Genomic DNA, 121,896 nt, shown 5'->3' on the forward strand with positions numbered 1-121,896 from the left:
GTTGGTTCAGTAATAAATATGTGAGAGCTTTTGTTTAAAAAAAAAAACACCGTTTAGACTTTTTCCCCCAGCTTCCACCTCCAAAAATATGCTAAGACATAATGAGGGCTTCAATCTAGAAATATTATGAACTATGCAACCTGAAAATACAAAATATTTTTCTGCTTCAAAACACCCAGGAATGTTGGATTAAAAATAAACTTATTTTTTAAATGTTGGTGGAAAGAATGAGGGGAGGGAGAGGGAAAGATGAGGGAGAACTGTAAAACAAAACAAATTCATTTATGAGCTAAAACTTCCGCAGTCCCAGAGGGGTTCGTTAGTTTTAGTAATCAAGGGGCTTTTTTCAAACGTAGAAAATACATTCAAATGATTCAAGATTTGTGTCTTATTTAAAAAAAAGAAAAAAAGAGGTAGGAAAAACACTTACTCAAAACCTTTCTTCAAACCACTCCCCAGAGGCAACCATTGTTACCCAGTTACTTGTGTGCCTTTCCATGCAGTCTTATGTTTATTGTGGCACATATGCATCTGCAGACTTATTTTTTTTTTAAAGATTTTATTTATTTATTTGAGTGAGAGGTAGCATGAACCCAGGAGGCAGAAGCAGACTCCCCACAACACAGGCTCAATCCCAGGACCCCAGGATCATGACCTGAGCTGAAGGCAGACGCTTAACTGACTGAGCCACCCGGGTGTCCCTGTAGACTTATTTTTAATCCATATGGTAGCACATTATACACACTGTTCTGTACCTTGCTTTTTTCACTTAAGATGAGATGATTTCATTCCTACTTATAAAGAGCATTCTTATTCTTTTTAACCAATGCACAATACTCCATTTAATGGCTAAACTATAATTATTTAACCAATCTCCTATGGCCAGGCATTTAGATTATTGCCAGTCTTTAACTATTACAATAAAACTTCAATGAATAACATTGAACAAAGGTCACTTTGCACTTACACAAGTATGTCTATAGAAAAAAATTCCAAGAAGTGGAAGGATGTAGAAGGATACAGCATTAGCTAGATAGATACATATTATTAAATCATCCTTCTTAGCTTTTGCACTAGTCCATGCGCTTACCATCTATGTGGGAGGGCACCTGTTTCCCAGACTCATGCCAATATTGTGTTTTATGAAACTGTTGGATATTTGCCCATTTAAGAGCAGTTTTGTTTAATATCTAAACCTACAAGTGTGGGGGAAATGGTAGAGGAAACAGCAACAAAATTTTAGAAGTTGGAAAATAGGTGATGTGTGGAAACTGCTTTAACATCCCCAAGGAACCCAAATCCCAAGCTGGCAGCAACAAAGGTTCAAAATCAACATAGTTTGCACCACAGTCTCAGAAGGACGAGAAATTGGCAACACCAGAAAAATCTGAAATAGACTGTGAGAGCTGCTATGTGGGTAGTGCTCTCTTTGGCAGCACATGTACTAAAATTGGAACTGTACGGGAGGTGTGAGCAAAAGCTGTTGGAGAAACAGTAAGATCCCAGGTCTCTTACTCCAACCTAGAAAAAAACAGAGAAGGGATGCCATGAGACCATATGTCTGGTGAATTGCTGAATGCAGACACCCCTAGACTTCTTTCCCAACACAATTCCCAACACGCTGACAGCCAGAAAAGAAACTGAAAAACTCTTTTCCACAGAATTTGACCTTCCTAAGAGCAAGACCTTAAGACACTGACCCTGGAGGTTCCCCTGTAAATGGCCCACCCAAATTCTGAGTCAGTGAAATTCAAAGTTGAAAAGTTCTTCCCACAGGCTCAGTCCAGGAATCAGTTTTTTAGGTTCACACTTACCCGGTGATGAGCAGAGAGCCAGGGGATTACAAACCTACTGAAGAAAGCCTCTACCAAAGAAAATGGAAATCATAATAAGCAAACAGTGGGGGAAAAGAGAAAGCAAACATGGAGGAAAGAAAAACTTAGGAAAATACATCATTAAGTTATTTAAAAGAAAAAGGAGAGAATGTATTGTATCTATGAAACAAAAATAAGATGCCAGAAGAAAGAAAGAAAGAAAGAAAGAAAGAAAGAAAGAAAGAAAGAAAGAAAGAAAACGAAAGAGAATGAAAGAAAGTGAAACACAGAAAACACAGAAAAGCGCCTTAAGACATTAAAAATAGAACAGCAGAAATGAAAATGTTGATAGATGGGTAGAAAGATAAAGTTGAGAAAATCTCTTGGAAAGTAGAATAAAAAGTCAAATAAATGAAAAACAGAAAACAGAAGAAAGAAAGAAAGAAAGAAAGAAAGAAAGAAAGAAAGAAAGAAAGAAAGAAAGAAAGAAGAAAGAAAGAAAGAAAGTTACAGTACTGTTCCAGGGGGGCTAGCATTTGAGTAATGAGGGAAACAAATCATCAATGAAACAATCTAAGAACAATTCATGGAACTGAAGACCATGACATTACTGATAGAAACAGCCCACAGAAACAAGCACATTTGTTGTAAAATTTCCAAACTCTAGGAAGAAACGTAATTTCCTAAAAACTTTCAGTGAGAATAAAACAAATTACATATCAAGGATCAGAAATACCACCCTTTACCTCTTTTAGAGATAATTACTGGATATTCACAAGTGAAACAGTATGATGTCTGGATTTTTATTTAAAATAATTGAAAGTTGAATAGGAAGTGGGGAATGAGCTATAGATGCAACATTATTGGCTAGGAATTGATAATTGTGGGAGCAGCATGGTAGATATGGGGGGAATCATTATATTACTCTTCTTTGTAGATATTTAAAGGAATTGTATGAATGGCTTGGATTTCTCAGCAACACTAGATACAATAAAAAACAATGAAGCAATGCTTTCGAAATTCTAAAAGAAATTTATTTCCAAACCAGAATTCTATACCTAGACAAACTATAAATCAAGTGCAATGGAAATGCCCAAGTAGATAGTGGCCTTAGATGAATCAATGGCAGCCCATTCATTGTACTAGGAAGTAAGACAGAGTGTTTGGGTCCAGATACAGGTGAGTTGTATACTTGATAATAGGAATAAGTGCTACTTCTCTTCAGACTGCTTCTGATTACTTTACTCTGAGGAGCTCCATAGCCTAGTGTGGGATGTGGATACACAGATAATGTTTAATGTACTAAAATAAAATGTACTGAGTTCTATAATAGAGCTATGTATAGGATCTTCTGGGACCTCAGCCATATTATGGCTCAAGAGAGGCTTTATTGGGTCGGTGATGCCTGAGATAAGTCTTAAGAATAAGTAGTAGTTATACAAATGAAGAAGAAAGGCAAAAACATTCAAGGTGGAAAGATCTCCATTAACAGTGGTACAAAGGAATAAATATGGTGTGAATAGAATATAGCACAGAGCCAAGCACAAGAAAGTGTGGAACAAATACTTACTGGCATTCGTTAAATCACTTGGTGTTTTCATGGACTTGGCATATCTAGCATTACTGCAGGCCAGGGGTGAAACCAGAAAGTATTATGCAGCTGTCTATTACCCAAGTGTTAGGCTAGTCGTTATGAAAGAGCAGAGTCAAGAAACAAGGTGCTGAAAACTCTATAGGATGCCTCATTTTATTGTGCTTTACCTTACTGTACTCCGCAGATAATTGAGCCTTTTACAAATCGACAGTTTGTGGCAACCTTACGTTGAGCAGGTCTGTCGGTGCTATTTTTCCAATAGCATTTGCTCACTTGTGTCTCTGAGTCACACTTGAACTCCAAATAGTTCAAACTTTTTCATTGTTATTACATTTGTTATGAGGATCTATGGTCAGTGATCTTTTTTTTAAGATTTTATTATTTTATTTGAGATAGGGAGAGTGTGTGTGTGCTCATGCACAAGAGAGAGAAGAGAGAGAGAGAAAGAGAGAGAGCACAAGTGGGGTCACGGTGCGGGGGAAGGGGGCAGAGGGAGAGGGAGAAGCAGACTCCCCACTGAGCAGGGAGCCAGATGTGGGGCTCCATCCCAGGACCCTGGGATCACGACCTGACCCAAAGGCAGAAGCTTAACCAACTGAGCCACCCAGGAGCCCCAAGTGATCTTTGATGTTACTATTGTAATTGCTTCGGGGCATCACAAATCACACCCATATAAGACAGTGAACTTGATAAATGTGTTTGTTCCGATTACTCCACAGAGCAGCAGTTCCCTGTCTCTCTCTCCTCAGGCCTCCTTATTCTCAGAGACACAATCTTGAAATTAGGCCAAGTAATACCCTACAATGCCTGTAAGTTGTTCAAATGAAAGGAAGAGTCACATGTCTCTCACTTTTTTTATTTTAAAGATTTTATTTATTTATTTTGAGAGAGAGAGCCTGTGAGTAGGGGGAGGGGCAGAGGCAGAGGGTGAGAGAATCTCAAGCAGACTCCATACTGTGCATGGAGCCCAATGTGGGGCTTGATCCCACAACCTCGAGATCATGACATGTCTCGCACTTGAACTCAAAAACTAGAAGTGATTAAGCTTAGTGAGGAAGACATGTTGAAAGCTGACACAGGCTGAAAGCTTCTTGCACCAAATGGCTTGCCAACCTGTGAATGCAACAGAGGAGTTCTCGAAGAAAATTAAAAGTGTTATTCCAGTGAACACTGAATGATAAGAAAGTGAAACAATCTATTGCAATGGTCTAGATAGAAGATCAAACCAGCTACAACATTTCCTTAAGCCAAGGCCTGATCCAGAGCAAAGCCCTAACTCTCTTCAATTCCATGAAGGCTGAGAGAGGTGAGGAAGCTACAGAAGAAAGATTGGAAGCTTGCAAGGGTTGGTTCATGGGTTTGAATAAAATAAGCTATCTCCATAACATAAAAGGGCAATACGAAGCAACAAGTGCTGATACAGAACCTGCAGCAAGCTCTCCAGAAGATCAAGCCAAGGTAGTTAACGAGGGCAGCCACACAAAACAACAGATTTTCAATGTGGATCAAACGCCCTTACATTGGAGGAAGATGTCTTCTAGGACTTTCATAGGTAGAGAGGAGAAGTCACTGCCTGGCTTTAAAGCTTTCAAGGACAGGCTGACTCTCTTGTTAGGGGCTAATGCAGCTGGTGACTTTAAGTTGAAGCCAATACTCATCCACCATCCTGAAAATCCTACGGCTCTTCAGAACTATGCTAAATCTACTCTGCCTACGCTCTGTAAATAGAATGACAAAGCCTGGAAGACAGCACATCTGTTTACAACACGGCTTACTGAATATTTTAAGTTCACTATTGAGACCTGCTGCCCAGAAAAAAAGGTGCCTTGCAATATGACTGCTCAGTGATGATGCACCTGGTCACTCAAGATTTCTGATGGAGGTAGGCAATGAGATTAATGTTGTTTTCATGCCTGCTAACACAACATCCATTCTGCAGCCTGTGGATCAAGGAGTAATTTTGACTTTCAAGTTTAAGAAATACATTTCATAAGGCTCTAACTGCCATAGATAGTGATTCCTCTGACTGACCTGGGCAAAGTAAATTGAAAACTTTCTGGAAAGGGCTCACCATTCTAGATGCCATTAAGGGGGTGCCTGGCTGGCTCAATCAGTAGAGTATGTGACTCTCAATCTCAGGGTTGTGAGTTCGAGCCCCACATTGGGCATGGAGCCCTTAGAAAAATTTTTTAATTTAAAATCTAGATGCCATTAAGAACATACGTGATTCATGGGAAGAGATCAAAATACCAACACTCACAGGACTTTGAAGAAGTCGACTCCAACCCTCATAGAGGACTTTGAGGAGTTTGTGAGACTTCAGTGGAGGATGTAGGAGTAACTGCAGATGGGGTGGAAACAGCAAGAGAACTAGAATTAGAAGTGGAGCCTGCAGATGGGACTGAATTCTACAGTGTCAGAGCATAAAACTGGAACAGATGAGGAGCTGCTTCTTAGGCATGAACAAAGCAAGTGGTTTCTTGAGATGGAATCTACTCCTGATAAAGATGCTGTGAAGATTGTTGAAATGACAACAAAGATTTAGAATATTTTATAAACTTAATTGATAAACCAGCAGAAGGGTTTGAGAGAACTGACTCCAGTTTTGAAAGAAGTTCTACTGTGGGCACGATGGTGTCAAACAGCATCGCACGTACAGAGAAATCATTTGTGAAAGGAAGAGTCCATCTTCCTTTTGCAAACTTCACTGTTGTCCTATTATAAGAAATTGCCACTGACACCCCAGTCCTCAGCAGCCACCTCATCAGTCAGTCGCCATCACCATCAAGGCAAGACCTTCCACCAGCAACAAGATGATGACTTGCTGAAAGCTAAGGTGATGGTTACCATTTTTTAGCAGTAAAATATGTTTAAATTGAGGTATGTACATTGTTTTTCTGACATAACACTATTGCACACTTAATACAGTGTAGTATAAAAATAACTTTTTTATACACTGGGAAAACAAAAAATTCATTTGACTTGCTTCATTGAGATATTTGCTTTATTGTGGTGGTCTGGAACTAAACCTTCCTTGGCTAATATTCCATTTGTTTAATTCAGCAATGTGTATTTATTCATTTGTTAGTTCATTCTACAAAAAAAAAAATTTTTCTTACTATAAAAAATTTTAAGCACTATTTGTATAGACACTGTTTACACAAAATAGTCCAAAGATTATACTTTCAGGGATCATTTCTATAGTTTGCTATACTGAATAGTCCTGGCTTATAGTCCAATGGAAGAGGCAGATATTAAAGAAATAAGAAATTATGTGTGATTAAAAATAAAATATTTTTTATAACGCACAAGGTCCCTGCCATATGACACAACTATAAGGTTCAAGTAATTCATTATCAATAAGGTCAGCTTCAATCTTAAAAATTCTTCCAAAGTATAACAGTGATTTTTAGTGCATGTTATAAACAAGGACCAGGATAAAAACTGATTTGGTCTTTGTTTGTTTATTTTTAATTAAAACACTAACCACCATTTATCTTTTCATGTTAAAACTGAATTTTTGTTCAAGTTGAGTCTAGGCCGACTGGATAGACTCTGAGTTAGTAAAATTATAGAACATACTACAGGGAAAACATAAGAACATATAGATTCATTCTCTTTTAAGTCTGAAAAAAGAAGTCATTGACTGAAATGGAACTTCTGTTTGGTGAATTAATGGGTCACTATAACCAAACGATTATAAGTCACAATTTAACTGAAAACCAGAAGGGTAAAAATAGCAAAGACTAAACATATAATATCCTTCTTTCTTCATCTTTGCTTCTGGAAGGTGTGTCTTTCCTGCACGATGAATCACTGCCACAGACCTTGCAAATTTGTTCCATAAGAGGGAACTACCAGAGCAGCAGTAATACTCTCACCGTGGGCCTCGCTGCTCGGGAGGGAAAAGGCGCGCAGTCTGCAGTTTGCATAACTCTCCTTCCCCGTAGCCTGCATAAAATGGAAACTAAGTTTAAAAGAGAAATATTCCACGTTGTTTCAACTTTACCTCTCCCTAACAACTGCAGCAATTATACTAGTGATTACCATAGAAAGCAAACTTTTATTGCCTCCTAGGTTTCTTTTTATTTTTCAAGGTTTTATTTATTTGTTAGAGAGAGAAAGAGCGAGAGAGCGAGAGCGAGAGCGAGAGCGAGAGCGAGAGAGAGAGAGAGCGCACACGCGCACAAGCTGGGGGAGGAGTAAGCATCGCAGGCAGAGGAAGAAGCGGACTCCCCTCTGAGCAAGGAGCCCTATGCGGGACTGCAGATGCGGGACTCAATCCCAGGACCCTGGGGTCATGACCAGGGCCGAAGGCAGCCGCTTAACTGACTGAGCCACCCAGGTGTCCTACCTAGTAGTCTTCTTGAACTAGTCTTGGGTATTTCCATAACACCACCACCATAGACCCTTCAACATCTCAATCCTAAAAGGTAAATGAAACATGGTTCATAAAGTTTACAGTGTATGCTTAAGATTTTGGCAACTATCACTTCTCTACGAGCCTGGAAATGAAATGAAAAAGTATTAAATTTGAACCAGAATCAAAATTAAGCTTTTCTCTTTCAAGACTTAGCTTGATTGCTACAGAATTTTATCAAATTTCCAGATTAATAGTTGTTACAGTAACCAAGTGTTAGTTGGTTATTATTAAAAGCATAGCATTGCCTAAAGTCTATGTATATATTTTATCTCTGATATTTTTGTGTTCTCTAAAATTTTCATTTTTATATATCCCTTTTGTTGTTTTATTTAAAAATGAAAATCAGTATTGGCTATTTTTAGCTTTTCACCTAAGACTTTTTTTCTTTGCATCTATGAAACACAAGTTGCAAATAACAATGTCTTCAGAGTTATACAGAAATAAGTTATGTACCACTTATTTTCTTATTTGCCTTTCCAATAATGATTGCATAAACAATTACGATAAAGAGTTCGTGGGTAGAATTATTAATATTGTGTATATCTTTAGGCTCTTTTAGCTAATTCAGTGTACAGCAGCAGCCCCTAGTGGACATTTTTGTACTCAGAGAAGAATCATTTCATTACCTTTCAAAGTATGGAATTGGCTAAGGAATGCAATCTGTACAGATGTTACTAATGGTTATACTTCTTAATATTGCTCTGGTGAGCAAATACGTGAGTTTATAGAGTTCATCTAATACAAAGAATGATAACCAGCCTCAAAACTATTGGGTATTTAAAGAGAGAAGTATTTCAGGGGCGCCTGGGTGGCTCAGTCCTTAAGTGCCTGCTTTCAGCCCAGGGCTTAATCCCAGAATCCTGGGATCGAGCCCCGCATCGGGCTCCTCCCCTGGGAGCCTGCTTCTTCCTCTCCCGCTCCCCCTGCTTGTGTTCCTTCTCTCTGGCTGTCTCTCTCTCTGTCAAATACATAAATAAAATCTTTAAGAAGAAAGAAAGAAGAAAGAAAGAAAGAAAGAAAGAAAGAAAGAAAGAAAGAAAGAAAGAAAGAAAGGAAGAAGTATTTCAAATGTGTGAAGATACACATATAGTTTTTGCTTCAAATTTAATGTGTCCTATTTCTTCTCCAAAATAGACTTTTTAAGGAAAAAAGCCAATGCCCAGATTGCCAGTAATAAAAATTCTCAGTTAAGCCGTTCATTCTCACTCATATCCTGGATATCTATGGAAAGATGCTTAATAGAGGTAATTAATGCTGTTGTGGTAAAACCAAGGCACAAGGGAGAAAATAATATATGTTATCCCAGGTGTTGATATGTAAATGCAGTTAACAAGGGAAAAAAGCTATGCTAATACCAACATTCTCACTTTCTTTTGTCACAGTAAGTTTGGATTTGTCAGACATTCAATTAAAAGCAGCGTGGGAAAGAGGATTTTACACATTCATGAAGAAACATAACTAGCTGCCATCAAAATGCAATAATACATTGTTTAACTTTGTTCTAATACTCTTACCACTTTCCTCCTCAGAATAATTTAACTTCATGCATACACGCCCCATTGCTGGATTGGTTTAGAGACCCAGAGAGGCACAGCCTTGTAGAAGACAGCTCATGCCTGCCTCCACACTTTGGGGGCTTCATCCAACTTGAGGCTAGGATCTAACACATGAAGAGTCAGGACTTCAAATGGTGCAGCGTAGAAGGGAGCAAAGTAGAGTCATTTGCAAGAGGTAAAAAAGAACAGAAGCACTCCTCTAGAGCTCAACCATGTCACCACTCAGTCAATGAGACAACATTCTTCAGTTAACTTTTATAGGCACAAAGCACTGATCTGGGCACTTGGACTACTTAGCAGGGGTCAGCAAATTATGTTTTTGTATGGCCTGTGAGCTAGGGATGAAGTTTGCATTTTCAAAGACTTTTTTTAAGATTGACTGATTGATTTTAGAGAGAAAGAGAGAGAGCTCTAATAGGGGGAGGGACTGAGGGAGAGGGAGAGAGAGCAGCAGACTCCCCTGCTGAGCACAGAGCCCAGCGAAGGTGGTGGGGCTCGATCCCACTGCTCTGAGATCATGACCTGAGCTAAAACCAAGAGTCAGAGGCTCAACCAACTGAATCACCCAGCTGCCCCTCAGAGATATTTTAAAAAGAAAAAAGAGGGGCACCTGGGTGGCTCAGCGGGTTAAGCCTCTGATGCTTGATCTCAGGTCAGGTCTTGATCTCAGGGTCATGAGTTCAAGCTGCATGTTGGGCTCCACGCTGGGTGTGGACCCTACTTAAAAAAAGAATACATGTATGGGGGGGGGGTTCCTCCTCTTAGTCTCCTTTACTCTTACACTACGACCACATTCACAACCAGATATGGAAGTAGGGGGAGTTTTCCACCAAGCAAGCCGCTGACACCAGCTGGGCGTCCTATGATTTCATTCAAGTCTGACCTTGTTTACCCAGAGATAGCCTCACATCCCACAAGTTAATGGCCCATGAGACTGCCCCCGACTTGAGATGCAAGTAGTAGGTCCCCAGGTTACCCACAACCTGTGTCCAACTTGACTACAAATTGGAGCCAAACCACAACCCCCTCATTGGGTTCAATTATGTTACTAGAGCAGTTCACAGAATTCAGGGAAACACATTTACTGGTTTATTAAAGAATACGATAAAGGATACAGATGAACAGCCAGATGAAGAGACACGTAGGGCGAGGTCTAGGAGGATCCCCAGCACAGGAGTTTCTGTTTCTGTGTGGTTCGGGTATGTGGCTACGTTCACCAACCTGAAAGCAATTCAAGCCCCACACTATTAGGATTTTACGGAGATTTCCTGTCATAGGCATGATCAAGTATTAACTTCCTTTTCAGCTCCTCTCCCCTCTCTGGAGAAGAGGGGGTTGAGTTGAAAACTCCAAGCTTCTAATCATGGCTTGGTCCTTTTGGTGACCAGTCCCCAACCAGGAGACCACCCAGAGTTGCCTCATTAGAACAAAACACACTCACATCACCCAGAAAATTATAAGGGTTTGAGGAGTCCTGTGTCAGGAACTGAGATCAAAGACCAAATATGAGAACAAAAGACGCTCCTAGCGCTCCTATCACTTAGGGACTACAGGGCTTTCAGTTGTTCTGTGCCAGAAGCCAGGGGCAGAGACCAATATACGTTTTTCCTGTTATTTCACAATATGTGACAAAGATATATGTTGCCTGCAAAGCCTAAATTATTGACTGTCTGGCCTTTTACAGGAAAAGTTTGCTGATATCTGCTATACAGAGAGATTTAACCCTCAATAAAGTTTGAGTCTGGAAAGAAAATTAAACAACCATAATAATAAACAAAATAACATAATTTTTGACCACTTACTATGCATCAAGCACTGAGTTAAGTGTTTTACATTCATTACCTCATTTAATCCTCATCAAAAAAAAAGAACCTATGAAATAATTATGATTGTCAATTTCCCAATGAAGAACTCAAGACTTAAAAAGGTTAATAACCAAGGTCACAAAAGTGACGAGTCGTGGAATTAAAATCCAGGCTGTCTGACCCAGACAGTGCCTCCCCCCTCCGCAAACACACACACACACACACACACACACACACACCACACCACCAGTTTTACTGACTAAAGGTCCCCGTTTTAGTTCTCTTGATAAAGTCATTCCTTGCTATTTATTTTAACGGAATTTCATCTGAATAAAAATGTCAACATTTGGAGTTTGCGTGGGGAGGCAGAGGGAAGAACGCTCACGCAGTGTGATTTACCAAGTCTATAATCCCCAGGAATTGTCTTCTGAAAGGTGATGACATCTGAACGCAGATCAATGGCTCATACGTCCTGACATACAGGCCGTGGTTTAATGAATCTGTCAGTTTGTCACTTAAAAAATTGAGTGTCTATTCAGCAAGGGAAATAAGAGAAATGAAAATTCAGTCTCTGCCCTTAAGAAGCTGAGAGTTTAATATACATACCAAATGAATCAAATAAATCAAATATACATCTCAAATGAATACAGAACATGTTAATACAACTACATGTTAGTACCATCAAATCATATTTCTTTGGAACTCTTGAGGAATGGATTTTTTTTAATAGCTAAATAATATGAACAGGTAAGTTTACTCACCCTCACATTCTCCTTTTACATATTTTTTGCATATCTACTTTTATATAGCTCTTTATTTCAACCCCGTTGAATAAAAAAGTTCTTTTAAAATATACTGTCACTTCATGGGGCGCCTGGGTGGCTCAGTCAGTTAAGCATCTGCCTTCGGCTCAGGTCATGATCCCAGGGTCCTGGGATCAAGCCCATATCGGGCTCCTTGCTCAGCGGGGAGCCTGCTTGTCCCTCTGCCTCTGCTGCCCCCCTTGTGCTCTCTCTCTCTCTCTCTCTCTCTGACAAATAAATAAATAAATAAAACCTTTAAAAAAATAAAATAAACTATCTCTTTAAAAACATAACTGTCACTTCTTTAACATACCTGGTTCTCACTGGAATGCGACTGTCCCAAAGGGCAGATATGGTTTGTTAAATCTTGAGAGTGAAGCCAAGCATGGAAGGGCACTTTACCCTGACACTGTCCGTGAATGCTTCAAGATAGAGAGGAGACATGAAAATGTGGCTGAGGGGAACAATAAACTCAAAAGCCAAGAGAGGCTATTTATGCATTGAGCTGAAAGAGTAGAGTGAGGACCCAAACCCCAGAGAGGCATCAATGTTGAAAGCCAAAAGGGAGAAAGAATGTGTAAGGGCTGGAGCTGGTGGGTCAGGCATTTGGGACAGGAGGTCCTTGTACAGGAGCACAGTGAAGTCTGGCCTGCCCGGGGGAGAGGGGCCCCTTGCAGGGGACACCAGACTGGAGAGCCCCAGTCTACTGACCAGATATGTGTTCTGGACTGGTCGATGTCACAAGACAATGGCACTAACGAATCTAAATGCGTACGTGCTGAAAGAACAACACACAGTGACAGCTGACGTAATCAAAGAAGAGTCACCAGGTATATTCTCACAGGGGTAAGTCTGGACTCAGATTTTGAAGCTGGTATTCCAGAACTTCTTTGTCCTTGTTGACCCATCCAGTCCACTTCCCAACAGCAAGTTCTGGCTTCCTTTTTGCCCTATCGTGCCTTTGATTCAAATCTCACTGCCCTCCACGCATGAATCACCGTTGAGCCCACGAGGAAGGATTCCAGTAAAGGAAGCAAGCTGAATTGTTAGAGGAGCTATTCTGGGAGACTCATGCTTCACTGGACACTGCTTATTTCACTTTGCGGATTTACAGAGCAACAGCTGTGTTTCAATTTCTCCTGTAAAGCTAGCTGCAGAGAAATATCACGAATTAAAACAGACAAAAAGAGACCAAAAATGACTTTACCAGTTACCCCCAAGTTGACAGTCTATAGATTACAACCCAATCTGAAAGTGGTTTGCTGGTCAATTGTATTATTCTGTAGCTCAAGGGTCTGTTTGAAGACCTAAAGCAGGTGATGTTTTCGGCCCAGATCCAGGATTTGAGACTTGTGTAATATAATGTCAGCCTACCTACAGTTTTATGAGAATCGCTGTTAAGCTTTTGGGGGTTTGGACTGCATGCTGTCATCCTTCGTTTTCAACGAATACATTTTTTTTGTGTGATGGTGTTTCCCGTATCTACTTCCCATTGTCTGCAACAACTGCCCTGAGTTATTTATAAGCTGCTGTCAAACTCTCAAAACGTTTCTGCCTCACAGCATACTGAACTGATTCTTCTCCCTCCCGCTCTCACTATGGATGGAGAAACAGGTGATCACAAAGCTTTAAGAGGCCCTTAGCGGGTTTGTGTGGCAGGAGAGGGCTTGGGGAGAGAAAGGAGGAATTGGACTCAAGACATAGAAACAATTCCTGGGAAAATGGCTTTGCACAGGAGTGGCTCCATCCGGGTGATACCCGAGTGCAAGCCTGTAAGAAGAGAGAGCGGGCCATGTGCCACTGGGGAAAAGGGATGTTTCCTCTGGACCCAGAGTGGTAGTCCGCCCCGCCCCTTCCAAATGTGGTCAAGAGACTCTCTGCCAATGAGTGCCTCCTTGGGCCACTGAATGGGGCACACAAACCCACATGTATGCCCCAGGTGAGAAGCATAAGAAAAAGGTTTCCTCTCCCCTGTATTTAGGAGACCTGGGTTCTAGTTCTGATTTTACTCCTAGCTGTGTGGCCCAGACTACAATCTCTTAGCATCTGTGAGCTCCAGTTACGTTTTGTAAATCAAGAGGGGATCTGAGTAAATCAGCCCCCGGCCCTAAAATCCCCTAGGCCTGTAATCTGTCAGTGTATCTGGTAGTCTCTACAGAAGGAAAAGTCTGGTGCAGCAGTTCTTCTGAAGCTTCCATTGTCTGGTCATGTCTACGATCGGGCCAAGTCCTCTAGTTTGTGGGATTAACAGGAGGCACAAAATAACTGAGTGTCATCAGAAACAAAGAGTTTGGAAAAGACATTTCCCCTAACTAAATTAAATATCACTGCTCGAAAATAATAAAATGCTACAGAAAGAAAGTATCAACGCCACCACAAATCAACATCTGAAGAACAGCTCTAGAAAACATCTGGAAAATAGCGGTAAGTTAACAAACCACTAGATAAAATGTTTGATTTCCCAGTCACTGATGTTACTCACTGCAAAAGCAGTTAAAAGGTCTTATGAGGAATCCCATCTTGGCACTGCATGAACAGCAAGAAACCCAGCTGTTTGCACTTGCCGTGTAACAAGTGCCAATGTACATACTGTAATCCACACGGTCTGCTGAGGAAGGAGCAGCCAACTGCGTGATGCGATGCAAAATCCCGATCGGGTAGGAGTGATCAGGCTACTGGGACCGAGTAATAGGCAAATGCCTCTTTTTACTCCAACAGCCCACTTCCAGAGCAACTTCCTTGTGAAATGTTGTTTCTTGCTATATATTCATTCATTTGCTTTTACTAGAAATTTATATCAGGGCCTGGAAAGAACTTCTATTTCCAGGCAAGCATCCCTCTAAACCATAACAGATGTTGGGAAGGCTATGGGACTGGCCAAAAAAGAAATAAAGGAGGGGATATCAGCAGGGACCCTATCAGCGACAGACACGAAAGGAAGGGGCCCCCAGGTGAGTGGACAAGAAGACAGATTAGCTGATGAACACGACAAAACAAGATACAGTGAATCCTTCAAACTCCTCACCTCAGAGGACCAGAGGATTGTGTCCATTCTGCAGTTGAGATTTTGACAGAGACGAAAGTAAAATTGCAAGCAAAGGACAAAGGTGGGAGTGTTCAGACATTCAGACATCAAGACAGTAGGATTATTTGTAATCCTATGTAAGCACTCACTGAAATCAGCAATTCTCTGGAATTTCAAAGGAGAGGTCTGAACAATTTTGCTATTGCTCATTCAATGATTTATTGTTAAGCTCCTTACTATGTATCAGGAAAGCTTTTAGGTGCAGGTGGGGTGGGGAGAATCAGTAAACAAACCATAAGGTCTTCATGGAAGACACATTATTCTGGTCATCATATGAGTAAATAGTCACCACCTACAATCAATGAGATGAAAACAAACCAAAAAAGATAAGCAGAAAAGGGGTTTCTTCTCTTTCCTTCGTTCACACACAAGAAAAGATAGACAGTAATCAAATAACCACAAAAATAAATGCAAAATTGCAACTATATGAGTGTCGCAACGGAGCGGTCGGGGTTCTAAGAAAGGACAATTACAAGATTAGAATTTGTCAGAGGTAAGAGATGACTTCCTTGAAGAAGGACATTTGAATTTTAATTTGAAGGGTGAGTGCGGTTTAATTAGGTAAAGGAGGGACTGGGATGCAGGTGGGGAAGAGTTCTCTAGGAAAAGATCAAAAGAAATGGGCTGATCACAGAGCTCCCAGGCCAGTGGTCAGGAACAGAGCATTCATACGGCGCATGCCGCAGACCGAAACTGGGAAAAAGTGTTAAGAGCAGAATTTGTAGGAGTCTATAGATCATATTTGTCTTTATTCTCAAGGCATTAAAAGATTTTTTTTATGGGGGATAACATGATGAGCTTTGGTGTTGAGAAGATCGCTCTGGCTACAGTGTGTAAAATGGATTACAGGAACAGGAATGGATACAGATTGATGAGTCAGTGGATTATTTCAGTCCAAGTGATAGAAGACCATAGCCTGCACTGGGCTGGCGGTGATGGTGGAGGAGATAGAATTTCATCCAAACTCAGGGCCAGGACAAGGTGAGCGTGTTGGGTCTATGATTGGGCAGGTCAGGGTGGGGTGGGAAGGTGGGTGATGCTAACAATTCCAAGAAGCCACACTTTTCAAACAAGAACTTGCTTTGAATGCAGAATGCAGAGACACGGCAATGACATTCTAGGCAATACACAACCAAGGAATCCTACCATATCTTTTCTTATTCACATAACTCCTGATATTAGCCAACAATTTATGCCCAAAAATGATGACATAGAAGCAGAAGGAAATATAGGAGAACCCATAGTTCCTATTCCCTTTAGTCCTTCCTTATTCATCAGGAAGCTGGAATGTTTTACAGAGTATTGGTAGGCTGTACACATACAAATAAGTGCAAAAAAGAATTGAGTTACCAACACCCAAAAAACAAATAATCCAGTCAAGAAATGGGCAGAAGACATTTCTCCAAAGAAAACGTCCAGATGGCCAACAGACACATGAAAAAATGCTCAACATCGCTCGGCATCAGGGAAATACAAATCAAAACCACAATGAGATACCACCTCACACCAGTCAGAATGGCTAAAATTAACAAGTCAGGAAACAACAGGTGTTGGTGAGGATGAAGAGAAAGCGGGACCCTCTTGCACTGCTGGTGGGAATGCAAGCTGGCGCAGCCACTCTGGAAAACTGTATGGAGGTTCCTCAAAAAGCTAAAAATAGAGCTACCTTACGATCCAGCATTTGCACCACTAGGTATTTACCCAAAGGATACATAGTGATTTGAAGGGGCACCTGCACCCCAATATTTATTGCAGCAATGTCTACAATAGCCAAACGGGAGAGAGTACAGATGTCCATCAACAGATGAATGGATAAAGATGGTACACACACACAATGGAATATTACTCAGCCATCAAAGAAAATGAAATCTCACCATTTGCAATGATGTGGATGGAACTAGACGGTATTATGCTAAGTGAAACAAGTCAGTCAGAGAAAGACAATTATATGATTTCACTCATATGTGGAATTTAAGAAACAAAACAGAAGATCATAGAGGAAGAGAGGGAAAAATAAAATAAAACGAAATCAAAGAGGGAGACAAACCATAAAGAGACTCTTAACTGTAGGAAACAAACTGAGGGTTGCTGGAGGGGAGGAAGGTGAGGGGATGGAGTAACTGGGTGATGGGCGTTAAGAAGGGCACTTGATGTAATAAGGACTGGGTATTCTATGCAACTGATGAATCACTAAACTCTACTTCTGAAACTAATAATACACTATATGTTAATTAATTGAATTTAAATTTTAAAAAAAGAATTGAGTTAGTTTTATGCCGCATTTCCACTCTTCTAGTAAGAAGAAAATGCATATGCATGTACAAGCTAAGAAGTAAAAATTGTATAATTTGGGTGATTTCACAAGTCTAATGCTCCTACATTTGCATTTAAACTGGTATTACACTTGGGACGCCTGGGTGACTCAGTTGGTTAAGAGCCTGCCTTTGGCTCAGGTCATGATCCCAGCGATGTGGGATGGAGCCTGCATTGGGCTCCTTGCTCAGCAGGGAGCCTGCTTCTCCCTCTCCCTCTGCCCCTCCTTCTGCTTGTGCTTTCTCTGTCTCTCTCTCCCTCTCTCTCTGTTAAAATAAATAAAAGAAGGAAGAAAAAAATAAGCTGGTATTGTGCAATATAGATGAATGGTAAAGTTCATGTCAATAATTAAAACTTTTGCTATTTCCTTACTTCAAATGACATGAAATAATACTCAAAAGACATCATAACTAGTTGAGACAGACAAAAGACAAAACATATATTAGTCTGTTTAATGGTACTTTTCCCCTGCTCGTTTGAATAGGGAGTCCAGCATTTTCATTTGCAGTGGAACCAAAAATTATGTAGCAGGCCCTGCATGCTGCATTCCTTCTTAGCTTGTAATTGACTGTTTATTTGCATAATTCCTACTAGATTGCCGCACTGCTGAACACACCATAGGCAGGAAAGAAATGCCCAATAGAAACAAATCTGGACATAGGTTAAGAGAGACTGTATTTAAAAGGATTATCGCAATCACAGAGGGACTTCGGCAGTGGAGAGAATGCTCTGCCCAATCAAACCAAGTGTGTCAATGGTCTTTCTAAGAAGAGGAGACTGGCGTGCCGACATGTGTACCCGCAGAGGAAAGACTGTGCGAGCACACCGAGGAGGCACCATCTGCAAACCAAGGAGAGGCCTCAGAAGAAATCAGACCTGCTGACGCCTGGCTCTTGGAATTCTAGTGTCCACACATTTCTGTTATTTAAGCCACGCAGTCTGTACTTTGTCATGGCGGTTCAAGCACAGTAATGCCATCTTCTTATTTTAAAGATACTTCACTATGTTCTGTATAAAAGTTTGTGCTTTCTGTAGGGATTGTTGTTGTTGTTGTTGTTGTCAGATGTATGTATTGCAAATATTTCCCACTCCATTGACTGCCTTTTCGTTTTTTTCACGGTGTCTTCCAAAGAGCGGAAGTCTCTAATTTTCATGAAGTCACATTATTTAATTCTTCTATATTATGGTTTGTGCTTCCTGTAGTCATTACCAATTTCTCCTGCTGCCTCACTCAATCAACCAAGGTCCAATCAGGAGATAAAATATACATCAGTTATTTCTCTCTTTTTTTTTTAACACATCAGTTATTTAAACAGAAATGTTCAGTATAAACGATTGTTAAGCAATAAAATGTGGTGAACCACTAACAGAGATTCTAAGAGTTTTCTGAGGGGCAGATGGCAGCTACTTCCTCTAAAGCCAATGGAGAGCGAACAGGGAAGGAAATTTCAAAATGTAGAGCTGTCTCTCCCACCAAGGCTGAGATTGAGACCTCCAAGGGGAGGGATGGCTGCACAGGAGCCTTCAGCCTGCTGGTGACAGTGGACTGCTGGAAGGCACTAGGGGACAGAGAGAAGTGATGGAGGACACAGACCTCACCTGGTCAACAGGACTCCCTGACAGCAGCTCAGGTCTTAAGCTAGGTGTTTGTTAGTTACAACACTCCTAGCAAGACAGCGAGCAAAGACAAGGAGAGGGAACTCAGAACCCGGGAGGCTGAGAAGAAGCCAGGCAGGAGCCAGGAAGAAAACAGAACCCAATGCTGCTAAGAGAATGATCTCAACACCAGGTTTTTGTATTTGCGATTTCCGGCTCAGGGATCTTCTTTTCTAGCCCATCTCCATTTAATCCTATATAACCTTCATACCTTTCAGTATCAGTTTAACACGTCTCCTCCTCCGGACGCCTTCTCAAATCCAACACATGGTTAGCTGCTCTTTTGGGTGCAGAATGTGTTTGCACTTACCCTGTGATAAAAGTCAAGAGCCTCGAAGTAAGACACTATGTGTATTCTGCATTGTATCTCCAGATCATAATACACTTCCCAGCACATTGTTGGTATTTTGGCATTCAACAAATGAAGTTGTTCTTTTTTTGAAATCTGAATAACGGCCTCTTTTCTCTGTCCCAAATCACTTTATTTATACTTCTCTCATGGAATGCATTGCCGGTGATTACTTTTCGATGCTATTTGCTCTCCCAAAGAAAGTATTGTTCCTACTAATCTTTGCATTCCTGTGATTGACAAGCACTGCGTTTTGCACATAGTAAACATTTTCTGAATATTTGCTGTATTAATTTCAGCAAATTCATAAAAGGCCCTTATAATGTAGTAAAACTGATTTGTGTTTGACTTGTGAAGACATTTCCTTTTATAACTATATCATATAACCTTGGAGGTATTGGTTTAAACTCATTGGGCTGCCAGAAACAAAAGAGCTTAAATAGGAAGGAAGGGAGTGCTTTGTTTTGTTTTGTTTTGTTTTGTTTTGTTGAGGGGAGTTTTTTCTATGAGTAACACTGTGGTTGAAACTCTGGAATGGGGGGGGGGGCACCAGGGCAGCTCAATCATTAAGCCTCTACCTTCAGCTCAGGTCATGATCCCCGCACCAGGAGTCTGCTTCTTCCTCTCCAGCTCCCTCCCGCTTGTGTTGCTTCCCTCGTGCTCTCTGTCAAATAAATAAATAAATAAAATCTTAAAAAAAAAAAAAAAGGAAGGAAGGAAAAGAAAGAAAGAAGAAAGAAAGAAAGAAAGAAAGAAAGAAAGAAAGAAGAAAGAAAGAAAGAAAGAAAGAAAGAAAGAAAGAAAGAAAGAAAGAAAGAAAGAAAGAAAGAAAGAAAAAGAAAAACTCTGGAACGGGCTGGAACGGAGCCCTTCATCACCGGCACTGCCCACTCTTGTGTCCTCTGGCTTTGTCCCCCACTTACAGCAGATCTTTCATTCCTCACTGCATGTGTTTCCTCTTTTCCTTTCTTCCCTCTAACTGATGAAATTACAAGGCACAGGAGGGAAAGGCTGTTGATAAGCATTCCCTACGGTTGAAAATGGCCTCCCACAGCCCCAGAATCCACAGCTCCTCCGCTGAGACAGATTCCACACTGAGGTAACTGAGATTGGATTATTTTAGTCGGTCGCAGGTTACAAGTGGAGGGACTCTGACTCCGCCTGTGTCCAGTGCCCACTCCTAGTTCAGTCAGCTGTTGGGTCCTGCCGTGCAAGCCCGCTAGGAGCGACCCCTGTGACTATGGGGCCTGGAGGAGGAGAGGAGAGAAGTTAGGAAGGAAAGAAAACTAAATGGAACTAGACAGAAGGAAGCTAACACGTTATCCACCACCCCAAGCCACCCGGGTGAGAGGTTAAAAGGAAGAAACCATGTCTGTGTGGGAGGAGGGATTCTACACGACGGTAGGGCTGGCCCTAAACCGAACAGTCAGCAATATAACGTAGGGAGGGTAGGGTCAGGTTTGATGAGACTTGTGGGACTCGAATGGGCCTAAAACTTGCCCCTCATCACATCAGATATGACCACTCCGGGGGCTGAGGGTTTTTTGGCAGCTCCCACCTTGCTCAGTAGTGGCTCACTGATGGGTGAAGTCTGGCCAGCAGGCGAAGGCACTGGCTGGACACAAATAGAGGTTTATGATTTCTACCGCATTCACACGCTAGCAACGCACCATTGCCCGCAATGACCGTTTATGAAAGGCAGCATGTATTTATATAGATAAGTATGTTTTAGTGAGTCTGGAAAAAAAATAATTTTATTCTATTTTATCACATCTCATACTATTTGTTCTATATTTATTATGGGAGAAGGTAACATTGAGCCAGCTGCAGATCTGATCCTCTGTTTTATTAATGGAATAATAACAAAGGAAAATAAATAACAAAGGAAATTAATTTTTTGAAAAACCTGAGTTTTCCAATCTACTCTGCCGTCTATTGTCAACTGTTAAGTACTTTCCTAGAATCATATGGACTTTTAAAATCTTAATTCATATTCACTTATTGACCAGAAAGCATCCCATGGCCAATCTAACCACCAAGGTCATTGTGCTGAAAGTCAGGGTTTTGGAACAACTCAGTACCCAGCATTTCACACTGCTGTCCCTCTGTCACCCACATCTCTGCCCTAACACTTTAAGGCTTATCTGAATTTTAAAATTAAGAGGAAATAGGACAATCTTATCCAAAAAAGAGTAGATCCTTCATGTTGAGATTTTAGGTGTAAGAGAAGTGGGATTATAGAAATAAAAATGGATGCAGAAACAGAACTTCCTGTCCTCTCAAATGAGACCACTGGATAAACATCTTTATTTAATTTGGTCCATGGTGCTGAGATTGTTTGTGGAGTGATATACACTGTGGAGGGTGGAGTTGAAGGACTCTAATTCTAGCAAAATTAGTTAAGGAGTATTTTCATTACTTTGGTTCTGTATCATCCTGCTTTGTGATCCAACACCTAAAAGTGATTCCCCTTTCTAATTACCAAGAAATAGACCATTTTTTTTAATCCCTTTGTGTTTATATTCCCATGCACTTTTCAGATTCGTTGCATTGTAAAACTCTTCTCATTAAATATCACACTCCTCAGGGGCGCCTGGGTGGTACAGCGGTTAAGCGTCTGCCTTCGGCTCAGGGCGTGACCCCGGCGTTATGGGATCGAGCCCCACATCAGGCTCCTCCGCTATGAGCCTGCTTCTTCCTCTCCCATTCCCCCTGCTGTGTTCCCTCTCTCGCTGGCTGTCTCTATCTCTGTCGAATAAATAAATAAAATCTTAAAAAAAAAAAAAATCACACTCCTCTTCATGTGCTGTCTTCTCAAGTCAGAGCACATCTACACATTGTCCACCAGATGGCGATGGAAGCCCACCAGCCCTTTATGCCACAAAGCGGGAGAAAAATTAAGTAAACCCAAAGGGAGAAGGGGAACTTTCTAATTTGTTTTTAAACTTAATTGTTCAATGGAAGAGGGCTATTGCATTTTACAGCCTTGAATATTGGGCTTTTTGAAAAGCCTGATTTTAAAAAAATTTAGAAAGACATGCTAACAACGGAATGTTTTTAGGGAGCTCACTAGATTACATTTTCTGGGATCTTTTAATGAAACGAAATGTTACTGAACACCACTGCTTGGGTAAAGTTTGCGAACATATTTTTTTAAGTTCTCAGTAATCTGCTTATTGAAACTCCTTGGCTGGAGAGGAATCAAAAGTGGCATCCCTCAATATGATTGAAAACTCTTACACTTTTTACATACTCAGCTGTAGAATACAAGAGAAAATCTCCATAATGGATATCATTAGCTACTGGAGACTGGATCAACCACCTTTGTACCTGGATTCTGGAGTCTTTCAGGCAACCCTCCCTTCTTTCTTTGTGATGTCCCCCATTTCTTTTCCCACTCACTGAATTATTGAGGTAATTATGATCTTGGGGTAAGTTTCTTAATCACTTTGAGTTTCAGATTTCTTGTTTGTAGAATTATAATTTTTTTAAAAGATTTTATTTACTTATTTGTCAGAGAGAATGCACAAGCAGGGGGAGTGGCAGGCAGAGGGAGAAGCAGGCTCCCCTCAGAGCAAGGAGCCCAATGCAAGACTCGATCCCAGGATGCTGGGATCATGACCTCAGTTGAAGGCAGATGCTTAACTGACTGAGCCACCCAGGTGTCCCTATAGAGTTATTTTTTAAGTGTCTACTATTTTGTGGAATTAATATACCAGCATAGCTAAAGCAATGCTTAGCACATGGTAGGTGCCCCAAGATGGCAACGATTATTATTTTTATCTCCAACTTTTCCCCTATTTTGAAAGTGAACATGGGGCTTATTACTTACAGTGATTTGTACACTGTTCTTATCATTTATGCCTAATGATCACAGGACAAAATTATGACGATGCCTCTTGTTTATGTACACGCAGATTAACTATTAAAACGACTAGATTTTGTATCTATGAAGAACTTGTGTATTTGCAGCCATTACAATTTTTTGTTACTTTATCCTGGTTGGCTGATTACAATGACAACATAACACACACAACACACACACACAGAAGAAATGTTACCTAAGCCCAGAGTGTGTCTCAAAGCACATATTTTCCAAACTTCAGCCTGGGAGGAAACTAATAGATACCAGACCCACTGACTTTCTCTGCCTTGGTTATAGAGAAAGTACATGGATTATATGACCTGATTGCAGCTATACAACTTACATAGCTCTACTGGAGTTCCACGGAGAACAAAGTAAGAACTCTTTGTCTCAGACAGTAGACAGGAAATCCCCACTTCACTCATATATCAGAAATCTCCCAGATCCAGGAAATAAGAACAGCTGGGCCTTAGGGATGCCTTTTGGATGAAGTTTGTGCAGTCTACAACTGGGCACCATCTGTCTGGTTTCGGTGGGGAGTCTTATTCAAAGATAATAAGATAATTTTGATAAATAATAAAGATCTTTAGTAGGTTTCCTTAAAGATATAGTACAGAAATCTTTCACAGAAAAAAAAAATAGAAAGTAAAGCTTCCTACCACACCTTTACGTACATTTCCTCACTACTTGTGACAGTTAAAATTCTCCTCCTCTTTCAGTCCCTCAATCCCTCTGTGTTGTTCTCTCAGTTTTGCTTCTATTTGGCTCACTACCTTCTTCCCACATGGTGTAAAAGTGAGAAGCCGTCAGTTCTTGTGGAGTCGTGCCCCAGCCACACGGAGGACAGTTCTCTTCTTCGTGAGAGGTATGTAGCATCCCTTAGAACGTATATTTCTCTCTTTCTGAATGTTTTTTCTCAAGAGAAATGTTCTCAGAGAATTTCTGGGGAGTAACATTACCCATGTTGTTATATTTAAAAGGAGAAAATCTCATGGGAGAAATTCCTGTTTAAAATAACCCTCTCCCATACCAACTTTGCTGTAGCTCAACCCCCAGAATATCGAATAAATTTGCTAGATTGTGATAAGGACTTGTTTTAGTCTATTACACAGCAACCATGTATAGGAATCTACTTGATTTCTACTTTTCGTTAGTGGAGAAGAAAGTTGTTATAAGAAAAAAACCTTTTGGAAAGAAATTCTGAGCCAAGAAAACCTTCTTCAATCCTTGAACAAAACATAACGGAAAAAAAGACCCTAAGGGAAAACACTGTATTAGCTTGCAGGGCCACCATGACAAAATACCACAGACTGGGTGGCTTAAACAGTAGAAATTTCTTGGGGTGCCTGGGTGGCGCAGTCGGTTGGGCGTCCTACTCTTGGTTTTGGTTCAGGTCGTGATCTCAGGGTGGTGAGATGGAGCCCTGTGTCAGGCTCTGCACTCAACACAGAGTCTGCTTGAGATTCTCTCTTCCTCTCCCTCTGCCCCTCACTCGTGCTCTCTCTCTCTCTCTCAAATAAATAAAAAATAAATTTTTCTAAAAAAATCTATAGAAATTTCTTTTCTTGTACTTCTGAAGGCTTGAGGTCCCAGATTAAGGATTTAACAGGTTTGGTTTCTACTGAGGATTCTCTTTGGCTTGCAGATGGTGGCCTTCTGTGTCCTCACGTGGTCTTTCCTCTGGACACACAAATCTGTGTCCTAATCTCTTCTTATAAAGACACCAGTCAGATTGAGCAGGGCCGGTCCATATGACCACATTTTACCTTAATAACCTCTTTAAAGGTTCTATCTCCGAATACAGTCACATTCTGAGTTAGTAGTGGTCAGGGGGCTCTGGCAGGCCCTGGAGAAGTGTATCTTTGGCATATAGATTATTTTGAGCTGAAGGCAATGGAGAACCTGTGAGCCCCTCCCTCAACTACATAGAAGAATCTAAATTGGAGAGTCCTTCCAGAAAAAGGATATTAGCAAAGATAAATTTTATCTGAGTGACCCATCTACGTGGCAGGGCAAACGTCTAATTACCAAACATCTGTTCTTCTTATCTTCCTGTGAATTACATTCCTTTCCTCTGAAGTCCCAAACCCCTACCCCCTTCTTAGTCCAGAATGACGCGTATATCTCATTTTGCCAGCCTTTGGAATTTCCACGTCTGAGTGGATTCCTTGTACATACGCTATTGAATTTTATTTCCTGCTGTTGATTTGCTTCATGTCAATCTGTTCTTTAGTCCAGCTAGGACCCTTGAAGGGGACAGAAATTCTTGCTCTCTGACATACAAATTACGAGGGGACACAATTCAGCCCACAACAGAGATTTAAATTTTGCTGGAATTTTAGTTGAATATGCTTCTAAAGGCTTTAAGGATATTAATAAGCATTTTTGTAATTACTGAAAACATCAAACTAAATGAAATCCAAGTGGCAAATAGAATGACAGGGTACAGAAGCTGGAATTGGGAGCAAGTGTGGAAGCACATGCAGTTGAATTTCACTCCCATTGTGGGGATACATTTTCCAGAACTCCCAGAGTTCTGATTGAACGTAGCTCATGTATCAAAATTCAACTCATTTGTCCTTGTTCCGACACCCGAAATAACAGACTTACCACTGTTCGGAAGAAACTTTCTAATATTTTAGGAAGTTAGACTCATCTTCTCTAGTCCACTCCCCACCCACAAATTCTTACACATTTTTTATATGTCAACCTTCTTTTTTTTAAAGGTTTATTTATTTATTTGAGAGAGAACGTGCAAGTTGGTGGGGGGGGAGCAGAGGGAAAGAGGGAGTATCAAGCTGACCTCCCCACCCCGCCCCTCCAGCGCAGAGCCCTAAGCAGGCTGATCCCATGACCCATGAGATCATCATAACCTGAGCTGAACTCACCAGTCGGACACTTAACCGACTGAGCACCCAGGTGCCTCTGTATGTCAAGCTTCTTAAAAACCTTGCCATCATAGTGATTTTTAAAAAGTGTATCCTAACTGAATCGTATGTTTGACATTTTTAATCTGGCATGTTTTGAAGGGAATTATGTTTCACACAATTGACTTCTTTTATGTAATTGAAGCTTATCCTTTCAACTAGTTAAAAAAATGAACTAAACCTGTAATATAGACATACCCCTTCTTAGGATGTTTTAGCTTACACGGCTTCTTGAGTAAAAATCCTCCTTCTGGAGCAACAGTACGTCAATTTTGCGAGCTTCCAGCAGATGGCGCTAGAGATTGTGCACAGTAGTTTTAGAGTAGGGTAGCCCTTCCCAGCCCCTCCATGGCCTAGCCCAGCTAGAAAATAAGAGAATTTCTGTGGGGTAAGCACACAAGGATGTAGCAGCCAAAGGAGACTAGGCTGGGGATCACCCACTGGCCCCCTCAGTTGTCCCACTGTCTGAGGAGGATTGATATTTGCCACATCTTTCAACGCATCGTGGCCCACAGTGTGCCCTGGGAAGGTGGGAAGTTCTGATCTAGGCCATCTTCTCATTAGTTTGGAACCTGTAATGAGTTTACATTTTTTTAAAGATTTTATTTATTTATTTATTTATTTGAGGGAGACAAAGCACAGAGGGAGAGTGAGAGTGAGAAGCAGATTCCCCACTAAGCAGGGAGCTCGATGAAGGGCTTGATTCCAGGACCCTGAGACTACGACCTGAGCCGAAGGCAGACACTTAACTGACTGAGCCACCCAGGCGCCCCGAGTTTATATTTTTAAAGTGTATTTTATAAATATTAATCCCAACATTAAAGTCGGTGAGAGAGCAGTGAGAATTTTTAAGGTATTTAGAGTAAGGATTTGAAGATAAAGGGATTTAGGAATGGAAACTCATAATAATTAAATATACAGTGAACTGGGACAAACCACTTGAAAGTTGGGACAATTGTGAAGGGCAAACTGAATCATGCCATTGTGAAAACTCCATTTGTTATGGACAGAATTGTGCCCCCACTCCAAATTTGTGTGGAAGCATTAAACCCCACGTGACTTTACTGGAGATAGATCTTTGAGGAGGCGATTAAGGTTAAATGAGATCAAAAGATGAAGGTCTGATCTGATTGAACTGGCGCCCTTATGAGAAGAGGCACCAGAAGGCTATCTCTCTGTTATGTGACAACACAATGAGAAGGCCGGGTTCTACAAGCCAGGAAGGAAGCTCTCACCAGAGCTTTACCCTGCTGGCACCCTGAGCTCGGATTTCCAGCCTCCAGAGCTGTGAGAAAATTTTCTATTATTTAAGTCACCCAATCTATGGTATTTTGTTGTGGCAGCCTGAGCCATTTTTCCTACAACAGACAATGATCAGCAAGTGGAAAGATATTCCATTGCCAAAATGGAAACATTGTTGAATGTGTGGCAAGAAGACCAGTGTCAACACTGGGCGGCCATTAACCCATTAGGAGCTGGCTCAGTATCTTAAAGGCCTAAGAAAGTACTGTTGCTGTAGAAAGCCAGGGAAATGCTGGGACCGGCAGCATTAGCATCCTCTGGGAGCTCCTTAGAAATGCAGAAATCTCGGAGTGCCTGGGTGGCTCAGTGGGTTAAGTGACTGCCTTCCGCTCAGGTCCTCAGGTCGTGATCCCAGTGTCCTGGGAGCGAGCCCTGCATCAGGCTCAGCGGGGAGCCTGTTTTCCCTCTCCCTCTGCCTGCCATTCCCTCTGCTTGTGCTCTCTCTCTCTCTCTCTCTCTGTGTCAAATAAATAAATACAATCTTAAAGAAAGAAATGCAGAATCTCAGGACATTCCCAAATCCACCAAATCAGAAACTGCCTTTTAACAAGGCCTCAAGTGATTCATATACACATTACAGTTTGAGAGGCATCACTTTATAACTTGCTATCAGCAAAAAAGAGAAGAGTAAGCTCGCTTCTAAAGCTTCAAAGAGCTGGCTCACCTTTCTGTTTGGTGGTTATGTATAAGTGGCCTAAGACGGTAAACCTTTCTATTTACTCTGGACTTGTGAATATTGGGACTTAGGAACAATGGGGCTTTAGGGACCTAACCTGGTCATATGTATAAGAGTTTCTAAGGTTCTAAGATAGGTAGTAGATCCCTGCTGTCCCCGAACATCTCTCTGTGTATGTGTAAAGAGAGAGAGATGTCCTAAAGAGACTTCAGGTTATAGTAGGTGCGCAGTAAATGAGAATTCCATTCATTCAATTGCCTTCAGAACACCAGGTTAGAAATTCTCAGACGGCAGACTTGTGGGCTATGTTTACCATGTTCCCAGTGGGATATGTAAGGCTGTTCAATTTAACTAATTGCTGCAGACCGCTGTGCATTTTCAGTTCTTCCATTTTACCAATTTTCTTGTCTTTCCAGTATTTATTCTGCCAACAGCGATTGCTGCTCTCCATGTGCCTATACCAACAGCACCTCCTCCCCCTGCCGTGCGACTCGTTGTTGCTAACTTGCTATGGGCTGGATAAGTACAGAAATTACAGTGCTGCATATCTCAAATAATAGCCAAACATTCTAAATAGGAACCTGGTAGAATTTCCTGCATGCGCTTTTGTGCACAGGTTGACTATGTGGTAATTTGCCTAATATTCCCTTTTTTTTTTTTCTTTTAGGATCTTAGCTGTGTCTTCGATGTTCGAGATTAAGTGATTGTTAAACAACATAAACATAAGCAACCACATAATACAACCTTGCTACTCACAGTGTGGGCCTACTAAAAATGCAGTAAATGTGTAAATAGATCAGATAAAGGAGGAGAAAGAAGAAAATTGTTTTTCATATTGGGAGAGGGACACCTATTAGGGAATACTTCTAAAAGAGAAAAGGTGTTCCACATAGGTCAAACAGAATTTAAAAATTAGAGAACAAAAAAAGAAAAGAAAACAAACAAACAAACAAGCAAAAAACACCTCCCTGAGGAAGATGGGAAGCCAGGCTACGATACAGAAAGAACCGGACTATCGTCTTCTGAGATGCACACAGGTCTTTAATTGCGAGATCTCTGGGAACTTCTGTTATAGGGAATAGCAGTCCTAAGTTAGGGGTAACAAATAGTGGTACGTGTGTCAGAACTTCACACTCGGCAAAAATGTCCCTCCTGTACCTGCAGAAGGGCTTAATTTCAATACTAGCATTCTCCCACTGAGCACAGACTTGGAGTCAGCCTTGCCTCCACGCTGCCCATCAGTCAGAATTGACACAGGCACTACCACATTTGGCATTTCTGGCCCTGTATTCACACATCTAAAAACTATGGCTTTTAATGATTGGTTAAAAAAAAAACAGAATTGAAGAGATGTCCTGAAGAAAAGGAGCATCACTTCCTAATGTAAACAAACAAACAAACAAAACGAACCAATTCAGCTTAACTTTGCTATTCAAAAGTAGTGTTTCTCCTATTTTCCTGCGTGTCAGAATCACCAGGAGAGATTGCTGTTGGGTGCTGTGTCCAGAGTTCAGTAGGTCCTGGGTGGGACCTAATAATTTGCATTTCAAACATTTTGAGATCCACCATTCTAAAGAATACTGTAACAAATTTTAAATATGTAAAACTGAAAATCCTTTGACCAGCAAAATAGTACATCATAATTAGCATAGCTTTATGAAGAAAACTGTAAAGGAACCCAGCATAGTTTGCAGTAAATAGAGCAAAGATTTTGGAACTAAATAGACCTTGATTTGATCTCTGGTTCTGCTATTTATAGGTTCATGATTTTTACTACAACTATTTGAACTCTATTAAGTCTTAGTTTCCTCTGGTAAAATGGGGATAAGAAAAATATCCCATAGAGTTATTCTGAGGACTAAATGTATCAAGTGACTAGCACAGTGCCTGGTACGTGGTTAAGTATTCATTCAATCCTTCATCCTATCTCTCTTTTTCTTCATTGATGGGAGTCGTGGAACTTAAAGTAATGAAGTGAAATAACTTGTTTTCATAAAGGCTGTAGGATCAGACATGCAAAAGATTCTTATAACCATGCTAGAAAATACTGTGGTGAATTAGTGGACTAGTGGAAGCAGCTTAGGTCATAAGGACTGTGGGGAAGATCGGCTGAAACATATGGCCCCAGTCCACCTCTTTAGGAGTCTCCCCTCAAGTGATAGGACTCACCTTCATTCCATATACCTCTGATTAAAATGGGCTTCTTATACCCAGGAAAATACATTCAGGGGCAGAATGCCAACTGCCTAGTTACTCCCTTACTCTCGTAATGGTAGCGCTTAATCCAGGGCTTTTTCTTCTGAGCCTTTTTTTCAAAGAACTCCTGGGAAGTGTTGGGACCTATAACCATGTAATCTCCTCGATAAGGCAGAGTGTGATCTCTTGCTCCTGTAGGGCTTAGGTTTCTGTGGAAAAGGTTCAAATGCTGTGGAAAAGAGCTTGCCCCTTTTGTCTATGTGGAGTATGATATATCCTTGAAAATCCTAAAACTCAAAAGTACAAATCCAACCACTGAAATCCTATTTGTAGTCCATTTGGTGCAATAAAGCACCAAGTACCATTAATTTATGGCAACAACGAAAGGCAAGCTTTGCATTATTCTAGAACACACTACCTGATTTCCATAATTATTCAGAAAATTAGACTTATCACTCCAGAAATAGCTTGCTAGATCCCACTTGGAGTTCAATAATGTTCCTGCACAATTTCATTTCTAATACAGAAAGATGGTAGCATTACTCAGAATTCCAAGATGGCAAAACGACTTGGCTAGTGTAGTCCAAGACTTGCTTGTCAGGTAGCATGCTGGGACAGGTCAGGGATTCAAAGATTTCCAAGTAGAGAAAGCAAACTGAATTTTTGCTTTGGATGCTATAGCTGCTGCTGCTTCTTCTTCTTCTTCTTCTTCTTCTTCTTCTTCTTCTTCTTCTTCTTCTTCTTCTTCTCAAGATTTTATTTATTTATTTGACAGAGATAGACAGCCAGCGAGAGAGGGAACACAAGCAGGGGGAGTGGGAGAGGAAGAAGCAGACAGCCAGCGAGAGAGGGAACACAAGCAGGGGGAGTGGGAGAGGAAGAAGCAGGCTCATAGCAGAGGAGCCTGATGTGGGGCTCGATCCCATAACGCCGGATGCTATAGCTTCTTTTCTAAACATGAAGAGAATTAAGCAACCCTTGGCAAAAATCATAAAGAAGATAAAGTTTGTTTTCCAGTTCCTCTTACTCTATTTTCTCCTTCCTCTTCCCTAGATTTAAGTCATTGGGAAAAGTTTAGGATAATGCAATTCTTATTTCGATTCTTATGTTTATCAAAGAGAAATGTTTCCTCCTCCTTTGCCAAGGATTGGAATTCCCTGGGAATTCAGGGACCCTGAATGCCATATTGCCTTTAGAATTAACATCAAGGGGGAATAATTCAAGATTAAAAACCAAACCCGGGGTTCCCTCTCCAAGGAAGGGAGGAAGGGTGGGTGGGGTCAGTCCGGAGCAGCGTGGCCCCCGGCTCCGGATGTCACCCCGTGGCTCTCGGATTCCCCCTCCCAGCACCGCCGGGCCAGGCTCGCCGCGCGCCCAGCCTCCGCACCGGTGGGAGCGGGCCCAGGTTTCCTTCTTCTACCGGGGTCCATCCCTCCCGCCTCAAAGCGACCGTGGCTACGCCTGGGCCGGAGCCGTCGCCGCCAGGTTGGCGGTGAGGCCGCGGTCCCGGGCCCCGCCTCGGGCCTGAAAGCGCCGGGCTTCGGCCTGCAGGGGGCGTTGCGGCGGCGGCCTAAGGCCCGCGGTGCGGGGACTGACCCGAGGAGCCCCGCGCTCAGGGTTTGGGGCGCGCAGCACGGTCGGGCTGGGCGGGCCAGGGAGCAGGGTCGCGGCCCCCACGGCGGCCGAGCGAGGCTCCGCGGTGCAGCGCCGGCACCCGCGGTCCCGGGCGACTCCCTCGGTGACGCCGGGCGCGTTCCTTCCTCTTCCTTTCGCCTCTCCGGCCCCGCCTTCCCTTCCCTCCGCCCACCTCCCCGAAGCGGAGCCGCCGCCGCCAGCAGCGCCGTCATGTCGGCCCCCGCCGAGTCCCCTCATCCGGCCGCCAGCGCCCGGATCCCGCCCAAGCTTGGCGGAGCCGCCGCCTCAGGAGCCGCCGCGCCCGCAGGCCCGGGCCCGGCGCCGCACCAGCAGAACGGTGAGGCGGGCGGCCCCGGCGGAGCGCGGGGCCTAGCGCTGGCGGGGCAGCCTGCGCGGCCGCTCAGGACAAACCGGACCGGGCCGGGCCGGGAGGGGCGTTGGGGCGGGGGAGGGGGTCTGTCCGGGTGGGGGCGCCGGGCGGAGGCCGCGCTGGGGGCAGACTGTGGCGGGGTGCGGGGCGCGGGGGGGGGGAGGAGGGGCGCCCCGGCGCGGGGGCGGGGGCCGACCTGGGAAAGCTGGGGCCGGGGCTGTTTACGTAATGTGACCCTAGGCCCGAAAGCGCCCGGGGTTAGTGGGGGAGGTGGAAAAGGAGGGGACGCGGTCCTCTTTAAAAACCCTCATACCCAACCTGAGCGCGGGCGAGTTGCCCCGAGCGACCCTTTCGCCGGCGGAAAGCCGAGGCCGCGGAGTGCGTGGTGTGGGGAAGCCTGGTGTAGCCATCGAGCTGCTCGGAGTGTGCCCTTCCCGTCTCGGGAAATTGCTCTGATTTCTGCGGCCCAGCGAGCACGTTGCCTTGAAGGGAACTTAAGTTAGCGCTCAAGTTTGTAGACAAAAGGGTATAAATATGCAACACAAGCGTAACCGTAACCCTGACCCAGTTCGGCCGCAAGATCTGTCCTTGCTGCTGCGGCTGCTGCTCTAGCGTTTGGAGTTCGCTGGTGGTGTTGGAAAGGGAGCAGGTGTCGAACGGATTTAAACGAATACCTTTAGATCTGCGTGGCTTTTTTCCCCGGCTTCACTTTCGGAAATACAACAGCGTGCCAGAGTTGGCCCCGCTTTGAGGGAAGAAAGGCCTCCGCACAGACAGCAGCCAGTGCAACTTGAAAGCCGCTTTCATGCTAAGGTCGTAGGCTTTTAGTATGCAGGAGTTCAAGTGAAAAATGATTATTTCTAGGGTATTTATTACCTAATCTTTGGGATCTGAGTGTTTGTGGATGGGGCCGCGGAAGGGGGAACTCACGTTATAAACTCGATGGTATTTTAGATGAGAATGCTCGAAAGTAATGAAATACTTTAGAAAAATGCCCTGTTTTTGTAAGAGAACAAAACTACACTAGTACTTTCAGACAGTTGTTGGACCGACTTGTTTAATCCAGTTGGTTCATGAAAATTCATTGGGCTGTATTAAATCAAATCAGTTCAGCCGCTATGTAGTTTTTCAGCTGATGCTGAAACATGAATACCGTTTATCCTGAGAATCAGAGGTTCGATTTTTTTCATAAAAGTGATGTTTTAGGGTTAATATCCTTTGGATCAGCAGTACTTGTCAATACTACATGTTTTACTTCCGGTGGTCATTGTTTAGTAGCGTGGGTTTGAATGTGAACAGTGTTGTAGGTTTTGTGTTCCTGTCCTGAACATACATAAAGATATTTCTGAGCAGTTTTTGTCCTTGTAAATTTGATACAAATTGTTGTTTTTGTTTTGTTTTTAAACCGTTTTGTGTGTGAAGAAACTAGCACATGTGTATTTAAGAAGAGATTCCAAGTCTTTTGGAATATTGTAAACCCATGTTTAACAGTGATCCAAGGTTTGTCTTTTCTTGACTTTCTGGGTATGCATTATTTTGTTAGTGAATGATTTTTAAAGAGCCAAAAGGTCTCTTAGCCTTACAAATTTTGTGAAGGCTCAAGAAATGCCAGGATATCAATTGTAATGAGGATATTAAATCTGTAAGAACTTTAAAAGCCAAATATAGGTGATGATGCTTTGTTTCTACTGTTTGTAATCATTACTTTAACATAATTCATTTCAGCATTTGTTGCATGTTTACCAGTTGGGTACCTAAGATTAGCCTAGTAGAAAGCAGAATCCCTGCCTTTCCGCTAAATTCACTTTCATTTTGTTGACATTCGGGTTGATTCTGACCTTGAGGGATTTGGTGGGTAGGGATAGGAGGGCAAGACTGTCTTGAGGCAGAGGTTACAGCGTGAACAAAAGTCTCAAATTGTGAAAGTGCATGGTATGTTTAGAAACTAAGCTGTCAAGAGGCAAAGAAGTGTGCTGGGTAATAGGGAGAACCCAAGGCATTGAATCTGAAAGGAATGCTTAAAAAGGGGTCAGGTTGCAGAAAGGCTTTAAATGTCATTGCTGGGAATTTGGAAATTAATATAAAGAACTTGGCCAAGAGAGTAAATTTTACCAGTTCTCATCACAGGGAAAAAAATCTGTAATTATGTATGGTGACAGACGTTAACTAGACTTATTCTAGTGATCATTTTGTAATTTATACAAATATTGAATCATTATGTTGCATACTGGAAAGTAATAGAGCGTATGTCAATTATACCTCAATTAAAAAAAGATAAAGAACTAGGGCCAATTTTTTTGTTGTTTTTGTGGAAGGAAGTAGCTTAAGTAGAGAAGTAACGAGATCAAATCTGTTTTTGTTTTTTTGCTAGTCTTAGAAAAAAATTTTTGCTACATTGTGTTGGCATTTATAGATAAAGATTAAGCAGTCCTTTGGGGTTTTGGTTTATTCTTTAGCCCTGCATGAAATAGTTTGCCTTTTAATGTGTCTCTATGGAATTCCAGACATGGTGAAAAGAAACAGGTCAGAAGTGTGCGTATGAAACATTACAGCAGACCGAATTGTTAAACTGGAATGGTATCTAGAGGTCGCTTATTTTAGTAGTTATCCAACATTTTAAAAAACATTTATTTTTCCAAAGGAAGTAGTGAATAGAGCACTGATGGAGAAATCAGAAAAAAAAGCAAAGCTGTTAATGGTTAAAATAGAGGTAGAGGTTCAGGTGTTTTGGGAGTGCAGTCTGAAAAACACCTGGTCCACTTCTCCAATTTTATAGATGAAATCAAGATTCGGAAAGGTTAGGTGTATGATTTTCACCAATTCCTGTGTAAACTTTGTGAGGGTAGCAGTTTTGTCTCTCTTGTCACTGCTGTATATTCAGGTATTCATTAAACATTTGTTACATCAAGTCCCAATTCAGTCTTCCTAATTCCAAGCCCAGATCTCTATTAGGAGACTGTAGAAGGTCTTTTTAGAGACTTTGATATATTTTTGCAAAGGGTAGGGAATAGGCAGAAAACTGAGACTTCATTATCACTTTGTTTTCTAGGTTTAACTGCTCACATGCTTTTCCCCAGTCATTTGAAGATACAGTTTGACTTCTTTGAGTCTGTGACATACTTCTCTCGAACTACCTTTTGTGTACTTGTGTTTCTATACTTCAGTTTTTCACTGGCAGCTTTTAGAATTATTTGTATTTCCATCTGAAGTGTTAGTTGGATATTTTCCAGCTTCTACTCTGCCTTTTGAGAGTCTCTCCAAAGCCCAGTCCTCAAAGAAGGGAAGACTGGGTGAAATAATATCCTGGTAATATGATGGTATAATTCCAAAGTTTCTCCCAGTTGACTTTAATTGAAAGATATTTTAAAAGTGTTTTTTTTTGGGGGGGGGAGGGCACTCAGATTTAACAGTAAACCACTACTGCTTAATTCTACTTTTAGGAAGCGAATGGTTCTCATTTTCAAATGAAAATGTATTTTCTTCCTTCCATATGCCTTTTCCAGGAATGATACTACTGGCAGTTTATCATTTCAGTTGCCAGTAATGTGAGAAAGATGAGTTAGTTAGTAATGGAAATTATTGGGATCCATTATGAAGATATAAACATACCATTCACTCAGCAGTACTATCTGGTCAGTTATAGGAAACCCTTCAGCTTTGAGAGCACATGCAAAATTTAAAAGGATAAAAACCTCCCTAGTGTGTCTGAAGTAAGTTCCTTTTGATCAGAGCAGAATCAGTGTCTCAGGTTTCTAGTCTTCCTTTCTAGCTGAGCAGAAGCGTCAGGTCCTCTGGTGAAGATACTGCCATGGTGTAATGTAACCATCTGGATACATCATTTCCTTCTAAGCTGATTAATATCTTGAAAATCTTAAAAGTCATTCCTTATATAAATGTCTTTTATCTGGGTTTAAATTTTATTTTTCAATGCTGCATGTATTGCATTAGTTATTTGCGGTGTCTTAACTCCCACTCCACTCCCTCCCCCCCAGGTTTCTGAGATTATATCTCTAATAATTTTTGTAAACGCCGTTCATTGCCACTGATTATAGTATTTCACCTAACTTCATTTTTCTAATTATCTATAAACCCTGAAGTATTAGATGCTTAAAGATGTTGAAATAGGACACATTTTTGAGCCAGTCTTCAATGGACTTTCCTAGAAATGAGAGCATCTTCACAGTCAGCCCTGCATGTGAGAGCAGATCATGTTATATTCAGAATTGTCAGAAGGTGTGGGCTAGTGAAGTGGTTGTCGGCTTTGATACAGCTCCAGGTTTTGTAGAGGTAATTACTTAACATCTCGGAGCTTAAGGGAATAATAATACCTTCCTTCTAGAGTTGTTGAGAGAATTATATTAAATGAGTTACTATTTTTAAAGTACCTGGTGCTTAGCAAAATGAGATACTTAGCAAATGAGAGTCCCCTACACTCCATCTCCTTCAGAACACCAGGATGTAAATCTTCAGATGGCAGTGACTGATTGAGTTTCCTCATCATATTCCCAGTGGCAGCAGGCAGTTAGGCACTCAGCTGAGTAAGTGAACTTGGCTTCGTATTCACTATTGTTTTTGAAGACTGGCCCCTGAAAGGATCTGTGTATGGCCAGCTCTCCTTATCCTTTCCTGTATTTAAGGCTCGATCACTGTTTCCATCTTTTATTGTTTTCTTCCACTGCCCAGCCCTTCCTCTCTCCAACAGATCTACTCTTGGAAGGTTCCCTCTAATGGCCCAACTACCTCAGCTAGCTGGCTTGTGGGAAGGTGGATTTAATTTGTTTCAAGTTTTCTAAAATTCTCTGCTGGAAGCTGCTTGTTATAGAAACCAAGGAAAAGCAGGATGAAGTAGGGAGGCGAGAGGGAGTAGTAAAATGCCTTGCCTAAGCCAATGGCCAAGTCTTAACTTGCTTGTTTTTCCTAGTATTTCTGAGAAACAGGTGTTGTGAAATGAGCTTTGGAACCTGCAATGCCTGGCTTCTTCACTACTTACCAGTTATTTGAATCTGTATAAATTAGTGACCTTGCATGTCCCCATTTGTCTGTAAAATGATGATAGTGATACTTCACTGGATTGTTATAAAAATTATGTAAGATTGTGTAGAGAAAAGCAAAGTATCTCGTGTGTAGTAGGTTCTCAACCGGTATCGATTTTCTTTTGGTCCCTTTACTCTTAACACTCATTATTATGGCAGCCAAAGAGGCAAACTGATGGACTTAATGCAGTGAGATTTCATCCAAGTGGTCAGATAGGCTGTGTCTGTCTGTAGGCTCTGTCTGCCAGCAATGGCTCAGACAGTTAACTTTTGTAACTATTAGTCTTCCATTAGAAAAGAATAATCCAGGGTATCCAGATGTAATTGGAATTCCTCATCTTTCTTAAAGATTTGTTAATTTTAGAGAACGCATGCAAGTGGGGGGGGGGGGGCAGAGGGAGAGAAAGACTCCCCGCTGAGCACAGAGCCTGGTGTGGGGCTCCATCCCAGGACCCTGAGATCATGACCTGAGCCGAAATCATGAGTTGTATGCTCAACCTACTGAGGCACCCAAGCGCCCTAGGAATTCCTCATTTTTAAAATCACTAGGACTTCTAATTGCAGATTTCTTTAGGGGGTGTGGTGGTCATATATTTTTTATGCTTGTAAAAAATTTATATATTAGCAACATTGTCAGAGGTCCTATATCCAAAATATTCAGTAATCAGTCCTGTGTATACTGATGACTGAATGGATACCAGCCTTGACAAGAGAGTTGTAAGCCCGTAATGTGCCAGGCATTATTAGTCTTTTAGTTGCTGGATCATGAGGAGGTCTTGGAGGTCTGGGGCAAGGGACCAGCATTGTGGGGTTTAACAGGGAAGCAGGTCAGGGCTGTGTGCTATTTACCAGCTGGTTCAGGATTGTTTTTTTTTTTTTTTTTTTTTTTTACAAACAATCTTTTTTTTTTTTTTTTAAGATTTTATTTATTTATTTGACAGAGAGAGAGAGACAGCCAGAGAGAGAGGAAACACAAGCAGGGGGAGTGGGAGAGGAAGAAGCAGGCTCCCAGCAGAGGAGACTGATATGGGTCTCGATCCCAGAACTCTGGGATCATGCCCTGAGCTGAAGGCAGGCGCTTAACGACTGAGCCACTCAGGCGCCCCATGGTTCAGAAATATTTTAACAAGAGTGATTGTTAAAATGCATTAGTGGCTGAATATTGACCTATTTCTTGGTAGTTTAGTGATGAATAAATTACGTTCTTATATCTGATTCTGCCTCTCTAAGTTTGTATGAATGTGTCTCTGTAGGATAGAGGAGCTTGTACTTGCTGACCTTGATGTTCTTTTAAAGATAATGAAAAAAAAAACTTCAAATTGAAATGTGATTCAGAAAAAGACTAATGAAACAAATATTCTTGATATTAAAAATGTTACTTCTCTGACAAGGGAGAGGATGAAGAAACTCGTTTATTTAAAGAGAGCTTATGATTAACTTTTTTAATAAATGTATAGGGACTAGACATGCCATAAAATATTTACCTTGTAAATATGGATTTTCGTGTCTGGCTTGCTTACAGCAAGAATAGAATAAATTTTCCTTTGGTGGGAATCTAGTCTCTGGAAGGAGGTTATGTCCCTGAGGCAGATAGATCCTTTGGGTGGATGAGCACCTCCATTAAAAGGTACATTTATTAAAAATCTTTTGTTTACTTCTCAAGTCAGATTGGTACCAGTGAGTAGATAATGTGTTAGAATAATCAGTTTCCTTTTTTACACAGACATACCTCACTTGAGGCTAAGAATGTAGAAACTTTTCAGAGATTATATATAACCTGAGTTTTCCTGTTTTTCAGTGATTTGTCAATGCTCTTTTTGTGAGTCACTGAGTTAAGCCATTTGGTGGATGCAGTAATTATATTACTTCATTGATTCTAAGACACTTTTTTCCACATTTTTATCTCTGAATTTGGGGGCGTCTTAGAATTGGTGAAATTTTAAAATTGGCTTTACTGAAACTATAGAAGTTATGGCATAGCTGTGTGAAAACCTGCCATTGACAGCTATGTGGTGAGCTGAGTAATGGCCCTCTGATATGTTTCCGTCCTGATCTATGAAACCTTTGCAGCTACGATTAAGAATTGGGGCTATTGGTACGCCTGGGTGGCTTGTGGCTTAGTTGGTTAAGCGTCTGCCTTCAGCTTGGGTCATGATCCCAGGGTCCTGGATCGAGTCCCTCATTGGGCTCCTTTCTCAGCGGGGAGCCTGCTTCTCCCTCTGCCTGCTGCTCCCCCTGCTTGTGCACGTGCTCTCTCTCTGACAAATGAATAAATAAAATCTTTTTTAAAAAATAAAATAAATTAAATTAAAAAAAAAAAGAGTTAGGAATATTATCCTGGATCTGGGTGGGCCTGATATAATCACAACAGACCTGTTAAGTGGGAATCAGGAGGAGTCAGCCAGCAGAGAAAGTAATGTGACCACAGAAGCAGGGGTAGGAGTAATGTGCTTTGAAGATGGATGAAGGGGCCATAAGCCAAAGAATGCAGGTGGCCACTAGAAGCTGAAAAAGGCAAGGAAATGTTCTCTTTTGGAGCCTCAGAAGGAGTCATCTCTGCCCATGACACTTTGACTTAGTTCAGTGAACTGAGTTTGGGCTTCTGACCTCCAGAATTGTAGCATAGTAAATTTGTGTTGTTTTAAGCCACTAAATTTGTGGCAATTTGTTACAGTAGCAGAAGCTAATATACCTGGTAAGTTTAACAAGGGGCAGCATCAAAACGTCTTAGAGGTAATGAAATACACAATGTTATTTCCTTTTGTTTCAAATGATGTTCTTATACTTGAATTAATACAGAGTAAAATGTGTAAAATGACACATGAAAAAATTCAGATCTATGTATCTGTTGTTGTACTAGAGTATAAATTGCTTTAAGTAGTGAAAGCTCTTGAAGTTTTGTGTTCTGGCTTTTTACTTATCATGTAGCCCTTGTTTTTTGTTTTTGTTTTGTTTTTTTTAAAGATTTTATTTATTTATTCGACAGAGATAGAGACAGCCAGCGAGAGAGGGAACACAAGCAGGGGGAGTGGGAGAGGAAGAAGCAGGCTCCCAGTGGAGGAGCCTGATGTGGGGCTCGATCCCATAACGCCGGGATCACGCCCTGAGCCGAAGGCAGACGCTTAACCGCTGTGCCACCCAGGCGCCCCAATCATGTAGCCCTTGTTGATACATCATGATGAGGGAAATGCCTGATACAGAAATATTTGATGATTATTTGCTAGGCTTCTTCCCCCCACCCCAAAAATATAGGAATGGTTTCCATGAGCCAGGCACTATGCTGAGCTTTAGGAATATGATAGAGCTGAGAGAGCAAGCTAGACTGGTTTTTCACTTAGAGAGTTTGCAGCCAATTAGAGTACCGTGTGAAAAGTGCTATCTTTGTGGTCCAAGATACTGTAGATGCAACATTAAGTAGGCATTCACTTGTACGGTTAGCACATGTTTTCTAGAAGAAGAGCTAAACTGAGATCTGAAGAACAAGTGAGAGGTGATCAGATGAAGGGGGACGAGGGAATTTTTGAAGGTTCCAGGTACAGGGAAGAGCCTGTGTGAAGGGTCAGAGGTGAACAGACATGGCCTAAGAAAAATTTAATATGGTCAGAGTGTGTGTGGGAACAGTGGTTCCCAGCCTTTTCATAGTCATGGCTACCTTAGTGCTAAAATTTTAGTTGGTGGCATTCTTGAAGGAATTAAACTTTAGACATCTGTATCTTAAAACAAATTTCAGAAAGGTATCACATGTTTATTTGATCCCCTTCAGAAGCCTTTACAAGGCAACTTAACTGTACTCTGCGCTCACCCAACCCCTTTGACGGCCCTTTGAGGTAAAGCTCTAGTGTGTACTCTTTCCTGATGTTGTGCTGTGGCCTCTTTGCTCCCTTCCTACTAGGCCATCATTCTGCGACTCTTTGACCTAACAATAGGCACCTTTAGTTTAGCAAAATTGCATTTTATATACTGGTCAAACTTTGATAGACCCATGTGAATGACTGGTAGTCGAGCCGTATATTAAGATACACCTGTTGAAAATCACTGTGAGAAAGAGTGGTGAGCAGTAAAGCAGAAGAGGTGAGCAGGGGTCAGATCACAAAGGGCCTTTGCGTTCGTTTTCTCTTTGCTGCTGTAACAAATTTACCACAGATTCGTGGCTTATAATAACATGAATTCATCATCTGTAGAAGTCTAACAGGGCTGAAATCAAGGTGTCAGTAGGGCTGAACTCCCTCCCAGAGGCTGAGGGAGAGTATCCATTTCTTTGCCTTTTCCCACTTCTAGAGGCTGCTCGCATTCCTTGATTCATGTTCCCCTCTTTCTGTCTTCAAAGCCAGCAACATCTGGCTTCATCTCTGAGGATCTTCTGTAGTCCCATCTCCCTGACTCTCTTCTGCTTCCCTCTTCTACTCGAAGGATTCTTGTGATTACATTGAACTCACCTAGGTAATCGAGGCTTTTCTTCCAATTTTAAGGTCAGCTGATTAACAATCCTAATACAGTCTGCAACCTCAACTCCTTTTGCCATGTAACCTATCATATCCACATGTTCTGGTGATTAGGACATGGACATTTGAGGTGGGGGAGGGATTATTGTAGCTTGCATTGTCTTACAGATTATGTTAAAGAATTTGGAAGAAAAACCATTAGCTTTAAGCAAAGAAATAACATAACCAGATTTGCCTTTTAGGAAAATCACTCTGGTTATGCGTGGTGCAGTCATTTGTCTAAGAAATAATGTATAGGGGCGCCTGGGTGGCTCAGTCAGTTATGCGTCTGCCTTCCGCTCAGGTCGTGATCTCGGGGTCCTGGGATGGAGCCCCTGCCTCATCAGACTCCCTCCTCTCCTGCTCTGCAAGGAGTCTGCCTCCCTCTCCCTCAATTGTGCATGCACACACTCTCTCAAATGAATAAATAAAATCTTTTTAAAAAATTGTGTCATATAATTTAGTAAGTCATTGCCAGGACTTTTTTCCATCAGTGTTTTAAAAACTTATTTTGTAATAATTTTGGATTTGCAGAAGTGATGCAGAGGTAGTACAGAAAACGCATCGTTCTTCAGTCAGCTTCCTCTTAAGTATTACATCTTCTCGTGTCTTAACTAACATCTTACAAAACCATGGTACACTTATCAAAACAAGGAAATTAACATTGCTGAAATACCATTAGCTAAACTATACCATTTCCACCATTTTTTTTTCTGTTCGTGGATACAGTCCAGGATATACTGTTGCATTTAGTTGTCATGTGTCCTTAGTCTCCTCTGATCTGTGACAGTTTCTTAGTCTTAAATTTTGCTTAAGACCTGAGACGTGGTGAGGTTCATTTTTTGAATATGGACTATCACAGCAGCATTTGTTGAAAATACTGTCAATTCAATTGATTATCAGATCAATGAATTGACTTGACATCATTGTCAAAAATCAGTATTGGATGTATTTTTGTGGCTCTATTTCCAGACTTTTTCATTATGTTCTGCGTGACTGTCCTTTCACTGGTACCACACTTTCTTGATTATTATAGTATATAATGCAAGCCTTGAATTGGGTAATATGAGTCCTCCAACTGTGCTTTTTCAGAGTTTTTGTTTTTGTTTGAGATTTTAGTACCTTTGCCTTTCCATAGGAATTTTAGAATCAGCTTGTTGATATCTATAAAAGAGGCTATTGGTATTTGTATCGGGATTACATCAAACTTACAGGTAAAAACTGAGATAATTTATATCTTAATACCAAGTCTTTCAGTCCACAAATATGGTATATCATTCCATTTATTTAAAGAAATCCTAGATTTCTTTCATCAGTGTTTTGTAGTTTTCAGCATATAGGTCCTTCATATATTTCATTAGATTTATATTTTAAGTACTTTTTTGTAATATTATAAATAGTATTGTTTTTAAAAAATTGTAAATCCTATTTGTTCTTTATTGAGTTTGAGAAGTGCATTTGACTCTTACGTACTGACCTTTTATCTGGTGACTTTGATAAACTCACTTATTATTGGTTCCAGACTTTTCTTCTTTCTTTTTCTTCCTTTCTTAAATCCTGTCATTCTGTAAATATCATTTTATTTCTTCTTTTCCAATCTGTATGCTGTTTATTTCTCCTTACTAAAATAGCTAGTAAACCCTGAACATTGTTGAATAGGGGAGTGGCTTTTTAAAATTTTTTTTACTTATTTATTTTACTGTGAGCGTGCCTGGGAGTGAAGACTGTGGTAATTACTAGTGTTGCTTGGTGTCAGTGCTTCAGTTTATGCCACAGGACCAGCATGTTACCCGTCATCGCTTTTGCGACGTTAGTACAAATGTCAACATAGTAAAGAAGGCAGATACTTTAATACTATTACGAAAGTAGTTTTTATCTGTGGGTCCTCCAGGAGTCTCCAGTATTATCAGGGTTCTATGTACTACACTTCTGAGTATTGCTGTTCTGTATCCTTGCTGTATGAGTTTCCTGGGTTGGCTATAACCAAGTACCACAAACTGGGTAGCCTAAAACAACAGAATGTGTTCTCTTCTGGTTCTGGAGACCAGAAGTGTGAAATTCAGGTGTTTGACAGGGCCACGTTCTCTCTGTAAGGGAGAATCTTTTCCTTGTCTCCTCCAGCTTTTGGTTGGCTGTTGACATTCCCTGTATTTTGGCTGCAGCACTCTGCTTTATCCTGTCAATTGCCTTTTCTTTGGTGTGTATGTCTTCTCTTCATGTGCATCTTATAAAGATACATGTGATCGCATTTAGGACTCACTCACATAATCTCAAGATCCTTAACTTAGTCATGTCTTCTGTCATAAAAGATAATATTCATCCTTTTCCATATAAAATCATTTTTACACATTCTGGGGATTAGGATGTGGATGTCTCTTTTGGGAGGCCACTGTTCAACCTACTACCCTTCTTAGTCACATAAATGTTAGACTGCTTCATGTTGTTGCTCAGGGTTCTTTTCCTTCAGTCTTCTCTGCTTTTTTTAATTGGGTCATTGTATTTATTTATTATTAATTTTTGAGTCAGCTCTACACCCAATGTGGGGCTTAAACTCATAACCCCAAGATCAAGAGTCTCATGCTCTACCGACTGAGCCAGCCAGGCACCCCAAAACTGAATCATTTTATTGATTAGTTTTCAGGTTCATTGATTCTTTCTTATGCCATACTGTTGAAACCATCTAGCATGTTTATTTCAGCTTTATTTTGAATATTTTGATTCTCAAAATAGTTTTCATTTCTGTTTTGATATCATCTGTTCATTTACTGATGATTTTTTTCAATTCTTTGAATATATTTTCTTGTTTTGAATATGTTTATAATAGCTGCTTTGAAGCCTCCTTTGTCTGCTAAATTCAACTTTTGGGACCACTTTGATTCTGGTCTCTGCCTGTTTTTTTTTTTTTTTTTTTACTGGGCATCTCAGTGTGTCGCCTTTGTCTGTACAGTTAAGCTGCTAGCTAGGGACTTGACCCAACAATTGTAACTGACAGGAAATAACTTTCAGAAAAGTAAGTTGAATGAACACACAGACTTACCTACAAATATATTTATCATCGTGTGGTTTAATGTTTTTTAAAAAATGGAAAACAACCTAAATGGCCGTTAATAGAAAAGTGATTAAAATACGGTAAATCTATATAATGGATATTATTCAGACATTTAAAAATCATGATGGAAAGATATTCAAGTCAGGCTACATAAACAAATCACTAAAAAATGTACATTATAATTCTACTTTTGTTTAACTAAATTAATTAGATAAATCCAAAAAGAAATTATTGGGTAGCTATGCATCAGAATATTGATAGCAGTTATCGCAGGTAATAAGATTATGGATGATTTTTATTTGATAATTTCCTGTACCTCTTTTTGCAATGACTATATATAAAATTTGTAATAAGAAAAATACTTCTAGAGTTATTTTTCAAAAATTTGACCATCCACATATATAACTAGTTTATCCTTTCCTCCACAGCCTTTGTCTCTCTCTACTTTTTAGAAGTATTAAAATACCAGCAGTCTTGTATGCTGCAGAATCATTTTGAATCCAAAAAAAGATGTGCATCTAAATTATCCCAGGAAGCCAGTTATTTTTGTTTTCTTTAGAAATCAGTAGCATTAATGAAATTTGGTAGTACCTCAAAATACTTCTATAATTAATGTTTCTACTAATGTCCAGCTTAAATGTTTAGGCCTAGGTTGAAAGCATTCCATACATACTGATATTCTCCTCTTTGTTTTTTTCTGTCTTATAGTTATATTCAGTAGTAATTTAATGTTAAGCTGCACATGTAATTTTAAATAGCAAAAAGAAGTAAAATCAATTTCAGTTTATCATATATCACAATATATAAAGAGCAAATTAAAATAGCAAAAAACTGAAATCAATTTCAGTTTATCCAGTTATCACAATATATAAAACATTGTCATTTTAACAGGTATTCAATATTAAAAAATTACTGAGATATCTTACTTTTTTCATATTGTTTTTTTAAAATCCAGTGTGTATAAACTTAAAGCACTTCTCAGTTCAGATCAGCTGTATTCTAGATGCAACAGCCACGTGTCACTACTGGCTTCTGTACTGGGTAGTGCAGGTCTCTAGCACATGTATATAGTGCCAGGTGTTTTTCCCTCTTGTGATAGATCCAGTTTTCAGCCCTTAGTTGTTTTTAATCTTTCTTTCTTTCCTGGTGTACCTGATTCAGTTTTTTTTTCTGTATTTTACTTAAGCTTTATAGCTCTCAAATAATATATTCTAGGAAGGAACTATTTTTCTAACAGAATAGGACAACTTAGTGCGTTCTGTGTATATATATATATATATATACACACACACACATATTATGTTTAACTTATTTGAAGATAACATTTTCTTTTGTAAGTCTTATTGAAACTATGTTGTCTGGACTTTTAAGAATATGTTAGGTAAAGATGGATGTCTTTCAGTTTTAGAATCTGGATTCTGAACTTTTTTTTTTTTTTTAAGATTTTATTTATTTATTTGTCAGAGAGAGCACACAAGCATGGGGAGCGCCAGGCAGAGGGAGAAGCAGGCTCCCTGCTGAGCGAGGAGCCCGATGTGGGACTTGATCCCACGTCTCTGGGATCATGACCTGAGTCTAAGGCAGACGCTTAACCAACTGAGCCACCCAGGCATCCCTGGATTCTGAACTCTTAAAAATAGTAATTAGTTGTTGCTTTCAGTTACTATTGCTACATGACAGATTATTCCAAAACTAATGGTTAAAACAAATATTTTATTCTCACAGATTCTGTTGATCAGTAATTTGCACAGAGCAGAGTCCAAAATGGCTTTTCTCTGCTCTATGATGTGTAGGGCCTCAGCTTGGAAGACTCAAAGGTGTTTTGATGGCTGAACTTTGAAGTGATCTGGAAGGCTCATTTATTCACATGGCTGGCACCCGGGCTAGAATGACTCAAAAACTCGAACTTTAAACCTGAGTGCCTAAAGGGACGGCTCCATGTGGTTTGACTTCCCCAGACCATAGCAGCTGTGGAATAATTGGACTTCCTACATATCCAGCTGTTCAGGGATCCACATGCAAATGTTCCATCAAACAACATAGAGACTGAATTGTCTGTGACCAACAGGGAAGTCACGCAGCTTCGCTTCTGTCAGTCTTTACTGGTGGAAGCTCTTATAAGCCTGCTCAAATTCAACAGAAGTAGACAGATTTCACTCTTTAATCAGCATAGTATCAAAGAATTTGGGGACCATGTTTTAAAACTACCACAGTTACTGAGAGAATTATAGGAAATACAGGCAAATGAAACTGCTAATACTAATGAAATGCCCATAATTTACTCTACAGATTGTGTTAAAAATAAAAGAGCATAGGTTTATATAACTTCTGTATTTGTAATATTTGCCAGGCTTGGTATTAGAGTATGCAGAAGAAATAAAACTTTAATATTAGTTTTGGTATTATAGCCTAATAAAGTTACAAGAGTTATCTAATTTATTTTATTTTATTTTATTTTAAGATTTTATTTATTTATTTGATAGAGGGAGAGAGGGAACACAAGCAGCAGGAGTGGGAGAGGAAGAAGCAGGCTTCTAGTGGAGGAGCCTGATGCGGGACTGGATCCCAGAACGCTGGGATCACGCCCTAAGCCAAAGACAGATGCTTAACAACTGAGCCCCCCAGGCGCCCCTATCTAATACATTTTAAAGTTGAAGAAAATGTGTTTCTTGTTAGGCCACAGTAAGACAAATTTTTAAAAAATATTTTACTTATCCTAGATGCCATTTTCTTTTCTTTTAAGCTGATCCTTATGTTTATTTTTTTTAATAGAGGCTTTTGAAAATTGATTTAAAATATTTGAAAGGAAATATTTTTCTTCCAAAGGAGTCTTGATTCATTTATCATTTTGACCAAATTATTTTCACATACTTCTCATACATTTAGAACATTTAGATCTTGATATAGAATAAGGAATGGTGAGCACCAACATATAATTAGCTGTGCACACCTTCACATTCCCCCAAAGTAAGTGCTTTCTTTGATGGACTGAGAAGTAAAAAGGTTTCCTCTGGTGGGTAGTTCACTTCTGATAAATTTTAGCATCTAGATACAACATTCCTGTTAAAGTTTTAGAAGAATGACATTTGAGTAGCTTGGACATACTGATGATTATTTCCCTGTTTTCAGATCATGTAGCATGGACGAGCCACATTATTTATTAAATGGATAGATATTTGAATATTATCTAACTCTGACTTAGCTCCTCTCTTCACTGATAAAGTCTTAACCAGTGTAGAGTTTTCTGAGACTGAAGTCAAGAGTAGCAGACCATCTTTGTATATTTAAGGAAGGGAGGGAGGGAGAACATTTCACATTTTTTTTGGCACGTTAATGATGACTCTTTTCCTTTTAAGTAAATAAATTCTTTCAGGTGAACTATAACCATGTAAAATATCCTGTAAGAAAAGGAAATTATACACCCAGTAAAATGGTGTTACTGAGTTTGGGTTCTTTGTATACTTCTTGGAATTATAAAAGTATGGATGTTATTTTTTCCTTATAGTTTGATTATGTAAGTTATCTTTTTTCTGCCATAGAATCTGTATTTATGTGATCAAAATTAAGATGCCACTACATTATTGAGTAGAAATTGAAAAGAGAATAAGGAAAGATAAGCTCTATTCATATATCTTTTATAATAAGTATTTTTACATTTTTATGTTTTATATTTTTACACATTATCATAACAAGGAATACAGTGGCACTTCCTTTGTGTCAGTGAACTTAAAACAGCTTGTAAATATATTTTTTTTGTTATCTGTTCATTTGAGGTATGGCACAGATAACGATTTCCCTCCACAACATAGGAAAATTAGATTCTGGGATAAAGTTTTCCTTAGTTGGAACCAAGGCTGGAATTCCATTGTTTGGGATGATGGACCATTTGCTGGGCTGAAGAAAGCCAGCCAGACTTTAGTATAGTATGGGCGGCAGATCATTGTTTAAAAGCATGGATTTGAGCCAGGTTACTTGATTTATCTTAGTCCTGTTACTTCCTAAGCATGTGACTGTATTAAAGGACTTAACTTCTGTGAATTAACCTAATTTGTAAAGGGGGTATAATGATATCATTACTTCAAGGGACAGTGAGTGTCACATAAGGTAATATGTTTAATGATATTTATAATATTAATAAAAGTAATACTAAAATTAATGTTAATTTGAATGGTATTGATAAAAAATACCATTCTGTAGTGATCAAAGAAATGAATATATGTCAGTGTAAGTATTAAAAGCATTAGAGGAAAACATGAGTATATATTTATATAATATTAGAATAGGGAAGGTTCTTGAAGTATGATTTAAAAATGAATAAGGTCAAAAAACAGTAACCCAAGGGAAAATACATGTAGTACATAATAATAACATAAGGTTAAATATCTCAATGTACAAGAACATTTATAAATCATTATGGAAAGCACAACCCTGTGGGAAAGGGGCAAATAACAAAGGAATACACCTAAGTAGCTAAGAAATATTTGGAAAGATTCTCAGCATTATTCATAGTTAAGTACTGAAAACTGAAATGTTTCTCCCCTATCAGGTTGGCAGAGATTGAAATGTTACTCAATGTTGGGATGATGAGGCATTCCTAAGCATTTTTCATAGAAGTTATAAATTGGTAGACTTTTGAAGAGATACTTGGCAATAATTGTCAATTTTAAAAGCACAAACCCTTTGAACCCTCAGTTTCACTTCTAGGAATTTATCCTATAGATTCATCACAGAGGTTGATCTCATAAATATAAGTAGTTCACTCTCTGAAATATTCATCAAAGGAGATTTAGTAAATAATATTACATCTCTAATGAAATACTGTATAGATTTTTAGAGGAATAGTGAAGATTTATCTATACTAACAGAAGGATATTCAGGACACATTAAGTAAAAGAAAAGCAGGTTGCTGAACTATGTCATGAAGGATACACAAAAAGCCATTAAGTAATAGCTACGTGTGGGAAGGATATCAGCTACCAGGGAAAGGGGGAATTGTACTTTTTACTTTGTATTCTTCATTGTTTGAATTTTTTTTTTTTTTTTTTTTTTTTACCATGGGTATGTTGTTACTTTTATTGTTTTAGAGAAGCTAATAAAAAAGATTTGCACTTTGTCTATACTGGGTATAATAGTTACCTATTGCTGCATAACAAAATGCCCCAAAATTTAGTTGCTTAAACAACAGATATTTAATCTCATAGTTTCTGAGGGACATGAACTTGGGAGCAGCCTCACTGGGTGGTTCTGACTTTGGATGTCATGAGATTGTGGTCAGGCTGTCAGCTGGGGCTGTAGTTTTCTCAAGATTCTACTGGGTATGAAGAATCTGCTTCCAAGCTCACTGATGTGGTTTTTGGCAGGCCCCAGTTTCTCCTTGGCTATTGGCCACAGAGTTCAGTTTCTCACCTCATGGATTTTTCCATAGGGCTCTTCACAATTTGGCAGCTTTGTTCAAGCTGAGTGATCTAAGAGAGGGAAGCCAGCACCCAAGATTAGGCTAATCTTGAAAGTGATACAACATTACCTCTGCGATGATGCTATTGGCCACACAACTCAGTCTTGGTATATTGTGGGAGTGTTTAAACTCATATAGAAGGGTATGAATACCAGGAGGTAGGGATCTCTGGGGGCCATCTTGGAGGCTAGGTACCACAGCGGGTCTATAACAGTATATATCTTTTGTGACAATTTGGGATTATGGAGAAGTAAATTAATTAGGGCAACATTTGATGGGAACTTAGCTTAAAAATTAGTTATCTCCTTGCCAATCCCTATAAGTGTTTGCTCTTCTTTTTCAGGTCCAGCACAGAGTCAAATGCAGGTTCCATCGGGGTATGGATTGCATCCTCAAAACTATATTGCTCCCTCAGGACATTATCCTCAAGGACCTGGGAAAATGACCTCATTGCCATTGGACAGCCAGTGTGGTGATTACTACTCTGGTCTCTATACGGTACCGACACAAAATGTGGTGACTCCTAATACAGCAAGCCAACAACCAGGAGCACAGCATATGTATGGCAGGGCTCCTCCTGCCCCTCATATTGTGGGATCTGCTCCGGGATCTTTCCAGGGTGCCGCCTCATCAACATCCCATTTGCATACGAGTGCCTCCCAGCTGTACTCCCCTTTTGTGAATCACTACAGTAGTCCAGCCATGTACTCTGCCAACTCTTCTGTTGCTTCTCAGGGATTTCCCTCTACTTGTGGTCACTATGCTATGTCAACTGTTTCTAATGCTGCGTATCCTAGTGTTTCGTATCCCTCTCTGCCTGCTGGTGATCCATATGGGCAACAAATGTTTACCTCACAGAATGCTCCGACTGTCAGGCCGGTCAGAGATAATTCATTTTCTGGTCACAGTACAGCCCTCAGTCATCCATCACCGCTTCCACCTCCTCCATCACACCAGTACCACCAGCAGCAGAGTCTTTCAGGATGCAGTACTCTCTCATGGTCAGCTTCAGGCCTTTCGTCAACCCAAGATAATCTCATCCGAAACCACACTGGCTCCCTGGCTACAGCCAACAGCAACCCAACAAATACTGGTAGGTTGAATGGAAAGTTCACCAAAGCATGGCTGAATAATCAGTGCACTTCCAGTCAGGTTTTTATTTGCATGAAGGTTTAAGATGATATTGCTTAATAGAAAAATCGAAAATTAACTCACCTTTGCGGTTTATCTGCTTTATTTATTGTGATGTTTTACAACCTCTCCCTGAACCCTTCCCCTTCACCAGTTCAGTTAGCCACCCAACCGTCACCTTGCATTGCTGTGTTCCTTGTCATGACTGGGATCTCAGTCAATATTTAGTGATATATTTTATGCCTCTGCAGTAGTTGTCTTTAGTATGAGGTAGGTCAAGGGCAAAAGAGAAGGGTCTATTTGGGTATATGCTTTGTTAGCCACTACTTTCTTTTTTATATTGTTCAACCTTGGGACAGTTACTATTCCAGCCAGAGCCCTACTCACTATAGAATACCACCCTGTTTTCTCTGAGTGAGCCCCCATTAGTGATGCTTGCAGAGATTTTATATATATATATACACACACACACACACACACACACACACACATATACATATATAAAATATGTAGAAATACATGCTAAAGCTTATGTTTTCTCTTCCCAAATTGGTAAATTAAGATGAAGGCTGGGGAAGATGAAGAAAGATGCATGACAAATAGTCTTATAGTTAGTCTTTCTGACCTTCCTAAACCAAGATGTAGTTAAATTTATTAGTTTAAAAATTATGTAAGTTATGTAGTCATTTTAGTGTGGCATTTCCATATCATATACTCATTTTAATTCAACTTGTAGCTTGAACATAACAAAGTATGCTCTTGAAATAAATGGAAGTATATGTAAAGAATGGGAACTGGTGAAGCTGTGGTCGTTTTCTGAATGACGTCTTTAAATTGCACATCAGAGTCCAAATAGCCGTGAGTCAAGGATGCCATAGAAAAGTATCCTTCCCAGGACAGTTAGATTATTTAAAATTAGAACTTTGGAATATTATATCTGAACCGTATATTTGAGATCATCTATTCTTTCGCTGCTGTTATTTAGAAACGCTTTTGGCTGCAAGCAACTAGTACTGGTTTAAACAAAAAAGGTGGTATTTTTCTCACAGAACAAGAAGCCTAGGCGGATGTAGTGGATCCAGATGTCCTTAGTGTCTCTTCTGTCCCTAGTCTACCATCCTCTGCATGTCGATTTCTAGAAACAGGATAACTTTGTGCCTGTAGACATCAGGTCAGAGTTAAAAGCAGGAAGAACGGAGAGGAAAGAAGATGGGGTGATGGCGCTGACAGACTTTCCCTGTCGTTTGCCATAGCTGTTTTAAAAGACAATCCCTTATTTTAGGGAAGGTTAGAAAATGAATATTTAGCTTTGTAGCCTTCACAGTAGAGGCAGGCAAGAAAGAAAGGGGTTGGCATTGACTGGGTCTTGGGTAAATCAACTTAAAGCATCTGTCACAGTTCCCAAGTCTGGCTGTGCACCAAAATCGCTTGCACGGGTCGTGATCTTCAACCTTACTTACTGAGCTAGAGTAGACTCCAGGCTGGTCTTGGGAATCTGTAGTTCTGACTTGATCTTACGATGCCTAGTAAAAAGTCAAGTTCGGTTTCTTTTTGTTTTACAAATGAGGAAAGCTATCCAAGTTAGGTTGCCTGCTTGTGGTCATTAATGTTAGAAACCGAGTTTGTCCTGGAGCTCAATTTCTTTGATTCTCAGCCTTCCCTTCTCAGAATGAGGGCTTTCTGTCCCCTAGAAATTCTGTTTTCGTTCTCTTCTTTCAGCAGTGTTTTTATAGATCAGCTTAGCTTAAGGTCCCTCTGACTTAAGGATTTTGTGACTTTCGTGACAAAAAAAAAAAGAAAGAAAGAAATACAGGTAATTCCTGTCTTATTTCTGAGGTGGGTGTGGGACCCTGGATGGAACCAATTATACCGAGATGTAGGATCAGGGAAATATGGGGCCACTTGGCTAATGAACGGAATACCTAATTGGGAAGTACTATCCCTGAAAAAAATATTAAATAAAGAATAATTATAAAATTACCTTCTATTTGAATAACTAGTAATTAGTTCTTTATATGTAGAGATGGGGTGGGGTATATTTCTATTCTTTTAATCTTAGTACTATACTGTGAAAGCCGTAATAAATATAATTTTAGAAATTAATTCATGTTAAGCCGGGGGGGGGGGTTGTGCCTTTGGATTGGTAAGCTACTTTTAAATTATAGTTTGGAGATTGACATATATCAGGTTAATTTGATACTTGTTTTTCACCATTTCAAAAGAAATAAAGAGGTTACTTTTAAAACCTACTTTGAAATGAAATACTACGGAAGTTCTCAAATTTTCTCAGTTGAGTTGATGATGTCAATATTATTTTTCTTGGTTCCCCAAGTAACTTAGTAGTAATAATTCACAAGGTATTTGACAGATACTACTGTGTTTCTCTTAGAAATTTAAAACATCCCTTGGTAGTTTTTTATAATGAAAAAATAACAAATGTACATAGAAGGAGTTCAAAGAAATGGATAAAATGGAAAGTAAAAGTTCCCTACCACTAGAAATTTTGGCCACTAATTTTCAGAGATAATCGCAGCAATTTTTTGTGTGTCCTTCTCAAAATTCTCTACACATGTACAAGTATCATAAGCCACACGTAACATACTTAAGTTAATCATTCAATAGCAAGGAACTATTTTGTATGATACAATAAATAACATGAAACTATTGAAATTTGTAATTTTTTGGTTAATTTATGTTACTTTTACTAAATAGAACCTACTTAATCTTAGCACATAAATGTACTATACTGGAACGTAATAAACTGAATTCATTTTAAAAAAACAAAACATCCTTTGGAACCCTGTGAATTTTTGCCACGGTGACTTGGGTGCCTAGGTACAAGGTTTGGCAACCATGAGAATATTGATTTAAATTTTCTAGAAAGACAGACAAGTTTTAATTGCTTTGGATGCCCTTAAATAATATTGTCACATTAGAATAATGATCTTAGGTATTAAACATGGTTTTGGGTGAAATTCAATCATCAAGTAATTAAAAATGATTGCACTTTTTTTATTACTTGATTATACTAGTTTCATTTTCGGGTGTAACAAAAGTTCTTAAACAACTTATTAAGTGTTGGCGATCCGAAAGCATGAGCCTGAGTTAAGTGATTACCAAAAACATATTGCTGTATACATGATGTTATTTTTAGGCAGTCATTGAGTTCATGTTCAGAAACATTGGAATAAAAGAGAACTTTAATTTTATCTCACTCGCCTCTTTATTTTATAAGAACATGTTGGTATAACTCAGCACTAGAACTTCAATTTTTTTTTTTATTATTATTAAAAGGTCTGTCCCAAGTAGGTATGTCTTGGGTGCTATGTTTGTTAACTTAGGGTGAAATTTTGGCTGGTGTGTAAAAAATGTCATTTCATTAGAACTGCTACGGTAGGTAAATCTCTGAAGGCTTAGAAGGTTTTTTCTACTTTGAGATGAAGTTAGTTGAGTGTGACTTCGGGATAAAAAGATACCATCTTTGATAGCAAGATGAGTATTGAAACATCATTTAAAATTATTTTCTTAAATTTTTTTACTATCCCTTTGTTTTGAAAAGTATATAATTTTAAAAATTAGCAAGATAAATCTTGGCTAAGAAGTAAGAGTTTTGCCAGAAAATATTTCATTAAAATTATTTTTACTTTTTTTGCTTAAGAATCACATATTAATAGCATATTATGAAATAGTACTGTCTAGTTAATGGTGTTTTACTATGTGCAATTCTCTAAAACAAAAAGCATTTTAAAAGTTACTTATAAAAATAATAATAATAAACATCTATATAATCCTGTATTAAAATCCACAATATACATGACATCAGTATCCACTTTCTGATAAAGTAATGTTTTATCTGTCATCTTGGGGTACTGATGTGCCTGAGGAAAAGCAAAATAAATTCTCAGTTTTCCCTCATATTTAATATTTGAGCTGCAATCTGATGAATTCTTCATGTATAAAATAAATTGGAGGCAAAATAAATATTTAAATGTAAAAGGCGGAATTTAGAAACTTTTTAGAGAAAGTATGGAAGACTACGCTAGAAACTTGACTAGAGAAGGATTTCTTAAGGATAACGCAATACAATAAATTATAGTTATGAGGAGTAAGCGTGCTCAACTTGACTAATTTCGAATTACGAACTTTTCAATGAAAGACATGGAGAAAACAAAAAGACAAGCCATAAACTGGGAGGAAAAAATTGAGAATACACAAATAACACATACAAATTAATAAGGAAAAGAGCAACAACCCAAGAAAAAAACAGAAGATGAAATGAAAACATACTCGACCTCATTAATAATCAGGAAAAGAAAATTAAAACTAGAGTGGGATATCTTTTTATACCTAGCAGCAGAATGGTAAAATTTGAGAGTCTGACCATACCATTGGCAAGGATGTAGAGTAACAGAACTCTTAGACACTGTTGTTGATAGGAAGATTTATGGGCTCAGTATTTTAGGAAAACTTGGCATTAGTGGAATTGAAGATAGCTATATTCTAAAATGCAGCTATTCCACTTATAAAATTTGGTGCATGAGTTACCCAGACTCTTGTTAAAATGCTGGTTCTTTTTTTTTTTTTTTTAAAGATTTTATTCATTTATTTGACAGAGACAGCCAGCGAGAGAGGGAACACAAGCAGGGGGAGTGGGAGAGGAAGAAGCGGGCTCCCAGCGGAGGAGCCTGATGTGGGTCTCGATCCCAGAACGCTAGGATCACGCCCTGAGCCAAAGGCAGACACTTAACGACTGTGCCACCCAGGCGCCCCTAAAATGCTGGTTCTTATTCACCAAGTCTAGCATGGCCTGGCCTAAGATTCTGCATTTTCATCGTGTCTGCAAGAGGTGTTGCTAGCCCAGTGACCACACTTTGAATAGGAAGGCTCGAGGGCACCACGTCCTGTTCTAGATGTGTAGCACGTACAGGAAATGGTGACATTTATTTGGGATACTGGGCTAAAAGGACTAGTCTGCTCTCTAGGCCAAAAGCGCTTATTTCCCCCAGGCTGCGCCCAGGCTAAGGGGATTCTGAGGCTGCACACTTACACCCATTTGAGCCACGGCACACACCTTGGGAAGCACCGCCCTGGAGAAGCGTGCATATCTGCACCAGGGACATGTTCCTGAATATTTATAGCAGTACCGTTTGTGGAAACAAAAAAGTGGAAACCCAAAAGTCATTATAGTGGAATGGATAAGGAAATTAGATACTTCCAATGGACTGCTGAACAGAAGTGAACATGTGATACAGGGCTGCACTCATTAACATGAGGCCCAGAAATGTCAGGTGGGAAGTCATGGGAGAATACATGCAGTACGATACCATCACCAAGTTAAAGAGCAAGCAGAACTAATGCTTAGGAATACTTGTCTGTGTGGTAAACTATTTAAAAACGAAAGCAAGGGAATAATAACCACAGTTCAGGAGGGAGGACTTCTGTGAGGAGTACCCTGACAGCATCAGCAGTTTTGGAAATGTTTCATTTTCACAGCTGGATGCTGAGTTCGTGGGTATTTTCTTATGGTTTTATATGTGTATATATGTACATATGCATATAAGTATCACATAAACTCATGTATACCAATTATTAAAGAAAAAGCTTTGTGACGTCAAAGCAGGGAGTCAGTGTATTCCTCTTTACTGGGAGAGAGCATGGCAAGTTCAAGGGACTGGAAGACGACCAGTGAAACTAGAGGAGAACTCAGGCCAGGATGAGGCTAGGGACTTAGGATCATTCCAGGCCTCGTGAACCATGTTAGGAAGTTTTGAGGATAAGATGTTTTGTCTCCACCCTGAAGCACTGGCAGAATTTTGAAGGATTATAAGCATGTTGGAGACTGGCTGTAGTGTTCTGGAACAGAGAGGGTCCTTGTTTACTTATCTTTGACTTTGTGCTTGGAACTACTTTTGAAAAATTAATTGTGGGAATAGTTTGAGGCCTAGGATGATGGAGCTGTTCGTGATAGAGGTTTTTTGTTTTCTTCTGCCAAGTGCCTCTAGGTACTACCAGCTTATTGCACTAATTCAAGTCCAGAACCCTAGACTTACTGGACTCGGAGTGTTCTGAACCAAAGCCGCTGGTGTTTGTAAGCACTAGTTTCCCGGTTTGTCCTTATCCTGAGGTTATAACCCTTCAGAACACTCTCTTCAAAGTGGAAGTACAGGGCGCCTTATCAGGTACTCCGTCCAGCGCGCCCTGGCATGTGTCTTCTGTTTCCCGTACCCCGCAGGGCCACAGAAAACAGCAAATCAGCTTTGTAGCAGAAGGTGAAAGCAGCTTTGAGTGTTGGCTATTTCTCTGAGTTTTCAGTTTTGTACAGATTTTGGCCCAGACATTCATTAATAGCATGTTAGGTCTTTGATGATTTTAGAAAAGTATTTTTAAAAATAGTTTTTAGGGCGTCTGGGTGGCTCAGTCAGTTAAGCGACTGCCTTCGGCTCCGGTCATGCTCCTGGAGTCCCAGGATCGAGTCCCGCATAAGCAGGGAGCCTGCTTCTCCCTCTGACCCTCTCCCATCTCGTGCTTTCTCTTGCTCTCTCTCTCATTTTCTCTGTCTCAAATAAAATCTTTTAAAAAAATAGTTTTTAAAGTTATCTTTAATGGGAGGTTTGGTCTTTACCTCACCCATCCTTATTGTGTCTCCCGCCCCTTCCCTTTTCTCCATCACCCAATGTTAGATGATTTTATCTTTCTTAGTTTTCACTTTGTACTGTTAAATATACTTATCACTCTGTTACGTTTTAACGATTATATCAGTTATCTAATTCTGGTTTAAAACAAAAATGACGTTATTTTTCATAGTTCTGTGGGCTGGTTGGACTGTTCCTCTGCTGGTTTTTCCTGGACTCACCCATGTGTCTTCATTTAGCTGGAGACTTGCCTGGGTTGGAAGATCCTAGAACTTCACTCATGTGTCCAGCAGCTGGTGCAGATAGTTTACTGGAGTACCTAGGTTTTTTGACACTTAACTAACTTCGTTCCATGATAATCTCCGGGCAGCATTTCAAGGGCAGAAGGGCATAGCTACAAGGTGTCCTGAGATTTGAGTTCTGGGACTTACATACCATTACTTCTGCCACATTCTGTTGATTAAAGCCAGTTACAAGGTTAGCCCTAATTCAGAGGGAGGGAAAATAGACTCCACTTCTTAATGAGAAGAATTGCAAAATATTGTGACCATGTTTTCAGTTTCCCACAATGATGTTTGTCCTCCCTGAAAATGATGAATAGCACATTTAGACTACCTTCCACCTTCTTTCCCATTCCCCATATTTTTCATTTGTACACTATGGGGCATATAACATATTGCGGGTTTTTTTTTTTCTTAATTTATATTTATTTATTTTAAGTAGTCTCTATCCCCAGTTTGGGGCCTGAACTCATGACCCCGAGATCAAGAGTTGCATGATTTTTCGATTGAGCCAGCCAGGCACCCCAACATATAACATGTTTTGTTCTGTCACCACATTCCTTTATTTGTTTTAGTCTTAGCACTTCTAAGTTTGTCTCTATGTGCACACACACATCATGCATGTTTAAACATACGTGTATGTACATACATACATGTACACACATACATGCATATGTTCAGTATATTTTCACTGCTCACTACTAGTTTTTTGCCATAGGTCTTTTTTCCTCTGACTTTGAGATATAATTGGCATATTACATTGTGTAAGTTTAAAAGATACAATTGATGATTGATATATGACATATATATGTATTACAAAATGATTACCACAGTAAGGTTAGTTAATATATCCGTCATCTCACATAATTACCTTTTCTTTGTGTGTGGTGAGAACATTTTAAGATTTACTGTCTTAGGGGCGCCTGGGTGGCACAGCGGTTGAGCGTCTGCCTTTGGCTCAGGGCGTGATCCTGGCATTACGGGATCGAGTCCCACATCAGGCTCCTCTGCTATGAGCCTGCTTCTTCCTCTCCCACTCCCCCTGCTTGTGTTCCCTCTCTCGCTGGCTGTCTCTCTCTGTCAAATAAATAAATAAAATCTTAAAAAAAAAAAAAAAGATTTACTGTCTTAGCAACTTCCAAGTTTATAAAACAGTATTGTTAACAATAGTCACCATGTTGTACACTGGATCCCCTGAACTTACTCTTCTTAAAACTGAAAAATTATGGGGGCGCCTGGGTGGCTCAGTCAGTTAAGCCTCTACCATCAGCTCAGGTCATGATCCTGGAGTCCTGGGATTGAGTCCCACATCTGGATCCCTGCTCAGTGGGGAGTCTGCTTCTTCCTCTGACCCTCCCCCTCTCATGCTCTCTCTCTCTCTCAAATAAATAAAATCTTTTTAAAAAAACCCTGAAAATCTATGGTGACAGATTGTAAGTCAGCTTACTGTAGTGAGCATTTTATACTGTATAATTGTCAAATGCTATATTGTACAACTGAAACTAATATAATATTGTATGCCAGTGGGTATATTTCAATAAAAAAAAAAATTACGGTTTGTACCCTTTGACCAATATCTCCCTATTTTACTCCCTCCAACCCCCACCCTGACACCAGGCCCTGGAAACTACCATTCCACATTCCACTCCGTTTCTGTGAGTTCATGTAAGTGAGATAGTGTACTATTTGTCTTGCTCTGACTTACTTTACTTAGCACAGTATCCTCAAGGTCCATCCCTTTTGTCACAAGTGGCAGGATTTCCTTTTTTATGGTTGAATAATATTCATGTGTGTGTGTTTTATCCATTCCTCCATCAGTGGACACTTAGGCTGTTGCCATGGGTTTTTCAATGAGCTCTTGGTTGGCTGAAGATTATCCTCTGGATTGGGGAGTTTGAGCTATCACAAAGGCCTAGTATGAATCACATGTACTTTATCCCAGACATCCAACCTACTGTTACCATTGAGTCCTTAGTTACATTTGAAATACAGATGACTAGTAGGGGTAAATAAGACATGACAGTTTATAATACAAAAGGGGAATCTCAGCTGATACTAGAAACAGTTGTGGAATTCATGGACTATATTACTGCAGAAGCAAATGACCTCTATTCATCTTATCTTAGGTACCATTATGTAGTACAATAATGAATTAATAGTAACGATCATTAGTAAAAATTGGGGTTCATTTTGCTTAAAAAGGTAAGGAGGCTTCTGACATGTTTTAGGAAAGTTGCTGTTAAAGATTATTAAAAAATTTGGTAAGTTTTCAGTTTTTCTGAAATCATTTCTTTGGATCTCCTTATTTTCTCTACATAATTCTAGATAAATGTGATGCCACTGATGTTTCTATAAGAACTTCAAATAAACCGTATTTTGTTGGTATTTCAATATTTTCGAGTCGATTGCTGTAGATGAAATAGTTTTTTGTCTTCAGTTGCAGATTCTTTATCTTGTCCTGTTATGCAAAATGTTAAGCCTCTCAAGTCCAGCCCAGTCGTATCCACTGTTTTACCAGGAGCCTCAAGGCGAACACCTCCTGCTGCAGATCGCCCAGCTGAGCCCCTAGCCTCAGTTACACAGCCGTCAGAGCTGCTACAACAGAAAGGTATTCGAAAAATTTATTATGTATATGTGGAGAGAGCACATACACACATACATATACACGCACACTGATTCCAATAGCTGATTTTATGATTTTCTTACATTTTTTTTTAAGTTTATTTATTTATAATCTCTGTACCCAATGTGGGGCTCAAACTCATGACCCTCAGTTCAAGAGTCATATGCCCTTCTGGCTGAGCTACCCAGGTGCCCCTCAGATAGCTGAGTTTTAAAAAGTCAAACTGTGTAACCGTAATATATAGACAATAAGAAGAAATTTATAGTCTCAATTCAAACACTGTTTTCTTTGTATATATTAACTTATAGTCTGTTTAAGATTATTTTTTACATAATTGCAATCATAGCTTATATACCATTTTGTATATTGTGTTTAAATTTATTAAATTATACACAGTTCTTCATATTCCACATAGTTGTTGTAGTCATTTTCATGGCTAATACTTCCTTGTTTCAGTGTATTCTAATTTACCAATCCATCCCTCTACTATGGAACATTTGTTTCCTATTTTTTAAAGGTTGTTATAGTTCTCTTTTAGGATAAAGCGTCCAAGATTTTTTTTATTTAATCTCCATATACTATTTGATGATTTCTCTACTTGTTATTATTATTAGTGAAAGTAACTTTTGACCGAATTTTGGAAATGAGAAGGGTGAAAATGCAACTGTAAGCCATACCTTTGCAGCATGGACAAACAGTACCGTTGATTCATTTGCTTGTTTAATATTCTTCATGTGTTAAATAAGTGACAGGTAACTAAAATGTGTTGTTTTGACCCACTTTCCCTACTTTGCCTTTTATTTTGGCAGTATTTTGTTTTCTTTCTGGCTAAAATTCTGAATCTATTGATGTTTCCAGTTGAAATACTGTGTTTTTCATTTCATGAGAGATAACTGAACTGTTATTAGCAATCTATAGTTCGTGTTTCCAGAGCAACCATTAGTAATATCTTAGGGACTATACTTACTATGTAATGACAGCTTCTCGCCTTGAATATAAAGAATTCTCCTTCTCTCTCTCTTATGTTCTAAAACTCAGAAAAAGCACCTTAGGTTGATCTCACTACTTATTATCTGTTGAGTATGTGGTCAAGAGTACTTTCTATCATTTGAGCAGATTATACATTATAAATTTTCTTATTTGGCTTTATAGGAAAACCAACTGCAGCATCATGGAGTGTCCATTGATTCCCAACAAGCCAGTGGGTATATTAGGAATAAAATCTAGTTTTTTAAAAGCATTTGCCTTTAAAATGGAGGACTGGTAGGAAAGTTTTGCTTATCATGAGTAGAAAAAAAGGGTAGATTGAACTCCTAACCAAATGAATGGTATCTTTCCTTTACATCAATGACTGCCTTCCTTTTCTTAAATATTATGCTTGTTTTGACCCTTCACATTGCCCCTGCTAATATCTTTTTTCTTAGTATATTTTCCTTTTTACCATTTTAAGTACCATCCTACCATTTTACTATAAGTGACATTTTGCAAACCACATTGCCACAAAATAATCATAATTTGTTTCCTTTTTTCTTACTAATAAGATAGATTTAATAAGATAGATTTGAAAAGAGGAGCTACCATTTATTGAGCATTTACAATTTGCCGGATACTTTATATTTGTTATCTCATTTAACCCCCATTGCAATCCTATAATATTATCTCTGTTTTACAGATGAGAAAAGTGAGATTTACAAAGATTAGGTAATTTCCCCAAGATTATAAACTACTCTGCCCAAGTAGCAGAGTGAAAGATTTTTAACTCAAACCTTTTTATCTTTCTATAAAATGCGGCTGAATTGTTTTGTTGGCTGTTAACAAACTTTTGATGTACCTAGGAGAAGCTCCTTGAATAAGTAACAGAAAAGAGAATACTAGAAACATTTGAATTGTAACTTCTAGTGTTCCTTTTTCTCAAGTAGGAGATTGGTTTATTTTAGTGGCCTCTTTACCTTTGAATAGATCTGGGATATACAACCTAATTGTGTGAGGAAGGGCTACCATGTTGTGTAAGTTGTGGTTTGTGTGAATGGTGCCTTTTGTATTTGGGTGGTGTGTGGGCTGCATAAGCTATGCTGTGGTTCTGATATGACTACTAAAATATTAATGCTTAAAAGAGATTAATATTTTTTCGCAGCTTCAAAGACACCCTTACTTAGTTATTCTCAGAAGGACCCAGCATTCTTATACTGGTTTTAAGACAGGAGGCTGCAAAGTTTTGCTCCATATCTCCTAAAAAGTTTTTGGGTAAACTCTGTAACATCTAAAATTGACATTGACATCTAAAATTTTTAACCAGAAGTCTAAATAGTTGAAGGTACGTAATTTTTCAACATAATGCATATATTGACTTTTAAAATAAATATGTTATATTATTCTCTGTATCCACTAGAATGAACCTACCATCATCCTTTTAAAAAAGGCCCAAATGAGCCTTTCTTTAACATTTTTCTCCTTAATGTCATACTGTTTCTCCTGAATGTAATAATATAATGTATTCTTAAGCTAGAAACTCCTTTTAGCATTCTGTCATACTTCTCTTCTGTGGAAATTTAACATTTTACTTATTGTCTATGACCATAAGTGTCTAAGCATTAGCATTTTTTCTTCTGGATTGAACTGTCAACACTATTATTGTTAGCATATAGTTGGTCAAAACAACATATAAAAAGTATGAATTTGCGTATTTTTTATGCAAAGTAAATTTTGACTGGAAATACATCTTTCAATGAGATGAATGGCTCTCCCCCATCCCTACCATAGCTATATATGACTCATTACTAAAATAAAATAAACTTTATTTTTTTTTAATTTTTAAAAGATTTTATTTATTTGACAGAGAGAGCACAAGCAGGGGGAGCAGCAGGCAGAGGGAGAGGGAGAAGCAGGCTCCTTACTGAGTAAGGAGCCCGATGCCTGGCTCAATCCCAGGAGCCTGTGATCATGACCTCAGCCAAAGGGAGATGCTTAACTCACTGAGCCACCCAGGCGCCCCTAAGATAAACTTTAGATAAATTTCATTCATAGTTTCTATTTTCACGCATATAATTGTTAAGAAACTTTGTTCAAGTAAAGTAGATTGGAATGGTATTGAAAGGCTTTTGTTAAAGCAGTATTGTTCTTTGGAGTTTTTTTAATGTGTTCAACCTTCTGAGTTACAGGTCAGAAATTTTTATTGTTGTTTGTTAGATTTAACTTTCCAGGTTGTAGATGGATAGTAGCGTTATTACTTTCACGTAGCAGTTTACGATTTTGAAATACCTTTAACTTTTATTATCTCAGTTGATCATCAGGTGAAGCAAGCATATCATATTTCATCTTCCTTTTATAGAAGAAGAAATTGAAGTTTATAGAGTTTAGGTGTCTTACCCAAAAACACAAACTCCCTAGGTGGGGTGCCAAGATCAATATAGATCTTCTGCCTCCAAACCTAATACTTGTTTTACTGAATCAGCAGTTATTCAAAATATTGTGAATTTCATTGTACCATTACCAGTACAATATCATATCCTTTAAATGTATTTTTATCAAAGACTTCAAGCTGTGGTAGAGGTCATTTGTTTTACATGTGCTATCTCGTATAACCTAATTGTCAAAGGCAGTCTTCATTTTCAAACCAGTGAGACAAATTTTATTCTTCGTCAGAAAATCTAATTTCATTTTTTTAATCTAAGGAAATGTGTTCCTGGAGTTTCAAAGGAGTATCATAAGCTCCACTGAGAAATAAATTATAGCATATATCTCCTAAGCCAAATTACTAAAAGTAGTCAAATTTAAATGTCAAAGATCTAATATGGTTAATTTTCCTTTTTTATAGTAGGTTATAAAAACTAGACAATGAGTCGATATGCTGTTTTCATTACCAAATTTGAAATAAAGCAGTGCAGCATGTACTTAATATGCTATTTACGAAGTGAGGACTATCTTGAAAAGCATTGATTCCTTTGGTAAATATATACATTGTGTGTATCAAACTCTGATATTTGACTTTTTTAAAATATTTAAATAGGAATCAAGTATAAAAATCAGAAATAACTGTTGATTTCATGAGACATCATGATAAAAATGTTCCCATGTAATAAATCAAAAAAAGAAAAACATATACCACTAAGTGATAATGGGTTCCCCTGTTAGTAAATATTTTTTTTGTTGTTAAAAGGAGGCAGAATTAAATATTGTATAAAGGAAAAGGAGGTGAGAAGTGATTATAATCCTTATAAATACTTTCTGATAAAATAGGTTGCAAAATACTTTATTGAACATCTCATATTGACTCTGAAAGAAATTATGTAGAATCTTTATCTGTTAGTTTTATCCGGTGTATCTTGAAAAAAATTGGTCATCCTAGAAAACATTCTACTTGTTTTTAAAAGAATTGATATTGCTAAGAATACTGCTCTGTTGAAATGTTCTTTTTTTAATGACTTGCCCTGTTCCCTATAGGGATAAGTATTAGGAATAGCTGAAAATAAGTGTTTTTAATTAAATATACACAAAAACACGTTTTTAAAGTTCAATAATAATAGCTAATAATTATATAGTATTTAGTATATTTCAGGCAACATTTTAAGCTTTGAAATATATTAATTCATTTAATCCTCACAACAACCATTTGAGGTAGTTATTACCTCTTTTTGCAGATGATATAAATGAAAACTAGAGAGGTTAGTAACTTGCCCAGGAAAACGTAGGTGGTAAGTGATAGAACCTAGAATTGAACGTGGAATCCCCATCTTTATTCATAGCGTCCTGAATATGAATTCAGTGTCCTGCTGTTTGTTTAGTCTTATTGTTTTTGCTTTGTTCTCATGGGACTCTTTTAAAAAAAGCAGGGGGTTCTCTTACAGTAGTCGTTTTTGAGCTGCGTGTATGCAAAATCATTAAATAAATTCATCGTCACTCCCACCAGTCTACTTTTCAGTATTTCTGAATTAAGAATATTCCAGCGAGGGGCGCCTGAGTGGCTCAGTCGTTAAGCGTCTGCCTTCGGCTCAGGGCGTGATCCCGGCGTTATGGGATCGAGCCCCACATCAGGCTCCTCCGCTAGGAGCCTGCTTCTTCCTCTCCCACTCCCCCTGCTTGTGTTCCCTCTCTCACTGGCTGTCTCTCTCTCTGTCAAATAAATAAATAAAATCTTAAAAAAAAAAAAAAATTCCAGTGAGCACCAACCCTATTTCTAACCTATTTTGTCTTTAACTGAAACATGTATGAAAAGGTAAAAGAAAGTCTGTAGATACAGGGTGCCTTGATTAATCATTTAAGGAAGGAGGAAGCCTTCTTTCCCTTTAGTGCCAGAGAGATTTTTATATCTCAGGGTTATGTATTATGGTAAGATGTAGGTTAAGTTAAGAGTATGTGTTTCCTTTGTAAAGTGAGAGAATGGCTGTCATTAACATAGGCACTTTCTTAGGTGGGTAAATTTTAGAAAGAGAGTACTATGGAAATTGATTCCCTTAAAACCATTATTTTGCAAAGACTTGGAAAGTCTTATATTATGTGTACCTAGTTTGAAGACCAGCTTAGAAAAGATAACACTCAAAAGTCTGACCTCTTGAATTTAAAAAGCTAACTTCCACGAGGGATTTGTTCTCTTAAGACTAGTTTTATTTTTTCCCAGTGTAGCTGTATCCAGGGAACAGTGAAAATGCCTTTTATTAAGCAGCTCCAAGGATATGGTCTCCTGGAGAGTTTTGCCTGAAGGTACTTTAATATGAGAGGTAGTAAACTGAATGTCCTTTGTAAAATATCGGGGCCCAGTTGATAACAAAGCTCTTCATCATGTTAGGTTCTGTCTGTGAGGTGTATCTTGCTTCTTGATTTACTAGATTCACATCGTGAAAGCTCTGATTAAAACAGAGTAAGTTAGGATACAGCATTCCCGCCCCATTTGGTGGTGGTGGTAGTGGGTGGAGTGGGAGGTACTCCATGTACATTTCTCCAGTGGCTTTCAGGCTGAGCTCTAGATGTCATACTCTACCACCTCATATATGCAATCCGAGTACCTCATACGTAGGTTCTGGCTCTTAAAGAAGGTCTAAATCAAGGCACTCGGGAAGTTCGCATAACCATTCACATATCCTGGAGTAGATGACTTGGCTGTCACTCCCCATTTGTTGTAGTTTGCAGGTACTGTGCCCAGCCTAAAGCAGGGCATTTAAATAAGGATTGATAGTTAGTCTGGAGTCACAAATAAAAATGTCATATTCTTGTGCCATTAATATTCTCAAGAATTAAACAGAGTTTACTTGGACAAGCAAAGGAAGGCTAAATTCTGAGCCTAGTAAGAGTCACAGCACGGGAAGGCTTTAAATCTTGACACTTTTATCCTTAGCACTTCTCAAAAAGGATTGCATCTTTTTTCAGGGAAGTATAAATGTGAGTATGTTGTACGAAATTCTGTTAATATAGTACATTGACATTCATAGTATAAGATAAAATGATGCAATATTACTCTATTCTGTCTTATTTATAGGTTTGTTCCAGTGCACTAAGTAGTTGCTCTTTAGATTTTTTTTTTTAATCATTGTATAGCCATCTCATTTGTTTCCAATGAAGCATTGGATATTTTTCCAATAATAAGTGAATCTGTTTTTAATTCAGTAAATGTGGAGGAAGAGAGGAGTGTTTTATCATACATACGGGTTTGTGCTGTAGTTTGGCTCCTTTGATTAGTTACACAGTCAGCAGTCTGAATATTGAGTCAGTCATGAAAAGAAGGGATTCTCTTCTGATTTTTTCCTGCTTAGTGGCCTCTCTTAGTGCAGTAAATGGAGTTTCTTCTTTCTCGTTTCTTCTTATTGTATACACACACTTGTACTTTTTAAAGTGCAATGCTAATTGCTTTTTGAGAAAGTACTTCATTTTTAAAGAGGTTCTTAAATTGAGGAGTTTGTTTTCTCTAAAACCTTTTTACAATTAACTTGTGTTTAATTGCAGACTTTTTAGTATATTTAATGCAAGGTCTAGTATTAGTCAAATTTTCGTTTTAAATAGGCTTTTGTTAGAGGAACATGCCACTGTGAATTTGGTCTTTCAAAGTATCAGATTGATTTCTTGTATTGCCTGAATTTATTTTAGTTCATATTGATTTTTACTTTCTCAGATGAGTTTGTGGTAACTACTATCTTATCTATATATATTTTTGAAAGCTTTTATTTATGAGAGAGAGAGCAAGCATGAACAGGGGGTGGGGAGGCCAGAGGGAGAGGGAGAAGCAGGCTCCCCACTGGGCACAGAGCTGCAAGGTGGCTTGATCCCAGGACCCCAAAATCATGAGCTGAGCTGAAATCAGGTGCTTAACCAACTGAGCCACGCAGGCGCCCCTGTTTTATCTGTTTAAAAGATGTCTCAGCAAAGCCAGCAGATTTTTTTGTGACTTATTTGGTCCTAGTGGGAAGATCAAAACTTCACTCATCGACAGTTTAACCTTTGCTCTCTTCTGAGCTTAAATTTTTCTCTTTAATAGCATTTTTCCTATGATAGACATGAGTTATATTTATTAATGTAACATGCTAATTTTAAAAGGTCCCCTGAAAGAAAAAAGAAAGAAAGCATCAGCGGACTACCATGTGATTTTGGTGGAGCAGGGCTTTATTGTGCTTCTGATATTGTGCAATGTCCTTAAAAATTAACACATGTTTCTGTGTTTTTTCTTTTATTTTTTTTCAAGTTGACTTATAGATTTTCTTTATAAGGATACTTATTTTTATATTTAATTGGGATTATTTTATTTTCCCTCTTATAACTTTGTGAATGTTAATTTTTAGCCTCATTTTACCAGATTTATTAAATAAGAAAAATACCCAGTCACTTTTTTTGAAGAGGTGTTACACAGTTAACAGCTGTGCCTTTTCCACACTATCTTCCTTCTCAGCGTGACTTACACAGAGGACCAGTCTCATCCACCTGCTTTAGACTGACGTGTAGGCAATAGGCTGAGATGATTGGCCATCTCAGAAAAGTCCCTGTTTTGTGATTGTCACACTTGTAGGACCACAGTTAATGAGCTTTTTTTTTTTGAGCATCTGTGAGCAGAGAACTATTCAGAATACAGTTCTTTTCTTTAACTGTCATTCTTTTTCCGTTATGAGAACTGAGTTACCATCAAAGTGGCATGAGCAGAAGCAAGGTATCAGGTGTTTGCGTGTGTGTTGAATGCGGTATAAATTCATTTCAGTGGAAATGATCACTGCTCACCAAGAATGTACAGTCCCAAAGGAAGTACACCACAAGGGCCCCAAGGTCAAAGAAGGTAAACATGTATAGAGCTCAGTAAAATTTTCAGAGTATCATTGCAGTTTCCTAACTATGGTCAGTGTAATACGTGGTACTTTTTTCACACTTAAACCAGTTCATGTAAAAGCTGCTTTTACTAAACTGCTTTGCAGAAGTTTTCTAACGGTTCCAGTTTTGATAATAAATTTGCTAACATTAAAATGCATGCTGGGATGTTCTTTAGAATGCCAGAGTTCTTTCTCACTTTTAATGCAATGTCAAAATTTTATTTCTCATCTTTCCTGTTGGTTTGACTCTTGTGTTTGTGCTTTCCACTTTACAGGCATGCAGTATGGTGACTATGTTAATAATCAAGCTAGCTCCGCACCAACTCCCTTGTCATCAACTTCCGATGATGAGGAAGAGGAGGAGGAGGATGAGGAAGCAGGTCTGCTTTAGCTTTACACCAGTTCTTGATCTTTTCCTACTCAAATTTTCTTTTTATGTCCACAGTCTGTGAGCCTTTAAAAAAAAAAAAAAAAGTGTCTGCAGATTTAGCTCCATGGACTTGGTTGCTTTGGGTTATAGACGGTTGGGTCACTTGAAATGAAGTGTTTCGCTTGTTTGTTGGTTTTATTTTTCCTCCTTTGGATACCTTTTACTATTTTATAAGTAACAACGCATCTTTCATGATGATAGAGTGCTTTCTTCTTTCAGAAATGCATTTCTCTCATGTCACGTGCCAAAGAATGAGCCCTAACTGAGGCTTTTGGCTTATGATTGCTTTAGCACCCTTTTAGGAATAATGTTTTATTTTCTGCTTTGCATGCCACTTTAATATGATCAAAATGAGCCATATGGATTTTATAATAGTGAAAGAGAAATTGGCAATGTTTCTTTGAGGTCCTTTTTTGGCCCTTCTTGTCATATATTTAAAAGACCCAGAATTTGTAGTTATTACCCTGCTTCTTCAAGTAGTAGTTCACATCTTGCTAGTGAAGAAGTTGTATATACGATTATGTGTTGCAGCCTTTTTAATATCTTTTTCTGGCTTTGCTGGGTAGTACGCTGCTCAACATTAAGCAGCTCAGTTCCTTCATTAATTCTATAGTTTAAGACAACCAGTAAGTGCTGACCTTTCCAGTTATATATAACCATGATTCTCCTTTGGTCATCTTTTTTTTTTTTTTTTTAAAGATTTTATTTATTTGACAGAGATAGAGACAGCCAGCGAGAGAGGGAACACAAGCAGGGGGAGTGGGAGAGGAAGAAGCAGGCTCATAGCAGAAGAGCCTGATGTGGGGCTCGATCCCAGATCGCCGGGATCACGCCCTGAGCCGAAGGCAGACGCCCAACCACTGTGCCACCCAGGCGCCCCGTCCTTTGGTCATCTTTATTATTGAGTAGAAGGACTTGCTCTATAAACAATATGTTTAAATACAAGTTTATTTCTTACGCATTTTTTAAATATTCAGATCCTTGTGCACAGTTTGTGGAGGGTAAAAACAGAAGGTTATAGATGGGGAGTAATTTTTTTTTCCTTAAATATGTAAACACCCATCTATCTTTTTGGATTTTTTGTAATTTTTAAATTTTATATAATTTCAGTCTTACAGAAAACTTGTAAGAAGTGTAAAAGAAACTCCCATGTACACTTATATAAACCATTTTTGCCCCACTTGCTTTATTATTATGTCTTTTTTTTCCTACATCATTTGCAAGTAGGTTGGCGTTACCATGTACCTTTACCCCTCCGTACCGTAGTATGTATTTCCTCATCGTAAGAACAGTGTCTTACGTAACATAAACGCAATACAGTATTCAGGGTACTAAACACTGATGAGGATCCAGTTGAAGGTCATCCATTGAATTTTGTTGCCACTTCTATTTAGACTCCTTCCATCTAAGACAGAACCTTTCTTTTTCTTGACTTTGACATTTTTGAAGAATACAGGCAAGTTGTTTTTCAGAATGTACTTCAATTTGGGTTTATCTGATGTGTCCTTGTGATTAGACTCAAATCATGTGTTTTTGGCAGGATTACCACAGAAGTAATGTTGTGTTTTTAGTGCGTCCTGTCCAAGACACATGATGTTGATTTGTTCCCATATTGATGATGTTAACTTTGATCACTTGATTAAAACGGTGTCTGCCAAGTTTCTCCACTGTTAAGTTACCACTTTTTCCCTTTGAAATTAATAAGTAATTTGTGGGGAGATTTTTTGATAGCATGTAAATGTCCTGTTCTTAATTAAACTGTCACTCAGTTTTAGCATTTATTAATGACTTTCTAATTCCAACATTCTTTCTATATTTATGAGTCAAGATTTCAGTGTAAAGGAGAGCTTTTTCTTCTCCCTCGTTGACTTCTTTGGGTTCATATTGACTCATGGATTCTTATTTTATTCACTCAGTAATAATCCATTACAATCATTAGTTATTTTGATAGCAGCTTGTCCTAGACATGGCCAGTGACAGCTCCTTCAAACTGTCTTTTGAACATGTTCCCATGAATCTTGAAGCACTTACTTTAAGCACATTGAGGCCTCAGTAAGGTATTCCTAGCTCATCTTACACTGCTACAGCCATGGACTGAGCCATTTCTCCAAGGCATCCCGTTTCCTTTAATGAAGAAGGGTATTTTAGAAACAAAGATCTGATTGTAGTATGTGGTTATTGCTACTAATGGGTCATTATTCTGAGGCCCTGTATTATTATTATTATTTAACATATATATTATTCAGATCCTCTCATGATCCTTATTTTGCACATTCAAAAATGTACTATTTTGTATTATATATATATAATATATATATATAATACAAAAATGTATTTTTGTATATTATTTGTCAGCCTAACTTTTGCCCTCTTTTTTGATTACTATTTTTTAAATTCCAGTGTACTTAACTAAATTACTGTCATTTTTATTCTGCTTGTAATTAGGTGCAGTTTTTGAAAAATCTGTTTCCTTAGACTGAAAAAAAATTGGGAAATCAAAAAAATTAAGCATTTATGGCTTTTCTCCTATTGTCTTGTTTAATTACTTTTTTCTTGAATATATTACAGATTAAAAATTTCTGAGTTTTTTCTTTAAGGTTTTATTTAAACTCCAGTGTAATATTAGTTTCAGGTGCACAATATAGTGATTCAGCACTTCCATGCAACACCCAGGGCTATCACAACAACTGCCCTCCTAAATCCCTATCACCTATGTCACCCTTCCCCCCACCCACCTCCCCTCTGGTAACCATTAGTCTGTTCTCTATATAAAGAGTCTGTTTCTTGGTTTGCACCCCTCTCTCTTTTTTTCCCTTTGCTCATTTGTTTTGTTTCTTAAAGTCCACATGTGAGTGAAATCTTAGGGTATTTGTCTTTCTCTGACTTATTTCACTTAGCATAATACCCTCTAGTTCCATCCATGTCATTGCAAATGGCAAGATTTAATTCTTTTTTATGGCTGAGTAATATTCCATCGTGTGTGTGTGTGTGTGTGTGTGTGTGTGTGTGTGTGTGTGTGTGTGTATACTACCTCTTCTTTATCCATTCATCAGTCGATAGATACTTGGGCTGTTTCCATAATTTGGCTATTGTAGATAATGCTGCTATAAACATCGGGGTGCATGGGTCCCTTTGCATTAGTATTTCTGTATCCTTTGGGTAAATACCTAGTAGTGTAATTGCTGGATCATAGGGTAGTTCCAATTTTAACTTTTTGTTGAACCTCCATACTGTTTTCCAGAGTGGCTACACCAGAAAAATTTCTGAGTTCTTAGCTCAGTGGCATTTAGATTTTAATAATACCTGACATTTTTGAGCACTTAGTATGTGCCAGTTGCAACACTAAAGAGCTAATGGGTTTTTGTGTCAATTTTTCTAGGTTCAAATCCTGACCTTGACACTTACTAGCTTTGTGACAATTTTCTTAAACTCATTGAGTCTCAGTTTACTCATCTGTAAAATGGGAATAATAATAGTAATAATTACGTATGGTTATTTTGAGGATTGAAAGTATTCTTTGTAAAGAGCTTAGAACGTGTCTGGCAAATCAAAAAGATTAACAGTCATTAACATTGAGATTATGTTCTTACTGCAGTTTATTCTTTTCAGTAATCCTGTAAACCAGAGATAATTGGCTCCATTTTACAGAGTTGACTATGATGTGAACAAGCTAGCTAAGTACTATTTGTCTCTGGTCCCACAACTGCTAAGTAGCAGAGTAGAAGGTGAAACTGGTATCTCTCTTATCTGCACAAAGGTGTGAAAAGGAAGGAGTCCCTGTTTCCTATTGAGAACACAAAGCACTGGAGTATGAGGAAACTAAAGGGCATGTGGCAGTAGTCACTACTGTATCACTTACATATTGTCTTCCTCCTGCCTTTTTTATTACGCAACAAAATATTAAGACTGCACCATGGACATTTTTACTAGAATCCTGTGTTCTCAATTCATGGTTTGTTAAAAAAAAAATGCATATATTTGTTGATTGCAAATTAAAGACATGTTCTGAATGGGAAAGAAAATGTAGCTTTTAAATGAATTTAATTTTATTTTTTAAAACCCTGCTCAGTTACAATAATTTTTTCATGTGTAAAGAGGTAAAAGAAAGTGGCTCAAATTGTTGTGGGGACTACATATAAGGATTTATATCAAGTAGAAATTTAGAGTGCTCTAGTTTTTAAACATTTCAGTGGTATTCATTCCCTATATTCGTGGGACTTTTGTGTGTTTAGTTTATATGGAATTGTTCTCCACTTTTGAAAAAATTTATTGAACAATAATGAAATATTAATGAGTAGGTGCAGAAATCATTCGTATTCCTCATTATAGTTATGGTGTAGATTTTGTACTAGGGATATCTTATATTTTGTTAGAAGCTACTAAAAGTTCGGAATTGTTGGAGAATAACCTTAAAGGAAGCTTGAACAAGTAGCAAGCTATCAGGTTCCCATATGATTGTATCTTAAATTCTGCTCTTTAAGTTTCTTCAGTCACAGGTATTCACTCCTTCAGTTGTTAGTGCGAGAGTGGACCTGCAGTTAGTTTTAGGTCCCGTACTGCAGACAGATACTGTCATACTTGTTGTAGTAAGGACTACTGACTTGAAAGTGGGAGTGAAAGGAAATAAGGAGTGAAATAAAAATTGAGAAGTGAAGTGATATGAAAGGGGGGAAAGAACACAAAGACTAATTCAGACTTCGGACTTTATCAGCCCTGTTCCTGGAAAACACGGTCGGCGAATGTTCTGCTACCTGCTAAACAAACTCTCAGGCACTTTTCCTCTGAGGGATTTTCATGTTAGGAAGAGGCGAGAGGACAACAGGTAGCTTTCTCACATGGCTCTGGGAATGTGACAGCCTGGTGCTGTGTTTTGTCGGTGCGAGTGGAATAAAACTTTTGATTTTTCATAACAAGTTTTAAGGTCATAGTCAGTTTTTGTTTGACTTTCACACAGGTTAATAGTAATTAATCAGCTCCAGGTACTACGTCAGAGATAATGATATGTTTCTGGTTTGCCTTGGGTATTTTAAAAGGTAATGTTGTATTTTGACACAGAACAAATTAAGTCGACTCCTGTAGATAGCAAGACAATGTTGGCCTACTTAGGTCTAACTTCCAAAGAGAATTTTTTTTAATCGATTATATAATACAGTATTATCAACTATAATACTATGCTATACATTAGATTTCTCAAACTTATTCATCTTACAACTAGAAGATTGTACTCTTTGACCAGTATCTCTCCCTTTTCCCTACCCCTCAAAAGAGAATCCTTTAAAGGGTTCAAATCTATCTTTCCCTTTAATTGATGTAGTATTTTATTATTTTAACAAGTAAATATCTTTCAGCTGAATTCAGTACGTATGTATTTTTTAAATTTTATAAATTGAACACATGTCCTGGGTCTCTGAAGGATATAAAAGGATATTCATGCCACAAAAAAAGTGTTTGAGGGTTTCCAGTGTTCATTTACATTAAAAAGAAAATGTGATACCTGTTACCGGACAGTTAGCTTATAAACATGCTATGCATATGTATGTATGATTGCTGTAGCTGGAAACTCCCAACTTTCTGTATAGTGAGAGGGGGCAGAGTATTAGGGCTACAGTGGAAGGAGATTTGGTACCAGCATCTAGAGTTAGAACTCGAAAGGTACTTTCAAATAGAAATAGTATTCAAGTGGTAATTAGATGTCTAGGCTAGCCCCAAATCTATTAACTGAAATACTAAACATTTCAAAATGCTCTTTTTTTTTTCTCCAGCCATGGCAAATGTATAGTATTTAATCAGTAATACAGATTATGTGTTTTATAAGTACCTGCAAACTGGGCCTATCTAAGGTTTAAGAATGAGGACAAGTCCCTACGCTACTATTCATTTGAGTAAAGCCAGCTTGTACGGAGAAAGCGGTATTTTGCTTGGTGTCATGGTTCCAGAGATTAACACAGTAGCATAACCTCCTCCATATACTCATAATATGATGGGGAAGCATATGTGATTACGGTGTATCTTGAAAAGTACATTAAGTAAGGAGTGAGAAAATGTCCTGACATAGAAGAGGAAATGATTTTCCATGGGTATATCAGAAAGGTTTTATGGAGGATTTGAAATTTGAAGGATGAGTATGAATTTGCCATGTGGAGGAACAGAATCTCGGTTAGTGAACCAGTATCTACAGTGCAGAATTGCAAGAAAGATGGTATGTTGGGTGCAGAATGAGATCAGTGTGATTGCATCATAAGGTAAAAGGGAAAACGGTGTAGGAATAGGAGAGAAGTAGAGGTGAAGAGGGCAAGTAGACGCCACATTTTGAAGTTCCTTATGATACCACAAAGGCGCTTAGACTTTGTTTTGTAAGATGGTAGGGGAATAATGAAATCAAATATTAACTTGTAGAATGTATCTCTTAAAAAAATACTGCTTTGACTTGTGTTGGTAGTGATATCGTGGCCTAATTAGAATTAATAAGTTTTAGGAAAGCTTAAGGTGTTTAGTTCAGTGGTTCATCTGGATTTAAAACTTTCGTCATGGCTTGCTATTTTAACAAGTTGAAAATAGAGGTTTGCATTGGTTCTTCCTAAGGTGAATTTTAAAGGAAGCTAGCAGGTTTTAAATTATTTAATAAATAAAGCAGAATATTACTCTTTAAAAAATTTATTCATTTGAGAGAGAGGATGAGGGGGAGCAGCAGAGGGAGAGGGAGAGAGAGAGAATCTCCAGCAGACTCCCCACTGAGCATGGAGCCTGACACAGGGCTTGACCCCAGGATCCTGAGATCATGACCTGAGCTGAAATCAAGAGTCAAATGCTCAACCTACTGAGTTACCCAGGCAGCTGAAAACAATATATCTACAAAATTAATACTTTAAATCTTTAAAATAATTTGATATGTATAAGCAACCTTTTAAATTTGTTTCAAGAATAATTATTTCTTGATATTTACATTTAAAAGTTTTTCTTGATCAGAGAAAATGCTATGTATTTTTTAAATAATAGCTTTATTGAAATACTGTAAAATTTACTCATTTCAGTTGTACTATTTGGCAGTTTTTACCATAGTAACAAAGTTCTGCAACCATCGCTATGTAATACCAAAACATTTTGATCACCCCCAAGTAGAAACTTCATACCTTTTAGCAGTCACTTCCTGTTCTTACCCTCCTCCGTGGGTACATCCGCACAGCTCTAGGCAACCACTCATCTACTTTTCGCCTCTAGATTTTCTGAGCGTTTCATATAAAAGGATCATATAATAATGTGGATTTTTGTGACTGGCTTCTTTCTCTTAGCATAATGTGTTCAAGGTTCGTCCACGTTGTGGCATATATCAATACTTTGTTCCTTTTTATTGCTGAATAATACTCAGTTGTGTAGCTATATCACATTTTATTTATCCTAAGTTGACAGACATTTGGGTTGTTTCCAGTTTTTGGCCATATGAATAATGCTGCTATTAACGTTCACGTACAGTTCTTTGTGGAGGTTTGTGTTCTCATTTCTTTTGAGTGGAATTGCCAGGTCATTAGTTAACTCTGTGTTTAACCTTTTGAGAAACCACCGAACGTTTTCCAACATGACTGCACCCAATTACTGTCTCACGAAGTTTCCAGTTTCTCTGTATTCTTGGTATTATCTGTCTTTTCAGTTATAACCACTCTGGTGGGTGTGCCGTGGCATCTCACTGTGGCTCTGATTCCCATTGCCTTAGTGCCTGATGATGTTGAGCATCTGTCATGTATTTATTGGCTATTTGTTTATTTTCTTTGGAGAAGTGTCTGTTTAAGTCCTCTACCTATTTTTAATTTGGTTATTTATCTTTTTATGATTGAGTTGTAAGAATTCTTTTTATATTCTGGATACTGGACCCTTATCAGGTGTATGATTTGCCAATATATTTTCCCATTCTGTGGGTCGTCTCTTCTTTCTTGATGTTTGGAGCATAAAAGTTTTTCATTTTCATAAAATCCAACTTACTCTTTTCTTCTTGTTGCTTGTGCCTTTGGTGTCCAATTTAAGAATCCTTTGCCAGGGGCGCCTGGGTGGCACGGCGGTTAAGCGTCTGCCTTCTGTTCAGGGCGTGATCCTGGCGATCTGGGATCGAGCCCCACATCAGGCTCTTCTGCTATGAGCCTGCTTCTTCCTCTCCCACTCCCCCTGCTTGTGTTCCCTCTCTCGCTGGCTGTCTCTATCTCTGTCGAATAAATAAATAAAATCTTTAAAAAAAAAAAAAAGAATCCTTTGCCAGTCCACGGTCACGAAGATTTACTCCTATATTCTCAGATTTTTGGTGCTTACGTTTATGTCTGTGACCCACTTTGAGTTAATTTTGTTGTAGGGTGTAAAGAACGGGTCTAACTTTATTTTGCTTCATGTGGCTGTCTTGTTGAAAAGAATATTCTTTCCCCATTCATGTTGTCTTAACGTATGGTTTCGAGGTGAAATTCCCGTAACGTGAGATGAGCCATTTTAAAGTGTGTAATTCAGTGTCATCTAACAGTACAACCACCACCTCCGTCCGGTTTTATCATTTTGGTTGTTGTGCAGGCACCACTTCTGTCTAGTTCTAACTTGGAGAAAGTACTGAACCAGGCAGAACTAAACATTTTCATCATCCCAAAAGGAAACTCTGTTTTCGTTAAGGAGTAACTTCCCATTTTCCCCTCCTCTCAGCCCTAGCAACCACCAGTCTACTTTCTATCTCTGTAGACTTAACTCATTCTGGATATTTCATACAAATAGAATCGTAATTGTGACCTTTTGTGTCTGGCCCCTTTCACTTAGCATATTTTCAAGGATCATTCACATTGTGACATGTATCAGTTCCCCATTCCTGTGTAAAGTTGAATAATACCCCATTGTAGAGATAGGCCACATTTTGTTTATCCATTCATCTGTTGATAAATATTTAAGTTTTAGTGTATTTTGGGGGAGACTTACTAAATAAAGATTTTATTTTATTTTTATTATTGAAGTATAGTTAATATACGATGCTATATTCATTTCAGGTGTGCAGCATAGTGACCTGACAATTCTATACATTACTCAGTGCTCAGCACAATAAGTGTGGTCACCATGGGTTGCCATATAGAGTTATTACAGTGTTATCAACTGTATTCCCTATGCTGTACTTTATCTCCATGACTGATTTATCTGATAACTGGAAATTTGTACCTCTTATTCCCTTTCACCTGTTTTACCCGTCCCCTACCCGCCTACCCTCTGGCAACCCCCAGTTTGTTCTCTATAGTTAAGAGTCTGGTTTTTTTGTTCATTTGTTTCATTGTTTTTCAGATTCTACATATGGTAGAATAAAGAAAATCATATGACTATATGAAATCATATGGTCTTTATCTTTCTCTGACTTATTTCGCCTAGCATAATACCCTCTAGCTCCATCCGTGTCGTAGCACATGGCAAGATGTCCTTCTTTATGGCTGAGTGGTATTCGTGTGTGTGTGTGAGAGAGAGAGAGACATCTGTACCCATTCATCTATCAGTGGACATTTGGGTTGCTTCTGTACCTTGGCTATTATGAATCATGCTGCAGTGAACATAGAGGTGCATGTATCTTTTCAAATTAGGGTTTTGGTTTTTGGAGGGTAAATATCCAGTAGTGGAATTACCGGGTTGTATGGAATTTTTTTTTTCTTTCACTTTTTGAGGAGCCTCCATACTGTTTTGCATAGTGGCTACACCAATTTACATTCCCACCAACAGTGCATGAGGGTTCTCTCCTTTACGTCCTGACCAACACCTGTTACTTCTTGTCTTTTTGATACTAGCTAGCCATTCTGACTGAGGCAAAGAAATGCTGAATAGCAGGCTAGGTAGCAGCCCAAGCTGGAGACTCCTCTTTTGAGAAGGTTTCATTATAAAAGTCTTATAAAAGTCATTAAAATTCTGTTATCTTAAATATCCTAATACTGATAAAATGTATTTTATAGCTCGAGATTTGGTAAATGCAGTCTTGGTGTTATTCTAGTAACAATTCTGTCAATCTAACATTTATATTTATGTGTTCAACTCCTTTTAAAAGTTTGATACCTGTTTTCTAAGACACCTTCACTTGCGTTTGATTAAATTTTGTTCCACTTGTCAGCTCTGTATTCTCCTCACTCTTGTTAACGGAAATTTATATATGGTCTTTAAACGTCGTTAAACATCAGTTACTTTTAGTTTTACTAGAGTCAGGAAACTTTTAGTTCAGCAAAACCTCTTTTTCAAAATTGCCAGAGGCTACTCTACAATACATTGTCATTTTAAACTTAGTGGGTATTTTGGTTTTTCCTTTTAGGTGTTGACAGCTCATCCACCACGAGCAGTGCTTCTCCAATGCCCAACAGTTACGATGCCTTGGAAGGAGGCAGCTACCCAGGTAATTCGCCTTGTGCTTACTTGATGCTTACTTGAAAAATTACTGACCATCAGTTTTTTCCAAACATCAACGTATATTATACATAATTAGCAGGCTGTATTTTTAACAGAAAAAAGGGACATTTTCTGGTATTTCTCAGCCTCAATTCAATACTTTTAATTGTCATATAACAACTACAGATGTTTCTGGGAGGCCTAAGGAAATTTGTTATTTTATTTCCGTTATCATGCTCTTTATCTTTTTCCTCTTTCTAAAACATTTTTAATACTAAATAATTCTCCTCTTTCCCTTCTTTCTTATGCTGATAACTTCTTAAGTAAATTTTATATTTCTGTTCTCATGCTTAGGTTCTTGAATTCCTTCCAACTAGCCTCTGAATATAAATAGTCTTTGACTCTTTACTCCCCCTATGGCTCCTGGCTGCCTCACCAGGTAAATAGATTAACCAACTTGGGGGTAGATCTTGGAGGCATTACTTTTAACCTTATCTGGAAATAACTTTGATCATTATGTAGAAATAGGAGTGGTGGATAGTATTTTTTTTAAATGCAAACTGAAGTTTTAGAATTAGTAGTCATTTCATTGTAATATCTTAAACTGTGATCTTCCTTTTTTGTCTGTCTCTTATCACAGATAACCTGACAACCACATCTGACTGCTCTTTTTTCTCAGTTTTTCTAATGATTTGAAACTTCAGAATTAGCAGAACAAGTAATTTTGCCCTTCTCTTTATTTCTTACCAGTTTGGTAATAATCCAGGATGGAGCTTAGTTGAAGTTGGCGTATGCTGGATTTAACATACTATCTTGCTATCACTATCCTATGAATCGGTAGAAAACTTTCATCTTCTCAACTTAGTATAAAGTTCCCTTTTAATATTTCAAGAATACTTCAATAAGCTACTCAGTCTTTTGTGGTTAAGGATTTTTTTCCCCTAGGGATGTATGTTTGTGTAAGAAATTGTGGACCATTCCAAAGCAATCGTTATTATCAAAATATGGTAGAAGGGTTAATTCACTAAAAGGTGAATACTACATGTAGAATCACTATATTGTACACCTGAAACTAATATAACACGTATGTTAACTGTACTGGAATTTTAAAAAAATTTTAAAAAGATGAATTTACTGTACCTATATAGTATTTCATGAACTTCAAATTAACCTAAAAACAAACAAGCAAACAAACAAACAAATCAACCTGAAGTGAAATGCTGAATGTGGTAGTTAAAAAATCATGGCTTTGGAGTTCAACCTTACTTTGTCCATATTCATTTCATCAGCAAATCATAATCTTACTAGGAACTGTGCTGACCTAAGTGAGTGACCTTGGACAAGTTTTCTACTATTTATACTGCACCAGAATTAAAGATGTGAACATCGGTAGCAGTAGGATTAAGTGAATTGAAAGTACTGTGTGTCAGGTGCTAGGGTAGGACTTAGGACTATAGAAATCTATGTCCAGTATGTCATAAGGAAGGGGAGAAGTTTTAGACCTTTCCTAAGGAAGGGGAGAAGAAGTTTTAGACCTCCACATTTATGACTCCAGGTTTTTACATCTTATGCTGATGACTGTTACCGTGTTAAGAGACCTTTCTACTCACATTCCCATCACTGTGAGGAACGGTAAGCAGGATATGACACTACGTTGAACCTCTTGTCCTATTAAGAAATCTGAGAGGTTACCAGAAAGTGAGTAAGTCAGCCCCTGCCTAATAAACACAAGATGATAGAAGAATGTCTGGGAACATATCTTCAAAATGAGAGCCAATAGATACTGTCAGTAGAAAGATAGGATTCTTAAAGAATCTTTTAAAAATTTTATTAAGTCACATGCTTTTAAGAGCATATTTTTTGCAGAGTCTGGTTGCTGGTGAAGAATGTCATTTTTATATGAAAAATAGATTGAAATTCATATATTATGTAGTTTGACTTTAAAATAAGACTAACAGTATAGCAACATGTTAACAGTGGTATGTGTAATAGAGTAATTTTTAGGGTTTCTTTTGATTTCTGTGCTTGATGATTAAACTTTCTACAGTTTTTTCTCAGTTTTAATCAGTTTTTTTTTTAAGATTTTATTTATTTATTTGAGAGAGAGAGAGAGCACACAAGCAGTTAGAGCAGCAGGCAGAGGGAGAAGGAGAAGCAGGCTCCCCTCTGAGCAAGGAGCCCAATATGGGGCTCGATCCCAGGACCCTGGGATCATGACTTGAGCTGAAGGCAAATGCTTAACCGACTGAGCCACCCAGGTGCCCCTAGTTTTTTGTTTTAAATTTAAATAAAGAAAGAACATTTATTAAATTTTATTTGGCATCTATTACATACCAGATATTGTTTTAGAAGCTGGACACAATCCTGTACACTGTCTTTCATACTCTCACAGTTTTGTCTCTGCAATAATACGGACTTCCAGCTGAGTGAAGGGGGCAAAGGGTTCATGATTCTATTCCCTGTACTTCTGTGGATATTTGCAATTTCTCATAATAAAAAGTTTAAAAAAGGAAAATGGCAAAGATTATGGCTTGCCCAGGAGCCAACTCTTTATAGAGTCCTGATTTCCAGTGTTAACAGCATGTTTTTTCCTTTGTTAGATATGCTTTCCTCATCAGCAAGCAGTCCTGCTCCTGATCCTGCTCCTGAACCCGACCCCGCTCCAGCTCCTTCTGCTCCTCAGCCTTCAAAAATGGCTAAGCCATTTGGGTATGGTTATCCAACTCTTCAGCCTGGTTACCAGAATGCTACAGCACCACTTAACTCTGGAGTACCGCCCAGTAGCCCAGGGTATTCTGGATTCCAGCCATATGCTCAAGTATGTATAAAGACATTGCAGGTCTAAAATTGTGAAACTATTATCAATTCTCACAAATCCCTGGTGATTGAAATGGATCGTGGTTGCAAATACAGATAAGCAGAGATCAAGCATACATAGATTTTGGTTCCAGTTTTTGTGTGTGTATGTGTGTGTATACATAGATATAAAAGGAAATAGAAATATCAAATCTTTAAGGAAGTTAAATCTGGATAAAGATATCAGCTGTGATTTTTCTGTCCTTTGTTGTATTTTTATTTTTTAGAGTCTTGTGGGTATTAATTTTATACTCAGGAAATCAAATGTTACTTTTTTTTTTAAGATTTTATTTATTTATTTGACAGAGAGACAGCCAGCGAGAGAGGGAACACAAGCAGGGGGAGTGGGAGAGGAAGAAGCAGGCTCCCAGCAGAGGAGCCTGATGTGGGGCTCGATCCCGGAACACCGGGATCACGCCCTGATCCCAAGGCAGACGCTTAAGGACTATACCACCCAGGCGCCCCCAAATGTTACGTTTTTTAAAAGTCTGTATTACTAAGCTTTTTCCTCAAAAAAAAAAAAAGACATGTTATAAATGTGGTTTGGAATTTTGGTTCCAACTCTTAGATCAAAGAAGTGTTCATGATAGGACAGTTAACTGAAAGTGGTAACAGCCGCCACACACATAAATGCTGATCAGTAGTTACATTTCTTATTAACTACTGCTGTGACCCATTCTGATATGACCTGTTCTGGAGTCACCTTTTAAGTGCCATATCAATTTAATAATACAGAATAGTAAGTATCTTACATTTATATTTATTAAGAATGTAAAATAAGGAAACAATTGAAATGGTAAAACATTCTACTTATAATGAAAAACTGCTCTTAGACTAACCTTATAGAAATTTCATCTTATGATACACTAAGAATGAAGATTGGAGGGACATAGGAAAATCATGTTTCTGGAATTTAATCTTAGTATGAAGGCACAAAAGGAAGAAGGAAACTGGGAAAGGCACTGGAGAAATACGGTTGCTTAGAATAGATTTTTCTGCCTTCCATTTTGTTAGTTTCTTTATGACTTTATTCATCCAGATGAAACAGTTTTTAAGTCATTATTTTCTGACTCTTGTGCTTTAGGGAAATTACTTTTGGGGGTCGTAATATATAATGTATTTCTGCATTTTAATGAGAAGAAAACCAAGGTCAAAGAAAGGATCTGGTTCTTGGAGGAAGTTTCAGGCAAGGAAAAGAAATTGTAGTGGTAATGCACAAGGACAGAGGAAAAGGTTCTGGGACCAGATCTGGCCTGCTGCCCATTTCTGCAAATAAACTTCTACTGGAATAGAGCCTCACACATGCTTTTATATATTATCAACGACAACTTTTGCCCCACGGTGGTAGAGTTGAGGAGCTGCAAAAGAGACGTGTGGCTCTTAAAGCTTTAAAATATTTACTGCCTGGCCCTCTACAGAGAAAGTTTGCTGACCTTTGAAATAGTAGAATGGAAAGTATTGTTGTTCTTTTTTTTTTTTTTTTAAGATGTTATTTATATTATTTGAGAGAGAGAGGGAAAGTACAGAGGGAGAGTGGGAAGCAGACTCCCTGCTCGTCAGAGAGCCCCATGTGGGGCTGGATCCCAGGACCCTGAGATCGTGACCCAAACCAAAGGCAGCTGCTTAACTGACTGAGTCACCCAGGTGCCCAAAAGTATTGTTCTTTTTCCATTTTATTTGGAAGGTTATTTTGGAAAAGTTAGGAGATTGTCCTTGAAATAAAAGTAAAATCTAATATCTATTAGATTTTAAAAATAACTTCATTCTATTCTTCTGTAATCTCAATCCTTTTTATACCCTAGCTGTGGTGCAAGGATCACAGGAGTTTGAACGAAGGACACAGAGGCAGACTAAAAAGTAACTGATTATTAACCACAAGAGAAATGAGCATCATATAGCAAAAGCTTTAGACTGTATACTGTTAGGGATCATTCACTTCCACTTTTCCTTTTTTTATAACTTTTTATTGAAATATAATTTGTATTATATTTATGTACAGTTATATAAGTCAACATCATACCGTTTGATACCTTTCTACAAATTGAACACATATAACCAACAGCCAGAGCCCTTTCTCATGCCTTTTCTAGTCACAAACCCCCAAACAAGAGTTGGCAACTGTCTTGACTTCAAATACCACACATTAATTTTGCCTGTTTTTAATAATAGCTGTGTATTTCTTGCCTAGGCTCTTTGGCTCGACATTATGCTTACTGTGTGCTTATAGTTCATTCATTTTCATGGTTGCATGTACTCCGTTATGTGAATATACAGTTTATTTATTTGTTCTACTGTTGACAGGCCTCTGGGTAAGTTTGCGGCATGGGGCTGTTATGAATAGTGCAGCTGTGAATATTTCTGTTCCTGTCTTTTCAATGAATGTATGTATTAAGGAGTGGAATTGCTGGGTCATGGAGTATCCTTACTTCAGCAGCTAATGCCAAACAGTTTTCCAAAGCAGGTGTCCTAACTTATACCTCCATTGGCAGTGTATGCAAGTGCCAGTTACTGCACATCCTTGTCAACGCTTGGAGTTTGGCTTCTTTATAATAGTGCCTTCCTTTCATGATGTAAGTGAAGAATTTGAGACTCAGTTAAGTGAAGTCGTCTGTCCAAGACCAGGCTTAGTTCGAGAATACAAGTCTTTACAGTTCAGAATTAAGCACTTCTTTGCCTTTCTTTAAGTGACTTGTGCAGAAGAAAACCAAAGTCATACTTGATATATGTATCTAAGGAAGATTACAAAGCAGCAATTTGTTTTTGTTTAATCTGAATTTAAAATAGTTTTTTGGGTATTAGTTTTGGGTCAGTGAAGAATAATTATTTAAACACACAGCTAGGATGTACATTTAAATTCTTACCTATCTACTAAAAAAAGATTATAGATTTTAATCTAATATTAGCAAGCTGATTTTAAAAGAAGCCGTTTAGAGGTGACTTTTTATATGCCTTTCTGGTCCCACAATTATGGCCAGAGGGATATCAGGGTCACCAAGAATAATTTGGAGGTTGCCAAGGACTTGTTTTAAAGTGTTTTCAAATCTGACCGAGAACTCTGAAATTGCAGGGGAGGGGGAATTAAAAAAATAAAAGAAGCCATTTATTTTTGAAGTCCTAGTTAGGATAAGAATAGCTTACTTTAGCTTTAAGCAACCTTTTATAATGAAATTGAAATGCCTTTAAATGTTGTACTTAGTATAACCCAGTGAGAGGGTTCTGAACTCTTAAGGGCTTTCTTTGTTTTTATTCATTTGAAATGACCTTTATTAAGAAGTAGAGAACCCCAATAATTGGCTTTTGAGGAAGAAAAATTAAAATTTGTTTTTCAACCCTGAAAAACGGGAGAAAGTTGATGTTTAAAGAAATGAAAATTAGGGGCGACTGGGCGTCTACCTCTTGGTTTCGCTTCAGGTCATGATCTCAGGCTTGCCTGTGGCAGGCTCCGCGCTCAGCAGGGGGTCTGCTTCTCCTCTCCCTCTCAAATAAATAAGCAAGTCTTTAAAAAATGAAAATTAAATGAAAATTTTAAAAAAAATGAAAATTAAAATTAGAAAAATATTTTAGTGAATATATGAAAAGCCAGATGTAATGCTTTATAGTGCTTTTTTTTGAGTCAAAAGTCTTTTTATTTTTTATTCTTATATTTTTTAAGTTTCTATTTTAATCACCCAGTGCTCTTCACAACAAGTAAATTCCTTAATCCCCATCATGTATATCACCCATCCCCCCACCCATCTCCCTTCTGGTAACCATCAGTTTGTTCTCTATGGTTATGAGTCTGTTTCTTGATTTGTCTCTCTCTTTTTTCTCCCCTTTGTTCATTTGCTTTGTTTCTTAAATTCCACATATAAGTGGAATCATGTGGCATTTGCCTTTCTCTGGCATATTTCATTTGGCATCGATGAACACTTGGACTGCTTCCGTATCTTGCCTATTGTAAATAATATATATATAGTGCTTTTTTTTTTTAACAACAACAAAAGACGTGATCAATTGTAGAAAATTGCAGATAAGCAAAAAGAGGAAAATAAATACTAAGCAATAGTCCCACCATCAAAATGTAAACAGCAACACTTGGAGTCTGTTCTTCCAAGGTTCTTGCTGTATATTTTTGGGGAAAAGCCAGTAAAGAAACTAGTCATCCTAATGGCTTAAACAAACAAAAGAAGTTGATAAGTAGGGATATTGTTTTAGAAACTTTTATTCCTTTAATGGCATAAGACAAAACCTTTTTAGATATCTTTCATCTGATAGGACCATGTTTTATAATCAACCAGTCTATTGTTGTTGGGCATAATTGTCAAAATCAACATTTATACACACACACATGTACAGACTTTAATGCATTTATCTGATTATTTCCTTACATGAAATTTCTTCAGGTGGAATTACTGAATCAAAGCACCTAATTTTACAAGACTTGAGAATTTCTATTTATTCATTCAGTAAAAACTTACTGAGTTCCTAGTATGTGACAGCACTACTCTAGGCACTGAGGGATAAAAGAGGAGCCTAAGTGAACAAAATCGTCACTCTCAGAAATTTGTTGGGAGGGCAGGTTCGATGGGACAAAATAAGTAAATCAATAAATTAATGAGATAATTTCAAATAGTTACAAGTGCTGTGAAGTAAGACAAGTTGAAGAAATTGCTGGGGTTGGTATATAGAGTACATAGTCAGGAAATCCTTCACCTTAGAAATTATGTCTGAGTTACTATTTGAATAACAAGAAAAACCAGGCATGGAAGACTCTGGGGGTAGAGATTTCAGGCTGAGGAAGCATACATGCAAAGACTTAAAACAGGAGCAACTTTGACATGTTGCAAGAATAAAGTCTCAGTGTGGCTGGAACTCAGCAGTGGAAAGAGTAATAGGAATGAGATCAGAGGTGGGCAAGGACCATAGTCAGAAGCTTAAGATTTTATCCCAAGTGCAAAGGGGAGACGTTGGAGGTTTTATGTAATGGAGTGATAGATGTGACTTACATTATTTAGAGAATCATTTTGGCTGCGGTGTGAAGAACAGATTAGGGATGGAAGTATGTGAAAAGACAAAAATGGAAACAGGGAGACAAATGGAAGCTTTGCCATTATCCCGGAAATGGATGAGTGTGCTTTGTTCTAAAGTGGTATCGGTGAAGGTAATGAAAAGTGGATGGATAAGGTCTATCCTTTGACATATGGATGGATTTGTTACGGTAGTTGAAAGAAAGGAAGGCCTAAAGGATAACTGTTAGGTTTTTGGCAGAGCGACCGGGTAGAGGGTAGTGCATTTACTGTGAAGGTGAAGAGACGAATGGGTCTAGGAGAGGCAGTCAAGTTGGCCATGTCAGGTTAAAATGCCTAGTAGACATTTACATGGAGTGATCCAGCAGGCAGTAAAAGTGTATAGGAATGCCCTTTCGTCTATATTACCAAGTCCACCAAGAATTATTTTTATAATTATTAGTCATTTATGTTTCTTTACTGAAATCCCAGTTCATATTCTTTCATCATTATTCAGGTCCTCCGGTTTGTAAAAGCCATCTATAATAAGTATATTAACCTTTTGCCTAATATATATTGCAATTTTTTCCTCCATCTTGACATTTGTTTTTAAATTTTAATGGTATTTTTTTTGACATTGAAGGAATATCTATTTTTTATATAGTCATATTATGATTTATTTTTTTTATTTTACTTTTAAATATTTTATTTATTTGACAGAGTGAGAGAGAAAGAGAGCACACGAGCAGAGGGAGAGGCACGCAGAGGGAGAGGGAGAAGCAGGCTCCCTGCTGAGCAGAGAGCCCAACAAGGGGCTCGATCCCAGATCCTAGGATCATAATCTGAGCTAAGGGCAGCCACTTAACCGACCGAGCCACCCAGGCGCCCCCATATGATGATTTCATTTGTTTTTACCTTTGTTTGTATCCTTTAAAAGATCCTTTCAACCTTAGAATAGGAAATACTCCAGCTATCCATTCTTTTAGTTCTTAGGTAATTTCAGTTTTGCCTCTTTAATCTATTTAAGGTTTTATTTTGGCTCATAATATAAATAATAAACTCATTTCCCCCCCAAGAATAGCTCTTGAGTTCACTATCATTTATTAAATAATCTGTCTTTTTTCACTGGCCAAAAATTGGGTAGTTTCAGCATCAAAATGAACAACTATAATTCATTAAGTCACTTTGAGTTCATAGAAGGCTGTGAATTCATAACAGTACTAAAAATACAACAAACGTAACAAAAAATAAGCAAAGCAAAAGTCGTTGAACATAATAGTACATTTTTATGGCATCAATTCATTATTCTGAAAATTGACCATTGAAAAAACTTGGAAACAAAAGCATTTATCCTGCCTTTCCAGTATGAACTGTAGTCACAGAAACCAAATTCTTGATGCTGAGAAGCATTATTGCTGAAATTTTGTTGTCAGGTTTAACTGTGCTGAGATTTAAACGTATTCATTATTTTTCTTTGAGTTTTTTTCAAGAATGCTTTAAATTGAACTACCCTATTAAAATCATTCTATTTCCAAGCCATAAATTTTTACAAGGTAAACTTTCTTATCTTCTTACTTATTCTGTATGTTAAAATCTTATATATAATATAGTATATTGTATTCATGCTTGTTACATTGTTCTTTTTGTTTGTTTTGTTTGCTTTTTCAGCAGTACCCTGGTATGAACCAGCTGTCCTCCAGTCTGGGAGGACTGAGTCTTCAGAGTTCTCCACAACCAGAAAGTCTGAGACCTGTAGACCTTACCCAGGAGAGGAATATTTTACCTACGACTCCTGTTTGGGCTCCTGTACCTAACCTGAATGTCGACCTCAAAAAATTAAACTGTAGCCCAGAGTAAGTATTCATTTTATGATCTTTAGTCAGTAATATACTTTGTCTGAAATGTTTGACTTCCAAAACTAGTAAAAGTGATATGATACTAATTCCTTGATTGGAAGTTTTGTTAATGGGGACTTTTCCATTTTACTTCACACAGAAGTTCTAGCTGTAAAATTCATTTTAGGTCCTGTTCCTGCCTCCATCTCTGTCTCCATCAATCCTATTCCCTATTACCTAATGCAGGAGAATTTTTTTTTTTTTTTAGTTGAGTGAAGGATTTCAGGAACCCAGATCTAACTATATTTGTCTTAATTTTCTTTTTCCTTACTTTTCACCAATAATAATTTCTGATGCCTTTCAAATAAGGTGAAATCTTTAAAAATGTATGCCTTCAGTCTTTGCTTGCAAAGGACACTGACTGCACTTACATAATCCCAAGAACAGGTTTATATGGCTTGTCTCTGAGTTTTCTTTTCCCATGCAGCATAGAATGCGAAGACCATTACCCCCAGGCTTATTTATCCAGCCCAAATTTAAATTTGGATTTCCTTTATTGAATATTTCCTCCCCTCATGGAGAAGTGTAGCTGACAGTTTGCATCTGGTGGCCACCAAACCCTGGCGTTTCCTCTGGGTGGATGAGCTAACAATGTCACGCGCCTCGCGGGACCTTCAGAACCAAGAGTTCTCCTTTGTTGTTTGCTTTCAGTACTTCTTTCCCCTAAAAGTAGGGTATTTTTCTGCACCCAGATGCGTCTTAGGAAACATCTTTCTGTCCCTCATAAAGTAAACTCTGATTCACAGAACATGTGTCTGCTTCCTTGCATCTAGAATTAGTGTTCCTCTTTATAGCCAGTATTTTCCTTTATTAAGGCAATAGTTTCCTGGCTTGTTAAAAAACTGTAAGCTTCTCTTTTTTTAATCAAAATCTTATGGAGATTTCCAGTACAGAAAACAGAAAATGGAGTTGCTCCAAGGACTCCCCCTTTTCTGCCATACACTACCACCAACCCCCAATCAGTGCCTAAGGCAGTATCAAGATCATTGCCATGAAAACATACAGTCATTGATCCTAACAGGAGAACAGCTGCCCATTTCTGTGAATGTAAGTTCAGGTCTATGAGTGTGTGGATTTTGGCCTTCTATTTTGAAAGATTAGGCATTCCGGAATCTAAGTAGGTGAATTTAGTGTGTGTGTGTGTGTGTGTGTGTGTGTGTGTGTGTGTGTGTGTGTGTATGAAGAGATCCCATAGGTAGTGGATGGTGTATGTTTCTACTCAGTTGTGTCTTTTCTGTGAAAATCTCTCTCTTACCAAAATAACAATGCAGAGTATTTAGGAGTGTAGACTTTACAGTTGGCTAGGCTCAGGTTCTTACCATGGTTCCACTGATAAGTAGCTATAAGGCTCTGCAATCTTCTGAACAAATTTTCAATACTGTCAATTTTAAAACAGGAATAATAATTGTGCCTACATAAAAAGATACATCATTTATTCAATAAATATTTACTGAATGCCTTCTAAGTTAAGGGCCTGGCACTGTTTCTAGATGCTGGGAATGAAGCAGTAAACAAATAGAGTTCCCACTCTCTTGCAACCTTTATCCTGTTAGGGAGGGCATACTATGAACAGTCAACAAGTCATAAGTTAGTTAACCATGTAAGTCAGGGACCATCTGTATAATGTAACGTCAGAATAGTACTATGAAGTAGGGAGTAGTGAGGGTGGAGGTTGGCTGTTCTAAGGAGTCAGCACAGGTTTTCCCAAGGAGTTAACATTTGAGTGGAGATCTGAATGAAGTGTGAGAGCAAACCGCGTGACTCTGGGAAGCAAGTGTGCCAGGCTACACGAACAGCAAATGCAGAAGTCCTGAAGCAGGGATCATCTTAGTGTTCAAGGAACAACACCAGCCTGGAGTCAAAATAAATCTCAATGTCTCTACATACTATGAGCCTCTCTTCTTAAAATCCTTTCCTGGTTTCCAGTACTGCTGCTGCTTACCTCCTTGATTGCTCCTTTATTGATTTTATGTCTACTGATCTTAACTTACAACTTAGTAAGTTACATGAGTACTTAGTAAGTTATAAACACTTTCTCTAGGAGAGGAATAGTGCTAGGGTGACACAGGACAAAGTGATCACTGATCTCAAGTGGAAAAGACAGGATATACAACCAACTAAAGCAAAGCCGACTGATACCATAGAAGCATAAACTGATCTCAGGGCACAGGGGAAGACAGCATTGCTTCTGACTTGTGATCAGAGGGAAGGGTGATTTTGGAAGAAGCAATACTTTGCTTCTCATCAAAGGAGTTTCAGCAGGTGAAAAATGGGCAGTAAAGCAGAAACAGCATTATTAAAGATACAGAGGTATTCCTGTGCACTTGGTGTTCCTCTTCACTCCCTTCTAGTCATGTTCTACATGCTAGTGATAATGTTTTTGCCCAAATGTGTTGTACTTTTCCACCATGAAAATGTTGAGTGCTTTATTTAGGTTTGTTGACCTATATTGCATATATGCCTGCTTAGCGTAATGTGAATCTTCCTAGTTATGGTTATATAACGTACCCAGATGATTTTCATTTATGCCCTTAAATTCTCTCGATTATCTACAACTATCGATAGTATATATATATATATATATATATATTTGATAGCTAATATAGTCCGTGTGGTCTCTGTTTCTTGCAGTTCATTTCGGTGTACTTTGACAAATATTCCGCAGACACAGGCTTTGCTGAATAAAGCTAAGCTTCCTTTAGGATTGTTGTTACATCCCTTCAGAGACTTGACGGTAAAGTAACATATTTTAAAATACCTGTGGGTGCTGACGTGTGTTTATGTGCAGCGTATTTTGAGTGTGTATTTTCTTGGAAAATTTCTCATCTTTTAAGTTCGAAATAATCATTTTTGTCAAATTCAACTCAGCAAACATTTTCTAACTACCTGCTTTGTGACAGGCCCTAACTAAGCACTGGTAAATCCAGAGGTGCTAAGTCATTGACCTTGCCCCTAAGAAATTTACATCTAACAGGGGACAAAGATATAACAACAGATAACCATGGTGCAGGGTAACTAATACATGTACCTAACCAAATTCTACGAGGTACCTGGGCCAGGAGTATGATATGGGAAGTGATTCTGGGTGCAGTAGCAGAGGTTTGCTGTGAGTGATGAGGACTGAGCTGGGCTTTGAAAGATTAATAGGTTTGGAAGTTGGAAAGGCCATAACAGATTAACTTTGGGAGTCTATTAAAACATAAAGGGAGCACCAGCAGTGGTGTCCTTGGGGGTGGGAGGAGCTGTATGCTGGCTCCTAACTGTATGAAGCAAATAACTTCTGTAGTAATCAGTCCAGGTGCTTCCGGTCTGTTGAATGAAAACATTACTTAAGCTTCCACAGTCTGTTGGTTTAATACTAAGCTTTCTGGATTTTTACATATAGTTCTGGTATTTTATGCAAATATGTTATCTTTAAAATTTCTAAACTTCAGAAATTAAGTTTCTCCGGATACATTTTATTTGTACTCTGTAAGGTGCATTTCTCCCTCACATTTTTTTTTTTTTACTACTGTGGTTTTCTACTCCTCTTATTGCTACTGAGTTTCTTTTGCTCTCATTCATCAAAAAAAATGTGTATAAACTTACCCATTATGCTAGATGCTGAGGATACAAACGTTAATAAGCTTCCTCGTGGAGCTAACTTTCATACTAGCTAGGATACATAGAAGGAGCAGAGTGGATAGAAAATAAAATAATTATAAATGTGCAATAAATACCTTGAATTTATTCACTCAGTAAATACTGTTTGCTCACCTGTAATACTATTTCAGTCATTATCTCTAAACCAAGATAATTTCCCATACACATAGGTGAGAATTTTTGTCTAAACACAGATGCCATATATGATACCTTCTGGAAGTATATACACAAATTAGCAGCAGTGACTTCCTCTGTGCTTTGGATTCTGGGCAATTCTTTATTTTCTCATTTTCAGTTAATTGTATTTCCTGATTTTTTCATAAGTGTTATGTCATTTCTTATGTAATAAAAACTATATATGCAAAAGAAATTAAATACAAACATATAAATATTTATGTAGAAATAGAAAAAAGAATGCCAGAAGGAAATATACTAAAATGTTATCAGGGATTAATTCAGGGAGATAGAATAAAATGTGATTTCTTAGTGTTTTTTATATTTTCTGAATTTCTTAAATTGAATATAAAGTTCCTTTCCCAAACCTTCTCTTTCCTTTTCCTTTTTCTGAAGCAGTCCAAAACAGATTTATAGGTTTGCTTTTATATAGCATAATTTGTAATCTTTGCCCCCTCAACACTTTTGAAAAGATCACTAAAATTACCAGCATTTCAGTGGTCTCTTTTTTGTTAAGTTTAGCACCGTAATATTCTCACCCTCTTAAAAAATAACTCGTTCAGAATTAGGTAGGACTTCTGCCTTTCGTCATCTAAAACTCTCACACGCACACATTTTTTTTCGTGTATTTCTTTTAAGAGGCACATTGTGCTTGGTTCCTGTGGCCTCGCTTCCGTCAGGACGGTGGTGGCTGGCAGTGCGCGGTGCCGTGCGCTCGGTGCCGGTGCTGTCAGGCAGCAAACACAGGGACAGTTCTCTGTGGTATGTGTTTCTTTCTCACTGGGGTTTCTGGAGTCTAGCTGATGAGCTCCGGGTGACATTATTTTCGTGGCCAACCACGCTTTTCTTACCGGCCAGCAACTTCGATTGCATTTGGTTTGACTTCGTTTTGGTGTTATCTTACGGTTTGTGACAAAGAGGGAGAAAACTTGACAGCTGCTTGTGTTGCTCAGCACGTCACTGGATTTTATGGAAATGCTTGAATTTCAAAATACGGTTCTGGTTTCTGTTGTGTCTGTGGAGCAGAGCAGTCTGCGTTCCGTTCTTTCCCTGAGGTGCTTTTTCTGCTACAGCGTCTTTATTTTACTTCCTAGCAATTACCAGTGATAACATCAAATACCATTGTGAGGTGCCGATCTTGTCGAACGTATATCAACCCTTTTGTGTCCTTCATTGATCAACGTAGATGGAAATGCAATTTGTGCTATAGAGTGAATGACGGTGAGTTTCAGATTCTTAAAATAAGTGTGTTTAATATTAAACATTTTGACATTTTTTGTCATTATCTGGTCTCTCTCTTCATTGCTTTAAAAACTTCCGTGCCACTTTTAATGGAGAGAATATAGGCTAGGGACACTTCATCTTGCCTGGGGATGATTGATAATGAGGAGAGTGACAGTAAGGGCAAAGTAAAAAACTATTCACAAAACAAGTAATGAAGGTCATGTAGACTAATTGTGCTATGTCTGTCTGTTATCCCCTTTAGTTATCTCTTAGGTCCTCTTAGTATAATTGCTCTCAAATTTGTGTTTCTGTCTGATTTTTTTTCCATGTCATATGATATAATAAATAGGACATAAGCCTAAGAAGCAAGGTTGCCTGTGTCCTGGTTTCCTCACCTGATTTCACAATATAAGGGTTTTTTTTAATCTTGATATATTTTTCAAAGAGCATTTTTTATCGTTAGATGTTCACAGAACCATTGTAAACCTTACATAAATATTGATGATAAAGGTATTTATTTCTTGGTATGCATATGTCTTGTTTAGTTACAAATTGTGTTACTAAATTTGTACTCGATTTCTAATTCTTACCTAGTTCCTGAAGAATTTATGTATAATCCCCTCACTCGATCTTATGGAGAGCCTCATAAACGACCAGAAGTTCAGAATTCAACTGTGGAGTTCATTGCTTCTTCAGATTACATGGTAATTACTCAATGTAAAAATTAGTCATGGGATATAACTGTATTGGTCATTTATAATTTGCTGTTAGATGAATTCTTGAGAAATTCTGAATTGTCCCAGTGTGAATTTTTTTTAAATAATGCTGAAAGTTTATACTTCACAGATAGAAAACTCTTTGTAAAGGTTACTTGATGTCCTAGAAGAATGCAGTTATGTCACTAAGAAACAGTAGTAGTGTTTTATGATAAGCACTGTTTACAGTTTGTTGCCATTTTAATTTGATTGCTGACATGAAATGAATATAATATTCTTTTGCCATGTAATATTTAAGACCTTCAAACAGAAAAACTCATGTTTTTGCCAAAAACTGCAGTTTTCAAGCTCTTAAAGATAATTGCCGTCTTACTGATTCATCACCAGATTCTACCTTTTCTTTAATTATACTATAAGATCTCATTCTTCTTTTTTCCATTGATAAAAACAAATTCTTGGCTTAAGTTCTGCTCGTCATGTGTACTGTTTCTACTCATTTTAAATGTATTTATAATAACTTACATTTCTTCAGTACCCTTACTATTAATCTTTGTTGTCTACAAAAACGGAAGGTGTTGCTAGTGGGGAAAGGTGAACAGAGACAGCTAATGTGTATTAAATTCCTGTTTGGTCCATTTCTTTCTTTGTTTTTGTAATTTTTATGGTCCTCTGTGTCTACTTTAGCATCTGCCCGCGTAACTACTATTTCCTTGTCCGTTTCCATAAGAACTGTAGTAAACTTTTTCTCTTGGGCACTTTCACTCTCAGCGTCTTACCTTCTTTACTACTTACATTCCCAACTCTGTTCTGACTCCTGAGGATCTTAATCTAGTTGAAGTGGTGAAGCAAGAAGTTAATCTTTAATTTTTGCCGTATGACCCATGTGATCCTTGTTTGGCATATTAAGAAAAAAAAATTATGTATCCTTTCATATTTCTATGACATTGATTTTCAAGCATACTTCAAAAAAGAGATAATAGTATCGTGAACTATTACTTACCTATCACCAAGCTTCAACAGTTGTCAGCATTTTTCTAAATATATTTAATCTATTCCCCAGTCCACCCTAGTGCCCCCTCCCCTCACCCACCCTGGAGTTTATTAAATGCTGATCCCAGCATCATATCATTTAACCTATAAATATACAGTATTCAGTATACATCTCTAGCAGATAATGACTTAACATACTTAGGGTACCATCACAAGGACTTCCTTTACTTGGCACTTAACCCTTGAGATTTAGCCACCACCAGGTAACCCAAGAACTAGTTGTCAGATTTTAAAAAATAAATATAAAAAACAATGTTTTTCTGGAGTACGAAAGAGATACAGATGTTCATATTAAAAAATAAGCTGATTTTTTTTCTTGAAAGATACCTCAGTCAGCAGTCAATCAGGAAAACATTTAGCCCATCTATTTAACCATTACTGTGTAACAACTCCTTTTTTTGAGAGAGAGAGCACACGAATAGGGGGTGGGGGGTACAAAGGGCAGAGGGAGAGGAAGAGAGAGAATCTTAAGCAGGCTCCCTGCACAGCGCAGAGCCTGACGCGGGGCTGGATCTCACAACCCAGAGATCATGACCTGAGCCGAAATCAAGAGTTGGACGCTTAACCAGCTGAGCCACCTGGGGGCACCTAACAACTGCCTTATTATGCTTAATCTATAACCAGCTTCCTAAGAAAAATGTTAAAGGAATGTCATTTTCATTAGCACGTAAGATCTTATAAAATGTCAGTCCTATTTGTGTACTTTTTGTGTGTCATTTACTCAGTAAATACCCAGTAGTAATAGTGTTATAAACAGAAGAAACTGTGCCTGCTAAATAAATTACATTATTTTCATTCCTTTCAGCTTCGTCCTCCTCAGCCTGCAGTTTACTTGTTTGTTTTAGATGTATCTCATAATGCAGTGGAAGCCGGATATTTGACAATTTTGTGCCAGTCATTGTTAGAAAATCTAGACAAGTAAGAAGTCTTTTTACTCATAATGTGTGTGTACAAATATATATAAATGTGAAATGTTTATTAGCAACTTATGGGGTTAGTTTTTATTTACAGTTTGACTTCATTTCTCTCTCACTGCAAGAGTACTTCTTGCCCATGTCAGACTAAGGGTCCTGCTGCTTCGATTACTACAATTTATGACTTGGTATCTGAATCATAGAATTGTAAATGTTTAATACTTGCTGAGGAATTTAGATTTCTTCCAGCTGTTCCTCTGACTTAGCAGATCTGAGCACTGGCCAGGGTATCGAGGACCTGGATAAGAGCTGAAATTCATGTGAGCAAGGAGTTTTTCATACTAGTTTTAAATGTCCTGGTGAGAAAATGAGCCAGATAAAGGGAAAGAAGGAATTGATTTTGTGCTGAAGATTTCAGGAAGCCAGAAAGTGAACTCTTCGATTTGGCACATTGATAACGAGCTGTATTGTGAAAGTGGAAACAGGGTATAGGATAGATTGCTTATACTTGGCTCTAATTCCTGCCTTGTATTCGTCATGAAGGAGACCCTCAAGTAGCTTTAAAAATGAGCCTTCCAAATCTCTGGAAAACCAAGTAGTACATTTCTGTTTTTTACTCCCAACAGCCACAGAGATGTGACTTAAGGTTATTAGTAAGAGTGGTTCACAGCTGCATTGGTTCTTGACATGTGTAGAGAAGTGGGGCCGGTTATGTCAGAAGTACTCTTGGTGATTCCAAAAGGTTCTCTCCCACCTTCCATTTGAGCTCGAGAGTCCTTCCTCTATTAAGTGCTAACTCTTACCACAGTAGTCTGCATATCACTGATCTGGGCCTGTGGTAAGTGGATAACATTGAGGTAAAAATATCCGGAGGTATTACATGATTTGCTTTTAGTTTCTGTTAGTAACTTGGAGTTCTCATATGTTTATCCTTGATTGAAGCATTTGCCTTGTTTTAGTCAGATAGAGCTTTAACAGTGAATGGCAATGGACGGCTCTCTGCAAAGAAATAGTTTTAAAACTGAAGAGTCAGCTTGCTGAAAATGTATGAGGGTACATAACCCTAGAAATAGGAGCCAGACCAATGAGTAACTATTTGTGACTTAAATAAACTATGCAAAACCAAAAGGATAAAATCGGAAATGGAAAATCTTTTTTTAAAGATTTTATTTATTTATTTGACGGAGAGAGACAGCCAGCAAGAGAGGGAACACAAGCAGGGGGAGTGGGAGAGGAAGACAGGCTACCAGCAGAGCAGGGAGCCCAATGTGGGGCTCGATCCCAGAACCCTGGGATCACGCCCTGAGCCGAAGGCAGACGCTTAACGACTGAGCCACCCAGGCGCCCCTGGAAAATCATTTAAAACATGTATATATATTTAATTAAGCAGAAAATAGAAGCATTAGGAAAGTAAAAAAAAAAAAGGTAACGTTTTTGGAAAGGGCTATTCTACAACGTTGAGAAGGAGGAATCTAATGTGGAGCAATTCCAGCTGAATATTGGGCTTGAAGAAGAGTAGATAAGTAGTCTCCATTCTAACTGGTAACAGATGACGCTAACACTCATTGACCTTAGCAGTTACAAAGGAGCAAAGAATTGTCTGTAGAAACATCATAAATCTTGACCAGTATTGGTAAGCTGAACACCTGCATAACTTGGTGCATTCTGGTCTCTGAACTGCTTTTTGGCCTTGTTTGCAGACCATCTGACTAGCCTGATCGGTCATGCATAATAGTAATAATACTGCTTGTTTTGATGCACACTATTATGGCATCCTACAATATTCAAAAATATTTTTAAAACATTGCTAAAATAATATAACTATTATATATAAAATTATACAACAGCAGTTTGTTGGTGGTATATAGAAACATACTTTTGTAAGATGAGGCATCCACTTTATCAATAAGGAGAACCCAACAAGCAATGAGATGATAGTTTATTCTTTTTGCCAAGGCATTTACTTTTGAATACTGAGTTCCAGCAGAAAACTTCTGAAAGGTTGATGATAAAATGTCTTGATGTTCTTAAATGTGGTTTTTATTTAAAATTGCTCCATTAAAATCTGATTTATATTACATTGTCTTTTCTTGGAAAGTACTTGTCATTCTGCCCTTAAACTGTTTAAACTAGATACATTATTTTTGTAATATTAGAATTGAAAATATGAGTAAATTTTTAGTTAAAGGAGGGTGTTGTAGAGGAAAGTTAGCAAGAAATCTTTGGGGTTTTTTTGTTTTGAGAGAGAGAGAGTGCGTGCATGAGGGGAGCAGGGATTGAGGGGCAGAGGGAGAGAGAGAGAAGATCCCAAGCAGGCTCCACATACCCAGAGTGGAGCCCAACTCAGGGCTTGATCTCATAACCCTAAGATCATTGACCTGAGCCAAAATCAAGAGTCAGACGCCTAACTGACTGAGCTACCCAGGCACCCAAGAAATCTTTGATTATTCAATCATTTCATTTTTAGTTTTGGTTTATTATTTGAACGTGGTTCAGTTTTCTGAAATATTAACTCTAAACATGTTGGCTTCATCTGAAAATGGGATGTTTTCCTTGGTCTTTTCTGATGTATGTTAGTTTAGGGAGGAATAACTTTCTGTCCTCTATGAAAAAGCCCGTGTAGTTATTCTTAGATTTAGTTTACTATTTCATTATTTTTTTAAATAAAATATGCAACTGAAAACTTTGAATTTAAAATTGTTATTTTTATACTTAGGCTTCCTGGAGATTCACGAACAAGAATAGGATTTATGACCTTTGATAGCACTATTCATTTCTATAATTTACAAGAAGGATTATCACAGCCTCAGATGTTGATTGTGTCTGATATAGATGGTAAGCAGTGAATAAGTCTTTCTAACTATAGATTTTGGAATTGACGGTACTTTTTTTGACAGTACATCCTGTCAAAATGCTGTAAGGATAATTTGGTGTACTTTGATATTTATTTCAAAATAGTTTCCTGGGGGGAAAAAAGTTTCCTGGAAAACACTTCATTCTAAGTTTTCTGTGCTTGTTTGTGTACTTACACATGTGTGCATACACACGTGTAAGGTGTATGCAGAGTGTGTGTGTGTGTGTGTGTATTTATATTTGATAAAGCAGTATTGTGGTACCCATTATATATATGGCCTGATAAAAACTAAGATTTTTAAATTGATGATATTCTTTTGACTTGATATATCTCTTGATTAAAATATGTTTTCCCTTTAGATGTTTTTCTGCCTACACCGGATAGCTTACTTGTGAATCTATATGAAAGTAAAGAGGTGAGATAGATTTTTTTCCTTAAAGTATGAAAACATTTCCATTATTTCAGCTGTTTACTAAAATCCTTAACATTTGTTTACTTGGTATATAAGTACCGTATAGACAATGTAGGTAGCATATCTATTGACCACTCAGTTTATGGTCCCCCAGGATAGAGTGGTATATATTATACTCCAGTATGTTTTAAAGAAGAAAATTGCCTTGTGGGGCGCCTGGGTGGTACAGCGGTTGGGCGTCTGCCTTCGGCTCAGGGCGTGATCCCGGCGTTGTGGGATCGAGCCCCACATCGGGCTCCTCCGCTGTGAGCCTGCTTCTTCCTCTCCCACTCCCCCTGCTTGTGTTCCCTCTCTCGCTGGCTGTCTCTGTCCTGTCGAATGAATGGATGAAATCTTTAAAAAAAAAAAAAAGAAAAGAAAATTGCCTTGTCCTCTCAGTAATTCAACTTTTAATCTTTGTTTTCCCAGCTTATAAAAGACTTATTGAATGCATTACCAAGTATGTTCACCAATACAAGAGAAACACACAGTGCGCTTGGTCCTGCTCTTCAGGCTGCCTTTAAATTAATGTCTCCAACAGGTGGCCGTGTGTCTGTATTTCAGACACAGTTACCTTCCTTGGGTGCAGGACTTCTGCAGTCCAGAGAAGATCCTAATCAGAGATCAAGCACAAAGGTATTATATATTTGGTTTCTCTGTCATATTTAAGATGGTGTTTGTACCTCCACAGACTGTGATTATTTCTTAATTCTTCTACTTTTCTACTTCATTAATAGTAAAAGCTCTGCTGAGTAGGTTTAATCAAATTATCATTTTGTGTTGTTTTATTTCTTGGTTTGCAAGTCATAGAAATTTAGAAAATATTTACTGTAGTCCTTCCATTTTACAGATGAGGAAAACAGATTAAACTTGCCAAAGGTTAAATAACTAATGGTAAAGGTGTGACTTGGTTTTCTGGCTGCAGTGCTCTTTTCTGTTGTACAAGTGATAAAACTTACTACATCTGAGGTATTATAATTTAACATGCTCGTACTCATAAACATTTTAATTACCAAGGTAATACAAATCATTGTCTAATAAATTAAACCATCAGTAGTCTTTACTCTCAAGGTAATAGCGTTTATGGGCACGTGGCTGGCTTGGTTGGTAGAGTGTGAGACTCTTAATCTCGAGGTCTTGAATTTGAGCCCCACATTGGGTGTAGAGATTACTTAAAAAAAAAAAGAAAATAGTGTTTAGTTATATAAACACATACAAATAAGCATAATTGGGCATCATACATATATAGGATATTTTTTAACTGGCTTTTTTTTTTTTCATTGAAAGAGTATATTGTGAGCATTTTCTGAGGTCCCTGAAAATTATCTTTAAAAAATATTTTTTAGAGGTATCTGGCTGGCTCAGTTGGAAGAGCATGCAACTCAGTCTCGTGAGCTCAAGCCCCACTCTGAGGGTAGAGATTACTAAAAAATAAAAAAATCAACTTTGAAAAATAAAAAAAATTAAATATTTTTTAGTAAATATGAAAGTACTCAATTTAATTAGTTGCCTCCTAGCTACTAAATAGTTGTCTCCAGTATTTCCACTATTAAAAAAAGACTATGAGGCTGAATATTACTTGGGTTTTATATGAAGATTTTGTCAGAGTATTTTAATCCCTTATTTCAAATAATAAATGAACTAGAATCATTTTTGTGCTGTGTATAAGTTTTGTCTGACCTCAAGGAAATATTATTACAACTAATTATGAGTATGAATTAAATAGTTTTAATAGTGCCATAAATATTTAGCCACATTCACTTTTTCCTTAGGAAAAATTCTTAAAATTATTGGGTCACAGAGTATAAGCTTTATTTAAGTTATTGATGTGTTTTACTTGGTTTTTTTTTTAATCAACGGTACTCTTAAAACTCTCAAATCTTCTAGCCATCATTCAGTATTACAGCTCTTTTTATTCTTCACCAATTTGCTCGAGAAAAATAGTGCCATATTTCACTTTCTATAGCAACAGCATTTTTAAGTTACTTTTCAGAAAAAAATCTAATTTTAAAATAAATTGGGGCCAGCGTATTTTTTAAACTCATCAGGTACAGCTAGAATCCAGTTCATTGATCCATTGCAGTCCATTGTAGAATAGAGAGGTTTTGAACATAGGGAGGTAGTTACGTGTTAGTGAAGTCTTCAGTGCAGTTTTATTTTATTTTTCTCATTTAACTTTAGAAATATTCTTTACCTGCCTGGGACTCAAAAGCTTAAATGCCTGTGCTGGTTTACATATTTCTTCATATCTGAGTAAACTCTAATATAGTAATCGTACACTATGATTAAGAGGATTGAAACATTTCGTTTTGCAATGTAGCTTAAAGAACTTGGAGCCTGGCTCTTGCATTTTTAACTCTCACCGGTGCCACCTTTTCAGCTCAAGTGTCCTTATACCAGTAGAAAAAGCCTTCTTTAATCTATGACTCTTCCACGTTGTTACGAACAGTTTATATTAATAGTTAACAGCACTCACTCTGGAGCCAGACTTGGCAGGTTTAAATTCCAGCATCCACCACTCAATAACTATGTAATTGGTTGTTACTTAATCTAGTTTTTGCCTCAGTTTCCTTCTCTGTAAAATGTAGGTATCTTAAATTTATATAAAACATCTCGACAGTGCTTTTTAAGTGCTTTATAAATGTTAGCAATTATTATTCTTAAAGGATCTTTGCCAACAACCTAGACATTTAAAAAACTTCCTTAGTGTGATAGGAGGACAAAGGATATCCTCTTCATTATTGTGAGAGAGATGTAGAAATGTGTGCATAGTGCAAGGTTTCTGGCTCTTACTTTATGACCTGTTGACTTAGGTTGTACAACATCTTGGGCCTGCAACTGATTTTTATAAGAAACTGGCTTTAGATTGCTCAGGGCAGCAGACTGCAGTGGATCTGTTCCTTTTAAGTTCACAGTATTCTGATCTTGCTTCTCTAGGTAAGGAGATATCATCATGTTCATCTGTTTACATAAACATTTTTAGCATATAGTCAAATCGAAACTCTTTATTAAGAGTTCTCAATATTTGGGGGTAAAAGCATGTGAATTAGATAATATCTATGAAAATTACCCATAAACTGTAAAGCACTTGACATATCTAAAATGCTATTACTATTTGTTTTTAAAATCTAATTCCTTTACCATTTTGCTTAATAATAAACCTTATCACATATTTTACAAATATTTGTGTTTTCTCAGACTTACGTATTATCCTTATTTTGACAGCTTAGGTTTTCTCGTTATGACAGATTTTTTTCATGACATAGAATCTCTTCTCTTGTTGGGCAAGTAAGATATTACTGGATATTATTACAGGATATTCTTGTTTCTGTAGCTAATACTTGTTCTCTTTCTCTCTGAAGCTTGCGTGTCCAAGTACTCCGCAGGGTGCATCTATTATTATCCGTCTTTCCACTATACTCACAACCCTTCACAAGCAGAAAAGTTACAAAAAGACCTAAAACGGTATCTCACAAGAAAAATTGGATTTGAAGCGGTTATGAGAATAAGGTGTACGAAAGGTATGAAATTATAAAAGTTGTGTTTTATATTATATCCTTTTGTCAAAATTAATATCCATGATTGCCTGTACTGATCCTTCCTCATGAAGGACTTTCTGCTGGTCCAGTTAGCTGTAAGCTGTTTTAAATATGTGTAGTTACTGAGTAATCATTGCCCAGTTTCTTAAGTAATTTGAATAAATGAACAAAAGTAATGTTTGCTTTATTAGGAAGAACTTACGAGAAAGCCATATTGGACGTGATTTTAGAAGGAGAATTAGAGGAGTAGGGAAGGTTGTAAATGAAAATTGATGAGTGCTCTTTGCCTTCCTCATCATTCAATTAGTCTTCAGTTTACCTCAAGTTTTACATGAACGTTTGCTGGAGGAAATCTCTCTAATTTTAATTCTTAAATGAGTTGTACTGTAACCGTTACTTGTTTCATTTTGTATATTAGATCTTCGTCTGACTTCACATATGAGAAAGTATAAGACCAGTTATCAATACAAGTTAAATGTCTGCTCTCCCTTTTATATAACCTGCATTGTTTTTTTTGAACTGGTAGAACCTCTGCTAACGCCCCAGTCCTACTCCCCAGTTATCCTTTTGATTCAAAATCAGAGACCGGTTTTACTTTTAAAAGTAGCTTTAGGGGCGCCTGGGTGGCACAGCGGTTAAGCGTCTGCCTTCGGCTCAGGGCGTGATCCCGGCGTTATGGGATCGAGCCCCACATCAGGCTCCTCCGCTAAGAGCCTGCTTCTTCCTCTCCCACTCCCCCTGCTTGTGTTCCCTCTCTCGCTGGCTGTCTCTATCTCTGTCAAATAAATAAATAAAATCTTTAAAAAAATAAAATAAAATAAAAAATAAAAGTCGCTTTAGCCTGAGGTAAAGATACCTCTGTTACTTCTTCTTTTATAGCAAGTTTTCTCTTCCCTAGGTCTTTCAATGCACACTTTTCACGGAAACTTCTTTGTCCGTTCCACTGATTTGTTATCCCTTGCCAACATCAATCCTGATGCTGGATTTGCAGTACAACTGTCAATCGAAGAAAATTTGACGGATACTTCCTTAGTGTGCTTTCAGACAGCCCTATTATATACATCAAGCAAAGGTAATGTTAACAGATATGAAATACAATCAGCAGTAGTTTTCCCCTCCTTTTACATGCTGGGGAAATGGGGAGAAAGAATGAACGAACATACAGTGGGAGATAAATGGAATTTGCATTAGTTAATCAAATACATGTTCTGTTTTTGGGTTTTCTTTAAACTCATTTTTGAATCTTTAATATCTTTTTTGACTCCTGGAAGTCATGTATTCTCAGGATCACATGTGTCTGGTAAACTCATGCTAAATCCTGCTATGTCATCCTTAGCATTATTTTTTGCCCCATAAGATAAAAAATTCTATGTAGCACATAAGGCCCACGTTAGTTATTTAGCAGTCAGGTTTTCTAACATTTTACTGTGTTACATCTAATTTAAAATGATATTAAAATAAAAACCAGAACCTAATGTTCAGCTATTTACAAAATACAGTATATATTCATAGTCTACAGATTTGGGGAGTGTTTTGATTCTCTTTAAAGCATGTTACTTGTAAAACTTTGTTTTTACATTTCAGAATCCTGTGGATGATTTGATCCAATCAAAACAGTAATTTGAATAATGTTTTGACCTGTTTGTTTTATTTCTCTCTTGGCCCAGTGTGTTTTTGCAATGACCTTGCTTCATCATTTCATGTAGGTGAGCGGAGAATTAGAGTGCACACGCTCTGTTTGCCGGTAGTAAGTTCGCTAGCGGACGTCTATGCAGGAGTGGACGTACAGGCTGCCATCTGCCTTCTGGCCAACATGGGTGAGTAAAAATGTGAAGGAACAGGTGAAATGTATTTTTCTATCCTAAAAACTGGAACCTGGGCATTTTTTTTTTTTACCCTAGAAATCCTTTACTTAGTGCATTTTCATTTACGGCACGGTGAATTGGACTGTTCTTATAATTTATTCATTATTAATTCGTTAGTTTAAAAATCTTTGGGGGCTTCATAATCACTAAAAGCTGGTAACAGCCCAAATGTCCTTCAACTGGTAACTGGATGAACAAACTATGGTATATCCATACAATAGAAATACAACTCAGTAATAAAAAGAAATGAATTGTTGATATGTCAGTAGCCGTGGATGACTGTCACAGGCATTATGCTAACTGAAAGGAGCTAGGCTTCAAGAAGACTATATACATACATTCATATGACATTCTCGAAAAGGGAAAATTATAGGGATGAAGAACAAACAGATCATTGATTATCAGGGTTAAAGATAGAAAATTTTACCACAAAGAGGCTACATCAGTGGATATTTTTGGGGTAATGAAACTGTTGTGTAATTTGTTTGTGGTTGCGATTATATGGCTGTGTGTTTGACATATAATCACCATACAGTTATACCCAAAAATGTAAATTTTATTGTATATAAGTTAAAAGAAAAATCTTTTGGGGAATCAGTGTAACACTGAGTATTTTGTTTTCAGTGAATTTTCCTTTTGGGTGTGAAATGAACCTTATTTTTCATGTAGTCTTAGAGAAAAATAGTCATTATTATTCATTTGGGGAAAAATTATAATAGCATTTATGAAAGCATCCCAATTTTTAATTATTTTTATCTCTGTATTTTAAATTCAATGTATTATAACTGATTGTTTTTCAGTATAATTTTATTTTTAATACTTGGGCACATCTGTAGGCCCTCTCTAGTTTAATAAAATATGTACTTAGAAGAAAATAAGTTTCACACTATTATCTGGCTCTTCAGTGTCTGTATGAGAACCTATGTTCAATTGCTCTCTCTTTTTTGTTGACCTGGGAATGCTTTGACAGAAGATTTCAGAGGATCACAAGGGATACTCAGATTGCAGAATTTACATTGTTTACGCAGAAAAAAAATGATACTTTATATATGTGACTTCTGTTGGAATAACAGCACCATCCCTAGAGCTTTCTCAGATACAAATGGTTGATATACATTCTCTAATATCAATAGCAATTAAGTGTTTTCAGATATAAAGAGACTAAAGCAGAAAGAGCCAAAACAATCTAGATCTGTTCTGATTGTGAGCATTATGCAGATTTACTTCACAAAAATTATATAATGAGCAGACACTTGTAAAATGAAGGGGCAAATGAAATGTATTTTTCTATCCTAAAAACAGAATTTTTGTTGGTTGCTTAAGTAATGCATGTAAATTTTAACCCCTTATAGCATTCATTGGAATCTAGTGGTTAAATGCATTTTCATTTTGGTTGCTTTATAGCTGTTGATCGGTCCATCTCGTCCAGCCTGTCAGATGCAAGAGACGCCTTAGTGAACGCTGTGGTGGATTCGCTGTCTGCATATGGCTCAACGGTCTCAAATTTACAGCACTCTGCGCTCGTAGCACCCAGCTCCCTCAAGCTCTTTCCTCTCTATGTTTTGGCCCTTCTCAAGCAGGTAGCTCTCTAGCTACACTATTTCATATATGTATCATATACGTTTCATACATTCTCAATACATAGATGAAGAAATGAAAGCCAGTTTTCTGGGTTTTTTAATATTTAACTAGATAATTTTGCAGCTTAGCTTTGGAAAAGTTTTGAGAAACAATAGATCAGCAGAAGATTAAAGTATATAAAAACACATGATGACTCTTGTGAAACCATATGCTCTCAGTCGTTAGTATGTAGGAGCAGCCTGGACAATGCTGTGCTTACAGCGCACTCTTAGTATATATGTGCTTCTGGAAGGAGACTCCAAGGAAAGAATTTACTGTCCATCGAACACCTTTCCAAGGCTCAGGCACTGTAATAGTTGTTGTACATGCATCATCTTATCTAATCCTTACAGCAGCTTAGAGAGGTATTTTTTCTCTGTTTTTCTTAGGATGAGAATACAGCTTTGAGACGCTAAATAGCTAGCTCACGTATCTACCTATTGAATGTCAGAGCTGAGAATTTAATCCACATCTGTTTCGAAGGCCATGCTTTTTCCATGACTGTGATGGTATATATATTTGTTTTGATAGTGATCTATATTTATGTTTTTTTGGAAAAATATGTATTTTTTTTCTTGTAGAAAGCATTTAGAACCGGTACAAGCACACGCCTGGATGATCGTGTATATGCCATGTGTCAGATAAAGTGTCAGCCACTTGTTCATCTGATGAAAATGATTCATCCCAACTTATACAGGATAGACAGATTGACAGATGAGGTATAATTTTTTCAGTGTATTTGAAATTTTTTAATTTACATAGATTGAGTGTCTTGATTCTACAGCAAAGGTGCTAATGTATTAGTAACAATTTTTTACATCTGCTTTTTCCCTGTGATAGTAATAATACATTAGATAAGGGCACTGGCTGTGAATTTGGTTCAATAATGTTAGATACTATGTGTGGTTTTGGAGTTTTCAAAAATACCACCTTGTGGTTTGATTATAATATTTATTACAAAGCTAAATTGTAGAATAGACATTTCCATTTATATTTTATAGATACTGACTATTCCTAATGTGATCAGAGTATAATTTTTATTTTTTTAAGATTTTGTTTGTTTATTTGAAAGAGAGAGAGAGTGAGCTCGTACAAGTTGGGGGAGGGGCAGAGGGCGAAGCTGACTCCCCTGCTGAGCAGGGAGCCTGACCTGGGGCTTGATCCTGGGACTCCGAGATCATGACCTGAGCCAAAGGCAAAAGCTTAACAAGACTGAACCACCCAGGTGTCCTTTTTTGTTTTTAATTCCAGTATAATTAATGTATAGTGTTGCATATTAGTTTCAGGTGTACAATATAGTGCCTCAGTAATTCTGTACATTACTCAGTGCTCATCATGATGAATGTACTCTTGATCCCCTTTACCCACCCCCTACCCACATCCCCTCTGGAAACTACCAATTTGTTCTCTATAGTTAAGAGTCTGATTTTTTGGTTTCTCTCTTCTGTGTGTGTGTGTTCATTTGTTTTGTTTCTTAAATTCCACATATGAGTGAAATCATATGGTGTTTGTCTTCTCTGGCTGACTTATTTCACTTAGCATTATACCATTTACATCATCCATGGTGTGGCAAGATTTCATTCCTTTTTTATGGCTGAGTAGTATTCCATGGTTTATATATACCACTTTTTCTTTATCCATTCATCTGTTGATGGACACTTGCATTGCTTCCATACTTTGGCTCTTGTAAATAACGCTCCAGTAGATGTAGGTATGCATATATCTTTTTGAATTAGTGTTTTTGTATTCTTTGGGTAAATACACAGTAGTGGAATTAATGGGTCATATGGTAATTCAGTTTTTAATTTTTTAAGGAACCTCTGTGTCGTTTTCCACAATGGCTGCACCAGTTTGCATTCCCACCAGTAGTGCATGAGGGTTCCTTTTTTCTCCACATTCTTGCCAACATTTGTTGTTTCTTGTGCTTATTTTAGCCATTCTGACAGGTGTGAGGTGGTATCTCATTGTAGTTTTGATTTGCGTTTCCCTGATGATGAGTGATGTTGAGCATCTTTTCATGTGTCAGTTGGCCATCTGGATGTCTTTGGAGAAATGTCTGTTCATGTCCTCTGCCCATTTTTTAATTGGATTATTTGGGGGTTTTGTAGTTGAATTGTGTAAGTTTTTTATATATTTTGGATATTAAACCGTATTGGATATATCATTTGCAAATGTCTTCTCCCATTCAGTAGGTTGTCTTTTTGTTTTTTGATGGTTTCCTTTGCTCTGCAGAAGCTTTTTATTTTGATGATGTCCCAGTGATTTATTTATTTTTTTTTATAAAGCCACCATGAACTTTCTTTTTTTTTTTTAAAGATTTTATTTATTTATTCGACAGAGATAGAGACAGCCAGCGAGAGAGGGAACACAAGCAGGGGGAGTGGGAGAGGAAGAAGCAGGCTCATAGCGGAGGAGCCTGATGTGGGGCTCGATCCCGTAACGCCGGGATCACGCCCTGAGCCAAAGGCAGACGCTTAACCGCTGTGCCACCCAGGCGCCCCCCAATGATTTATTTTTGCTTTCCTTTCCCTCACCTTAAGAGACCTTCTAGAAAAATGTTGCTATGGCCAATGTTAGAGAAATTACTGCCTGTGCGCTCTTCTAGGATTTTTACAGTTTCAGATAACATATTTAGGTTCTTAATCCATTCTGAGTTTAATTTTGTGTACATTGTATGAAAGTGATCCAGTTTCATTCTTTTGCATGTTGCTGTCCAGTTTTCTCAACAACTTTTGTTGAGGAGCCTTTCCTTTTCCATTACATATTCTTGTCTCCTTTGTCAAAGATTAAATTGGTCAAATAATCATGAGTTTATTTGTGGGCTCTCTTTTCATTCCACTGATCTATGTGTCTGTTTTTGTGCCAGTACCATACTGTTTTGATTACTATTGCTTTGTACTGTATCTTGAAATCTGGGATTGCGATACCTCCAGTTTTGTTCTTTTTTCAAGATTGCTTTAGCTAGTTGGGGTCTTTTGTGGTTCCATACACATTTTAGGATTATTTGTTTTATTTCTCTGAAAAATACCGTTGCTATTTTGATAGGGATTATACCAGACCTGCAAATTGCATTGGGTAGTATTAACATTTTAACAACATTTGTTCTCCCAATCTGAACAAAGAATATCTTTCCATTTGTTTGTGTCATCTTCAGTTTCTCTCATTAGGGTGTTACAGAGTTTTCAGAGTACAGGTCTTTTACATCCTTGGTTAAGATTATTCCTAGGTATTTTATTATTTTGGGTGCAATTGTAAATGGGGTTGTTTTCTTAATTTCTCTTTCTGCTACTTCATTATTAGTGTTGTAGAAATGCAATGGGTTTCTGTCTGTTGATTTTGTGTCCTGCAACCTTACTGGACTCATTTATCACGTCTAGAATTTTTTGGTCGAGTCTTCAGGGTTTTCTGTATAGAGTATCGTGTCATCTGTAAGTAGTGAAGGTTTTACTTCTTCCTTACCGATTCGGGTGCCTTTTATTTTTGTTGTTGCCATCTGATTGCTGTGGGTAGGACTTTTAGTATTATGTTGAATAAAAGTGGTAAGAGTGGACATCCTTGTCTTGTTCCTGATCTTAGGGGACAAGCTCTCAGTTTTTCACCATTAAGTATGATGTTAGCTGTGGGTTTTTCATATACGGCCTTCAATGTTGAGGTATGTTCTTTCTGATCCAAGTGCAGTTTTGATTATATTATAAACCAGATCTGGCGTCTAACAGTTATTTTTAATATGCAAATATGTAGTGTCTTTTCTTCCTTGAGTTAAAACTACTTTTTGGAGTCTTCTGTATTTTGTTACTAGAGAAATGTAAAAAAAAAATAGCTTGCTTTGAAGCAGATTTAATAATCATACTTTTAACATATCCAGATCCCAGAAGAGAAGGAAGTGGACAGATCATTTTACGTATTTATGTTATTGTCTTGGTTTTTTAAAGATTTTATTTATTTATTTGAGAGAGAGAGAGCATGCACAACCGGGGGGAGGGTCAGAGGGAGAGGGAGAGAATCTCAAACAGACTCAGCGCTTAGCGCGAGCCCGATGCACAACCCAGCACAGGGTCCAGTCTCATGACCCTGAGATCCCCACTTGAGCCGAAACCAAGAGTCAGACGCTTAACCAACTGAGCCCCCCAGGCACTCCATCATGTTTCTATCTTTGTAATTTGAATACATTTGAGTGTTGTGATTCTACAGTCAAGGTGGTAATGTATTACCAGTAATTTTTTGCATCTTACAAAATTCTCAAGTGTCATTTTTCAGTATTTCATAAAGAGCTAGTAGCCATTATGTTCCAGACTGTGATGATAGTTACATAAGCTCATTCCATCTCTTTTCTTTTTTCAGGGTGCAATACACGTTAATGACAGGGTTGTACCTCAGCCACCTCTTCAAAAACTGTCTGCAGAAAAACTGACAAGAGAAGGTGCTTTCCTTATGGACTGTGGCTCTGTAAGCACCCTCTCCTGATAAAGTGTACCACTGTTCCAGTTCGCAAAAGGAGACACACGTACAGGGTCCAGCTTTATTACCATAGATCAGGCAGTGAAAGGTGAAATTAGGAACAGAGAGACAATAAATTGGTACCTGGCACAAGAGGTCAATTTATTTTAGACTTTCTAGTTGGATATCATTTTATCATCATGGATTATTTATTGTCATGGATTATGTATACTTGATAGAAAAGTAAAGAGAGGAGTTCTGGAGGATTTTGCCATCTAGAATCATAAAATTCAAAGGGACCTCAGGAGTCTATCAGATAGTTTCAACTTCTGTCGTCTGTCTGAAATGCCTTTAATGATTAGGAGTTTACGAGAAGTCGCTGGGCAGAGTGGTGGTGAGGGGTATCAGAATGGTCAAGATGACTTCATAAATAATACCTTTTGAGCAGGAAAACGGTGGATGAGGGAGAGCCCATTAGTTAAAGTACACAGACAGTAATTGAAAACGGGGATAGGAACTACAGTGAGTCAGTTATCCTGGCTAAAGCACTCCCTTCTTAGGGGAGAAAGGTAAGGAAGATGGTAAAATGTATTTAATGGGAATTCTTGAAATTTATGCTAAGAAGATGTGAACCACTCTAAATTCCTCGATATAGATTCCAAATGTACCAATTACAGGTTTCCTTTTACTTTGATGTTGCCCTACTTAATTGAGATCATATACTTTACCTCTTTTATGCTTGATAATTTTGAGAAAATTAGCTATCATAGGTTTCAGATTAGGGAGTTTTAATATTTTGTTGTTTCTTTCATTTTAGGTTTTTTACATTTGGATTGGAAAAAGCTGTGACAATAACTTCATAGAGGATGTACTTGGGTATCCTAATTTTGCATCAATACCACAGAAAATGGTCAGTGGCTTTTACAGTTTTAAGTTTTTATATGTTTGTTTGTTTAAAATTTTTAGTGAGATAAAATTCACACACAGTTCACCATTTTAATTATCATAAAGTGTACACAACTCATTAGTTTTTACTATATTCACAGTGTGGTACAACAGTCACCAGTATCTTAGTTTCAGAGCATTTCTATCACCCTTAAATTTTAAGTTTTTATTTTGATTCCAGTTAGTTAACGTAGTGTTATATTAGTTTCAGCTGTACAGTATCGTGATTCGGCCCTTCCACACAGCACCTGGTGCTCATCACAGTGCCCTCCTTAATCCCCATCACCTGTTTAACCCGACCCCTCACCCCTTCCCCTCTGCTAACCACCAGTTTGTTCTCTAGAGTTAAGTCTGTTTCTTGTTTCTCTCTCTCTCTCCCTCTGTTTTTTTTCCCCTTTGTTTGTTTTGTTTCTTAAATTCCACATAAGAGTGAAATCATGTGGTATTTGTCTTTTCTCTGATTATTTTGCTTAGCATTATATCTACAGCTCCATCCATGTTGGAAATGGCAAGATTTCATTCTTTTTTTATGGCTGAGTAATATTGCAATGTGCATATATGTATGTGTGTGTGTGTGGGGGGGGGGGGGCATATATATAAGAAAATATAAATATCACTCCTTTAACCATTCCTCAATCAATGGACACTTGGGCTGCTTCCATATATCTTGGCTGTTATAGATAACGCTGCTATAAACAGGGATGCTTCTATCCCTTTGAATTAGTGTTTTTGTATCCTTTGGGTAAATACCTAGTAGTGTAGTTGCTGAGTCGTAGGGTAGCTCTATTTTAACTTTTTGAGGAACCTCCACACAGTCTTCCAGAGTGGCTGCACCAGTTTGCATTCCCACCAACAGTGCAAGAGGGTTCCCCTTTCTCTGCATCCTCGCCAACACTTGTTGATTCTTGTGTTGTTGATTTCAGCCATTCTGACATGTGTGAGGTGACAGTTGTAGGGTTTGGGTTTTTTTTGTTTTTTTTTTTTTGTATTTTTATATCTCACTGTAGTTCTGATTTGCATTTCCCTGATGGTAAGTGATGATGAACATTTTTTCATGCGTCTTGTGGGCTATCTGGATGTCCCTTGTCCTTAAATTTTAGGGACTAAAGGAAACACGCAATTCTCTGAGAACGGCTATTATTAGAAGAGGATGGAATCTGTAACTGTTGAGCAAATTTAGAAGTTAGTGATAGCTCCTTTCATTTGCATGTTTCCTTTAGATGAAACTTAAAAGTACAATACAATACCAGTGACGTACTAATCATTGTGTATGTTTTATTGACTTACTCAGAAAAAATAAATGCAGGTAAAATATCAGTGACATACTTACCATTAAACATGTGTTGGGGGTACCTGGGTGGCTCAGTCTGACTTTTGGTCTCGGCTCAGGTCATGATCCCAGAGTTGTGAGATTGCACCCTGCCTTGGGCTCCACACAGGGTATGGAGCCTGCTTAAGATTTTCTCTCTCCCTCTCCCCTTCCTTGCTCCCCTTTTCCCTGCTTGCACATGCACACACACTCTCTCTCTCTAAAAATGAATGGATGAATGATGAATGAATAAAACATGTTTTAACTTATCCAGAAAAATATAAACAGATTTGTGAACAATTTAAATTTCACCCGTTTGGTTGCTGCTTTAGGGCTGGGAATAGAGTGCGGGCAGTTGGTTGGTGGTAGTGGGAATGAGTCATGATTTAGTTCTAATATTGCTACAGTCTCTGAGAAAGGAAGTAATTTCTTAATTATATTACTTTTACCAGACATATCTTCCAGAGCTAGATACACTTTCATCAGAAAGAGCGAGATCCTTTATAACTTGGCTTAGAGACAACAGACCATTAAGCCCAGTTCTTCACGTGGTAAAGTAAGTACTGTAACTTAATTATGAAATTGTCTTATCCTGTGCCATCTGTGTGAAATTGCTTGTCTGCAGGGCAAACTTTAAATATTATGAAAATGTATTCTAGTAGGAGAATGCTGTTAATTGATTAATATTCCTGTGTTCCATTTTCCTAAAGCCCCCATGTATTAGTAATTTTTTAATGAATAATTATTCTTTATAATAATGTGCATCTTTAGATAAATACCCTTTTTTCACTTTTTCAGAGATGAGAGTCCAGCCAAAACGGAATTTTTTCAACATTTGATTGAAGACCGAACAGAAGCCGCATTCTCTTACTATGAATTTTTGCTTCACATTCAGCAGCAGATTTGTAAGTGAAGTGGAATAAAACTGAATAAGAAGAAAATAATCCATAGCCTAGGTAAAGCATAGTCTGTCAGAGAAGCACATAGCATATTTGAAATGAAGGCATTTGCTGTTACAAGACACCACGCATAGCATAGCACCCTGGGGCTTTGGCAAAAGGTAAAGGGGAAGCAAGAACTTGACAGATTTTCTTCAGCCTGAATTAATGGTAATGATGATGCTGTCTCACCGAGTCTGTTTTGAATTGGTTTCTACACATTTCCAGGAGCGCAGCGGTTCGGCACTCCGTCGTTACGAGCCGGCACGTTGAGGTAGCTCTGTGGATTGATATGTCATAATGTCAGATTAGATCACTTCCTCTTTCTGATAATTAACATAACATTTCTGGACTTGAACTCTGACAAAAGATGCCAAAAGGCAGTGGTACCGTGTTACTTGTTTATAGGAATTACTTTTTAACAAGGAATGATTTGTACTCATGAATTCAATATTTTCCCTGTAAAAACAATAGCATTTCAGTACATGAACTATAGAAAAATATATATATAATGTACATAAATGTTACATTTGTAAAGAAAATGTAAAAATGTAACTACAAAATATGAATTGCTTAAACTGTGCTGCATTGTTGGACGACAACTCCTTTTGTCACAGAGAATGAGGTTGACTAATGCGTATTATAAATTGAGTCCACAAAAGAAATACAAAACTCTTTGTAATTCTGTTAAATCTTTTATGTGGATTTATTTATGATCAGCCTACTAATTAAAAATATTTTGCTTGACAATATTTGGTGGTTTTTTGTGTGTGCGGAGGGTTGGTGTTACTTCCAATATAGGACATAATTGAGTTTACTACTCAAATTTAGTAGTATTTGAATCCATTCGTTTTTATTACTTTCTGGATATTAGCAAGTAGTCATTCTGTTTGTATTCTAAAAAAACCAATGTCACTTTTAAAATACATACAAGTATTGGCTAGGTATAATCTTAATTTGTCTTTCTCAGTTAAAGTAGGCATTTTTTTCCTGTACATTCATAGCAAGAAAATTTTCATGATATATTGACTATTCTATATGTGACTGTTAAGATTACCATCTTGAATTTTGAGACTGATTTTATTCTAATGAAAAAATCTCTCATTTGCTAACAGCATATTTACTAGAAAAACTATTAATCTATTAGATTGTGGAATGGAATTCTGTTTTATAACTATGAAAGTCCCATCAATTAATTTTGAAAGGAAAAACGTTCTTGGTGTGTGTAGTGAGTGATTTTTACTGGGTTTGTGTTTGGTGGCTCTCTTTTCTTTAGATAAAAATAAAAATACTCTCTCACATTCCCTGATGTAAATGAGAGGTTAGATGACTCACCCTAAATGACATTACTAATTAATGACAGAGCTAATAGTAAAAGCCAAATGTTCTCTCCACCCACCGCCTACTCCCCCCCACCCTCATCCCCAGGACTGTGCTTGTCTCTGTACCATGCTGCCTCCAGCAAGAGTGAATCTTACTGAACATTAAGAAAAACTACAGTACTCTTAAGGACAACTAAATACTGTAATTTTATAACAAAAAGTATCATGTTTCTATTTTAAGAAAGACAAAAATCTTTTGTCTGGATATTTTGTTTTTCATTCAATAAATATTTATAGGCACTTAATACTTGTCCGACTTTGTCCTAGGCACAAAACATAAAATCCCCACTTTCATAGAGCTTACAGTTCAGAGTAATGGTTAGAGGCAAAGACAATATATGTCGGGCGTAATGAATGCTACAAAGAAAAATAAAGCTGAATAACGGAATCAAGAATGCTGTTTTTGATAGTAACTAGGGAATACCCTTCTGGAAAGGTGACAGCTGAGTAGAGACGTAAACCTACACGGATATCTGGAAGAAGAGGCATCCAAGTGGTAGGTGAATGTGGAAATTACCTTCAGATTGCTCTTGTTTTCTCTATACAAGAAGCAGCAGAGTTATCATCTGAGAAAGGGGAAAGTAGGAGAGATTTCAAGAAGTAGTGGCCAGGGGAGTGAGCGAATTGACTAGTGGCATGAAGTGGGGTTGTCAGGAAGCACTGAGGACCCATCTTGGGATATGAGTCATGAACTTTAAGTGAAACCATTTAGCTTAGCTGTGCTGTGCCTCTTTCCTCTAGCCAGCTGGCTCAGCTGTGTGGTGGACTGTTGGATTTCAGCAGGGCTGGTACAAGGGAACTGAGGACGCATACAAGGGAGGGACTCATTTAAAGGACAGGCGCATAAAATGGGGGATGACTAGAGAAAGGGAAGTAGGCTTAGTAGCTTGTAGGTCCTGGTGAGGTCAAAGGGCTGTTAGAATATAGATACCAGAGGGAATGAGCTGGAAAGATAAGAAGTGGTGTCGGTATATGGGATGCTTGAAATTGAGATTTGAGGGAAGTTTAGATTTTGGTAACGGCAAGAGGTAGGGTCTGTCTGTGGGAGTGGGTGATTGAGGTAGTGTAAAAGATCACAGGAGGTCGGAACTTAGAATCCAGGGTTTTATTTATTTATTTTTTAAGATTTTATTTATTTGACAGAGAGACAGCCAGCGAGAGAGGGAACACAAGCAGGGGGAGTGGGAGAGGAAGAAGCAGGCTCCTAGCGGAGGAGCCTGATGTGGGGCTCGATCCCAGAACACCGGGATCACGCCCTGAGCCGAAGGCAGACGCTTAACGACTGAGCCACCCAGGCACCCCAGAATCCAGGGTTTTAGATGGACCATTCATTTGACTATTAAAACTGCTAAGAAAAATGACAAGAAGTGGTTGTGGAGAGATGGGGACTGTAAGAAAGAAGCAGGGGACATTGGTGTGATGGCATGAGCTCAGAGGACCTGGGGTAGGCAAGAAGAAAGGATAATCTGGACGTCCACAGATGAGGAGCTGAGGGGTGCCTCCCTAGCATTTGAGATTTAAAAAAAAAAAAAAAAAACAGACACCTCTTGAAAGGTTTGTAAGGAAATCTTGTCCCCAGAATACAGCCAGGTTTGTTAGAATGTGTGGAGACTGACATCAACAGGAATATAGACATGATGGGTTAATCCTTATGGGAGATGGAAAATCAGTTCTCTCTGCTCCTCATGGGATGAATCTCTGGCCACTTGTTTTGTGAAGCAGGGGCTGATGATAGGAATGGGTGTGCTTACCAGGAATTCTTTGAGCCCCTTTTCAGTTAATTGAAGCTGTCATTCAAGTCAGAAGTTCTTAGTGTTTATAGTAGGAATGGAAAGAGAATTTCTGGGAGAGCTTTTTCGATACACATCTATTCTGCCTCAAATCATATTCCCCACCGGGGGAGGAGGTTGACCAGAGAGATGTGTTTTATTTTATTTTTTTAAGATTTTATTTATTCATTCGACAGAGAGACAGCCAGCGAGAGAGGGAACACAAGCAGGGGGAGTGGGAGGGGAAGAAGCAGGCTCATAGCGGAAGAGCCTGATGTGGGGCTTGATCCCATAACGCCGGGATCACGCCCTGAGCTGAAGGCAGACGCTTAACCGCTGTGCCACCCAGGCGCCCCGAGAGATGTGTTTCAAAAGAGTATTCCAGGTGATATGAAAAATTTCCTAGTCCCCCGTTAAACCATTGTTGACTAGGAACATACAATTCAATTTATAGAGATGCTGTTTACATGCTGCTTTTACGGAGTCCTTCTATAGAACAAATAAAGTGTAGTCCACAAATAAGTGGAAAAAGGATTCTATGTACATGTGTGTGCAAAAAACTCTTTGAAAGCTGTGGATAGAAATCTATTGTGGGCAACTTGTGAGGCTATGACATGCCTGTATTAACTAGCAACATGTAATACTAAGAAAGCCATGAGTCCTCTCTTCAAAGTAACTTTTGAAGACATTAAAAATACTTTCAAAGTCAAAAAAAAAAAAAAAAAAAGAAAACTAAGCTGAAAACAACACCGCAGATACCACCTAAGTGGCATCAGTGATAATGAAAGAAGAGTTTAAGGGGGGAGAAAGCACTTGAGCTTTGCCGTATGAGACAGGGACCTCCTGAAAAGTAGAAGTGGTAGCTAGATACTTTATGATGCACTCAGTTTTTATCTCCGAATTCAGAGATAGAATCTGTACCAACCAGCAAATTGGGGTCTCCTCTTCACTTCTGCCTTACAATACCTACGAGACGTGGCCCCTGACAAAAACCAGTGGGCCGGGAGGGGATGTGTACCCGGCTTGCGTGCAGGAGGAAGGTCGTGTGACTCGGGGACACAGAGGCTATTAATGCATTCCCTTCTGATAGGGCACCAGCCAGTCCTAAAGTGGAGGCCATTTCTTTAGTTTCCATTAGTAAACAATGCATAGTTATGTAGATTTTCATGTCCATCTGAGGCCAAAAAGTATTACGTATTCATAGCCCACTGATGAGTTGTTAAAGATTGCTAAAATTTGTATTCACTCATTTGTGAATAAACAATCATAAGCGTGAACCAATGTTGTTAGAGTTACTTGAGACTCTCTACTTCTGTTCTAAGAAACTTGGTTCCCAGGCAAGTCTCATAATTTTGCAAAAACTCCCGAAAGTGCAGATATCTGCCACAGAGAGCCTATAATTTTCTAGTTTTTTAAAACTACATGTTTAAGTATATTTTTTGGTACATAATAGACATAATAGGATTATACTCTCATTGCAAAACAGAAATAATGTATGACCTACACCTCTCCCTAGCTTGCAACCCTTTACTGACGGTATGGCTAGGATATATGTGCTAATTTAAGTAATTTGTAAGTAGAAGGAGAGTAAGTGCAATATAATAAGGTTCTTTTAAAGTTAATAGCCTGTGGCCTTATAATATTAAATCATGTGCTTAAGCTTATTCTTTTCTTTAGAAATAAATCCTGTAATCCCCATATATTCCTCTCAGTTCTTTATTACAGAGAAAGTTATTTTAAGGCACAATTGTATCTTGGGTTTTTTAGTACTTATCCCACCTCACATATTTCTGAGCCCTTATCCCAGGACTGGCTACATAACAAACACATTTATTTAATTAAGTGACTGGAAAACTGATAAGGCTTTCTTACAATGGAGTCATTTCACAATGACCCTTGAGAAAGCCATAAAACACTGCACTAATTTGTAAAGCCAGTTCCATTTTTTCTGGAATATTTTTTTCTGTATTCCAGTCAAATCTTGTTTCTTGGGACTTAGGTCTTATGACTTACATAGTAACAGTAGGAAATGCCTATTAACTATTGAAAGGTGAGTAGTTTTACTAGAATGCAAGATACTGTGCCCCTAGACTATCTCCTATTATCAGAAACTGAGAAATAATTATTTGCTGAGTCAAGAATAACAGGCAGAAATGAAGGAATAAGTTGTTGAAGCAAGAAGGGTCAAAGCTTAAAGCGGAGTTAGTAACTAGGATCCAGAGCTCTGTATCCCCAAGCAATAAAGGGGTCTGAAAGGGTCTTTTTCCCCCAAACGAAGTGAGGCTAACTTGTCTTCGTAGAACTTACGGCAACTTTTGGGTCCTCCTAAGGGAAGAAATGGGAGCACAATTGGACTGGAGAATGGGTGGGAACCAGAAGGGGAAGTCTGAAAGGAAAAGAAGACTGTACATGATAGGAGCTGCCCTTTGCTCACGCCGAGCTCCGCACATGCTACTCCCCTTACTTGGAAAACCCTCTGGCCCCATCCTGGCTTTACTCAAGGAGCCCCACTCATCTTTCAGAGCTCAGCCTAGAGATCACTCACTACCTCTTGGCAGCCTTTCCTGACCACTCCATCTAGGTGAGATGCCCCTCCCGTGTGTTTCCAGCCCTCCTGCCATGTCTGTCATAGCTCCCGTCCTGTGCTGCCCTTGACGTTCCCCCTTAAACGAAGGCAGCTGTGTTGTCTTAGCGCCCACCCCCACCATTACTGGCACGTGGTATTCAGTAAATAATCAAATCGATGTTAAATGATTATTACTTAGAGATAAAATGAGTTGAAAACCTGGAAACAAAAGTTAAACAGTCTCTGGGCTAAAGAAGAAACGTACTATACAATGCTAGCTAGAACTTGAAGGAGTCAGAGAGAGAATGGGAAGAGTTCCAGAAGGTGGGTACCAGCCCGTGAAAATTCAGGAGCGCAGCACCTCTGCAGTTTCTGGAGGAGCAGCGGACCGGAGCTTGTGCCAGCCGCCCTCCAAACCGAAGACCAGTGGCTGCTCCCGGCTTCAGCTTCCGCAGCACTATGTACAGCGCTGGTGGCTTTGGGGGCTCTCGGGAGCCACACACCCCACACTTCAGTGGGCCGCTCTGAGCCCCTTGCCGAGTAAACTGTAGGGCTGAGTGTGTGCCGCGCAGCCAGACCAGCACACGGCTCCGCACGGAGTCAGGCCGCCGTGAGAACCGCTCTGCCGCTTGAG

General features: G+C 38.3%; 1 protein-coding gene across 7 annotated transcripts; it reads left to right on the plus strand.

Moving 5' to 3' along the window:
- Nucleotides 1-32,045: 32,045 nt before the first annotated feature.
- On the plus strand, nucleotides 32,046-116,963 carry SEC24B (SEC24 homolog B, COPII component). Of its 7 annotated transcripts, XM_087866390.1 has the most exons (26): nucleotides 32,046-32,336; nucleotides 50,731-51,480; nucleotides 60,869-61,039; nucleotides 69,228-69,302; nucleotides 69,609-69,713; nucleotides 80,058-80,138; nucleotides 82,732-82,949; nucleotides 89,641-89,825; nucleotides 92,499-92,601; nucleotides 94,778-94,904; nucleotides 95,502-95,611; nucleotides 97,479-97,591; nucleotides 100,304-100,422; nucleotides 100,801-100,856; nucleotides 101,322-101,352; nucleotides 101,434-101,528; nucleotides 103,706-103,829; nucleotides 104,255-104,413; nucleotides 105,330-105,503; nucleotides 106,138-106,248; nucleotides 107,701-107,876; nucleotides 108,498-108,635; nucleotides 112,258-112,362; nucleotides 113,171-113,263; nucleotides 115,060-115,163; nucleotides 115,406-116,963. In XM_087866390.1, exons 1-26 carry the CDS (start codon nucleotides 32,210-32,212, stop codon nucleotides 115,518-115,520), a joined length of 3,765 nt encoding a protein of 1,254 aa, XP_087722516.1. In that variant the 5' UTR covers nucleotides 32,046-32,209; the 3' UTR covers nucleotides 115,521-116,963. The 7 variants fall into 7 exon arrangements, with proteins under 7 accessions (XP_087722516.1, XP_045655129.1, XP_045655130.1 ...); XM_045799173.2 differs by having other exon boundaries at nucleotides 101,322-101,528; XM_045799174.2 differs by having other exon boundaries at nucleotides 89,644-89,825; nucleotides 101,322-101,528.
- The last annotated feature ends 4,933 nt before the right edge of the window (nucleotides 116,964-121,896 follow it).

This window comes from Ursus americanus, chromosome 13, assembly GCF_024610735.1.
Source record: "Ursus americanus isolate L20-20 chromosome 13, mUrsAme1.1.p, whole genome shotgun sequence".
Taxonomy (NCBI): domain Eukaryota; kingdom Metazoa; phylum Chordata; class Mammalia; order Carnivora; family Ursidae; genus Ursus; species Ursus americanus.

What these genes read in the sequence shown, in the direction of transcription:
- SEC24B (XM_045799173.2), top strand. Translation starts at nt 32,210, where the DNA reads ATGTCGGCCCCCGCCGAGTCCCCTCATCCGGCCGCCAGCGCCCGGATC. An exon ending in CAGCAACCCAACAAATACTG is followed by an intron (nt 51,481 to 60,868) that starts GTAGGTTGAATG and finishes TTTTGTCTTCAG; the next exon opens with TTGCAGATTCTTTATCTTGT. An exon ending in GTGCTATAGAGTGAATGACG is followed by an intron (nt 94,905 to 95,501) that starts GTGAGTTTCAGA and finishes ATTCTTACCTAG; the next exon opens with TTCCTGAAGAATTTATGTAT.